Genomic DNA, 142,248 nt, shown 5'->3' with positions numbered 1-142,248 from the left:
GACTTTACATCAAGCTTTCATGTTTTCTTCTTAATACTTAAAATTCAACATGCAATAAAGATTGAAAGAGGCCATGGTATATAGTTTTCAAGTTGATTAAAACAAGTAGGGCAAACCTATGGTCATATTGGATGATTGATGAAGAAAGTTACAGTTTAACCTACAAGATATCAGATGATTGTATGTTAAATCTCGTCTCTTTGATCCCAAATTTACAATTCTATAATTTGGAAGTGTGATCTTGGCAAATCATGAATCATAAGATTGTGGATGTCATTTTCACTCAATTAACTCTCATTACAAAGTGAAAACGCAGTGCACCCAGGTAAATAAGGAACAAGATGAATACAGAAGTTAAACGAGCATCCCACACCCGAAAGGTACCCCACATAGGCTTTCCCCGAAACCCCCCAGTCACTAAGGTAAACAAAGTAGAAAAAGCACCAATTTCTGTACCGGTTCCGGAAGAGCGAAGAAAAAGGGGGTTCGAGCCCTACTAAGCCCATCTGACCTGCTTAATCAATGACTCCGGTAGTCACCTGAACCACTCTCTCGGATAGCCCACTGCCTCTCTTCTGGATGCGAAAGAAGATTAGGTCGGGGGGTTTATCTGGACATCTAATCCATGCAGGTATGCCAAATGACTTTCTCTTTATAACGAGGAAGGGAAATGGAATTTATAGGAAGAAACCTGATCGCTTTTGGATGATCATTGAGATTCATATCCTCTACCATGTTGAGCTGTTGTTTTAGCTTTTACATTTTGGATATGGTGGTGGCAGCACATGGCAGTAGCAAAGAGTTTAGTGATCACTTCATTTCTTTTCTTTTTTTGTTTGGGTGGTGGTGGGGTATCTGTGTCTGTTTCATTTTTTTTTTGGGTGGTGGTGGGGGTGGTGGTGGTGGTGGTTCAGGGTATAGATTCTTTTGATGAATATTGGATATTGTGTTGCTACCTTATCCAGTCACGGATTAAAGTATCATTCCTTCATTATGATATCTTTTCCATATTAAGTCAACTGTATGTTAATTTGTTTTAAAAAATCTAAACAAAAGCACAAGACCTAATCAGATGGTTCGAAATTGATTTTCCAGGATTTGGGTAAGAATTTACCTCAAATTCATCATTGCACAACATAAACAATTGTAGAAATTGACAAAAAAATGGTGAGATCTGATGATAGTCAAAAAATTGTCGATTCCACTCTTGTAAGGTTTATCATACAATTATATGTTGGCATATAAACCAAGGGCCTTGCTGGAAGAAAGGGGAAAGAATGACTTTAAGTATTCATTGTTCAAATATCAAATCTAAAATCTTCTAGTTTTATGTGGGAATTTTGCTTGCACTACATGTTTAAGTTCTAACATATAATTATGGAAGTAAATCTGTTAGGTTCATATTAAAGATGAGTTTTGGTTTTGTGCCTATATATATATATATATATATATATATATATATATATATATATATATATATATATATATATCATAATATGTTTGTAGTGACAAGCCTTATTTTATCAGCTTGGGTTGCCTTAATCTGTCCTGCTTTGTAATTGATTCCACTTCAAGTTGAAGCCTAGAAGTCCCTACTCACTCCTTTCTACCAACTTTTCTTGGGCTTCCCATTCTTTCTAGAACCTTCCAGGCTCATGATTGAAGGACTTCCTATAAATTTGAAAGCATCAACAAATATCTTCTTGCGGCTTCCATTAAAGTTTCTTCAGACTCCAATTTCATTTTCTTGTACTTTAATTTGGATTTGAGCCCTCCTCCTTATCAAGGCCCATGATTTTGTAGACACAACCAAAGTCGTCAGGCCATCTACAGTCACCCTCCCTTGCATCCACAAGGAGTGCTGAAAGATAATATCTTAAAGCTTAATTCTCAAGGTGTCCCCTAGGAATTACTTATTCTCCATTAGTTGTTCATATACAAATTCTTGCTCAACCATAAACATCTTTATTTGTATTCTGAATGTACCTTTTGTTTTTTTCTTCTCCCCTCTAAAATTAGCCCTTCTTGTACTTTGTAAAGCTTTGCCCTTCGCATGCTGCTATAGATCATGTGTTGGTTCATGAATATGGCTCCATTTAGCAAAGAACAGCAAAAGATGACTCACAAAGTCTACCAAATTAATAAATGTTCTTTCATCTAGGGGAAATCGAAATAGCAGAAAATTTTGAATGGTTATGGTAGTAATTGATGATACACCAAGATATATTCACAATTATAAAATCTTCAGCAACTTCTTTTCTTCATGGTGAATACTTAATTTTATAAATCATTTTTATGTTTGCAGGAGGCTTGTCCATCAATCAAAAACATTCTTCTTCTTGACTCCGAGGGGAAACGAGTAGCTGTAAAATATTATACAGATGACTGGCCAACGCTTGCTGCAAAATTGGCAAATGAGAAATCTGTATTTACTAAAACAATGAAGACAAATGCTCGATCTGAAGGTGACATTAATGCAATCTCAATTTTCAGTTTTCATTCATGATTTTTTTTCTTTTGGCATGCGTCCATAAATACATACATATACATCTACATATATGCATACGCACGCACACACACTTACATGCATCTGTTGACAGCTTACATGGTTTGTGCTTGCATGCTAGAATTTCTGACCTTTTGCATTATCTTGCAAGTGAAGGGTAAAATAATTACTTGCTTGACAAATTCAATGATTTTTTTGGCTAAACATATGGAACTCTTATGAAAACCTCGCACTATTATATTTCTTTAATCTTGTTTGCATGCTATATTTTACCCATTAGAATGCTCGTGATATGTGTATGTAATCTTAGCTTAAAAGGGAATTTTGGGCAAGGGATAGGCAGGCTTTTGTAGAAGAGAATATTCTATCACAATTGATGTCCATTGGTCTATGATACTGATGAATGTTCAAAAATATCCATGAGGTATATAATTAACTAGAAAAGGAGTCAACTAGCTAGGCATCTCTGCATATTATGAAACTTCTCTCACAGAACATGTCTAGAAAGTGGTTTCCTTTGATTATAATACTTTATGATTGTGCTCCTCAATATTAGCTAGATTTTGTGGGCATGGTATAGATTATCAAGGACAGAAGTTCATGTTTTTCCAAATTTCTGCCATACCATTAGTGCATTTATCCTTTTCAGAATCTTCCCGAATTATTTTAAACCCTCCTGGTCTATAATGTGTTTGTTGCAAGATATCTCATGCATATTTGCATGCATTTTTAATGCCTCCCCAGCTACTCTGTCCCACCTTAGCATGGTTTGGGAATAGGACAGGTTTCAAAATACTGGTGTTTACACGGCATCTCATGTATTAGTGCATGCATTTTTATTTTTTGATGTTTCAGAATCTGCTTGCCTTGGCCCTCAATGCAATTGGGGAGTGCAGTCTGCCTGCAACAACTATACAGCCACCCCCATCCTCTCCCCCCTTGCTCAACTTTATGGGTGAGAGATGCCGATTTCCATCCAAAGCAAGAAGCAGGTTGGCAGAGAGATGCAAATTATGAGATTTGTTTTTGAGTGAAAAATATATAGGATTATGGCATAATCTTAGTGGCTTACATTCTTTCTCCCCAATCTGGTAGATGGGAGAATTTGCCCCATTGAGATAGGCGTAGTGCTGGACGACAAATTGTCTTCTTTCTTGTGTTATATTTCATTTCTGTGCCATCTTAATCAACTTTGATATGTGATTTGATTGTCTTACTATTTTTTGTCATCTAATATAGAAGATATATGGACCTTTTTCTGTGCTGCTCATGAACTAGTTTTATCATTTACAGCAGAGATAGCAATGCTTGACAATTATATCGTTGTGTACAAGTTTGTTCAAGATCTGCATTTTTTTGTTACTGCTGGAGACGATGAGAATGAACTCATTATTGCCACAGTGCTTCAGGGATTTGTTGATGCAGTTGGCCTTCTTCTCAGGTCTTGCCAGTTTTATTATTAGCACACCTTCCTATTCATCACGACTTTTAGGTGCATAATTTGCAGACTTGTTTTTATTTGAATCATCTTATGCACAGAGCTTAACTGCATTCCCCATTCTTCCAGGAATGAGGTGGATAAACGGATGGCACTTGAAAACCTGGATTTGATCCTTCTTTGCCTTGATGAAATTGTTGATGGAGGGTACAGACATGCTCCCTTTTTGCAATACCAGGCTAAACCATGAAGCCCATTATTTATTATTGTTTCTGCTATTCTCTTAGCATTTCTTGTTGAGCAAGTAGGAATGTCGCTACCTGTAAAAATAATCTTACTTGGCTAGGTTGAGCTTATATCAAAGTAGGAGAATGCCATCGTAGTATTAGTTTTTTAACAACCAGCTATAAAAATTCTTATAGCCGGAAGTAACTCTCTCTCTCTCTGGATAGAAGCTGGAAAGTACTTGCTCCTGAAGACTAAGAACCTCTCACTACCAAAAAAAGGAAAGAAAGACAGCCTCGTCAGGATCACACTGCAAATTCTGGGAAATGGCGGGTGTGTCTTCAGGACATTGACAAAGAATTATAGCAGCAAGCTAGAAGGAACATGCTTCTGGGTATTGAGAACTACAGAAAAAGATATCGGGCTGCACAAGTTGGGGTCATAAATGACTGCTCAGAAAATTACTTTTAGCGTAGCCGAACCTTTTAATATATGTCTTTGCATGCTAGTAGATTTTGTTCTTTGGCTGTGTTGAAAGATGTGATGCTAAAGATTTTGTTTATGTTTGCCTTGCAGAATCATTCTTGAGACGGATGCTAGTGTTATTGCTGGAAAAGTTGCAAGCCACGGTCTAGAGGGGGCTGGATCCCTGTCTGAGCAGGTGCTTGCGATATTTATTTTATGCCCAAGTTTATTTAACGTAAATTGGGTACTTGCATTTTTATCGTTTCTGAAGCATGGCTTAATCTTTTGCCTGCAGACTATATCTCAAGCCCTAGCCACAGCTCGCGAACATTTGGCAAGATCCCTTCTTAAATGATGTGCTCAGTTTTATCCTTTTCCTTTTCTTCTTTTTTTTTTTGGCTGCTGGTGGTGGTAATGAGGGATGGGGTTAATTGATTGTTTAACCCAGTCAAGCCTAAATTTTCTGTAAGTTGGAATGTAATTTATAGTTCAAATTTATGTGGGGCAAGCAGCCACGAGGATTGATTATCTGGTTCTTTAAATTTTTCTAAGACAATGAGCTTGCAATTTAGTTTGCAATTACAAGTGGCAGGGAAATTGAGATTGCATCATGTGGGAGTGTTTAACTCACATTAGTAATTTTGTGATCTCTTTTTTTTTTGGTGATCGTCGTTTCTTCTAAATTTGTTTTGAAGGATAAAGATTTGCAAGATCATGTATAAAAGTTTTGAAACCAGCATTTTTTTACGATAGCAAGTAATAGCTTCATTTTTTTTTACAGGGTTGGTGGTACAGGTCAGAATGAAACCACAGCATTTGCAGGGCGCTACACAGATCAGGCATTCTAAAAAGTTACCAGGAGATTTGCCTCTTATTTTACTCTAGAGCAACGGCAAAGTCCGGATCTGCTTATAGTAAGTTTGTACGCAGCAGGCTAATGCTCGAGATCCTTTGTAGGTATCAACAATGAAGCAATCCTTTTTAATAAGATTGTGCAAAATTGTAGACAACCACTGTAGGCTTCACCTGCGATCAGACTGCACTCCCACTGAAATCTTTCTACATCCTTACAGATCGCTTTACACTTTCCGCCTGCAAATAAAAGGAAAAGACAATTGGTATCATCTTTACGCATTGTCCTGCTTTCTTTGGAAGGGACGAGGCCTGAGCTCAATCTCTCTTAAATGCTTTATCAAGGGACGTTACAGCATATCCTTTCTCAACTTCGTACCTCACCAGGAAAAGGCATCATTGTGTCCATAAATAAAGCATATTCGGAAAGGCCAATCATCACCCCCACCTACAAAGACCCAGCTCTCGTAGCTCCCATCTGAATCGCTCAGCGTCCATCAGCTACCCTCCTAATCACAGAGTTACAGCTAGAAAGATTTGGCTTGCAGTGGCAGACTAAACCATTCTGGACCCTCCTAATCATAGAGTTAAAGCTAGAAAGGTTTGGCTTGCAGTGGCAGACTAAACCATTCTGGCTTTCAGCTTCCAGGCTCAGGGGACTTCTTGCTGTTGCTGCAATCTTGTCCAACCTATCAGAAAATGTTAGGAAGCAAGAGAGATATGAATTCCCGTGAGCATAAAAAGGAATGCAAACATTGTTTTTAAATAGGGTTGGGTTAGTTGATGCTAATTCTGGATTGATGGAAGCAAATTCTTAACCAGAACAAGGGGCTAAGAGAAGGATGTGCACGCTATAAGAGTCAAACTATATTTCCCCAGATGGAGCAGGGTAGCAAGATGTAAAAGATTTCTAACCATTATCATGAAGCAGGAAAGTACTCCATTAAGTATATAAATATTTATCTGCACCTGTTGAACAAGAACATGCAATTCATTCCAAAAGGGTGATTTCTTTTTTTAAGCATTTTAAAACAGATGAAGCTCATCCAGACTATTAAAGACTCATTCAAAAATGCCCTACAAAATGAAAATACCAGCGCCATAAGGTCTGCTTCAGAGAAATTATTTTAACTGATCTTATAACACAGCGAGCCCAATTTTAAGCCAAAATGATGTTGAAAAATCAACCTGGGAGACGTATTGCTGAGACAATCTTAGATGCGGCCATATCAATGGAATAAGTGACTCATTATTTCGATGAATCATTTCTTCGGGTAGAAAAAGATAATGTAAATACTTACTCGAAATCTCATTTATTAGAGTCTTCAAAAAGGCGTGGGTTGACTCGAAAACCAGGGACCTTGGCTTAGCAATGAATGAAGGAAAGCTCGAAGAGCTTTCTCCACCAGCGGCATATGTAGCGGTCGGCCAACTAAAGCTCACTAAGTTTCGCTTCCCTCTCTTATTAAACTTCATGAAGTAGTCGGCATTCTATAAGTGGCTTGTCGAGTTTATAAAGCTTTGCTTCTTGAAGTCCATGCTCCATGCCTCCCTTCATTTGCTTGCCTCCTTTCAGCCAAGACTGCCTACTGACGTTAAGCTAACCGCCAAAAGCTCACCCTTTGGGTGTCGCATCTGGCACAGAGGCATGAAGTGAAGAGGCAATCAAACTAAATAACCAAAGTCATGTAATGAGAAGCCATCTAATAATTACTAAACAGATGAGATGGAGATCACTAGGATTATCTTACTTGTGAGCCATCTCAAAAAAGACAGGAGGCTGACATTATTAAACTATCAAGCCAATAGTCAAAAACAAGAGCAAAGGCTTGAATTTTTTTTTTTTTGGGTGAAAAATAGAAGGGGAGGGGGAGAGGCGAACCTCACCCGCGTAGCAACCCCCACTGGTCCCTCCTTCCACCAGGGAATGTTCGATGTAGGCCGCAAGTTTCCGCGTACCCTTCCCGACCCATGGGCTCCTCTCACTGGGCTCATCACCCATGTGTGAGTACGTCACCCCAGCGCCACCTCGATACCAACAGACCAGTAGCGCTCCCACCGGCAGCGTCCAGGCGTGGGGCATCCGGTCCCCGAATTTAGTCAACACCCACGGGTTTCAAACCTGGGCAACCCTGGTGGAAGCCAACGCCCCGTTCCATCTATGCTACCACCTTGGTGGGAATTTTTTTTTTCTCACCTTATCTGTCAGAATGATCCTAAGAACCCAAGTAGATGCACGTAAAATCCTTCTAAACTTAATGAAATAAAATCCACCCACTACACCCCTCCACAACCACCCCCACTCATCTGCGGACGGTGCCAAAAAAAAGGAAAAAAGAACTTTGCCTCCAAAAGTTAGCAATGAATTTATGTTATCCAGCAAGAGAAAACCCTCTGGTTGTCCACCCACTGTACAAGGTTTTTCTTAGACTTTTCTTTTCCCATCTCTTGATAGCAAAGGATTTTAGCTTTCGTAAAACTGGGGTTGCTTGATTAACTGAGAAGAGGGAACAGGAGTTGGTGAATCCTCGCAATGAAACAGAAAATGCCGAACAAACCTGAACAGATGTTTTTCTGTAATGTTATTATACTATGATAACAATGAGAAAGCAGCCACCAAGCCTCTCCCAATAACCAGGGAGTAGGATGTCAATTGGAAGGGAAAAAAAAAGGGGCAAAAGTTAGCTGTGGTTTAAATTGCAATATCAAATCAGTGGTAATGAGATATAGGCTAGAAATTGCGTCTCTGCTTGACCTCAACCATACTTGATTTTCTGATCACAAGAGGTCAGAGATGGGTATGCTGCGGAAATTTTATAGTGAATCTATCTATTCATAGGGCCCTGATAGTCATGTACACAAGTCTGCTGTATGCCCCCACTCCTGGAAGAGTTTGACGTCCTGCCTATCAACTTAAACTGAAAATCCTTGACATGCTGGACCCTTCAGAAATGTATCTTGAAATTGGATTATGTACTAAAGAATAAACGTCACAATGGCATTCCATCCTATGTCACAACTTCCACAATTATTTGTTTCACAAATTCCACATCCCATGTCATAATGACTTGGTATTAATAACTCTGCAGATTCACCAAAAGTAAAAACAGAAGCATTTTCACAGGATATAAGATAGATATGAAGCTTCATTGCACAACTTATGCCTGCATATATAGAAATGTTCCCTGTCTGTGTATATGACCCATTATAAGGTGTTCGAAGCATTAAGCTTTATGTGAATCAAGTGATCTTTCACAATTCAAATGACAACGAAGAATTAAAACAAGTAATGACCCATTTCACCTTCTTCTAAATGAAACTGGATCTTTTGGATTAAACTAGCTGAGATTATCTAAAAGTAAAATAGCAAGACACTAAACATTTTAGTTGCAATTTACTAACTATATGACAGTACATTGGTTTCAGGCAATTTTAACTGACATTTCAGATCAAGGGCTAGCCAGAACTAGAACTGAAACTGAAGCAATCAAACTGTACAGGTTGTCCTAAATGTCCATGTACGGCTTATGAATCAACTAGTGCGACTTCTTAACAGGGAGCCATAAACATAACCACACATCCAATGCATGTCATGTACTCTTATGTGTGTTTGTCTATGTGTAGGTGACATAATATTCAGAACATAAAAGTTGGTTAGAAGCCTCAAATGCTAATACAAAGGGCCACCCTTGTTCCAAGGTGGCAAGGAAACACAACCTATAATTTCCACAATGGTTTCCCTTGAACTTTCAAACATTCTCTAACATGTCATCCCTCATCAATAAATTCTCAGCTTCTCGCCACCAAGCCACAAAATGCCTTTTGAATGTTATTATTTCCTTACCAAAACCAACCTGAATAAACAAAGGATGTTTTTACTAGGTTTAGGCTCCAGCATCTGTTTCTAGAACTCGACACAGTAAACCCGACCTCTATAAAACCCTTTTGAGAATCACATGGCACCTGTGAATGCCTAAACATGTCTTATTTTCCAACTATCTTTTAAATTCCAGAAGTCACCTATCAAAATATCTTTCTTAAAATAAACCAATCATATATTTTTAAATCAGCAAACATAACAATTTGAAGACAAATAAGCAGTTCAAACATACAAATGAGGGCACACATAGGACTGAAACCATACAGAAGCTGTCATTATATTATTCGTTATATTTTTAAGTATCCCTTTCCACCCTATAATCAATCAATTTAAACCTACCAACCAACTGCAAATAGAAAAGCGATATGAAAAGCAGAATTAACCCCAATTAACATCCGTGTTCGATGATGATCCCATAATAATATAAGCCCAATTATATTATTCGTAATATTTGTAAGCAAGCAATCGGCACAACAGACCGTTTCCTTTTCTCAAAACAAATGGAAACCCAATCCAGGAACTCCTCAGATGGTGTTTATATTCTCTTTTCATGATGTTATATTCTCCAAAAGATTATAATCCCAATAAAACAAATGGAATGTGAAAAGAGAAGAATCTATAAAGAAAATGGGGATATGATTCGGCTTCAGAGGAACCTGATAAATTGCTCAGTAGTTCAATCATCTCCACCTTTTTGGCTCATATCCCCAAACCTTTGCTTGAAAGTGTCTTGCTTCTGCATCCACATCATATGTGCCTGCAAAATGTGATGGTACAACCCAAGAATTAGGAGATTGTTTAGTCCAGTAACCGATCAGTTCATTAAAAATGGAAGGAGGGAACATCGAATTGGACAAGGGACATGAAGAATTTGGGGCAAAAGGGAGTAGAAGAACCTGTAGAGTGGCCACCCACACAACAAGGAAGGAAGTGAACCAGAAATTCTTCTCTTTCAAAGGCTTCAATGCCTCCATCTCAAAGTTCCAAACCAAACCCTAAATTGAATGCAGGACGAGTATGAATTAGGCGACGACGATGGCAAAACCCTAGCAACGGAAATAGAGAGGGGTTTTAATTCGCGCAAAGTTTTTTCCCCTGCCATCGATCGACCATTGCCCACGCCCCACAGGGATTACATGTGCTGAAATAAAGCATTTATATGGCTTTATCCATGAGGTGGAATAGTAAATGGTGTTTCCTGTTTGCCCTCCACCAGCTGCTTTTTTGTTTTTTTCCTTTCCCCTGCCTCTCTCGTTTCCTCCATCAGCTGCTCCTCCACCCTCCGAAACATAGCAGTTCTTCTTCTTTTTTTTTTCTTCTTCTTTTCTCTTTTGAAGTTGATGATAGAACTTAGTTAAAAAAACGACTGCACTTCAAATGAGTTGGTTTGGGTACACCACATTTCTTTCAATGCAAGCTGGCAGCAAGGCCAACTTCTTACCCTGAAACTTCTTGATAATGCCATTCAAAGTAACATCAAGGTTATATTTCACCAAAGAAATTTTTTCAAAAATCACAGTGGGAGACTGAATTGAACTGAACATATAGAGGTTCTGAAAAAACATGACAATCAATATTCATACAACAACTCAGTGTTGGCAAGCAATACATGTCAGGGACTTTGTCAAATTGGATATGAGAAGGCATGAACTAGCGATGGATGTAATCTTGATAGAAATAAAGTTGTAATATACAGAATATTATTACAAATAATAAATGTAACTGAGGTGGAAAAGGTGATCATAATATGTTCAGCTCACCAAATAATAGCAGAAACCAAATGAGGTTCCAAAGTTCAGCAAGTTGTGGATTTGATACAGGAATATTGAGTAAAAAATACCTCCAAAATCAATCAAGATGGAATACCTATGAAAGTCTTCAAACAACATGGAAAAACTGTGTCCCATTGTCTCGTTTTTTTTTTGCAACCTCAAGAGAAATTTGAGCTGTTTTTTTTATCCTAAGCTGTTTTATATGAAAACCACAATGCATGCAAGTCAAAAGCTCCATATCAAAGAAATCTTTCTGATAATGCATCCATGCCTATCATCAGTCTATTAAAGAAACAATTTTACTCTATGGACATTCATTTTTCCCATTCTTTATCACCCACTAATCCTCAAAGTATGTTTTGTTTTGTTTTGATTTGAAAATTATTGAACAAGCTATAAACCAATAGCGTACTCCAAAACCTACCCCCTAGAAAAAACATCATTGTAGCCTATAAGCATGATATGGAAAATCGAAACTTACATTAGCACAAAAAATAAGCCTCATCCTGTGTATTAGGAAATGGCTCTATGCTCCTACTCCACCATTGGTTCCTATCCTACAAAGAGACCTCCCAAATGACAAGTATTTTTCCCCCACCCACTTCTTTCTTTCCTAAGCCATTCATCCTATGTTTGATGCTTTGTCTTCATATGAGTGATCTTTTCCCTAGTGCTTACATGGTTCAACAGTCTCAAAAAATCCTCTCTTACTTCTCACCCGTATGTTGCTTTTTTGCATGCTTCGTCTCCTTGTTTATTTAATATATATGCCCTGTTTTACCACATATCCACCTCAGAAACCTCATCTCGGCTCCTCAAACGTATTTATGCCCATGGTGCCACTTAACTTCAAGTGATCTCATCTTTATTGCAAATTTAGTCTAATAGTTATCTCATGATATTTCTTTAATAGTCTCAGTGGCATTGCTCAAGTCCTAATTGAAATGTGCCCATCAGCATAGTAATCTATCTTAGCAATATATGGTCCCTCGATCCTCTATGGAAGTTATGAAAGGGCATAGTCATAACGCCCACCAATCTGGACAAACAAAGAGTATCGACATCTGCACTCTGTGATAAAGGCAAGAAATTTTTGTCCTGATTAGCTTGCAACCTACAATCACATGCCTGCTGATCTAACAAAATGGAGAGTAACGGAATTTGCATTATGCGGCAGAAAACCTGTAAGGCCATATTCTTGACACCATGAAAACTAAACAAATGCAGAGTATCGGAATCCACCTTATGCGACAAAGCCAACATTCGAGCAAGAAATTCATACTCTAAATAGATCCCTCCAGCGATCTTACCAAATGTTAGTCCTTTAAAGCACCCATTAGTCCCAAAAACAAAAGCAGAATTCTTGGGCAACATCCGTCATCTAGATGTCAGTCTTACCTGATTCAATCCACTACTCCTTCCTGATTGCATAGCGTTATGGCTTGTTCTACTTCCAATCTAACAAAACAATATTTCTCTGGGGAAGAGATGAGTTATCTCTCTAGACTGCATCAAACAGTCAAAAATGCCGAGAGGACAATCACATCAAACCATATCTCGATGCACAAAAATAAAATTTCGATAGAGACCCGCATTAATGCATTCGCAGAAACAGCATCATAAGAACATGAACCGAATCAAACCAACGCCGGCGAAACACTAACGCCCCCCCCCCCCCCCCCCCCCCCGCCCAAAAGAAAAAAATAAAAAAAATCAAAGAACCGAAACCCCGCCTGGAAAACGAATACGAAACCATTCAAGATTCGAGAGCAGCAAGCAAATTAAACAACAGCACAATACGGCAAGAACGTCAAATAAATGGAGATTAAAGAAGGACAAGTAAGAGAAAGAAACCTGTCATCCTTCTTGAGAAGCCATCCCACCAATCACCAGGCTCCTGGCCCGAATCCATGGGCTCTTCGGCGGCCGCCTACTTCTCGGTCTTCTTTTCGGCCCTCCTCTTCTTAAAACCTCGCACGGCTGCCATGAGAACCGACCCCAAGTCTCCAACGCCAGAGAGAAGAAGCCGAGTCAGAAGCTCGGGCGCCGACACGATAAAGAAAAAGATGAAGAAAGAGATAAGGAATTGAGAGTAGGGGTAGACATAAGCCATCGTTCCAAGCCCAGATTCAATTCAAGAATGGGAGGAAACGAGACGGAGATCAGCGAGCGAAGGTGGAGAGGAATGAAGGGCAGGGAGAAGAGCATGCATGGCTGGACAGAGAGAGGGCGCATCTACGATGTGGTACAGGGTTCGGACACTACTATTTAGGTCTGGAAATCTGGTGTGAGATTCTGGAGCCGCCATGGGTTGCCTGGTGCAAGTTTCTCGCCCAAATTATGACAAAATCTTGGAAGAAATAGCAGTGCCTCATAAACTTCCCTTTGTTATCACACCGGAATCGGATAATATATAGAATAGCTCATAGAATGAAGAAGGGTGCGACCTTTTATGGCCAACTAACCCTCCTACGGGGATAATCTTGAGGATTCTTATTTTTGGGATATTACAAAAAAAAAGTTTCGGGCGGTAAGCAAAAAAAAAAAAAAAAGCTCCCTTGCCTTGAAAATGGCTGTTCCTATCTCTCTCCTTCCTTTCTTCGCTTCTGGATGGTTTCAGGATCACCTACTGATTGATTTCGAGCTGATCCAGGGGCTAGCTCGGCTACTGATAGACAAAAAAACAGGAAAGATTTTTCGGTGGAGCCAATCATCACAAAGATTTAGGAGTTGGTCTTGATGCTGAGTTGCATGATTTTGGGTTCACTTTGGCCCTCGTGGAAAGGACATATGTGAACGAGACGAATAGACTCGTTTGGAGGACTAAAGCAAACTTCATCTTTTGGTCATTCGCCTGTGAGTCCGGTTTTCTGTGCTACATTATTTTTAGATCCAGCAAAATCATTGGTTGCAGAGCCCACTATCTTTGTTGTCAATGAACAGAATATTGTAAACTTTAATGTTTACACAAATCCCATTGTAAACTTTTTGAACTGTTGCTGTGGAGTTCCATGAAATTTGTTATACGTTCTAGGTTGAATTTGTAGAAAGACCATGCAATACGTTGATAAGTGAGAATAAAAGTATAAAGAGAAAAACTGAAATGAATAACATAACATTTACCATTTTTCCTTCTCCCTTTTAATTATTTTCTCTCTTTCTTCGTCCCATTTAGTTTTCGTTTCTTAAGTTATCCGACTTTGATACGATGTTTTAATTAGATTTATGAATTGCATGAACAAATGGATAAGATGTGATTTTTTTTTTAATATAATTATAAATAGATTGGATATGACTGAAAGTTCTAGTTTGTTTCAAATTTGATCCGATCCAAACTCAGGCAAATCTATTACTATCCGGTGTTGTCAAAGTAGAGGTTAATTTGGAGCGAGGATCATCTTCTAGTGGCAACTGAAGTGGAGAAGTCACCATCGAGTGCTTGCTTAGATAGGATTGTGTCACGTCCTTTAAGCAAGATATCTAGGATGCAATTCTTGGCGACTTCGGCCCTTACCAACCTAAATGTTCGATATAATTTAATCTAAATAGATAGGGTTTGGATCCACTGTAGCAAAATATTTAGTGCAATTTTGAGACTTGTATGGTAGCAGATTGGCTAACCAACTATATGCAAGCATCGAATAGGTTGAAAGGATTTGGATGGAAGGATTTCTACCTATTTTGATTTCTTTATCAGTGCAGATGCCGGAGGGTTCTCTTTCATCCGCTTGCAGTAAGTTTCCTCACATCTCTGTTGCCAAAAAAAAAATTTTAAAAAAAAATGGTTCCTCCCTCTAAAGTTTTAGATGCTTTGAGATGCAAGTTGAACCGAAGAGAGATCCAGAATCCTATCACCAGCCAACCATGTACTGTTTGAGAGCGAGTGATTAAAGGAAAATATGATATACGAGCACCATAAGCCATGCATGTATCTCTCTTTGCACCACAATCACCATCCACTCGTGTACCGAGGGATGGATGGTGCAGGGTATTGATCCTCCGGTTCAACACTTTAGAATCAGATATGAAACCCCATGTATGGTCCATTCTACCGTGGCGTTTCTTTCTTTGTTTTTCTTTTCTTTTCTTTTCTTTTCTTTTTTTTGGCTGAAGCAGATGTATTATATACGACGAGTACGAATACACCTAAAAAAGTCAAAGATAACAAGTTCCAGAGCGCACTGGATAACTCTCTCTCCCCCAGCCAAAGGGTCTTCCCAAAATGGTTAGCCATGAAAGAGGCTACCCAATCTGTTGCCCCATTGGCTTCCCAGTACGCATACTTTGCTTGAACAACCATCCCCTCACTCACCATAGCCCGAATATCCCTAAGCAGCGGGTGGGTGTCGCCCACCCCACCCACGCTCTGCTGGATCCAGCTAATAATTGTCGCTGAGTCGCCCTCCAGCACTATAACACATGTATGCAATAAGCGTCGAGCGTAACTCAAGCCGGACCAAGCTGCCCTCAACTCCATTCCCAAGACCGAGGTATCAAAAATCTGGCAGCCACTAGCTGCAATCACCCTGGAGTCCAGACCTCTGATGATGAAGGCCGCCCCTCTCCTACTCTCGCCATCCAGTATACTACCGTCAAAATTTACCTTCAGGAAACTTGGGGATGGGGGCTCCTAGGTGAAGAACACCGTGCAAAATGCTCCAAAAGTAAGAGAGGAGCCCCAGGTGTCCTAAGCTATCAAGGGTCCATCCGACAGGTGCAATTGAATAACCTTAGTTGCCTGGCTCCGAGCCCGCTCAATCACGAACCGTGGAGGGGGACAACTCTCACCAAACGTCGAGGCATTTCTGGATAGCCAGATTTGATACGCCGTATAGGCCACCATTGTAGCCGCCTGCCTGGAGCATGATGAGGCCACCCACCGTCTGGTCAACTGCAGAAAGGACGCCGAGTCATGCCGGGCTTCCAAAGGGGCCCTGGCAAGCTCCCAAATCCTCCTCGCATGCTGGCACTGGAACAATGCATGGTCCACAGACTCAGCCACCTGGCATAAGGGGCACTCAGAATGGGTCTCCAGGCCCCTACCACTCAGGACGAGCCTCGTCGGTAGCCTACCCTAGGCCACCTTCTAGAGAAATAAGGCCACCCTCGAATGCAGACCCAAGCGCCAGACCCAAGCACGGTCAACCCTTGTGTGCTGCACACTCTAGAGAAAGCCGAAGACATCGACAACTCCGACTCTAGATCTAAATGTTGAGCAACATACCTATACATGGAGACAAGGATAACTTGGAACTGGTACTGACCGGATCCTCTCAGCAAGCTAATCACCAAACAGCTGTTCTAAGTGGGTAGAATCCCATCCTGCCCCACCGGGCCGAAGGAAGTCACAAACCCGAAGCTCTCCCGGGCGTCAATGCTAACCATGGTCGGCCACCGCCCTACTGGAAGCAAATTCACCCATGAGTCTACTACCACGTCCATGCTTTGTCCATCACCGATCAACCACATGTAATTAGACTAAAACCAAGGCACATACCTGTCAATTTCCTGCCACAAGGGGGAGCATCGCCAGCTCCTAGTCGGTGTCTCGCCAACCCGAGCCGGACCACATCACGATACCATCACCTGACTCCAAAAACATTGGGGCTCCAGGATGAATCTAGCTGCATGCCAAGCAATCAAAGCCGCTCTCCTCGTTAAGAGAGAATGCAGCCCCAGACCGCCAGCTCAGGTTTGAAGACAAATCGACTCCTAAGCTACAAGGTGCACCTGGTGGCCCCACCGAGAGACCCCCATAGGAATCTTCGTAGAAACCGCTCGATCCTCGCCAGCATCGTTTTTGGGACAACGATGTAGGATATAAGGTAGACCGGTATGGAGCACAAGACCGATCTGACCAGGGTCACTCTGCCCATCATGGAGAGCGATGCTGCTCTTCAATCCTCCAGCCGCTTTTGGACATACTGCACTATCTCGAGGCACTCAGATATATGCAGTATCTTCCTGAAAATGGGGACACCTAAGTAGCACCAGGGCCCCTCTTGCTCTCTCCTCGCAAAAAGTGCACGGATCTCCTATCGAACCCGTAACTCCGTACGCGGGCTGAAGCAGATAGCGGACTTGTGGAAGTTCACCCGCTAACCAGACACCTCGCAATAATTCTCCAAAACCTACTTCAGCGCTCGCGCATCCTGCATCCTCGCCCTGGACAAAATAAAACAATCGTCAGCAAATAAAAGGTAGGATATCGGGCAGGCCCCAAGGGCGGGGACATAAGCCTCTAGCTCCCATGTCCGACAGGCGGGCCGCAATGAGCGGAGGAGAACATCAGCACAAATAATAAACCATGTTGTTTTGGAAACTAGTACAGCAACCCCGTTGGGTCGTATAGCTGTAGTCATCTAACCCCCTTTTTTTTTTGTGACATCATTGGGCTCCCATACGGTGGATTACATTTACCTGCCAGCCCACATCTTGGCCATAGAAATAACTTTTTTTTAAAAAAGAAAGAGAACTCTCAATACTCGCCATAACCAGTGGAGCAAAACGGATGCCAGCACAAGCACGAGTTGTAACGCAACGGACTTCTAATTAAAACCCAGACCGAAACTTCATGGCAAGGATTCCATGCACACATACGGATGCGACCACTCGGAGTCAACCCCAGATCTATCCACGCGTAGAGTGAAAACCCGACCATCAGAATCACTACCAAGAATACTGAAGATAACCTCCATTCCAAAAACCTGATACCAGCCCTCCTGCAAGTTTAAACTCTCCTAATTCTCTAATCTCCTCTCGTCTAAAGTTCTAAGCTTCACACCTGCAAACTTCCAATCGATGACCACATACCGAGGGAGGACCCAACAGCGTAAGTGATAAGCTCTAGAAGAAGACTGAAACCAGAAGGACAAAGAAGAATGACGTGTAAGCCGCGTTACCTCCCCAGCCAAGCAACTCCTGTCTTCTAATCAAGTCCTCACATATACTGATTAATTCATATACTGTTTATTCTCTCTAGTTATTTTCACTTATCAAGTGGGACCGCAGTCCGGCACCGGCCTTTGGATTCCAATGAGATGGGGAGCCGGAAGCTTCAATGCCGCTCCGTGGACAGGTCAAGATCATCCTTTTGACCGCCCTGTCAAGTTCTAAATTTCAATTGTCTAATATAAAAATATATAAAATATATAAATAAATCTACTTCATTCTTAAGCTTTTGAAACAATGAGTAATTTCAGCATGCTATCAGAATAGAGGTCAGCTTAAGCTGTTGGGACCAGCGGTGATTTCAACATCTGGTCTCGAAGCTCCTATGATTTTTAACAAAAATTTGTTGGGTTTTCCTGCAGACAGCTTGTTTGCCGACGTGGTCTTATTTTGAAAAAAGGTCTAACTCATATCTGACCTTTCGTGGATTTTGCCACTTGTATCTCTCACATGCGTGGTTCATGGTTTAAGATGCTCATAAGATAATAGCTATAACAGCGGTTTAAGCTTTCCTATCAATTATATATATATATATATATATATATATATATATATATATATATATATATATATATATATATATATATATATATATATATATATATATATATATATATATATATATGTTAAGGGGTTAAAATAATTGCACACCGTGAAAAATAATTTTTTATTAATGAGCAATTATTTGAGCAAAAACATCGTTAGATGTTCTATTATTTTAATATTCAAGCAGAATTTTTTAGGTGTTGAAGATGGACTCTTGTGAGAGAAAAATTATATTTGGCATGCATGCACCATGTGGCTGTGTGCCATGCTGGTCACCACGGATCTCATTCATCAAGTATTAAAAAAATATAAAAATATATAAATAAATTTATCTCTTACTATTAACTTAAGCTTTTGGGATAAGTAGTGATTTTAGCATAGTATCAGAGGAGAGGTCCTGAATTTGAATCCTGTCCTCGCGTTTTTGGGACAAATGGCGATTTTAACATGCGTTTATCTTGGTGATTGGCTTACAAGAAGGAAGCGAGCATGATTATGTTGGTGCATACAGTATAGGATATGATTTACTTGGTGAGGAAGGCGTATATGAACTGTGAAGTATCAATGGAACTTTGTTGGTGGGTCTATAACTCACCTAACAAGTCAGTGGAGCGTGTTGACTAAGGGGCTCCCGAAAAATGAGCGTTTTATGCGAGCGTTAGGCTTGCGTTTAAATGATTAAGCACATGAACGGGCCATAAACCTTGACTGTAGTTTGATGTGGCTGATACGCGGTCGCGTGCTCAAAGGCGTGAATGTTCCGAGTGGGCGGCATCACGGTCATCATCTCTGACGTGACCCGTGCAACATGGTATCTCTTGGCCTCGGCTGGTCTCAGCACCACCCTATAAGGCTGGCCCCCCCATGCATTCCCTTCCGGCTAAAAAACTCCACAGTCCAATGAGCTCACCCACATGCATACATACTTCCGGACTTCTTGACCAAGACTTCATGGCCAAGCTTTGCACGGCAGCAAGAGAGGAGGGGGAACTGGAGAGCACCAAGATGGGCGATCTTCTACTGCTGCTCTCTTGTAATGGAGCAAAGGCTCAAAAGATGAACGGCATCGAGAAGCCTATGGGCCGGGTGTACGAGTGCAAGACATGCAATCGCCGGTTTCCGACGTTCCAGGCGCTCGGAGGCCACCGGACGAGCCACTTGAGGCCGAGAATCCGGAGGAATCGGGTCGAGCCGCCCAAGAAGGAGAGGCCAAAGCAAAGGGTGCATGAGTGCCCTGTTTGTGGCTTGGAGTTCCCCATAGGGCAGGCCTTGGGCGGCCACATGAGGAGGCACAAGCCCACGGAGGCCGGCGAGGTCCATGCAGAGGAGAAAGCTGGTGCAGGGAAGATATTGTGGCTGGACTTGAATTTGACCCCTTTAGAGAACGATTTGGAGCTCACAACTCTAAGACTTGGATTAGAGATCGTAGAGGAGGCTTCTGGATGTCATCGATTTTTGTAGTTGCTCCGGCGGTACATAAGTAGACAGACTTGGATTTCCTCAAGAATTTTATTGTTATCCTATTTAATTTGTCTATTTCTTGACTTTTTTTTCGGCGACTTTTGCGTTTTCTTTGTTTTATTTCATGCATTTTGGGTAAACCTTAGACTACTTATTGGAAAGTATAAATTTTCATAATATGAGTTTATGTGTTTGTTACATGGATAGCAACCACTCACCTTAATTTCTTTTAATTAATAGCTCCCTGTTATTCTTGCCCATGGATTCACTGGTAGTTTGTCTCTTCTTATGCTTATAGCTAACTGGATAAAAGACAAGGGTCAAGATACATATATCTTGGAATTTATATATATTTAGTTTGTATGTATAGATATAGATATAGACATGGATACAGATATAGATAAATCACGGATATGGAAACACTTGGATCATATATCTCTTATCCCTCAACCTTTAATTTGTCCCCTTGAATATCCACTATAAGTTTTATTTGTATTTGTTGGCTGTCATCACATAGAACAACACAAGGGTCTTATAAGATCATCTCTTCTTCCTTCAAAACCTTTTGTCTCCATGATTTAATTTCCCCAAAACGTTGAGTTAGATTTGTCGACTGTCATCAGATGAGAACATACGCCTGCGTCCTACTGATGACTACTGTATATAAATTTATCACCATCTACGGTTGCAAGTGTTATGGAGGACTTATTTTTGACAGAAAATTGGGGTTCTTCTAGTTCAGAAATGATTTCTTCCAAGCAAGCCATGTTAGTGCATGTGGATTTGATTCAAACCTTGGAAATGGGTGGAGTCAAGAGAAAAATCTCGAACAAACTGAAATGTTTTAAATATGAATTATCTTCAGTAAAAGGGAAAAGAAGAAAAGAACAAAAAAGTATGACTATCCTGGTTATTCTTGACTAACTAACGGATTCGTTTCTTTTATTAGAGAAGTCCATCTGTGTTGCAGTGGAGTTTTTGGCATACCCCTACCAGTGCATGAATAGAAGCCAGATGGTGAAGATGTCATGATCTCATCTGCAACTTCCATGTCAGTTACAACCTCACAATTTTTTTGGCTAGTTTCCAAACTTTGAATCCCATCGTGATTAACATTGAGACGTACGTAAATGTTCTTGGAAAAATTACTCTATCAGTTCAAACCGACAGAAACTCCCTCAAATCAATTAAAAGATAGGTTACACAAGAACTACTATATAAAAATGACTCATCATCATCTACGATTGTTGACAACTAAAACCGGAAAATTTATGAAGCCTTCAGAGATTAGGATCTCATTCTTGTGACCTTTCGGTGGATGTGTAAGTATAGCAATTCAAATGTTCAGGTAGAAAGTTATGGCCATTGCCCATTGGAAGGTGCAGTCTGGAACTCATTGCCATCATTTTTGCTGGGGTCATTTATCTTGACTTCTTCTGCTTTAGTTGCCTCTCAAAGTCAAGCAGTCGTTTTGAACTGGTTATAGCGCCTAAGCCACTAAATATAAGCTAATAGAAGATGCTTGAATTGTTATAAGCAACAAAAAATTACGTGTTCCGTGGTTTGGTGATGAATAACCTGGATATGTGTGGTGAGATAGAGAAGATTGAGAAAGGAAATGACCAGAGTTGGTGAGATAGGGAGAAATTTTTCAGGTCTGAACAGTGCAGGTTGGACCAATGAGAGAGGCAAGGAAAATGTTACTCTTTCACTAATTTCTGTTATTTAAGGCCCGTGATTAGGATTCAATCAAAATGCCAATCTATGTTTGTGCCCAGAAATAATAAAAATTATATGACGGATTAAGAAAACTCTCTATATTCGCCCAGACCATTAAAACATCTTCCACAAGTTCTATCCCAAAGATTTGGAAAGTAAATGGAAATGCCATTGTTAAATATCTCCGTACGTCAAGGCCATATCTTTCTAAATTATGAAACTGTTATTCAAAAGAAATAAACATCATGATGTCACAATCGTTCCAAGACAAATAACCCAAATGCTTTAATAGCACGCAATGTTTTACCTCCCATATGGGAAACAAGTAAGAAGATATGACCCTGGCTCTTCTAAGATCATCTAAAAAATAAATTCTTACACAAAGATTAGGATCTATCCAGTTGGAATGGAGATTAGAGAATCCAGTCTTTACGGTCCAGTTGTCCGCGCCATCACTCGAACAACCCATAATGAAGCAAGAGCCGTTGTGAGGAACGCACCAACTTTAGAGATTGGATTTTTCGATCTCCGTAAAGACTGGAACAGTTCATGATAACCTTGCAGCACAAACATCTGTCGTGACTTCTAGTGCAGTTTGTTGCTTACAAGCACCTTCTTAGGTTTGAAACACATCACCCGAAGGCGATGCTCATGTTGACAGGTCGGAGGAATATTGTGATGACAATGACCTAAAACCAAACCAGGTCCCATGCTTGTCGCATTATCTGCACATTTCTCTTTGAGAATAAATTTTTTCTTTGTCAGAAAAAGGAGAAGACTAGTTGAGGATTGTGATGCCAATCCGTAGAAACAAATTCGAGTTGATGCATGCCCTCGCCACTTGAAAACGTAGGGTCTTCATTGTCCTTGATGGCAAGTTTAATAGAACAACAGGATCCGGTTTAGATGTTATTGGGACCATCAAGTTGAGTCAGGTCCAAGGTAGCAGCATCTGATGAGGTGATTTTGTTTTCAATCGCCATTGGCTTGTTGCTTGATGGTGTTGGGTTGAGATCAGCAAACAGTCGGCACGTTAAACAAGTGATCCATGCAATTTGACCTATTTCCTTGTTGGTATCTGTAGATTTTTGGCGTATCTCAAGCTATTGGTGTTGGAATACAGGGAGAGAAGTTTTTCTAGAGAGGAAAGGATGAAGAGATAAATACTTCAAAAATTTTCTATTTACTTTGGCTCTTTTTTTTTAATCCAATATATGAATAACTTAAATGCACATAGAAAATCTAAATATATAAACTAGTCAAATATATATATACTTAAATACATAGAAATCCCAATTGCAACATTGATCGAGGTATTGGCCGCACATCCCACTTCATGAAGCATGAGAAGAGAGTGGTGCATCGAAGCAATGTGTGCATGTGTCGTGCCTACGAGCAACATATATTTGTGACTACTGGGGAAGTTAGAGTTCTGCGATCAAATAGCCTAACACAATTAGGACCTAATCCACGGATCATTCCGAAGTACATGGACCTCCTCGAGGTAGGAACAAAATGTGGCATGTCCTCTTCCAGAGGGGCAGACCTTCTAGTGTTTTATTAGAACGAGCAGATCTTCGATACGTGCTTTGCTTGGTAGCGTTGTGCATGAAAATTATCAGCAACTATCTGTGATTGAGACAAAATTAGATTGGGCTTCTCTTATGCAACCTTTTTTAGGGCTGGATCCTTGACAAGGAGAATGGGTCCATATCAGGACTTATACACTCTCATTTTGATGGAGCTCATCGTGGTATGACCAGCGAAACTTCATCCATTAAGTTACTTCATAGTTGTTCTAAGATTGCAGATGCACGCTGAAATCAGATAGTCGAAGACAAGATAGGCAACCTAACCCGACAACGTCACTGTAAGATCACATCACCCATCTCTACGGAAATGGATTTTACAATCAGCTCCGTGACAGATACAATGGTACATTGGCCACACCAAGGTACACTGGCGATGTGTTCAAGGCAATTTTTTTCCTTTAGGGAAAATTAAGTAAGAAACTTCGCACGCTTTATTAGGAGTAGAAATTTACAGATGATAGAGAGAGGAGAAGTTACAGAAGAGATGAGTCGATTTTATAGCAATGTGGACAGCCAGCTTGAGATGCCTTGTGGCTATCTAAAGCTTTACCAGAGAACAGATAACCCCGCAATGATGATGTATGCAGGGCCTTGTGAAGAACTGAAGAAACCGTCATCCTTCTTTTCAAGAAGATCCAGCCATTTCTTTCGTGCCAAATGTGCTACATGAGAGGTATAACCAGCTGGTCCCATCCTTTCTTGAGGCTCGCCCTGCATCTGCCTCCTCCTGCATGAAGTCCAAAAGGGAAGAAAGTTGGAAGGTGTAGCCCAGACACTAAGGTATGAAAGTATAGGCGACCAGATGGCTTAGGCGAAAAGGCATCTGATGAAGAGGTGAGAAGCTGTCTCTACTCGGGTACCGTATGAGGGATAGTCGGAACTAATTTGCAAACCCTTTCTGGTTAGAATATCCGCCAGTGTGAAGCTCATTTTAGAGTTCGAGCAACATGAATATACTTTGACCTTCTCTAGTACCTCTGCCTTCCAAACTAGCTTGTAAAACTGCCAGAGTAAACCTCCACTGTTAATGAACTGGTAGTATGAAGCTACACTGCAAAGTTCATCACTACTTGGTTTTCAGACTGGCACTTCCACGGCTCTAGAAGGGCGGATGGTGGAGAGGAGGTCAGAAAGATGATTCATCTAGGCAGCTTCTGAAGATGAGAGGGGGCCATATACTCTAATCAACCAAAAGCATATCCTGCAGTTCCAGAATGTGGCGACAGGCGAATTGTAAGTAACAACTCTGATCGATGTACTCTTACTGATAAAGAGAAGCAAATGAAATTGGCCTTTGTTGCCGCTAGTTTCTGAATGCACCAAGGTCGGTAGGAACCGAGAAGAACTAAGGTCGGACGAGATCGAAGAGAATAAAAACTAGTTACAGCTGAGGTCGAGGCCAACCTGCAAGAAATTCACTTGCCAGAAGATTTTTGATAGAAACTCTCTGATGCTCAAGTTAGAATACTAGAGCAACAGTAGAAGAAAGAAAATATGTTGAGAGGAACCTCTATGCGAGCTTACTTGAAAATCTCCGGGTTGCCTCTTTATATAGTGTTAGAATAGACATCTGTTACCTTATTTGATGCGACATGCATTAACTATTTGGATCAGTTGTGCATTAACGGTATGTGGTGACCGCTTCGTGCGAGTGGTACATGGCGACGATCACGCTAATCATGCCTTACTTGCAACTTCGGCATGACAACTGGCCTTTATTGCTTCAAACAGGGTAACACCTCGGTTTACTCCAAAATTAATTATTCATCTCGATTATGGCCAAAGTCAAGAAAATCGATTTAAACCGAAGTCAAGATGTCCAATATTTTTTTCTATCCGGCATGGACCTGCTATCTTTCTATAATTTGATTTCTGTTTCTGTTTTCCAGCTTGAAAGAAGTACAATTTCAGGAGGCTTCAAGATCCCTGCAGATATCTTTGCAAATGAGAGAAGGGCCTGCAGGAAACTCTCGTGTCGAACATGAACCACGACCAGCAATGCCCAAAAGGTAAGGCCCAACCACTTAATAATTGGACTTCAAACTACATTAGCAGTCTTAGGGCTTAGATGCGCGAACCAAGCTGCAACTGGCTATGCGGTTCGAAGATGCTGATTGGACGATTTGCTGGTCTGATGCAGGATGGTTCCTCAGATCACACATTGAAACACATGCAAAAAGTATGATCACCAGTGATGCACATGACAATCAATATAAATGGACTAAATCAAACCAATATACTCAGCATTACTAGTCTGTTCAGAATTATAGCAGTTGCTACGATGATCCAGCTCTATATAAAAGCTTAAACCCCTCAAGGCCAAAGTGAACTCCAAAAAGAGGAGGCGAGGAGAAAGACCGACATGCTTCCCTTTGCATGGAAGTAGTCTCACGTGTGAAAGCCCAGATTCCAAAGACCATTCCGACCTTGGGGTTCCCTTGGGAGAAGCAGGTGCGGTGCGACGCACATGCTGCCACCCTTCCCCAAAGTCAACGATTCCTTGCCCAAAGTGCGAAGCCCTGATCGCTCTTTCCCACGCTAGTAGTCCATCCGCTCTCCGCCAGCGCACCGTATAAACAACCATTATAATAGACAAGAGAGACATTTTAGATTAAGTAGCTAGTACTTCAGTAGGTATAATGCCAGCAAATATGTGAGGACAAACTTCTTCGTCTCTGGCAGAGGTAATTCGAGTCCGTGAAGGGGAACATAGTAAAACCAAACCCTAGAGCTAAAAAGGCCCACAGAGGAAAGAGACAACCACAAACAATTGAAAAAAAACTGCGGAGGAGATGGGAGTAAAAGGTAACGCGGTTTTAGTTTCGCATAGCATCATTAGAGGTAATTCCTATACACATAAGTAAGGTTATGGGGAACCAAAACACATCTCTCTCCAATGGTAGCAACAACTCCGTGCCGTGATCGGCAAGGCAAGGCATAGGCAAGCATTCGCATCGCACCAATTCATGCTCCTCGGTCTCGGAAGACTTCTCTTCTTAATTCATTGTGCACTTTGTTCCACAATCGCTCCGCTGTCTGCTACTTTTGAGGGGGTTCGTCGTTGATCCTCCTGCTGCCGTGGGTGCTGCCGGAGCCGGGCGGGTTGGCTTCCTTCCTCGCGGTGACCCGCGGCTTCCTGGGGATGCACTTGGCGCGGACGCCCTCGATCTCCTTCTCGGCCAGCTCCAATTTCGAGCTCCTGGTCGAATTTCAGAAACATGGAGCACCCGTTAGCACGTGAAGCACAGATCACGAAGCGAAACAATGTACATAGCGATCAATGGGATGCGTGCGACTGCAGAGCCAAAGCAACCACGAAAGGATTAAATGTAAACGAGTACGCGTGGCAGGAGCTTGTGCGGTACGTGGGTACAATAACTGTACATGGAGAGAGAACATGTGAGATGGCTGGGCAATCCGGCAGGACGGTAGGTCCCACGTTCGATCGCTTTTTGAACGCCGTCGCCCACTTGCTGCGTACTGAGAGCGAACAGCCCGCTGCTCCGCAAGCAGAGAAGGACATGGAACGAGTCAACAGAAACAGTACTCTCCCGTCTGTCCAAGACGACGGCCTGCTAACTCTTGGCATCACCGTTGATTTCGATGATTAAGCAAACAAGATGGTTGTATTGTCCGACGGATCACAACCTTACGTTTTACGCTTACCTCATCTTTTATCGGCGTAGATCATAGAGTTTTGATCGCCATTAATTTTATCAACTGATACCTGAGCTAATGTGTCGATATTTTTTTTTAGCATTAATTAAAGGAAGTAGTAAGCTTTCAACTTTGTTTTTTAATTATTTACCGACGAAGCTAAATTGGTATAGAACCACATAAGATTGAGCTTTTAGGCTGAATCGAAAAATTGGTGGGACGAGTACCTTTCGATAACCGCAACGCCAAAAATAAAGCTAGAACCTAGCGAGCCAGTAGAAACTCTAGAGACAAAGATAATATACTCTAAAAAAAATGAAATTAATTAAAGGTAGAGTGGCGTTACCTATCGGCGTTGTAAGAAGAGGAACGCTTCAAGCCAGGAAATTCTGCGACGCCGCCGCTTTCCTTCTTTTTCGTCTCGATCAAGCTGCCGCTAAAATACTCCTTGTCCTCCATCCGGATCGCGGCGAAACTAGGGTTTTCGATCAAGCCGTCCATCGCAACCCTGGCGCTCATGTCGGACCGTCCACGCGGCAGCCTTCCCCTGTAGTGCGACGCCAGGGAGAACCCGTGGTCCTTGATCGGAATGGAGCCGCAGGAGATGAGGTGCATCAGGACCGCAGAGGCCCGGAGCCTCCCGCTCGGGTAGCTATCCACCGTCCGATCCGCATCGATCGGTGCCACGGGGACAAGCCGCCCGTCGGCCTTGATCAGCGTCTCGAGAGTCTCCGGGCTGGACGAGGACGGCGGCGGCGAGATCTCGTCCCTCCCGAGCTCCGTCGTGGGGTTCTCCTCCTCGACCCGCGGGACCTCGTCCCGCACGACGACGGCGCGCCGCCTCTGCCGCTTCTCGTCGGTCTGTGTGGCCGCGTCGGCGGCCTTGAGGGCAGTCTCAGCGGTGAGCTCGGTCTTGTAGACCTTGTACTCGTTGAGATCCAGAGAGCTCCACGGCGTCTTGTTTCTCCTGACGAGAGGGTAGTCGGAGTCATCGTGGACGGATTTGGGGATCTCGAGCGGCTTCTCGGAGTTGGAGGCGGAGGAGGCACCGGTGTCTTGGGATGTCGGAGAGGAGGCCACCGGGAGGAGAAGCTCCGACCCCTTCAGGACGTACTCGTGGCCGTGAGTCGGGTAGATGAAATCGTCTTCGGAGAGATCGTGCCACACGAATCCATTCTTGTAGCTCCTGGATCACAAGAAAAAACCATGGATATTACATAGTTTGCGCGGATCAAAATAAAAGGGGAAGAATTATTCCAAGAGTCCATGGAAAATACCGTTTGGAAGACCATGAGTACATGCTGGCCATTCCCTTTCCTCGGAGAAAATTGAGTCGATCGATCACATCTAGAATAAAAAACCGAAGCAAGGGCATTTAGAAACCGGGCAAGCATTTGCGGAAGCCAAAGAAGACCAACGTTTTTCTAATCTCACCTCTGAGATAGAGGCCATCGCTGGAGGAGAGGGAGACCTCCATGAAATGCGGGTGCTCCAATTGGTTGTTCCTGGAGAGATAGTAGACCACCGGCACCTTCCTCGGAGAACTCCTCGGCTTCGGCTCCGTCCATACCTTGGTTCTCTCGGGACTCGTCTCGCGATCCTTCCATTGCTTCACAAGCTCTGCTCTTCCCCTGGACGCCACCGCCATTCTCCCCTTATCTTACAAAAGGAGCCAAAACAATGGATGATTCGGAGATCGAACACTTTCCCGCTTTCAAAATTCAAATCCTCTCCCACAGAAAACAGAAAAGCCAACGATTCTCTACCTCGCTTTTCCGGATATCAGCTTCCGAAAGTTAAAGCGAGAAAAGAAAGAGGAAAGGAGGGGTATTTATAGAGGAGAAGGAAAGGAGAGGAGGGCTGGGAAAAAGGAAAGGAGTGGAAAGTAGAGTGCCGGGAAAGGGGAGAACCGGGCGGTTTCGAAACGAGGGATGCCGCGGCCAGGGGGAAACCAACAAAAATGAGAGCTCATGGGCTTACAGTAAAAAAGAAAATATAAAAAGCAAGAGTCATGTACCAAAAAGAAAAAAAAAAAAAAAAAAAAAGAGCAAGAGTCAGTGATCACAGGTTGATTGATAGGAAACGACGTGGACGCACCGATATCTCGCCCTGCGGAAGCCACGTAAAGACGAAACCGCCCTTGCTCATGTCATCCTCTCCGAGGCGTGGATCGGGAGCTATCTCACTGATTTGAAGAGAAATGCCGCGAGATTCTAGACGCACCACCATTTTATTGGAGTTTTAATTTAAAATAATAATAATAATAATTTAAAAACTAAATATATTAATTTTATTTTTAAAATTTTAGATGGTTAGAAATTTTCCAAAGCTTCTTTCAAAAAAAACTACGGCTCTTCATAAAAAAAAAAGTTTGATTTTGGTTTCGATTTTTGTAAGAATGCGGATAAATAGGTTAATTACTATTTCTCTATTTTCTAAGGCAAAACAGAATTTTTTTTTTCTAATAGATTATCTTTTAATAATATATAAAATAAAAATATAGCAGTATTTTTAGGCAAAATACTTCTTTAACATTTATAAATGCTGCTATTACCACCTCACTCTCGTTAAAGCTGACTATTTTTACGAGTGTATAAAGTAGTCCACCTTTATCGGTAGATACACTCCATTCGGGTCTTTTTCTCTCTTGTAGTCAGAGAATGAGACGCAGACCTAGTCAAAAGAAAGACGCCTATAGCGGATTCGAAGAGCGCTATGCGAGATTTTGGATGCTGGTCCACCGATTTTCAAAAGTCCGGCAGCTTAATTAGTGCTGTCGTCGGGAGTTTGGTGTTCCGCTTTCCGTTCGATATTTTAGCCACGCGGCATTTGTTCCGGCTACCTCCAGTTTCCCAATTTTTCGAGCATTCTGAAGACCAAAGGGAGAATTGGCACCGGCATTGGCTTGGGTCTCCGGACGCGGACGATTAGTCAAAAGGTCAGCTTTAATTTAAGGGATTCAGCGGTCGGCAGTCCACGATATCGGCGCAATAGAGTCATATTAGTCGTCTCACGGTTGTACGTTAGCGGCTAAATTAAGAGCGTCCATGTTACTACCCCCTTCCTCCTCCTCCCCCGTGGGACACGGATTTGACCGCACGAGGAAAGCGAGGAGAAAGAGAGGAGGTGAAGGCGATGAAGGTCCACCGTCCGATAGAATCAAGCGCTGTTTCCTTGCGCGATCGAGCTCAGATTAGAGTGGCAATTGTGCATGCACCGAAATGCCCCTGGGATGGCAGCATTCGTCGAGTCTGATGCATCGCCAGCTTTACACGCTGACACATGATCAGATTCGCAGGCTACACGATGCTGGCATCTCTGATATTAATCGGCAGCGAGTGAATTTTGGGTAAAATTCCATCTTATGAAAGGGCCATGGACGGAGCTTCGGTCATTTCTATTGCTCGTGATTGCTCCTAAAAGAGATGACATAGGATCGAAAGCAGATGGCAGCTTGCATGTGACGTTGTCGGGAAATATCATAGTTGGTGAAATTGGTTAGGCGCAGTAAAAGCTAATCATCCTTTCGCCCATCATGGCACAATTGTTTTGGTGCATATAGAAAAAAAAAAAAAAAAAAAAAAATTTAAGCGCATTGCAAGTCATTAATGTTGAACGCTCTTGCCATTTAAAATCCTACCTAACAAGAGAACAGATTAACAGACGAACTTTCTTCTTGGTAAAGTTAGAAAAGCATAGCATAATACTGTAGATGTTTTGAAACTACAGAAAACGATTAAAGAGTCACTAGAATGTGCCTGGTTATAGATCCTCCAATGCTTAGATTGAACAGAATTTTGAAAAAAATAGAAGAGTCCCAGCCGGATGTGGAGCTTGTCAGGCGACAGAGGAGACCATCTATCATGTTCTTTTTGAGTGCCCTAGAGCTAGTCAGATATGGAGACATGCTTCAGCCCAGCCCGACCAGAGGCAGTTGTGGGCGTCCACTGAGGAGTTCCTCCGTCACTTGGAGGCCTCGGTACGGGGGTCTGTTCGAGAGGAGAGGGGGACTCGTGATGCCTACCTGGCCTATCATTGTTGGCTGGGGAGGAATACATGGGTCTTCGATGGTGAGAGCCACCATCCGAGGTTGGTGGCGGACCGAGCTCTACGGCTTGCGGCGGAGATCACAGGCTCTGTTGAGGCTACACCTGCTGGGTCGGCTAGGGACATCTGGGGCCCCCATTCTGCTCTTGCAGCGTCCAGGACGATTCTTGTATCCTGGGTGCCCCACTCCCTGGCTTTCTCAAGGTGAACTTCGATGGCAGCGTATCAGCGGATGGGAGCTGTGGAGGTGTGGGATTTATTATTAGGGATCATGACGCCAGACTTGTGGCGGCAGGTGGACGCAGGATTTTTGACTCATCAGTGGTGACTGCAGAGCTTCGGGCGGCCTGGGAGGGTGTCTCCTATGCGAGGAGGGTACTTGGTGCGGGTCACATCCTTCTTGAGGGAGATTCGACCACGGTGATTGGGTGGATCCGGGCAGGAGGTTACACAGTCGAGGACCGGCCGCTGCTTCACGATATCCGTAGAGCTTTGGGGGAGACTGTCTCCTACCAAGCCTCGCACGTATATCGGGAGGCAAACGGTGCGGCTGACTGGGTTGCCTCCTTCGCGGCTCATCATTCGGGAGGTTTTCTTTGGCTAGGCCACGAGGTTGTGCCTTCGTCCTTACGTAGCATTTTGTTTTCCGATTTTGTGGGCAAGCTTCACGCTCGTCATGTGTGAGCTGCCGTTTTACCAAAAAAAAAAAAAAATAGAAGAGATAAAAGAAAGATAAAAGTTTTAGAATATGGTGATGGGGGTTTCTTTCATTGTTACCATTGATTCCGCAGACTGAACTGTCAAGCGAAATTTTAGGAATGACGAATCCGAACCATACTAAAAGCCAAGAGCTAACAAACATAGAAAAAAAAGCTTAAATGCATTGCAAATAATTGATGTTGAATGCTATTGTCGTTTCATATCTGACCTAACAGAAGAACAAATTGACCGACGAGCTTTCTTCTTAGTGAAGTTAGAAAAGCATAGCACAGTACTAAAGTTGTTCTAAACTACATAAAATGATTAAAGAGATACCAGTCTGGTTACGGATCTTTTGATGCTTAGGTCGGATAGAATTTTGAGAGAAAATTGGAAAGATAAAAAAGAGGTAAAAATTTTAGAATATGGTGATGGAAGTTTCCTCCGTTGTTACCGTTGATTCGGCAGACTGAACTGTCAAGCGAAATTTTAGGAATGATGATTGTGAACCACATCAAAAACTAAGAGCTAACAAACATATAAAAAAATGTTTAAGTGCATTGCAAGTAATTGATGTTGATCGCTATTGCCGTTTAAAATCCTATCCAACGGAAGAATAGAGTGGTAGACGAGCTTTTTTCTTGGGAAAGTTAGAAAAGCACAGCACAGTACTAAAGATACTCTGAAATTACAAAAAATGATTAAAGAGTTGCTGGAATGTGTCTGGTTACAGATCCTTCGATGCTTAGGTTGGACAGAATTTTGAGAGAAAACGGGAAGGATAAAAGAAGGATAAAAGTTTTAGAATATGGTGAAGGGAGTTTCCTTCATTGTCACCGTTTATTCGGCGGATTGAACTATCAAGCGAAATTTTAGGATCGACGAATCCGAGCCATATCAAAAGCCAAGAGCTAACAAAAATTAGATTTAAAGCACATGCGCATATCAACAGGCTAGAGAAATTAAACTTGGTATTTAAAAGAAAAGAATATAATTAGCCATTTGATACTTGAAAGCCTTCTATTTTCGAAAGATCACCCATCAAATTATCTTCTCATTGCAATCTATCTCTACTAACCACCAGCTAGAAAAACAAAAAGCAGCTGTCCTCAATCCCCTCCTGCCTGAGGAGGTGGATGGATTACGGGGCTCGAGCTCGTCTAAAAGAGAGGAGGTCTTTTCTTGAAAGTAGTAAAAATATTTTGGGGATTTCAATAGCATCAAGTGGAGATGGATGGAGAGAACAAATTACAGCCAAAAGATATATTAGAGGGGATTTTATTATATTCTTTTATTTGTGATGCAGAGGAATTAAATGCAAGAACCTATATTAGCATGCCCTCTGAGCACGCCATTTTGCTCATTCCCATTGATGAGGACAGCTTCATTGGCAAAGACCAAAGCTTCAACTAGAAGTCTATCAAAGGACTCGGACCATGGTTTACCAGAAAATAGAAAAACATTTTCAACACAGTTTCCACACGACCTCCTTCGTCACTGGATTCTCAGAACACCTATCAGCTTGCACCCAAAAAAAAAAAGAAAAAAAAGAAAAAAAAATCAGAACACCTATCGGCGTTCCCAATCCACCACATCCATCTCTATCCACGCTATAATGATTAGCAAAATCTAATTTTAGCTGACAAAGAAACTTCTCCAGGATGATCGCTGTGATAAAACCCAGCTCATCCAAGCTTTCTTCCTCCCTTAATGGCTTGACTGTATCCTCCTCCTCTTGTCTTTCCCGGGATGCAACGCTATTTTGTATATCTTCATTTTTGAAGCAAGTAGAGCTTGCTCCCCCTTGCCTATAAAAATATATATATAAAAAAAAAACAGACAGAAGTTTGTTTTGTGCACAAGTTTTTTTTAAAAAAAAAAACAAAATGCTCTGTCCATTGCCTTCCATCTTTGAATAAGTTCCTCCGGTGGTAATCTTCTAATACCAACTCTGTCTGCAATTTTGCCTTGCAACCAAGTCTATAAGAACATGGCATCAATGTAATTCAGATGCAAGGTCAACAATACTTTCTAATTAATAATAACAACAATTCACAATCAACTATCAGCACCAGAACCATTGACTTCGACAGCTATTTTCTTAGGGCAAGAAGAAGAGAGATGGCCAGGAACACCACACTCATAGCATGTTCTTCTCTTCTTCTTTGAACCTCCTTCATTTGTGCTAGCCTCAGCCTTCTTGCCAGAAGGTTCTGAGCTTGACTTGGTTTCTACTTCTCTTTTAGGAACCGCACATCTAATTTTAACCGGCCGTCCGCATATGACATTCTGGTCTAGCTTCAATGCAATTGTGAGGGATACACTGTCAACGAAGTCAACATGGGCATAGCCTTTGAAATCATCAGTTTCCTTGTCTGTACCCCATCGGATAGATGAGATTTTGCAATCAGAGAAAAGCTTTCTCAAATCATCCTCAGTTATATCCCATGACAGATTTCCGACATAGATTCTGTTGTAGCCCTCCACCATCTCGGGTGCGAAATCTGATTTCTGGGTATGGTTGGCTTTAAAAGGTTTTATCTTTAGATAAAATCCACCCCTGAGTGTTGTGGGTCGAAGTGTTAGTCATTAACAATAAAATGAATAGAAGAATAATGATTAAAGAGAAATTTGCTTACATATCAGCACCATTGAGAGCTAAAGCCCTTTTTGCAGCAGCTTCTGTCTGAAACAAGAAACAGTTGTCACCTGATAAGCCATAGCTGGTGGATGATCAAAGAGCTTTTGTGCGAGCATGCACTGTTTGTAGAGACAGAGATCTAACTAAAGCAACAAGAAAAGCTACGGATATGGGGTGGCCATGGTTTTTGTCTCATCCTCTATAAATTGAAGCATTAAATTCAGTGGAAGAAAGATAGCCATCTGATGAAAAACTTAAAATCATTGCATGACATCAAATAAAACAAGCTTAGTACCAATAAGCTAGCTAAGTTCATATAATCTTGCTAATGCAATCAGGATAGTGAAGAAGTTCGCATAGTTATCAATCATACAAGCAAGAGGACCAGTACACAAGGTAATTTGGTGCTGTCAGCTGAAACAAACTGCATTTAGTACATTTGTTCAATAATTCCATAGTTATGTACAATTAGCAAGTTGTTCTGTCCGAATGCTCAGCAAGGAAACCACACCCAAAAACCAGGGTTACAGCAATAGAAAACCAGTTTGATAATTAGTTGTTTAAAATAGAGAGATAATAACTTCAACTAAAGAAAGCAGTAGGTATGCTTACTGTATGGTTCCACCAAGGGTGTTGTATCTAAGAACACCAATTAGAAAAGAAAGAGAGAGAGAGAGATGGCTCACTTACCTACTCACAAGTCACCCTTCAAGTTTATTAAGAAAAAGGAAAGGTGTCTTTTTTTTTTGTGGCAGGGGGGTTAGAATTTAATCAAAAGGGTGGCTAAAGGGAAACATGAACATAGTATTTGAATGCTCTACAATCCAGAGAGTAATCAAGTTGAAAAGGAATTTAATCATGTTGATAGAATTTTGACATCCTTAAATGGTCTATAATCACTACTGATATATCAATCCATCCAACATGAAGAGCCATCACCTTGTTAAGTTTCATTGCGACGGTTTCATAGCAAAGAGTTGGTTGTATTAGTCGACAAACATCAAACAGGTGTTCTAACTATATCCCTTGTGAAAAGCTTCCTGCAAAAAATGTTTGAGTTTATTGAGTTCAACTAAATTTCCAATTTCCCAGAAGCTCAACATTTACAGAGTCTCAATTTCCATCATCCTCCTTACCCAACCTCTAAATGCCCAAATCACTGCAATGAGAACACTTATGTTAAACGAGATCTCAACAATGTCAGCTTACCTTAGATTTGATGCCAGCAACACGATGACATCCTCTGTGATCACTTTGCACTAGCTTACCATCATCACCATCAGTTTGATGCAACCCTTACCATCATATTGCCTCAAGCAAAATGGGACCACTTTGCCTGAAACAGAGGCTAACACAGTTACATTTTAGATTCTCTAGAGTTTGAAGTTATTTGCTAAAGATATGAGAATGGTGGTAGTAAGCAGTGACCACCACTTCTCCCGGGGTTAATTATTTTATTTAAGACAAGAACTTTCCCTTTGGAATGTACTTAATGCCTGTACGCACACGTTGATTTTCAATACTTCAGCCATTCCTGAAAATTGTTGCTCTTTAAGCCACAGCTAATGCTAACATCAGCATCCTTCCTGAACATATTCACCAAAGCATGTTTATAAAGCATGACTGAAAACAAATCCAACACTTGGTTTAATTGTGAAATAGAAAAATTTACTTCTAAAATGAAACCATTGACCTTTCCTCAGAAGCATTCTCATGAGTATATTTCATGCTTCACCATTGCAGTATCTAGGCTCCCTACAACCTCAACAGCCTTCCACTCAATCCATAAGGCAAATTATAGGGTTCCATTATGGCCAGCTCTGTGAAGTCAAGGAGAGTACAAAAGCCAACAAGGTATAGCAGAAGAGTGGACCAGAAGAAAAGGATATATCTATCTCACTGCAGAGAATGAATATCACATAGTAATATATCTTGCAACTTTAAGATGAAATTTAGCTATAATTACACAAAGAGGGAGCAAAGGGACAAATGGATGCTGTCAGTGGAAGACAACAATCCTAAATTGTAAAAGGAAGCAAGAGCACCTAAAGAAACTGCCATACTTTACAGAATTATATTAAACTATAGCAGCTAAAATATAAATAAACTATAAACTGAAAGCTGCACAATTTTAGTTAGGTTAAAAGCCATAGTCAGTTGCATGAGCAATAAAATGCATAGAAACACCAAAACATACAATCTTCTTGCAGCCACGGGTTTACATATATTTATTGCATGATGGATTAATCTAACATCCACTATCCAGAATACGACATTACAGTTCTAGCCAGTACACGACAGTGCTTGATAACAAGTCACGTTCATATGCAGCATATGGTCAAGAATGTTGTATCATGGCCAATATTGAGCAACTTTTTAAAGAAAACTATGTAGTGCACCCAAAAAACTACTTAAAGGCACTTAGTGAAATCTATTCCACGATTTGGCATAATGCTAAAGCTTATTTGGGCTTTTGATTGCAACAGACCATAAGTTCCATACTAAACACTGCTCAAGACAACCTTTGAATCAATGCCCAAAGGCAGAAACACCACAAGAAACATCTTTACGTAACACATTAATTTCCACACTTGCATAACTCCACCATACTTCTGCTTCATCTGTTTAATCTTTAGCACCTTACTCAATGGCTAACATTTCTATGTGATTAGTCCAGCATATTATAACATACCCATGGACACTTGTACTTGAGCTGCACAGATCAGTCAGTTTACCCCCAATTATGAATATTAGTTAACCTAGGAACCAGATACATTAATATCGTATCGATATGGTAGCCTTTCATTACTCTCACATTCCTATTAACTAGGTTGAGACAACATGTATCTATGAGTTATCTTGAACTATTGCAAATCCATGTTGTACAACCATGTCAAGCTATTAATACATACCAAGGGATCCCATCAATTGCAAGACAAAATATATTATGACAAAATGAAGAGCCACTACAACTTATGTGATATAATCTTTGTAGGGAGATTGCATATGAGAACTGGCTATGCCTGAGATAAGCTTGCACAGGGGAAAGATGTCAGGAGAGGAATCCAAGAAAAGGTAGAAGTTGCCAATGAAAAGAGCTCTTTGGAATCCATTACCCCAAATTTTCAGGATAATATAAATCACTTTTAGGTATAATCTATTATCCCCCAAAAAAACAAGGAATAGTGGGATCAGCAGTTTCTCAGTCCCTCGAATTTCTCCCTTTCATCACTCCTTTCTCCTTGCTCCCTTCACACCAGCATGAGGTTATCGGAAGATACTGCAGAAGGCCATTCAAACAGGAACTAAGGGGATGGAAATTTCATGGGACAACAAACAAGTAAAGGCCACTGACCCCAGAAAACTGCAGAAATCATAGGCCATCAGTCATGCACAGTTGCTTAAAGACATGATTCGTAGCCTATAACAAACAAGTAAAGGCAACTGACCCCAGAAAACTGCAGAAATCATAGGCCATCGGTCATGCACGGTTGCTTAAAGACATGATTCATCTATGTGGCCTTACATATGCCCAAGTTTATTGTCAGAAAACTGTTATGTGATTATGGAGATAGCTGGCAGTGCTATCCGGGTAGCACCCCCAGCAAGAGTAATACACAAACAGAACACCCAGTATCAAAAATAAGGATAAAAATGGTGTTTGCAGCCTTAAGGTCAGAGGATCCGATTTGGCTTGCTCATAGATGAAGGATAGTTACTAGATGATCCAAGTGCTCAGCTTGGCTAAAGATGGGGAAAAATGTAGCAAAATCGAAACAGATTCATAATAGTGTTTTCGAACCAAATTACACAGTAAGAAGTTAACTGCATAAAGACTCAATAGCTCCCAATGTCCTCCATCCAATAGCCTAGAGTGTTTGCTGCATAAAGCATCCCCTGGTGGGACTGATCAGGCCTTTTGATTGATGATGGATGACAAGATGGATACTGATACTTGAGCCGCAGATATCAGATTAAATGAATGTCTAAGCAATTGTTGCAACTCAAATCAACAGTCCAACTGTCTAATGATCGCAAATATCCAAGTCCAAACTTTCGAACAACTGCTGTAACTTTAATGAATTGAAAAGTTTCAGTTTGACAATATTGTCAAAATCAGCTACTATTGAGAAGAACAAAGTCTCACTTATGGTTTCAAAAACCCATGAAACAGGATGGTACAACCAGTTACCATTCCGGCGCAAAATCGGCATTGGTATAGGTGTCGGGATGCCAAAAAAGCTATGGTGGTACACCTGTACCAGTCAATACCAATGGTTCGTTCCATATGTACCATTGACACCAGTACCGTAATGATAGGAAAATGGTAACGGGGTTCATTACCAGCCTTTAAAACCTTGGTCTCACATGCCTTCAGAAATAGAGTGAAAGAAAAATTTTTATGCGCTTGAAGAACATCATAAGGTTATTAAATTTGATGGGTCATACGAGGATAGCATGACTTTATACAACTACACAGGTAAGATAGCACATCTCAGAGATACCATACTACTGGAAGAGCCCGTCTTCGTAGAACATATTGATGGGGTCAACTCCATAACACTAACTCTTACAAACAAACTGGTAGTCAGTTCATTCTTATGAAAATCAATAAGAAAATGATCATATGGAGAAAATAAACTTAACTGTTCCCTTAGATAAATATGTAATGCTAAACTGAAGTTTGTGAATTTTCTTAAGCCCTTGATGAGTATTATGAGAAGAAGATAGGTTGCATAAATATTCAAGAAAGGCATTGTATATATTTTGCTAGCCATAACTTGCTGCTGGTAATGTCGTGCATATGCATAAGTAGAGTTATGTGAATCACTGTCGATTGCACAAGTCACAAATTTATCACAATAAGTCTTTTACTCAGAGTTCTTCCCCAGCTTGCCAAAGACGGACATTTATTGTGAGATCAACTATTGTGTTTCAGTATCTACTGAAACAACCATCGCTCACTATATTATGGAGGTAACTGATTACTATAAGGATAAGTATTAATGAATACTGAGTGTTATGCTACCCAAAATTCATTCAACTTGATTTTGAAAGAAAACTCATATGAATCAAGCGCTAACGGATAATACCAAACATTCTGGCAATTGGCAACTGAAACATCAAGTGAGATTTTAACCTAACCTTGAAAGTAAGAATGGCAATTCCCCTGAACTTCCCACTTTCAGCAAACCTCATGCAATCCACTTCGGTTACAGTGCCACAACCCTCAAAGAAGCTCCTTATATCTTCCTCGGTCGAGTAGTAAGGGATGCCACCTACGTAAACCTTCTTCGCATCTTGTTCGCTGAAAACAGAAGCTCAAAAATTAAATAGCACGCAACAAACAGAACCCTAAACCCCAATTCAACAATTTAAAATCATCATAATCTTCTAGAGTAACATAACTGAAGAACGAATCACTGAGCTTTACCAGCTCATGAATCCAAGCATCAGAGTGAAACCACAAATTTTGACAAAAGAGCAACTGGATTGTAATAGAAACATTGGCATTAAAAAGAAGAAAAAGGAGGTCTTTTTTCAAACCTTCGCTCGATATTGATGGACCCTTGCACCCGTCTCTCGTTGCTCTCTCCACTTATACTCTCATTTCCCTTCTCGTGCTTCTCGTCCTCTTGCTTATCTTCCTTCTTCCCCTTCCCCTTCACTTTCTTCTTATCCTTTTTCTTCTTTTTTTGCTTCTTCTTCTGCTTCTGCTGCTGCTGCTGCTGCTGCTGCTCGTTTTCTGTTGCTTCGTTGGCTCCGTCGCCTTCCCTCTTCCTCTTTCCACTCTTCTTCTTCTGCTGCTTCTCCTCCTTCAAGCCGATCGACTCATCGTTCTCCTGGTTTTCTTTCTGGGCGTCTCCGCTTTCCTCGACGGGCTCCGAGTCCTTGGGCTTCTTTCTTCTCTTCCCCCTCTTAGACGACGGCCTGGGCTTCTTCCGGGATCCCAGGATCTCTTTGACGCTCTCGAGCTGCTCATTAACGTCGCCGCTCGCGGAGTCTTTGGGTGCGGCGAGGGATTCCGCGAGGAGGGATCGGAACTTCGCCTTGAGCTTCTTGTTGGATAAAACCATCTCAAAGGGAGGAGGAAGAAGAGGAGGGGACGAATGCCCAAGGCACTCTCGATTCTCCAAGGGAAGCCAAGCCTTCGCCTTCTCAGGCGGCGGATGATGGAAGACCTTCCTCAGGAAGCGAGAGGGAAAAGGAAGCTAGGTTTGACATCAAGAGATTGAGTTCGGAACCAGGGATGATACCCGGGACCAGGACCCAGACCCAGCGCGTTAGGTCGGTCCAGAGACGTAAGAGAATGCGCTTTGTTAAATCCAATCAACTACCAAAATGGTTTAATTCCAAATATTCAAGGAAACATGAGTAGGGAAGGAACCGGATCGGATTAGACTATATAGGGTTTGGGTTGGAGTAAAAATTTATCAACTCAAATTCGGTCTATTTATTAAATAGATCAAAATTTTAAGATTCAACTTATTTGTTAAATAGGTAAGCCAATCCGACTTACATAACTCATTTATTAAACAGGTCAAGTGAAGTTGAACAAGTTGAATGCATTTAAATAGATTAAACAGGTTAAGAGATTAGGTTACGCAAATAAAAAATAAGTCGAACAAACTTCAAACATATAAAACAGGTCCGGTTACGAGCCGATCCAATTATTAAACATATCAAAACGGATTAAACGGATCAAAGGTTTAAATCTGAACTCAACTCATTTAACAAACAATATTTTAGATGAATTGGCCTATTTATGATCTAAATCTATTTATGTTAAGCCCAAATCTGCTTAAAGTGGATTGTTTGCAAGTCAAATTAATGGACCATAAATTGCCCTTCATTAAAGCACGCACTCTGCTCTTAGGAATCTCATCTGTTTCATCCTTCTTATGATAGCCTTCAATCACATCGCATGGGAATGGTAGAATCAAGCAAGAAAGATCACAAAAATAATAATAATAATAACAAGAAAGTTTCCCGCCTCACACGGTTCAGTATTTTATTCTTTTTGTACCCCATCAATTTAGACTTCATAAAAACCACTATCTTTTATTGTGGAAGGCAAGCCATTAGCAAATCGTTTGATGGAAAGTTCGGATTCAGATCCAAAGGCGAGAACAAGTCCAGGAGCCAAATCTAGGAGGTCAACTCGGTTTAGTGGGGTTGACTCACCGACGCTCCATGAGCTCCTTTTTTTGTTTTTTTTCCTCCCCCTTCTCCTGAGCGGTTTGATGCGGACTTCCAAGGAAGGGCGAAAATGTGATTTCTTTCATGGGTCGGTTAGGATTAGACCCGCACCTAACTCAACGCATGGGCTGCTTCCAGGTTGAGCTCATGATGGCTGAGCCCAAGTACAGCGTGAGTACCATAGCTTACACTTATCGGCACTTTCCAAGTCTTATGCCCCAGGGCACCAAAATCCCCAGAATCCCATCATGACCTGGGTCCATAAAACTCTAAAAAATTATGTGAAATAGAATCACAAAAGTGGGTCATCTTCGCATGTGAACCACTTGCACCAAGTCTGGTCAACATTTCACAGTAGTTCAGCCGTCTACAGGCAGAGGCAACAAGAGGAGCCCAATAAATAACTTGGTGAAAAATTGGGTACAGTATTTATATGGCCTAGTTGATATTTATGTGCCACTTTGGATACGCACAACTCGGTCCATTATATTGATAGTATTCATAGGAATTATTCCTATCTTTCCCATTTCTTCATATTTGGTGACTCTTCCGGAGTCTTAGAGGCACGCCCATTGTAGTGGAAAACAGACAAAGCCGTGATGGACGGATAGGTTGCAACTGGCCTCCTTCAAGGCTATCTTTGTTCTCCACTCTTTCCCTTCCAGACCTGCGCCCGCTACCATATTTAGTCATTTTTGCTGCATCAACGTAGTCATCATCATTCATTCCTTTCATGCGACAGAGTTGTGGTTGATAAGGCTCTTCCTATTTCTCAAAGCCATCGAGTCGCACACTGTTGTTGAGATCCATTGCCAAGTTCTAATCTTATTAAGATCCCTATTTAGTTGGTCATTAATTTTAATGACTTTAGGATTCTATTACTAGTTTTATTCTACTTGATTATTCCTTCTAGAATAGTTATTTTTATCCTTTAATTGTTATTAAGTTTTATGTTTCAGTGAATATTGATATTTGAATTTGAGTAGAAATCAAACATACTATTTATATGATATTCTATTTAAAAGAAACTTTGGTGTCTCCTTTAGTATGAGAGAGAGAGTGAGAGTTTTCCTTCTAAAGTAAGAGAGAGCCTTGGCTAAATTCTTCTAATAAAATATTTTTTTTCCTCCTAATTATTTTTCTTCTAGCATCTCTTTTTTGTTTTTTATTTGGTGTTTGTTCTAGATTTTGGGTCGGCATGGTCAATCTACTCCACGAAGCATGCTATTCTACCCACTTAGTTTAATTAGTGAGACATGGTCAAGTTTAGGGGAGTAGAAGGGCTACAACTGAACCCATTTGATGCTATGCCAAGCCAAATGCAGACAAGCTATCCACTTCGTGGACATGTCCTTTTGCATCTGTGTACATTATTAAACTCAAGAATCAAATTAAACAAGCACTCAACATCCCTTTGACACTGTTGCTGCTGAGAACCGATCTGCCCCAGGCGCGAGCAAAAGAGACGCTAGAGCGCATGGCAGCTAGCTATTCCGATCATGCACGGCTGCAATTGGAATAGAGAGCTATCATCGGGGTTCTGGCCTGCGGTCAAGCTTCAACCTAAAACCACAAAAACAAAAAAGTCCTCTTGTTTGAGTGTGTCTGATGGGGAAACCCTTCGGTACCTAAGTCAGGACGATGATCAAAAAACAGAAGAGGTTCTCGGCACGCGAGCACTTATCTGGAAGGTCCTCTAAGAGTGGATTGTATAGATGGATGTGCGAGCCTGTCATCCTAAAATTCGGGCACATGGGTCGGTCAGGATTGGCAGCCTCCGCACATTCCAAGAATCAGGCAACATGGGCGCTTTGCACACGGATCTCATCCTGTCCATTTGGCTGGCGTGATCTTAAAGACCGTTTGAGATTTTGATCGAGGTGTTGCCACTTGTGGAGAGTCTTTAAAATTTAAAATCAGTTGCAAGCTTTTTGGCTTATTATATGGTAGGCTTTAATTGGTGATCTAGAGGCTTAATGGGGTGAGCTGTGGTTGACCAACCTTTCATATAAACTACGGTCGATTCCAAGATCTACTAGACTCTATAAAAAAAAAAAAAAGTTATCCTCCAAACTGCAGCCCACTTATATCCTCCCTCCGACATAAACAAGAAGGCATCCAAAACAAGCAAAAGGATAAAAAGAAAGGCAGGGGTGGTGGGAAAGGGATAATGTAATGGCAAGGTGGAGCAAGACTGGAAAGGGTAAGATGAAGATGAGAAAAACAAAGAAAGGATGAAGTGGACTGCCCACAAGTTGGTGGTTTCCACGTCATGGTGCCCGTCTTTTGGCTGCTTCGCACTTCCTTGGATGGATGATCACCGATGGGCCTCAACTGCTCGCCACCTGCTTGGGAGCTCTCGTACAGTGCTGGTAGTGCGTCAACATCTTCGTGGAATGCAGTACTTTCCACTTGCTTCGATTCCATCGGCTCCCAGCGAGCGCACTCACCACTCTGCGTCGCAAGATAATGGTAAGAAGTCCTCTCACGTAAGATGAATAAAGACCTATGATTGGTATCTAGTGGCACAGTGGGAGTTGAGCAGTACTGTTTGTATCGATCGACTTCACTGCCCAAGTTGATAGTTGGACTTTTTGCTTCATTGGAAGAAGAGGAAAAAACAAAGTTGGGTCAACGGAACAACAAAATTCATGTTCATTTAAAGTTTGCAGAGAAAAAAAAAACCTTTTGATTTTATATTTTATAATAACATTAAAAAAAAGTTCATATCTATTTCCTACTGATTAAAAGTTAGATATTTTTTTTTTTACCAAAAATAAAGACTGAAGCCGGATTTTTTACTTTATTAAGAATACAACAGATACTTTATATAATATTTCCAAAAATATACATGGTGAACCAAGTAAAAACTACTTTGGTATGTGTCATTTCTTATATATCTAGATATCGGTTTTTACAAAAAAAATCCTATGGCATTTGATGTGCTATTATTTCTCATAATAGAGCTCCCAGCCCAACTGTATGCACTTGTATTTGACTTTGTTACTGAAGGCTTCGTATCAATCTGATAAGCACCTTATATTTTTAATGGGAACATCTAATTTTAGTAGAACTATCACGGATGTCGCGCATTCTGGTAAGAGTCATCATGGGATAATTCTTACGTCGCTCTCGTGTTCTTGTGAGGGAGATCGAGTGGAGAGAACTGTACGTAGTGTTGCACTTCAATGCTCAACGTCAAAATAGCGTGGCAGCGTTTTGAAACCCTTCCTCAAGGCTTAGCTAAACCGGGCTCGTCCGATTCTGATGCTCATACTACCACTAGTAAGTGAGGAATGTCCACATGATCGCCGTAGACCTAGAAAAGAATTCTTTTTCAGCATCTATGCAGGAAGGAGCACTCCACTGAGAAGATATCTCCTCTCCCTGCCTCAAAATACTTATGCATGTAAAAACTAGTGCAAGAGCACCAATGAGAGGTTGCCAAGGTCCTTAGTCCACTTCTTTTGAAGCTTTCCGTCCAAGTAGAATAACTATTCAATTGTCAGCAGAAGTAATCTTAGCAGTGTAAGCATCACCTCACAGAATTGCTTTGCTGCCTTGAGGACAAGGGATTCCTCCGGTATTATCCATTATGGTGGCATAGAAAGAAGGGAGAAGAAATTACTAGATTCATTAGATGGACTCCCGCACCAAGAAGACTTCAGGAGAGATGGAAGATGATATGTTCGACCTCATTGTAAAATATTGGCCGGATGTCGATTATCGACAAGGTTGAATTTAAATGAGGATTTCGGACTTTCACTCATTAACAGGAATTCAAGGTTGGATATTGTTGCTATATTGGCACAAGTTATTTTAAACGAACTTCCACTTTTCTTCACCCTGTTGATTTATTAATAATATATTTAATTCAAAATATTGAGGTTTTAAAAATAGTCCCACATTGGATATTAAACTAAATATAAATCTACTTAAATATAAATTTTTATGATGGACACCCAAATAACTTAGTCTATTAAGTAAACTTGAAGAACAAAGTTCACACATAGGCGGTTGCTTGTTAGAAAAGGATGGGCATTTAGACCATCTTTAGAACTTGTCTTAACATCGGAGAATGGCCCACCAATCTACATACACTTTGGACCTCTTGGAGGAAGAAGTCATTGCGGCCTACTTTGCCCAAAAATTATGGGAAAGCTTATCTTCCTTGGCGACCACTCATTGATTGCTGTTCTTCCCTTTTAAAAGAGGCTCTTCGTGCATTCCTCGTCTAAACACCTCATTCTCTCGCACATACTTTTTCCTATCTTAATAAATTTGGGGAGGTGCCTTGCTTCCTCCTAATTCCATTAAAAAAAGCCTTTCGAGCATATAATATTTGGCTGTTATCTTAATTTCCCTCTCCACTCCTAGAGATTTTTCATTTGATGATATCTCTCTCCGCTCTTAAAGATGCATCACGAAGGGGTGCATCTAATGAAAGGATATCTAAGCACCCAATCACACCCACTCTGGCAGCACAAGAGAGTTTTGAGAAGAAAATTTACAGAGTAAATTGAGCGCTACGTGAGTACTCAAGTGCACTGTTCGAGCATTATTCGGGTTCAAGTTCATTGCATCTCGAAAGTAGACCGCGAACAACTATCTGCATCTGGGCAGAATAAATTCTACTTCAATAACATCTACAATTTATTTTATTACACTAATATGTGTAGAAAGCTATTAATTAAATAATCAAGACTGAGTAATAAAATTAAATTAAGAGATTTTCAGAATTGGAGAAAATTTTTGAACAACTGAAAAAATAATTCCAGCACACCTGCTTTACACTTCAACGTGAACTGAAAATTTAAGCATCAGGGAGACAAAAAGCTGACGATATGCATTTTTTTTGGTAAGTCGGATGCATCAAATTAAACAAAATGCGGAGTCAAAACATTCTTGAGAATCCCAAAATAGATGTCATGCTTTAAAAGCCTGAGTGCCTGATCTATTGCGGGATATAGAACAACTAGATGTTGCTTTTATATGTATATATACACACACCTGCAAAAATAAGCTAATATATATGTTGCTGGAAATTGGACCCGAGGGCGGCCGCGAACCGAGGAGGAGGAGCTCCGGCGAGAGTGGCGGGTGGCGGTCCGTCGGCGGGTGGCGTCCTCCGGGGGACCTGCAAAATGCCGGTGGCCGGGGTTTCCGGCACCGGCCCTCCGATGCTTAAGTCAGAGGGGGGCTTAATTTTTGGAGAAGGAGAGGGACTGTATGTAGAAGTCCGAACCTTCCCTTTCTTGGGAGGAAGAAGCCCCTTTTTAGATAGAGAAGCTCCCCTTTTATAGGGGAAGTGCCAGGGTTACCTGTGATGTGACTGGGCGAATTAATGGGTTACCGTCACGATTCGACGTGGGCGTGTAAGTAATGAGTTGCCGTGGATGGCCCGTTTCCATCATGGGAGAAGATGACGTGCAGCCAGAGCTTGCTTGTGGCGCGTAGTGCAGTCCATTCTTGGAAATGGTGAGACGTTGACAGTCATAGCAGGGTATGGCCCCTGGTTATATATCGTGGTGTGGCCGGCAAGTAAAGCATGGTGTGGTGAGGCTGCTGCAGGACATGGCCGCAGCATGTGGACGACGAGCTCGGCTTTCTGGCCTTGGCCTGCATGAGCTCGGTCTTCTCGGCTCGGCCTCTGAGCTCGGCTCGGTCTTCTGAGCTCGACTCGGCCTGCATGAGCTCGGCTCGGCCTTCGGAACTCGGCTCGGTCTGTATGAGCTCGGCTCGGTCTTCTGAGCTCGACTTGGCCTGTATGAGCTCGGCTCGGTCTCTGAGCTCGGCTCGGCCTTCTGATTTAGGTGCTTTACTTGTATTTGTGGGGTGTTCCATTTTTCCCCCAACAGTATACATTTTTAATCACTTGGCTCTTTAACTAATACTCAGTAAAAAGAAAAAATATGCGGTAAAAAAAGGTGAAAAAAAAAAAGAAGATGGAGAAATGGTGCAGTAATTGTTGGGTCGTCCCAGTTGTATGTCCTCCCAAGGACCACGGAGAACCGGAGCCAGTAAGATCTAAATATCCTACGTCCATTTCAGTAGTCACAACTTAGCAGCAGGGCTACTAAGTAAACCTGTACCCCAGAGTGCTACTAATCACTAGAGATTACTGAGGATATCAGTAATAAATGCACGAACGATATCCTGGATTTGAAAAATTAGATATGACATCATCTGGCCATGCGGTTGGTGCGCATAAAAAGGGAGGAGCGGGCACAAAGGCTGCCAAAACTATTCTGTATCAGGAAGTGGATCTGGTGCTGGCCAAGCGGTGGAGAGGAGGAGAAAAGCTTTGGAAGGCATTGCAGAGAACGAGAGAGAGAGAGAGAGGACAAGTGAGAGCTATGATGATGGCGAAAGGAGACACCAGAAAGGGCCCCTGGACGGAGCAGGAAGACCTCCAACTGGTATGGTTTGTGGGCTTGCTCGGCGAACGCCGTTGGGATTTCTTAGCAAAGGTGTCAGGTTTGCGCGGTGGCGGGTGGTAGGCCATAGGAGAGGTAGAGGACGATACCGGTTTAACCTCTGTGGTTTGATATGTGTTGTAGGTCTTAATAGGACAGGAAAGAGTTGCAGGTTGCGTTGGGTTAATTACCTTCACCCCGGTCTCAAACGCGGCCGCATGACTCCCCAGGAAGAGCACCTCGTGCTTGAACTCCATGCCAAATGGGGCAATAGGTTTGATCCACTCATGCAAATGCTCTACTATTTCTTCTCACTGTCCTAAAAAAAAGAAAAAAAAAAATCTTCTTATCTATCTAGTAATCTTTTATCAGTCAATTCTAGTGAATCGTATTTCTGATGATACTACTATGTCCATAACTTTCAGTTGCAATGATCTACTCCCCAAATATGATCATTGGTTGCTTGTAGGTGGTCTCGTATTGCTCGGAGACTACCCGGCCGCACCGATAATGAGATTAAGAACTACTGGAGGACCCATATGAGAAAGAAAGCACAAGAACGGAATAGAAGCTCTCCCCCTCCGTCACCTTCTTCGTCGTCGAGTAATCCTTCCTCCCCTCTCGTCAGCGATCCTCCATCGGAAGAAGCTGCGGAAGGGAAGCATGAGCTGGATGGCGTCGCAGAGGGTACCTCTTCGATGACATGGTTCGAAGAGAATGAGGAAGGTGTGAAGGGTTACCCCATGGATCAGATTTGGAATGAGATGGCCTCATCCGAGCTTATCAGTGAGCTGATGAGCTTCGAGGGATACAAGAACGAAGCTTGCATTAGTGTTTCCTGCCCCTCGGTGCCCTCTCCTGTGTGGGACTATTGTTCTGACTCGCTTTGGAAGATAGATGATGAGGAGTTCAAGGTGCTCGCTTCCATAGGAGACAACACGATCAGGGAGTCCTAGAACCGAAATGGCTAATTTACTTCTCTTTCTACTCCTGTCCATAACTACTGTCAGATGTTTTATACTGCAATCTTATAAGAATTTAGTAGAACCCGTTGTATGTCACAAAATCATCTCATGTATTGACTACCTTGATAGCACTGTAACAGTTGTATCCCTGCTTGCTATATAATAGGGCTTGTTATCAAGCTAACTTTCTTTGAAAACTCATCTTTGAAGGAAAGAGTACTACAATCCTCATGTTGAATTGACATTCCCTTGTTCGCTTGGCTTTAGCTTTTTTTTTTTTTTTTTTTTTGCCATTTCTTCTCTTTACGAATTCCTTCCTGTCCTTTTGCCTTTTTCTGCGATATGTACAAATTGTCGTTCTATTGGACCATAATGATAATGCAATTTCTATTTTTTTTCTAGACTAATACAATATTGTGATTTTTTTTCAGAACACAATTAGTTTTTAAGATTATTTCCGAATTTAGGTCTTTTACTAGTTAGTCCTGGTAAAGTCCTCAGACAACATATTTTTTTGTTCCTTCAAAAAAAAAAAAAAAATGGTTGCATGTAAACATAACAGTGGGCTTTCGGCCGGTAGGGAAATATGTACCATGATTGTTTTTTTTTTCTTCCTCTTTTTTTGAGAAAAACATTGTTTAACACAAAGCATCAATTATCACATAGAGGAAGAAGACACCTAAGCCGCTAGTTCCATGTTGAACACTGAAATATGCTGTGGAAAATGGCAATTCATGCATGATAGGAATTGCTATGAGGAGTCTCAATCCTAGTTGGTGATGGGCCAACACACAACCATCTTATGGTTTGGGTTGGATGGTGTGCATCGATCCCCTTGTTAATAAAGTTTGGGACATATTAGAACCTCCGCATCCTATCTCGAACATCACTCAACAAAAAGCAAGTTTTCATGAAAAAGACCCAGGAAAGTTTGCCTCAAAAGGGCTATAATATTGCCTTGTAAAGGAAACACAATGTTTTATTTAATTACAAAGATGAATCCACCCACTTTCTCCTATGCCGATCGTATGGTTGTTATTCCCTAAGCTTGGAAAGCATGCACGCGTGTGCTCTGTCACTTTAATCCCATTATTGCTATATATTATTAGGTGGCCTTTTAAGGAGGAGATAGAAGGCTCCTGGTGGGAGTGGAAGGACCTTTCTCTCTCTCTCTCATTGTTTTCTTTGTCAAGTAAGGTTAAGGAAAAGAAAGGGCACGTAACGGACTCTTATTAGTTTGGACCTCAGATAAACAAATAAAAAGATAAGGTTTTAAAAACTAGTTCCGGCTCCAAGGGCTTCAAGCGTCGTTGTTTGCTTTTGTTTGGGTGTGGTCCTGTTTTTTCTGATTACTTTAGCATCATCCTCTGATTAAAATAGCGCTAGTGCGTCGCCGGCCGGCGGGGACCCCATCAACCATTATCATTTTAGTGTGACGGTAAACTTACATTTATCACCCTCTCACCAATACATGAGCCCAACCACAAGCCGATGACGGTGTAATTGCATGCAATACAGGTGATCCTGTAATTCTAGACCAGATCACTGCTGAGCTGGTGGACCAGTCTAACTATAAAACAACATGCATATATAAATGCTCGTGTATCACTCTTTTTTTTTTTTTTTAGCTTTCTGTCTCTTTTTGTCTGTATTTATGCGTGTTGGTTTATGATTGAGCTAGTCCACCGCTAAGCTAGCGCATATGGTTCAACTCGATAATCTTTCATTAATGGAAGGTGCAAAAACTAAGACTTACACGGCCATTGAGACACATACACAAAGGGCTCCAAGTAAGTGGATTATGATGTGGACACAGCAAGTCACCAAAGCGCCATCATTATGGTGCGCAGTGAAAACTTTTCAATTTGGAAGGCAGACAAGCCGAGCACTCCAGCTACTCCATCAGCTCGCCGCTTTGGTTGGGACGGTTTCTAGCTGCAACAAGTATCAAAATAATATAACATATAGATAAAAGGATCGATATTAAGAGAGTAACAACTGTGCTATTTTTCTTAATGTTAATTTTGCAAATTAACAAAAAAAATTAAAAATGCTGAAATTATTTTGGCATCCTCACCAGACTAAGAGTCCAAATCTAAACAAATCAAATCACAAGCGCCATGATCAACCCATGGTCAATCTTAATGGACCCATACCAAAAAATCTAGTCGAAAGATATTATTTAGATTTCTTGATCCTATAAAAGTACCCAAGATTTATCCATTGATATATATATATATATATATATATATATATATATATATATATATATATATATATATATATATATATATATCAAAAATCTATCTAAAATAGAGCCAATATGAGATTAAATACACATCCGCATAGATCCTCACAAACTGAGACATCTATCAGTGGTGAGACTCAACTGAAATAATTTTATGATTTATAAGAGAGCAGATAGTTTGTTGTAAAGTAATAATCCATGGCACCAGCATGGTTCTGGCTAATTATCTAGAAACCTAACAAATTTTTAACATTCTTTTTTGTGTTTAGGTGCGAGGAAACCTAATGTCCACTTTTAATCTGGATTAGTATCTCGTGAGCATAGATTACCGGATAAGGTTCTTGCAGATAGCTTCAAAGACGTACGCAGCTGAATCTAGAACCTGAAGATACACAAAACGACAACAAACATTGGTGGGATTTGTCAGTTCCCACGGAGAAGTATGAGAGTTTAGTGGACAAGTTGATGACGTCATGAATGAGATGCTTGAGGCTGACCAAACTTGTAAATCTCCAGACGATAAAATATCATATCATTGGCATACGGATATAATATTTTCTTGAAGTCCGACCAACCTAGCTAATAGCGTCGTCACAAGCAATGTGACGAGGATTGGCACGTCCAAGTTATCTTTCTGGTCGGCAGGATAATTCATTCAAGCATTGACTAAAGCATTTGTTTTTTTTGTTTTTTTTCTTTCTTAACTTTGTCTTTAAAGGATAGAGGCTTATATATATGATGAGCATTTCTGCAGATAACCTAGACAACAGTGCATAGAAGATTATCATAGCGTGCAGCAGGAAGGACCGGATTTGTTTTGTACAAAATATATACTATTTGGTGAATTTTTTTTGAGCCTATTTAGATATTTTTATAGAATACAGTGAAAAATTCTATAGAAATTAGATCTGCTGGTCCAACTTCTATTTTCTAAGAGCTTGTTCAAACCCAGTGCAGATACTGAACTTGTATTTCTATAGAGATCTTTTTTTTCTTCTATAAAATTTGTAGTGGATAGAAGTTGTTTGATATAGAGCTATGCTTAAATCAACGGTCCAATTCACGAGTCCTACAAAATTTTCAGCCTAATTCAATAGAAATAGCTAAATAGATCCTTCGTTGTTAAGAAAATTTGTTTCCCGAAGTTAAGATATGTCTAACCAAAGATTCTAGATTTTTTCATATTGCCATAAAGTTACTAAGTGGTTCCATTAGTCTAAACATAAAAAAAGCAATATTATCCCATCATTTTATATAAGTGGCTGGCACAAAAACCATGCAGGCCCTACACATTTACACCAATACAAGGGTGCGCTGATGTGGGTGCACCAATATCCATGGAATTCTATAAATGGATAACTTATCTTACACGTGTGCACCTGAGCGCACTGGCACTAGATTTTCTTGTCTACCATTAATCTGCATGCGTCATAGCTTTATTTGTGAATCTAATACATCAACACGGTCATATCTTAAATGGGAGTGGTTCCTTCTCATGGATGACCAGTAATACAACTGATATTAATCTATCTGGCCGCTTGAAAAGTCGAAAAACCCAGCATCTTTTCAGCTTCATGAAAGATTCAGTTGCCGCTTCATCAGTGGAGCTGGGCATTTTAAGTTAGACACGATATCAGCTAAACAGACAAGATTTGAAAAGTAAACAGATATTAAACTCTATTCACTGTGAGAAGGTCCAATATAATAGTTATGCTAGTGAAATTCAGAATCTTTGCTTGAGTTAGGGAGATCTTCCATACAATAATGGATAGCACCTCTAGATAAGGCAAAACTAAATACGTGTCTCATATGTTGTTGCTTGTGTGGGCAAATGTGAAGCCCAGCCTAGAATTAAACCAGCCTGGCCTGGAATAGAGTAGCCCAACAAGAGCTTGTGCTCTATTCGAGTCAGAGGAGGAGACCGATTCTGACTCCAACTCCTCTCCGATTCTGCTGGAGGTTAGAAAAACCTATCTTCCTCTTCTATATAATCACCTCGATCCCTTATACCCTCCTGTGAATCACAACCGACTGGCTTCGAGCCTTCACTTCTCCCATTTCCTCTTCTCCATGCTGCAATTGCACCCTGCATCCTTGTTCGAGCCGACGCCATCTCTGCGGTCCTCCCTCCACTTCTTCTATTTTAATGTCCGGTCAAAGAATAGGAATGATAGGCCCACCACCAAGTCCTTGGTTGAAGGATAGGTGGTGCAGCTGTATCCTTTGGTCCATAGACCCGTATTTTGTGCTTTTCAATTATTAAGTCACTTTGTACATAATTGATGCAATGATTTTTATACAATATATATATATATATATATATATATATATATATATATATATATATATATATATATATATATATATATATATATATATTCATGCTTGGCATTAGCAAGTTATATATGTTATATATATATCCATACATAATATACATGCATGTTATATAAGATCTTGACCAGTCTTAACATTTCATTTATTAAACGCTATCCGTACCATGTGTGTTTCTCTTGCATGGCATAATTCTAATGGCCCTGTTGTCGTATTCGTCACCTTATGTGTGTCGTATTTCAGTTATCTGTTAAAGCACGTCACTTCCTGTCGTTTCCCCAACAAAAGCACCAACGAAAATGGTTTATACGGCGGGAACGGTGGAGGCACATGCACCTTGCTTCATTGCTAATCCTAGGCGTTTCATGTTGCCTCCCGACTCCAGGATCATGACACGTGCAACAGGTTTTGTCCGGTAGCGCGCCGCCCGTCTACGATCGGGACGTCGGTCTTGGACACGTGGTCCAGTGGGAAACGAGAAATACACATGGCGTGTAACTAATGCCCATGTGCTCTCTCGTGGACAGCCGTGAGGAACGCCGCTGGGCCATGACTGAGACGGCTTTTTCTTTTTTTTATAAAATCAGATTTATTAAAACAAAAAAAAGGGCATTCATGTGGACCAAAAAATAAAATATAAAAAAAATAAGAAAAAAACTATGACGCCGGGGCCTCTCCAAAGAGCATCCGAACCACAACTCCGAAAAATCCCTTTTTATTATTTTTTAATCATGAAGATGAAAATTATATGTACAGAGCATCAATTCATCATCAAATATTGTGCTGGATTGATATAGTTATTGTTAAAATATTTATAAAAAAATTATTTTTCTATTTCCATTATATTCGGTACATCTCGAGGGTTATATATACTTCTGTATAGACTCTATACAAAAAAAATAATATAGGCTGATATAGAATCACACTAATAATAGAAAATATTACTATCTGATACAAGTTGTTATGTGATCCCTAAATTCACTCTAACAAGATTATGCTAACAAAAAAAATATATATATATGTTGATACAAAATCACGCTAATGAAGAAAAATATTATAAGTGATATATGTTGTTATGTGATCCCTAAAATTATGCTAACATTCTCCCTCAAACTTAAGATGGTACTATAGGTGCCAATTTAAGTTTGAAAAGTAGATCACGAATGTATCGAGAAACTGACATACTAGATGAAGAGCTGAAGTAGCAGTTCAGAAGCTGACGTGATAAATTAAGAGCTGATATAGCAACTCATAAGTTGACATTATGGTAGATCAAGAGCTGATGTGGCATCATAGAGCCTGATATGGCAGAACACGAGCTGTTATAATAGCTCAAAGGCTGATGTAGTGGATTAGGAGTTGACATAACAACTACGGAGTCGATATGCTAGACTAATTTGTCTGACTGATGCAATAAACTGACATGTCTAACGATGTGGTTGATTGACTTGTCTAATGATGTGGTAGCGAGAAGACACAGAAAATGATAGTTGCGGCAATGACAGAGCTTAGAGAGAAGTTAATCGAAGGTCGATGATCCTCATAGATGGAGGCACCATGGAAGACAAACATTGGTTAACGTTAGCAAAAGTTTAGGGCTCACGTAACAACCTGCATCACTCATAATATTTTTTTTTATTAGCATGATTCTGTATCAACATATATTAATTTTTTTGTTAACATGATTTTGTTTGATTGATTTTAGGGATCACATAACAACTTATATCAGTCAATAATATTTTCTACTGTAATCCTATATCAACCTATCATTTTTCTTGTATGGAATCTGTACATAAGTATATTAACCCCTGAGATGTACTGTATATAATGGAAGCAGAGAATTTGCGGATCCACCGAAAAAGAGAGGATATATAGGTATTGATTCATCCAAGAATAGAGATCAATAAATTAGCATTGGGGATCTTCAAAGCTTCTAAATATAGTAACGACGGCTACAATAAAGACGGAAGAGATCAGCGACTCTGATACCATATTAAAATATTTATAAAAAATAGAAAAATATTTTTATTTTTTTGTTTTCATTATATTCGGTATATCTTAGAGGTTATATATACTTGTGTACAGACTCCATACAAAAAAAATAATATAAGACGATATAGGATCGCACTGAAAGATATTACTAACTAATACAAGTTGTTATGTAATCCATAAAATCATTCTAACAAGATCATGCTAACAAAAAAAATAATATATGTTGATATAGAATCACCCTAATAAAAAAAATATTATAAGTAATGTAGTTTATGAAAGAGTAGATGCCCTATAAGCCAATCATTTGATGGGTTTTTCTTTGTAATCCTCCAAATCATGTACTTTGACACTCGATATATATCAATAAAGGCATTGTGTTTCATCATTTGCTGCTTATCTATTTTATTATTGGATGATGAACCCCATAAATTAGGACATTGATTTTAGGGTTATGATGAGATCATACCAGTGAGACCTAAAATCCTAAAATCCTAATTTAGAATATTCCCAGTCAAATTGGTATATTGAGTCGGGGATCAATATTACCGGAAAGACTGGCACATCTTATGTATGCTCAATGTAGAGGGTGATTGATCTCACAATCACTTGTGTGAGACACTAATACAAAGATGTGGGTGCTCATTAGAGGAATGAGTTCACTGAAATGACCAGCCATGAGAACATCTTATGGATTCTTACTTAATTATCAAAAGATGGTTCTCATAGTGGGAGTTGTGCAAGTGATCCTTAGACCTGAGATCACCATGGTACCTTGTGCACTTGAAGCTATGTTTTGGTTTACCCTCATTCACGACATTGCGTTGTGTACGGGATATTCTGGATATGGTGGATTTTGTACGAAGGTTGTGAGTAGGTCAACAAGGAATCAGTCACTTCTAGTAAGAGAAGGTAACATCCTACTTACTCTAATCTTATGATGATTCAAGAAGCCTTTGATCAAAGCAAAATGAATATTAGAAAGAGTTTCTAATGTTTCATTGTTTGAATTATCATATAAAAGATTGAGAGAGACATGAATAAGTGATTGAGTTTGATATTGATCCATACTCGAGCACTTATTCAGGATGTAGTATGACTGAGGGATTGAATTGCACAGTAACTTTCCACTGAAGGGTATGTTTGGATTTGTCCAATACATTCCTCATCTTCCGGGTAGACATGATACGTTGCTAGACGTCAATCATGTCTTGTGGGTTGATCGGATCAAAGAGTTTGATTAGATCAAAGCATCAGAAAGGTTCTGATTGCTAAGTCAGGTTTAGCACTAAATTGAACCTAAATTGGATTAGAGGTATTCTAATCAGGTTAGGTCAACTTGCACCTGCACCTACTGCTGGCTAAGATAAGGAACCCAATGGGTCACACACAAGGGAATTGATCAAGGGTCTAATTGGATTAGATCATGTTTGCAAGATGAACATGCTATCACGTGTTGCAAACCCTAGCTCCTGATTCAAATTAAATTCGAATATGATTCTTAGATTAGGTTGATCTAATATGATTAGATCATGACCTAATATGGGTTAGCCAAGAGTTGAAACCCATTTGGCTTTAATTAGACCTGATTTGATTAGGTTTAATGTTTTCTTTAAGTTGGTTAAACCCAATTGGATTGGGTTTGATAGGGCCTTCACTTCTGGACCATTGGATCGCTTCCTAGATGAAGGATCTGGTCCACTGGTTGGCGCCTTCATCTGGACCATTGGATGGCTTCCTGGATGAAGGATCTGGTCCACTGGTTAGCGCCTGAATCTAGACCACTGGATGGCTCTCTGGATGAAAGATCTGGACCGTTGCTCAGCGCCTGAATCTGGACCACTGGATGGCTCTCTGGATGAAAGATCTGGACCGTTGCTCAGCGCCTGAATCTGGACCATCGGTGATGGCATCTTGCTTCTGGACCATTGGATGGCACCCTGGATGATGATGCCCTGATCTGGACCATTAGATGGCGCCTAGATCTAGACCATTGGCTTTGGTTCACTGCATTTGGACCCTTGGATCATCAGGATTTAAGAGAGAGATGTGAGAAAGAAGTTGATACACCCTTCTCCTTAGCACCCCATCATGATGGGATGCATCTCTTGGCACATGCCTCATCAGATGAGGTGTGTGGATGGGATGCATCCCTTTATGATGCATCCCTCCATCTCTTATAAATAAGGAGGTGCCTTGGGGTTCTAAAGATCATCCAAGAAAAAGCCTCTCCTTCTCTCTCCCTTATCCCTTCTTTCTTACAAGCCTCTCTCTTTTGTCCTAACCCAAGACAAGAGGGTCTTCTTTAGGACAAAAAGGCTAGTGAATGTTTTAGAGGTAGAAAGGAAGAAGGAAGTGAAGGAAAATCAGCCAATTAAATCCTTTGGAAGGATTGAACAATTAGAATCAAGTTTTGGTGGAGCTAGAGTCTTGAACCCATTCCTGTGTGGATCAACATCGGAGGGTGAACATTTGGGCACCTTAGGACATCTTCAGATATATTGGATATAGCGTGATAGGTATTCTTCTATACCAAGATTATATTTTCTACATTATTTGGTTATACTATTAAGGCGATCTTGGCTTATTAGGGTTTCATATAATGAATTTTATAAGAAAATTTTATAATCCCGTATCTTCCGCTGCGCCCTAGGGCACTGGAAAACCCTAACAGTGGTATCAGAGCCACCCTTAATCAGTTTAACCAAATGATAATACATGCTATTATCTTGATGCTATGAAATAGCTAGGTTGTTTGTATGCATGATTAGTTTATGCTATGAGATAGTGTTATATTCATGTTGTAGCATAGTATAATTGCTAGTGCTAAATTATAGAATGTGCAATGAGACCAATATAGTAGTATGAAAACTTTGGGCTGACCCATTCTGGAACAATCGACTCAGTTGGTGTCTAGGAAGGAAGCCACAGGTGGTTACTTAATTAGGACCTCACTCTCTGAGTGAGGGGTGCCTCCCACCTGCTTTTCTGGCCAATTATTTGATTGTCCTTTATGGTTGAGCTTAATGTTAGTAAGATACTACTATTTGAAAGCCCTCACTAAATTCATAATTAAGTCGTAGTGTTAATTGCTTTAAGCTGAGCCATTCTGAATCAATTGACTAAGTTGGTGTCTAGGAAAGAGGCTACAGGTGGTTATTTAATTAGGACCTTACTAAGTAAGGAGAGCCTCCCATCTGCTTACCTGGCCAACTATTTGATTGACCTCCATGGAAAAGCTAATTGCTGATATAACACTATAAAGGTCCTTCCTTCATGCTTAGATATTATTATGTCAATATCTACGCTAGCTTGTTGTGATTCCCACAAGGCTAGTATTAGGGATTGATATTGTAATATCTTGGTGCATATGATGCATATAGCATATTTTAATATGTTGCCTTGTTGTGATTCCCACAATGGCAGCATTATTCAAATATGACTGTATAAAAATGAAGGGTTTGACTTAACTAGACACAATAGTTTGTTGTGATTCCCACAAGACTATATATGTGCTAGAGGACAGAATAAAGTTGAGAATTGCATGGGATGCAATTGGAAAGAGTTTCCTACCTTTGAACTTATAAGGGCTTGTTGTGATTCCCACAAGGTCTTTTATAAGGAATTTGGATCTCAACCCCACTAAGAAAATTAGTATTTTCTCGTTCATCATACTTGAGGGTTATGATATTCGATAAAAATAGTGGAAGTAACAATTAGATAAAAGTCCTTGTCTGATTGAATACATGTCATCATGATTGGTCTGCTTATATTAGTGTTCTTTGTAATTATAGATTAATTCTGCAAAAATGGCATCTTCACTCTCACTTAGAGGTATCTTAGATACAAACAAATTGACTGGTCCCAACTATGTGGATTGGTTGAGAAATTTAAAGATTGTTCTCACACAAGAAAAACTTTCCTACATTCTTGAAACCCCTGACCTAGGGTCAGCAGGGGAAGATGCAACTGAGGAGGAATTGGCCACATATCGTATGTGGAAAAATGACAGTTTGACTGTCAAATGTATCATGCTTGCTTTTATGAATAATGAATTGCAGAGGCAGCATGATAGCATGGATACTCACTCCATACTCCTTAACTTAAAGGAGTTATATGGTGAGCAGAGCAGAACTGCTAGATATGAGATATCTAAACAGTTGTTCCGTGCTAGAATGATCGAGGGATCGTCTGTGCAAGACCACTGTTTAAAGGTTATAAACTTAATCACTCGATTAAGTTAACTTGGTTTTGCTATGGACGGTGAGCTCAGTCAGGATTTGATCCTGCAATCACTACCCGACTCATTCTCGCAGTTTGTCGTGAATTATCACATGAACAAACTGAATTCCTCCCTGCCTGAGCTTCTGAATATGCTGAAAACAGCAGAGTCTCACATCAAGAAGGACAAGGGTCCGATCCTTCTTGTTGGTGAGAGCTCAAAGAAGAAGTCGGGCAATAAAGGTTCAAAGAAAAAACTAAACTCTAAGAGTCACATCAAAAAGAAGAAGGGAAAGAAAATCTCTGGACCCGGTACCTGTTTCCACTGTGGCAAGACGGGGCATTGGAAAAGGAACTGCAAGAGCTTTCTTGCAAGTGTGAAGCCTGATGTAAGTGTTGCATCAAAAGGTATGTTTTTATTACATGCCAATATGACATTAAGTTCTTCTGATTCTAATTCATGGGTATTGGATACCGGTTGTGGTTCTCACATATGCAAATCTTTGCATGGACTGCAGAAAATTAGAAGACTGAAGAAAGGTGACTTCAAGCTATATGGCGCTGGAGGAGAATCCATCCAGGCTGAAGCTGTTGGCACCTACATACTAGAGCTACCCTCCAAAAAGTTCTTGAAGCTAGAAGACTGTTATTTTATGCCAAAAATCATTAGAAATATAATTTCAATTCCTTTGTTGCTTAAGAAAGGATTCGAAATAAATGGAAAGAGCAATGGTTGCTCTATTTCTTTATCTAATGAGTATTATTGTCATGGCACTATGGAAAATGGTCTTTTAGTATTATGTCTTAATAATGTTATGTTTCATATTGGCAAAGATAATAAAAGAAAAAGAGAAAATATTAATAATACCCTCCTCTGGCATTACCGATTAGGTCATATTAGTGAGACAAGGTTACATAAGTTGTATAAAGATAAATTCTTTGATCCTTATGATTTTGAATCATTAGGAACTTGTGAATCTTGTTTTATGGGTAAAATGACCAAGTCTCCATTCTCGGGACATGGAGAAAGGGCAAGTGAGTTGTTAGAACTCGTACACACTGATGTGTGCGGTCCTATGTCAACTCAAGCTAGAGATGGATACTCTTACTTCATCACATTTACTGATGACTTATCAAGGTTCGGTTTTGTGTATCTAATGAAACATAAATCTGAAGCCTTTGATAAATTTAAAGAGTATCAAAGTATAGTCAAAAAACAAACTGGAAAGTGTATTAAAATCCTTCGATCTGATCGAGGAGGAGAATACCTTTCTAGTGAATTTTTAGACTATCTTAAATTAAAGGGTATACTCTCTGAATGGACACCTCCATATACGCCACAATTAAATGGTGTAGCTGAAAGAAGGAATCGTACCTTATTAGATATGGTACGGTCCATGATGTGCTTCACAAATCTTCCAATTTTCTTCTGGGGACATGCCCTAGAAACTGCTGCATTAGTATTAAATAGAGTACCATCTAAGTCTGTATCTAGCACTCCATATGAGATATGGAAAGGAAAGAAACCTAATCTTAAGTATCTTAAGATATGGGGTTGTCATGCTTATGTCAAAAGAAATTTTGGACATAAGCTAAGTGCTAGATCGGACAAATGTATATTTGTAGGTTATCCTAAAGACAGTTTAGGATATATCTTCTATAATCCTACCGAACAAAAGGTATTTGTTGCTAGGCATGCCATTTTCTTGGAAAAAGAGTTTTTTTTAAGAAAAGGGCAAGGATAGAAAAATTGAACTTGATGAAGTTCAAGACCTACAAGGTGAGACACATAATAATCCTCAACCAGATATACCCATGGAAGAGGTACAGCCACTACACACTACTCCTTGTCGAAGGTCAGAAAGAGTGCGAAATGCACCTGAGAGGTATGGATTTATCATTGAGAATGATGAAGCCCACATCATTGATAACGATGACCCTCTGACCTATTCGGAAGCTGTCAAGAGTAGGGACTCTGACAAATGGTTGGACGCCATGAAATCCGAGATAGATTCTATGTATACAAACCAAGTGTGGACTTTGGTTGATGCACCTGAGGGAGTGATTCCAATAGGGTGCAAATGGGTATACAAGAAGAAGATAGGAGCTGATGGCCAAGTAGAAACCTACAAGGCCAGGCTAGTGGCAAAAGGTTTCAGGCAAAAACAAGGCATTGATTATGATGAAACTTTTTCGCCAGTAGCTATGCTCAAATCTATTCGGATTATGCTTGCTATAGCTGCATACTATGATTATGAGATCTGGCAGATGGATGTCAAAACCGCCTTCCTTAATGGTTACCTTGAGGAAGAGGTCTATATGACACAGCCAGAGGGATTTGTCTCAAGAGGGAGAGCAAATCAAGTATGTAGGCTTAAGAAATCTATTTATGGATTAAAGCAGGCATCTAGAAGTTGGAACATCCATTTTGACATGATAGTCAAAGAGTTTGGCTTCATTAAAAATATAGATGAACCTTGTGTGTACAAGAAGACTAGTGGGAGTGCTATTGTCTTCTTGATATTATATGTGGACGATATATTGGTCATTGGAAATGATGTTCCAATGATGCAATCGGTCAAGACTTGGCTATCAAAGAAATTTTCCATGAAAGACTTGGGTGAAGCATCCTATATACTTGGTATAAGGATCTATAGAGATAGATCTAAAAGGATGCTAGGTTTGTCCCAGTCTAGGTACATAGATAATGTGCTGAAGAGGTTCAGCATGGATGGAAGTAAGAAAGGTTTCTTACCCATAGGATATGGCATACAACTCTCTAGGAAGATGTCTCCTAAGACATCTGAAGAGAGGAATAGAATGAGTTCTATTCCCTATGCTTCAGCAGTAGGGTCGATCATGTATGCTATGTTATGTACCAGGCCTGATGTAGCTTATGCCTTAGGTATGGAAAGTAGATTTCAGGCAGATCTCGGGGAGGATCATTGGAAAATTGTGAAAAGCATTCTCAAATACTTGAGAAGGACTAGAGATGTTTTTCTGATTTATGGAGGATCAGAATTGAAACTAGAAGGCTATTCAGATTCTAGCTTTCAATCTGATCCAGATGATAGCAAGTCAATCTCTGGATATATCTTCACTTTGAATGGTGGAGCTGTGAGTTGGAAAAGTTCCAAACAGCAAACTGTAGCTGACTCAACTACTGAGGCAGAATACATAGCTGTTAGTGAAGCTGCTAAGGAAGCAGTCTGGATGAAGAAGTTCATCACAGAGCTGGGTGTAGTTCCTGAGATTGCCGGACCAGTCCCAGTTTATTGCGATAACACTGGAGCAGTTGCACAGGCTAAGGAACCAAGGTCTCATCATAGATCCAAGCACATTTTGAGACGCTTCCACCTTGTTCGAGAGATAATCGAAAGACAAGACGTCAAGATTGAACGAGTAGACACAAAGAACAATATAGCAGACCCATTTACTAAAGCTCTACCACAGCAGCAATTCAATCGTCGCCTCGATTGTATGGGGTTAAAATATAAGGGCGATTGGCTTTAGTGCAAGTGGGAGATTGAAAGAGTAGATGCCCTATAAGCCAATCATTTGATGGGTTTTTCTTTGTAATCCTCCAAATCATGTACTTTGACACTCGATATATATCAATAAAGGCATTGTGTTTCATCATTTGCTGCTTATCTATTTTATTATTGGATGATGAACCCCATAAATTAGGACATTGATTTTAGGGTTATGATGAGATCATACCAGTGAGACCTAAAATCCTAAAATCCTAATTTAGAATATTCCCAGTCAAATTGGTATATTGAGTCGGGGATCAATATTACCGGAAAGACTGGCACATCTTATGTATGCTCAATGTAGAGGGTGATTGATCTCACAATCACTTGTGTGAGACACTAATACAAAGATGTGGGTGCTCATTAGAGGAATGAGTTCACTGAAATGACCAGCCATGAGAACATCTTATGGATTCTTACTTAATTATCAAAAGATGGTTCTCATAGTGGGAGTTGTGCAAGTGATCCTTAGACCTGAGATCACCATGGTACCTTGTGCACTTGAAGCTATGTTTTGGTTTACCCTCATTCACGACATTGCGTTGTGTACGGGATATTCTGGATATGGTGGATTTTGTACGAAGGTTGTGAGTAGGTCAACAAGGAATCAGTCACTTCTAGTAAGAGAAGGTAACATCCTACTTACTCTAATCTTATGATGATTCAAGAAGCCTTTGATCAAAGCAAAATGAATATTAGAAAGAGTTTCTAATGTTTCATTGTTTGAATTATCATATAAAAGATTGAGAGAGACATGAATAAGTGATTGAGTTTGATATTGATCCATACTCGAGCACTTATTCAGGATGTAGTATGACTGAAGGATTGAATTGCACAGTAACTTTCCACTGAAGGGTATGTTTGGATTTGTCCAATACATTCCTCATCTTCCGGGTAGACATGATACGTTGCTAGACGTCAATCATGTCTTGTGGGTTGATCGGATCAAAGAGTTTGATTAGATCAAAGCATCAGAAAGGTTCTGATTGCTAAGTCAGGTTTAGCACTAAATTGAACCTAAATTGGATTAGAGGTATTCTAATCAGGTTAGGTCAACTTGCACCTGCACCTACTGCTGGCTAAGATAAGAAACCCAATGGGTCACACACAAGGGAATTGATCAAGGGTCTAATTGGATTAGATCATGTTTGCAAGATGAACATGCTAGCACGTGTTGCAAACCCTAGCTCCTGATTCAAATTAAATTCGAATATGATTCTTAGATTAGGTTGATCTAATATGATTAGATCATGACCTAATATGGGTTAGCCAAGAGTTGAAACCCATTTGGCTTTAATTAGACCTGATTTGATTAGGTTTAATGTTTTCTTTAAGTTGGTTAAACCCAATTGGATTGGGTTTGATAGGGCCTTCACTTCTGGACCATTGGATCGCTTCCTAGATGAAGGATCTGGTCCACTGGTTGGCGCCTTCATCTGGACCATTGGATGGCTTCCTGGATGAAGGATCTGGTCCACTGGTTAGCGCCTGAATCTAGACCACTGGATGGCTCTCTGGATGAAAGATCTGGACCGTTGCTCAGCGCCTGAATCTGGACCACTGGATGGCTCTCTGGATGAAAGATCTGGACCGTTGCTCAGCGCCTGAATCTGGACCATCGGTGATGGCATCTTGCTTCTGGACCATTGGATGGCACCCTGGATGATGATGCCCTGATCTGGACCATTAGATGGCGCCTAGATCTAGACCATTGGCTTTGGTTCACTGCATTTGGACCCTTGGATCATCAGGATTTAAGAGGGAGATGTGAGAAAGAAGTTGATACACCCTTCTCCTTAGCACCCCATCATGATGGGATGCATCTCTTGGCACATGCCTCATCAGATGAGGTGTGTGGATGGGATGCATCCCTTTATGATGCATCCCTCCATCTCTTATAAATAAGGAGGTGCCTTGGGGTTCTAAAGATCATCCAAGAAAAAGCCTCTCCTTCTCTCTCCCTTATCCCTTCTTTCTTACAAGCCTCTCTCTTTTGTCCTAACCCAAGACAAGAGGGTCTTCTTTAGGACAAAAAGGCTAGTGAATGTTTTAGAGGTAGAAAGGAAGAAGGAAGTGAAGGAAAATCAGCCAATTAAATCCTTTGGAAGGATTGAACAATTAGAATCAAGTTTTGGTGGAGCTAGAGTCTTGAACCCATTCCTGTGTGGATCAACATCGGAGGGTGAACATTTGGACACCTTAGGACATCTTCAGATATATTGGATATAGCGTGATAGGTATTCTTCTATACCAAGATTATATTTTCTACATTATTTGGTTATACTATTAAGGCGATCTTGGCTTATTAGGGTTTCATATAATGAATTTTATAAGAAAATTTTATAATCCCGTATCTTCCGCTGCGCCCTAGGGCACTGGGAAACCCTAACAGTTTATTATGTGATTCCTAAAATTATGCTAACATTTATACTTTAAAAATTCTATCTTTTCTTATTGTTACACGATCTATGTTAGTTTTCTAGTCACATAAACTAACATCTAGTTGAAATTCAAGTTTCCATGACAAAGATCTTTAAAAATTATTTTTTATTTTTTCATAAATTATTTGTTATCGCATTTTGTTTGAGCGTAACATTATTTTACAATAGAATATACAATGACTTAAAACTAAAAATGATCTATATGATAAATGGTTGCTTTTTTGAATCCAATAATAATTATTGGAGTTCAATTTTGCAAATTTCTTTAGTTGTACGGTCATTCTATAACCTCATCTAATATTTGAGATATTAAACGCTCCATACTATTAAAAGACACTGAACAAAATGAAGTTCACTCTAAAGTGAAATACTTCGAGCTCAAAATCTTGGATTATCTCTTAAACTTAATGTATAAGTGCAACAAAGTGAAGTACTTTCCATTGCAGTCCCTACTGGTGTGCCAATTGCTATAAACATATGTAACGAAGTGACTACGTGGAACAAAGCATAAATCTATATTGATAGAATTTGCTTGCAATCATGTAAGTGCCAGATATTCATGCTCGACCCAACTTGAGATTAGGTCATGACCTCTCAATCCATACCCACTGATAGGTTATTTCGAATTACCCACTTGACCCTAATCTAATTGATGTTGCAAGAATTAATCCCCAACAAACCGAGCCTAATCTATCAAATCCATTTACTATAATTCTTGCCAATTATTTTGCATAAATAATTTAAGCAACTAGCACCGAAAAAGAGACCAAATATTCAAAAAACTCTTGTACAAAATCATAACTCAACATGTCTCAAATTGATTTGCCCTAAATAAATGAATTAGATCCAACCCCCTAATGTAAATTATGCTAGGGGGTCAAGAATTTCAACTGTATACAAGTTAAAATATGACTTTGACTTAGATGGACCCTTGAATTCTTTACCTGATGAACATGTTCAGCCTGCAGAACTTGCAAACTATATCACATCTCCTTCTATGGATCCCTTTTTGGGTGTAGTCCTTTTGTAGATCTTAGACCGTCCGATTTTACAAGCTTCGTAACCTCGATGATCTTATGGCTGATGCCAATGAAAACATCTAAAAAATGCATTGATATTGCCTCTATGACATCACAAGTTTTGATCCATGCACCATGAGTGCCCAGATCTCAAAGCATCACGATAGGTTCGCACGCCATCTGATAAGAGCATTGGTGCATAAATAAATTGTACACCAATTGATCACAAAATAACAAAGATAGTCTATGTATGTGTATATGTGCCCTTTTTTTCTTTTAAAATCCTTTAAGCCCTTTTTTTTTGAGCCTTTGACGGTATACTGAGTGAGGGTGTATCTCTTTATAATCCACCGCCCAACATACAAAATGAAAAAGATTTTTAAGCTAATTCATATAGGAAAATTGCTTCAGACCCCACTAAGAAAAAGGGGAAAAAATGAAGAAAATATCTTTCTTTTTTTTGAGTAATTAAAAAAAGAAAGAAAATATCTTTCATAAGGCAAGTAGTTCGCTATAATCCAGAATTTCAGGTCAAGTCACCGATCATAAAGAATGAAAAATATTTTTAAGCTAATTCATATAGGAAAATTGCTTCAAACCCCTCTAGGAAAAAAGAGAAAAAAAGAAAATAACTTTCTTTTTTTGAGGCATTAAAAAAAGAAAGAAACTATCCTTCTATTTTTGAGGAATTAAAAAAAGAAAGAAAATATCTTTCATAAGGCAAGTAGTTCGCTTTAAATTTATTCAGTCGAATATTGACAAAGTGGGGTAGAGAGGAATCCTGGACTAATTTCTGTATAAAGACTAGAAAGAAGAGAATCGGAGGAGGAAGAAAAGATTGTTTGTCTGGATATGGGTGTTGATCCCTGGGCTGTCGCCACGGTCGCCATGGACTCCTTTTCCTCAGTTTGGACTCCCCACCATGAGGTCTCTCTCTCTCTCTCTCTCTTTCTCCCTCCCTCCTAAACTCTTTTGTTTTGGTTCTTAGATTTGTTTGCATTTTTCTCCTTTTGTTTTTGTTGTTAGATACGTTTTGGTTTTGATTGTTCTACTAGATTTGAATTCTAAGTAACATTACCGTTTCCAGAGTCTTGGGTCTAATGTCTCTAATAAGATCTTTTGGATGGATCATTCTTTGAGGACGAGTCATCGTTGTCTTGGTTATCCAGTGGTTTCTCACACCTCTCATGTTTGGTAACCGGGTAATGCTGACTTCCACAACTAGAATTGAAGCATCTAATAGTACAAGATTTTTTTTGTGTGCTCTGCAAGGATTCTTGTGATCGTACTATTGTACTCGTAGATTCTCCGTAATAAATTTACTACAGAACTTCGTACAAATCTTAACATATGGAGTTGGTTTTGAGTGAGTTCATGCGTTTCGATTTAAGAAAAAAAAGGAGAGCGAGTGCCAATGTCAGAAAGATTCATTTAGAAAATCTTTGATGGCACCCTTTCTTATATATATATAGTTTATGAATTAATAAGGATTTGGCACATCTATGTCCTGTTAGTAATTAATAATGTTAATGAACAGTTCACCGATTTATCCTTTCTGATTCGCAGCAATCCTTTCTAATTTAAAGAATATCTAATACTACATAACTTTTTAGCTTTGGATTGATGCTCTTTGTCTCCTCTCAAATGACTCTCAACTCTCCTACGCCTCCAATTGGACCTCACAGTAGGTACTCCATCGAATGGAAGAGAACAATAATATAATGTGGGGTATCATAAATATCTTGGTAATTTGAGTACAAATTCGTTGGGTTTACTTGTTTCTGTATATCGTTGTGGTTCTTTAAAAGTTTCTGCTTGGCTTTTTTTTTTTGGAACAGAGGACGGGGGAGTTGCTTCATAAGCTTCTACGTGCCACCTGGGAACTGGAAGCGCTTCAAAGCAGCGTCGAGGAGGAAAGGAGGGAAAGAGAGGAACATATCAATCAGCTAATCCAAATCCTGAAGGCAACCACCCAGGAAAGAGATGAAGCCAGGGAACAACTGCAGGTCTTGCTCAACAAAATCTCCGAGCCTAACTTGCCCGAGCTTGTTCATGCCCTCTCCCACCTCCAACCTCAGAGTCCACAGATTTGGCAGGCCAGAGGCAATTCCATCGTCATGGAATCCGAAAGCCTATCCGAAGCTCCGAACCATCACTCTTATGGATCCTCTCCTGCCGAGTCGTTCTCTGTGACGAGCATGCATGGTGCTGATTCCTGCGCCATGGGACTCCCGCGGCCGCCGCTGTTTCTTAGTGAGAATGATCGCTCTTCGTCGATGGTGATCTCGCCGGGCGCGGGCGCTGCAAGATATGATCGCGCTGATGCTATAATTGACGCCATGTCTGCGAAAAAGCCATTGCCTGAGAAAGGAAAACTGTTGGAATCCATGCTGAAACTTGGCCCGACGCTGGAGACTCTCATGGTGGCTGGTTCCCTCCCTCACTGGCGAAATCCTCCTCCGCTGCAATCAATTCAGGTTCCTCCTGTGACGATCAAAGCTTGCCACGCTCAGCTGCTGAACCGAGTTGCCATGTTGAACTCTAATCATTTGATTCAGAGTTCTTCATATGAGAAGGCCAATGGATTGTCTCGGATGCAACCTGCGTCGATTTTGGAATTTTCTAGTACGCTGAGCTTGCATACCGGGGCTTTGCCTTGTGTAAGCGGCGACCAGAGCTTGAGGCCAAGCGACAGGGAATTCAATAAACCTCTGGTAGATGATGCGAGGGAAATGTCTTGGTTTGGTTAGGTTTCAGGAAGACACGTGTTCTGATTTTCTTTATTTTAGGAACTGATAATCTTTTTTTTTTTTTTTTTTTTTTTTTGGGGGGGGGGGGGGGGGGGGGGGTTAAATATAACGTATTTATGATGCAAATGGCACGAGTTTTTTGTCCTTTCTTTTTGGTGAACAATGCTAAGATTTCGTAGTGGAAGTAATGTTTTTCATTACATGTCGACTGCCTTAAATTTGTGATATATTAATTCTTAGTGGCTAGGATAATCCGAGAAGCTTCTGTGCTTCAATCAGTATGCATTAATTTAGAGGTTGGTGCTAGCTATTTGTATAAATTATGATCCCTATTCTAAGTTAGAAATGGCACATATCCTTGATTATGCTAGAATTTGGAGACAATAAAGTTGTTTTAGTTCATGAATTGATGTTATCAGGTGAATTATTGTGAAAAATCTTGATCACTTTTTGATGCTGCTCTTTGATGCATCTTAGACAGTATGCTATTACCACTAGTTATCGCGTACCAACTGCATACAGATTGCAGTATGAATCGTTGAAAGTACTTTCTTCTGGTCTCAGATGGCCCAGGAGAACAACTTTGTTTCGAGGTAGCTTGCACGATTCGATCCACATGTAAAGGCTTTCCATAAAATGCAGTGAAAACAATTGCAGAATCATGAAGAAAAATCAGAAGTCAAGTAAATGCTTCATAGATTTGCATTAGACTGTAGTGTATGTGTAGAATCATGCTCCATGCTGATGTATCAATCTTCCCTTCGGATACAACACTGTGATGATTCCCAGTACTAGAGGCTATATAAGATCATGAAATCATTATGATCAGTAAGTATGCTGTCCATTCTGGGGAATCATGCTTCTCCCATTAGCTGCCCTTTGGTGCCATGCTGCGGTAAAACATTCTGACTCACCAAATTTCCTCCTCAAGTTAAGATGTGATGCCGATCCAACCACACATTTAGACGTGTACTTGCAGCCCAACGAAAAGGTTAAATGGTTAAATAACCAGAAGTTTAAACGAAAAATTGATGTAAAATTGATGTTCGTTCAGGTAGACAAAGGCCATGTTCAGGCATCATCTGATATTCTCTTCAACAGGTGAAGACAAACTTGATTCACGTTGTTTTATAATTGGATATTAGTTGTCAAATGAGATTGACAGAAAGAATAAAATATTAATTGAAGCTTGACAATTGAAGCTTAGACGTGGGCAACATTCATGTTTTAAATATGTAACTAACTAGCTTCGAGGATTCCCTGGAAACGGCTGAAAAAGGTAATGCCAAAATATGCATTCCCTGGAAAGGGGAATAATAATAATAATAAAAAGGATCGATAAGCCTACTTGCCGTTCTTCAGTACGTAGGCGAATGTCAGGATAATGTCACCAGTAAAATTAAAGGTGATGACCGGCCCCGGCCAGTTGAGCTCGGCCCGTCCATCATCATGAAACGAGCGATCGCTTTCACGCCGCGCTCCGAGCCTCGACCTCTCAAGCCTCGTCTCGAACCCTGACCCACCCGTGTGGCGTGGCTGGAATAAGGCCTTGCACATGCTTTTCAATTTGGGCAGGATCGTGCGAGGGCATAAGAATTGGGGCCCTGGCTCACAGTTGCCCGGCTCAGTCCAAGACCATCATCATCAACAGTATTTGCCCACGAGAATTGGAAAAACATATTATTCAAACATGTTGATATAATTTCCAAAACCTTGAACGTACAGTATAATGTTACAGCTTAATGAAATACCACAGGCAACTCCACCCTTGTATACCGACCAATGATGATGTAAGACCTTGTGTTGGCATGGAAAAATTAAAAAGTATGGAACCTTTTGCTAAATGAGTAACTAAATACAATTACATGGACTAAGAAATCACCAGGAAAAGGGGCTTGCTCCCAACAAAAATATCTCATTTTCCGAATCCCTTATCCATTGGCAAACTCTGTTGCACACTTTTATTGCCAGAGCCTGCATGTTCAACATAATCTGAGTCAAGCTTTTGAATGATATGGAGGGTAACAAATCACTCAAAAACTCATTTTCAATTATTTCGATTACTAGAGTTCCAGCATCGCTGACCAAAAAGCTTCTTGCCAACCATTTTTCCACTAGAAAAATCAAATATACAGAGGAAACCAAGTAGAATTGGCAAGGGCAATAAAATTAAAAAAAAAATAAAAAAAGGAGTGCATAACAGCAGTCGAAAACCTTACAAACTTTATATTTCATCCACCTTTTTCCGCCTGGTGGCACTAAAATGTCTGACAGTATGTGCGATACATGTGCACAGCAGACTTCATGATTCAGATTTAGTCATTTAAGTGAGCAAAATAAATTGCCACACTTAACGCCAATATATAACCTAAGCACTATTTTGGTTGTAGTGAGTCATATTAATGAATGGCTTCTCATATAGCGTGAGAAAAGCGGGTTAGGGCTGCAGCACCGAACCCAATAGCAACTAAAACCAAGCAAACATGTGCAGCCTGGTGACTCCTCCAAGATGCAGTCAAGCATCCTTCATATGCACAGGAAGCTAAGTCAAATGTAGGTAATTGGTCATCCATTATGAATGATAAACCATAGTATGATCACAAAATCAACCTTCAGCACCCGATCATCCAGACATTTCACAGCCAGTAAACAACTATAGCTTTTCTACTCACCAAGCATCATAATTAGCTGACTCTAAGTGGTCAAATAATCCTTTTCCATTTCTTTGAACTGCAATATTTTCATGGCTCACCATGCACCAATCATGAAAATCCTGCTTCGATTCCTGATTCACACCTCCATAGATATCAACCGCAAAGGGGTAGTCAGGAGAGATGGTAGCAGATGGGAGAAACTGCGAGATTGGAGAGGCAGATCCACAATCCAGATATATTTGGGATACCCAAACATCAACAGTTTTAAGGACTTTTGGTATCCCTAAAATCTAGGGTTGCGAGGTCCAAGGTCCTCTCAATCCCCCTACTGTCCCCCACCTCATCTCACTCTGCTGACTCCTGCATTTGTCCGAATCATTCATAAATCCACAATGAGCCGTTCAAATGTGCAAAGACAAAAATGATGAACCAATGTTTGTTTGTCTGAACCTTGCATATTATGCTTTAACATTGATAGTAGATATGTTTTAAGATGAGAAAATGCTATCCATGCAGAAGAACATGGTATGTTACTGTTTTCCATTCCCTACAAGTTATTAAAGCATAAAAATTATTAACATCATGAAGAGTGAAAAGGTGCAAACCTTGTCTGCAAGTGGATCAAATGCTGCATAAAGTTCAAAATCTTGAGTGATCCAGCACAGCAGAACTGCCACATAACACACTGACATTATAATTGAACTTGTTAATATTCATAAATGTATGATCAAGAGAAACCAGACACTAAGAATATGCCCTGGTGTTCTTCTTTTTTAATCTTTATTATTTTAAGCTGTTCTTTAGTGGTGAACTGTCTTCCCTAACTGAATGTGGTTGATTGAGAGAAGGAAACACTGTGTTAGGTGATAATACATCAAGAACAATCATGATGGATTTGAGACAATTAGCTATTAATATTGACAAATCTGCCTGACATCCTCTGGTCATCGGAATTTATTTCCTTTAATGGACAAGTAGAATGCCTGCATACAATAAACAATAGAACCACAAACCCACGCAGGCAAAACAAACCACATTCTTAAATCACTTCAGTGATGGAAACTATATTCTTCAAATCATTTTATGAACTTACCACAATTTTCATCCCTTCTAAACTGTGTTTTATGTGGACCAGTTCCTTTGTCATGCATGGAGGTGTATAACTTTTGATAAGCCCTATACAATCTGCATGTGTCATAATTGTGTTATTTTATAAGGGATGGTACTAAATAGACAACCAGAATTAAGGAAAATATAACAAATAAAGTTTAGATGTTGTTGCTTTAGGGAAAGCAACAATACCTTTTCTGTTGATTAAAGTTGTTTATGGGGGAGGAGAACTCTGATGACACGTACTGGTCAAGGTATATACTCTTATACATGAAATGCCAAAGTCCAGCTGGGCCACCAGTGCCTAGGCAAGAAGACAAAGATCCAGCAGTCATTTTATCCAGACCTAAAGGAGGAGACATAGATCCAGAACGGAGAGAAGAATCAACAGGCAGGTCCTCCACATGTAGACCACCATCTAGCATGGATCTCTTAACTTCACAGAGAACATTTGACTTCACAAACACCGCCTCAATGCGAAGCCTATGTAATATCAATGAAACTGAAATTATCATTTTACTTGGGGATAATGATATTCAAAGTAATTCTATAAATTGGATGCAAAATTAGATTACAGATGCTTATGCTAAATTAAATATAGCCCTTTCTCTCTTTATGTGTAGCAACTCAACCTGCAATCTTTGAGATGATAGAAGGCATCTGAACTGGTAGTAAGCAATGTCAAATATGTATCCCCCTGTAAAATAAGGCAACTTGCTGAGACAGTAGCCAGTGGCCTAACAAATGCATATATGAAGAGCAATGAAAATTTTGCAATTGGGTGTCATGTAATTTCTGGTCAAACAGGTCTTCTCACATGATTCAAAATCAAAGATACCATACATGTGGATGTTAAATACACATCTCACTCACATCAAAAAAATGGACATAAGCATATAGGAATGCCATTGGATTATATCTTGGTAAGCAAATTGGTGAAAAAGATTCAGAAGTCCTGCACCATGGAAATATAAAATATGTAAGAGCATGATCCCTTAAATAAGCTTATAAAGTACCAGCATAAATTCTGCCATTCTTAAAATTTTAAGGCCTTGGCCTTAACTCTCAAACAGTCCAGAAGCTCATACATGTGACTTGGGTGTATGAACTGTTTATGCAAAACATACAATAAGCAAGTAGTACTATGAAGACATATATACTGAACACACTCCTTTTGGAAAAAATAGAAAGTAAAAATCCAGGCCAGCTATTCCAGGTTATTATTAAGAGGTGAAATTAAAGAAGGCATCAGCAGTAGATTCTGCACATTTAACTTCATGGACACAGATGTCCTGAAGAGAGTTGCATCTTTTCAATGAATATCCACATTTACTGTAGCACAAGAGATTTTTGAATTAGTTGATAGAAACCAAAGATTACTCAACTCACCTAAATATACCAAGTTTACTCAGAGAATATATACTATAAATCGAAAACAAAATTGTATACCATGATAAAGAACCATGACCTATTTTGCATGCAGATAACTCAGCGAGTTGAATATGTTTATACATATTCAAAAGTTTAAAACTGATCTGAATAAATATTGAAATAGGTTTTGTATACAAAACAAGCAGGCCATGTTGCCTCATGAGTATCTTTCACCAGTTATTTCCTCGCAGGTTTGAAAGAAGTTAGGACAGAACATGGTCATTGGACACAACTTCCCTCAAAATTCCTTAGAGGATCCTGCTCTATCAATCTGAAACTTTCATGTACATCTAGTTTCTTGCCATCTCAAATAAATCTCTACTGGGCCTACTTAATCAAGTCCACTAAATTTTGACCTCGTCCTTATTTGATTTACCAAACATATAGTTCTATATTTTCTAGTGCTAGATCTTCTAGATAATACCAAATTTTCCAAACAAGTTATTTAGTTACCTAAATGATTCGGAAGACAATATAAAGTTGGCAAGTAAGAGCATGTCATCCGGACGAAGAGAGGCCTTCTGTGCTCCAACAAGGCTGACAACCTGCAGTTTTAACATAGAGTCACATCAGACCAGCAAATGAATGAGAGAGTATTAAGAATATCTCTTGGATGACAAGAAAGTGAATTAATCAATAGTTTATTATAGAAAAAAGGCAGCGCACCATATTACCAAAATCAACTTTGAGAATCCAAACTTTGATCAAGGAGGAGAGAGCACATGTTACCCGTGAAAGAAAATATTAGAAAACATTTCATCTCCTTAAGTTATTTCCAACAGGTCGATATGATTTCGATGATTACAACAAATATATTGTCATTACATACACCAAGAGTTACTAGTCAATTAACTACTTGTTGATAAGATCTAAAAAAAAACTTACAATGAACGCCTTGAAGCAGATATACAAAACAAAATTGTAGGGTTCCATTTAAGAAGCAAAATCTTTAAGTTGCAACTCAATTTAAACAAGTCAAAACAAAAGATGGCTGTTTCAAGCAAGAAAAGAGCTGAACAAAAACCAATTCATATTGATATAGCGGCTTCTAACATGGTTCCACAACAGATAGACAACAAACAAAAAATTGAGGCCTATGAGATCAAGCATGTCAAGTAGCAATAATACATTGAAATAGGCAACTTAATAATTCAGATTTATCGCATGGAAACAAGGCAGCTGATTATGGCCAGACATGTTATTGGCACGAATGCTGGGTTTCTGTAAACTGACATGGTTAATCCTGATCTCATTGTAATTGTAACGACTAATGCCATGACTTGTACATACGGTAGAAAGAAGTAACTTGGGTATTTCCCTGTTTCTACCAGAAGAAAAAAAAAACAAAAGGAGAGAACTTAATCTAAAGAGATGACAGGACAAGATGATGAAAGAACAAAGATCCATTAAATAATATTGAAGGACAGGCTTTGTCAAAATTCATTCACTGGGATGCCATCCACAGGACTCTATAAGAGGAACATACTTGATGATACACCACCATCGTCTAAACATAGGACCACTTGTAAAATGCATGAGATACTCCATGTTTGTGTTGCAGTAGAGATCACATTCAAAATATAATCTTCTTTTATACATTGTATAATCAAGTGACATGAAAGAATCATATATCTGGTCAAACAACATACCAGTATTTCCATCTGATGTGTCATCAGAATCTCTTGTTTCACAGACAATTAATCTAATATTTCACATCATATTAAGATAGACACGTGAAAGCCACTCAAGCTGCAAGCACAAGCTTAGGGCAAGAGTAGTGCTAAAAATATGCACATGGTGCGTGCACATATAAAAGCCATGTGTACCTGTTAGTATCATTATCCAACTACATTACTACTCAGGCATCTATTGGTAATGGTGAAAGAATACCAAAGACACTGACATGATGAGATCTTGCTTAAACACTTGGAACTGCACAGTAACTAAAAATAAATTCTTGATAAAATTGTCTCAATTTTCAGATACTGAACAAGAAATTTTGGATGAACCTTGTGCTTAGACATCAATAGTGCAAATAAAACTCCTGAGTCAGCAACATCTTGCAAAATAGCACCAGCTGCTTGTCTTGTTCCATAAGCAAGAGGAAGGCATGTATATGCATGAAGAAATGCAGCAGGATTCCTGAAAGGATAGAAACTGACATCAAGAATAATTTACTAGATGCACAACAATCGTTCACGCATTGTGATTCTGCTTTATCATGAACTTTTGTGGTAACATTCTTGTAACATAATTGTTTCTTTAAGCAATATACTTGGCGATTTTTTACTCTATCACCACCAACTATAATCCATAAAAATAGCATGTTTACTCATCTGTATAGGCAATTTGATGATCATCCTCATGCCATTATTGAACCTTTTTACCTATTTGTTCCATCAAATGCCATTTGAGAAACAACCCATAGCACCTTGCCAACAGCTGCCAAAAGCCCAAAAGGGGATAAGCCCTGCTGATTATGCGATGATGTTTTGTTGATTTTTCAATACATATCCTCTCCACACATACAATATCTTTGCAGTGGTTACTATTGGTTACCATGCAAGATATACAAGACCTATCCACAAATGTAGGAGGACAGGTACGAGAATCCTAGAAAAGATGTCCCATCTCCTGATTTATATACAAGTCAATATTTCCCCAAACTTTTCATGTTTGGTATTGATCGTTAAAGAACTGTGTGATTGACAACAGGCCCAATCTCAAAGGAACATCCCCAGTCTATATGACAAGAAGTTAAGCATTAAAATTTACATGACAGGTGTCATGAAGTGCACCCTGAAAAAAAATTGAATAAAGCACGCTGGTGATGATATTACTTTCTTAACAAAAGGAAAAATCATTTTGTGCATATGCTCACACATCCATATTGCTCTAGCATAATTCACCTAATCAGGATTTCAATTTTTCTCTTATTTTTGGTTTCATTGTCTTCATAGTCTTCTAATTATCAGCACATTTAAGCTTTTAATTAATACATGATAATTTCAACATCCATGTAAAAATAGAAACTGAGAGCTTAGTTTACTTTACTAAAAAAAATGTACTAAATTATGACTAGTGGTTGTAGGTATTCCTAATTATTTGCTTCAGGAGCACCGGCATGGAAGGAAAATGTTTGGTTCAAACCCAATAGCTGACTCGCCTGAAGCAGACTTACCAATAGAAATTGAGGGGACCAGTTAGATAAAGTTTAAATTTCCACAAATCCATATTAACAGCAACAGAAAAGGAAGAATACAAACCAGCTGAAGGAATGAATCAGAGAGGAGAAAACAGCATCTGTTCCTCCCAGCAAGGAAGTCATATCAAATTTTGGATTTTTCTCAAAACATCTATGAACTGACTTTGTCAAGATAAGCAGCATCTGCACCATATCATGACCAAAAAGGCAATGGGATCAATAGAAATGTATTGCTGATGTCTAGGTGCATAAAATGGATATAATACCAGGAAAAGTCCAAGAGATGTAAATGCTTATGTTTATATAAATTTCTAATATGCTGCCTCTTAAATCATACCATATCATTAGTACCTGACTGTAGATGAGCTCTAATTGTTCCCTCAATGCCTCACAGGGCTCTTCTGTACAGCTTATGCAAACTAAATAAATCGGACCTTTCACAAGAAAAACTACCTGAATATACAACAAAGAAAATAACTCAGAAAAGAGCAAATGTGATATCTGCAACCTACACACATGAGACTCTAAAATATTTAATCTATAATGGTCCAAAATGAATATAATCATATGAAATATTCATCTATCTGCATCCTTCCAGATTCTACAAAATAAAAGTTCAACCATCAATCTACCAAATAGTCTGATACCACCTTCAATGACCCAAGGCACCATAAATTCTAGCACATAGTCCTAAATTAGCCCCCAAGGGCCAGTGAAGGTTAAAAAAGAAAAGGACTAAACATAAAATTTAGGATCATTTAAATTCATGCTTCTTGTGGCATATACAAAAAACTTCACAGTTTGCTATTTTACCAAACAAACTGATTAAACAAAGCTGGAACAGTTCAAAATTTCAAATATTGCGCCAATTATTCAAAAGATTTTTTTTCTGTACGAAGTATACGGATGATATGTCACTATGACATGCAAAGCTCCATTTCATGTCCATTTACACGAAGGGAAAAATAGCTGCTACTGACAAACAACAAGATTTCAGAGATCAATTATTGTTGGTGAGAAAGGCCAGCTGACCTGATGGTTACCGGCTCTTACAAGTTTGACACGATCTCCACTGCACAAAAAGATAAACAGAACACTGCAATAATCCATCTTGTACATAATTTAACTAGATCATGTAAATGACATAATGTCTAAGAAATGGCTTGCCAATCACAAGTAAGTAGGATGAGGATTGCTGGTCAGCTCCCACATAAGCTGGATATAGCAGCATACCTGTTCTCAACAAAAGAAATGATAGCTTGCAAGGTTGCTGAAAATCCTGCTAGTTTGTGTTCATCTCCATACCTGAAAGTGCAGCAAGATGTTACATAAGTAAACAACATTTTCAAAAAATCAAGATGCATTGTATCTACTGAACCATGTTGTTCTTTGTCCCAGTGTAACAATAACCAAATATGAAACTATGTTAGTGCTAAATTCTAAGTGTACCTTGAGTATATTGGTTTCCCGGAGTGACTCAACATGAAGAAGTGTTTCTTCCGTCTTCTCCATGAAATTGAAGCATCATCCTGCACTTCAAATAGACATCAAGTGTTACAAGAACAAATTTCAGAATAGAGGCTCTTTTACAGGGTGATAAGAACCAACATGTTAGTAAACATTAGTTCCAGTTTGGAACCCAGAAGCTTAAAAAAAATTGGGGCACAAAGCACATTGATGAAAAACAAGAAGATTAAAGTAACCAAATGTTGACTTACTAAAAAAATCTGACGATAAAGATATAAAAATAACTCATGCATACAAATGATAAAAAATTTGATAAACATTTTGTACTTCATCTGCTGTCAATCAGATGCATGACAATAACTTTAGCAGCCTAGAAATTGGAATAAGCATGGCAAGAATCAGCAAGTAAATCTAGAACATAGTTTCTATCTACAGCCAGTTTCAAAACACTGCAAATGCCACCATCATAGTATACAAAGGTTGTTCTGAAAAGCAAAAACTCATTGGTCTAAGTGAGTTTAGCCTAAGAACTTTTAGGCGAACATTTGTGGAGCTTTTAGAGGAATATCAAGGGATTATTTTTGAGAAACAATATCAAAAGAAATTAAATGCATGAAAGGATAATTATAAGAAAGCATATTATGAACATTTACTTTTTTATGACCTAGCACCTTTAAGTCCACCCAAAAGTAAAATAGGAAGCATATAGGTACCTTGCCATTGGCATCAAGTGACTGTCTCAAGATTACAGAGAAAACACTATTAAATATCTCGTAAGGTCTCAATCGATACTATAGATAGTCAACATCAAGGGTAGCGAAATGAGCAGTGAAATGTAAGCATTAGCATGAAAGTATTCATCTACTATTATCAAGGTACATCATCTCGGTACTAGGGCCCATACAGATGCCACCCTATCGCCGTGTTGGTATGCCTGGTACGAGGGCCGGTTCGGCGTACCGAATGTCGATACACCTCCTGTATCATGTACTGATACCGAACCGGTACATTACAGTATGCTCCATACCATCCGGTTCGGTACGATATGACATATCTTGACTATCATTTTAAAGAACATTAGCAAAGCACATTTTTGTCCAAGAAGATATATTTAACTTGTCTAAAGAACACCAATAACTATAAGAAATCAAGCGAGATAAAAGAGAGGAAAAAATCATTACTATATCCAAGGCCAGATTGCGACGATTTACTATAAAACACATGATCGAAAAAGCAAAAATTGCCTCCTCCTCTCTCAATATATAGGGCACAACCATTAGAACCAGGCCGAAGTTTAAATGACGACTATGAATAGCCACAATCAAAAAAAAAAAAAACAATATTGTGTGAAAAGCCCCCTAATTGCCAAGGGTACTCACTGTTCAAGTGCAAGTCTTCTTCAGCTGCAGCTATCAATTTTACTACACCAGCTTTCAATACATGCATGTTGAAATACTTTCTGGAACATAACATGATCTGAAACAAACTCAGGGATGAGCACCTATTTCATATACATTGCTCACCTACTTAAGCATAAATAATAAAGGAAATATTAGGTATGCTTCTGCTTGCCAAGCATGCCAAAAAAAACATATAAAAAACTTCACTTACAAAACATGAATAGAAAAAAAGATTAAATTCCCTTGTTTGTAAGCATGCACCTCAGTGATCATAGACAACAGAATTTTAATAATGAGGGAGAAAAACAAGAGTTGTCACAATATGATTATATTCTTATGACTCTTCTCTGCTTACAAAGCATGATAAAGGATTTTGCACAAAACCATGTCTAAGCCAGTGGCTGAAACCTAAATGTTCGCTGATGACTGGTTAGCACTAATCCATATGATGGAGTCAGCAAAAGAAACTTACACCACCAGGCAGACAAGAAGCAGTAATTAAGCATATCCAGAAACAATACCAAAGTGTATGAATTATTTTGAGAGGAACTAGATGGAAGAAGAGATACTGATTCTATCCTGCCCTAAACCATACTCTTTTCATAGATTTGCGGAAGTCATCGGATCCAGGCAGAAACTAGTAGAGCACCATAACTTTTTCACCTTCTTTTATAGAACCAAACTAACGTCAGACAGCTTAGAATCAAAATATCAGAAGAAATACCAGCCAAACAAGCCTAATAATTTTGATAACGTGCATGTCTCCATACCCCTTAAATGATCTGGTGATTTCAGCTTCTGTTAGCAACACTTACTAATTGAATTTAAAGAAGATGGACATAAGTCAGTACTGTTCATTCACTAAAATTTCGTCGTTTTGAATATATTCCACAACCATGTTTACTTCACCAGCCAAAACATGAAAAATAAAAAAGCATGGAAGCTAGCAAATCCTTTTTTCGAAATACTTATGACTGCAGACACAACCATGCAAGATGGAAGCAAGCCCGGGATAGGAAAGACAAACACTTACAGCACAGATGTTCAATGTTCTACTTACTATAATTCCCTGAAGAAATATTCACTCTTCTCCTAGAATACAATTGAGATGGTTCACTTTCAAGTAGTCTCCAGAACCTCCACCTCTGGAGTCAACATTTATAGAATGCAATGAATACTTCATACTTCTCTGCGTGCATGTATGAATGTTTCAACTCTTGCTTTGAGTACATCGCAGTAGCTATGTATTGGTTCCTGATGAAGTAGGACCATTTCCATGACATTCTCCACAATGCTCGGGTGGATAAAATCACCTATAGTTGTAATACTTTTATGCATTAAACTACCTAGTTTCCCATATCATTTATAACAACATTATCGTGGTTTCCTGGTGCTATTCTAGAGAAATAAAGATGACGGGAGGGAATATCAAGAAGTAGTACTTTATGGGCGGTCCTAATAGGTCTAAATAAAATATCAGCAACAACCACATTCCAGATATCCTAGCGCCAAAATTCAGAAACCATGACGAAGAAGCAAAGAATTGCAGCACTCACCTCATCACGATGCTCTTTTCGACGGCACCAATCATCCTGGGAAGCACCTCCGTCGTCGACCTCCTCGATCCCACTCTCTCCACTGCTCCCCCTCTCTCCAGCATACCCACTACTGCTAGGGCTAGGCGGCGCGTCCTCGTCCTGCTCCGAGCTCTCCCTCCAAGACACGCCGCCGTGGGACGACGACGCCCGGGCCTCTCCAGCAGCACCATCAATCTCATCCACCGAACACGAAGCAACCGGAGGCTCCTCTTCCTCGATCTCATCGCCGGCATAGAAATCCGCGCACAGAAATCCGTTGCTCGCAGGCGCTCGACAGCCGGCGGCATTGCCTGAATCCTCCCCGGAAAGAGAACTCAGCCGTTCCTCCACGGTGGATTCTTGAGGCTTGGGATCGGGGTCGGGCTCTGGTCTAGGGTTAGGGCTTGGATCGGAAGGGCCGTCGTCGGGAGGAAGGCGTGGATCGGAATCCATGGCGGGGTATAAGGATAGCAGAGGGGCACAAGAAGGGGCAAGGATTTAGGGTTTTGGGAGGGGGGAATTAGAGTTTGACGGGAATGAGGAAGAGAAGAAAAGGAAGCGAAGAAGAAAGAGATCGTCCTAGTACCCGTCGGTCGCTCGCAGACAGCGGCAGTAGAAGGTGAGGGCGGTTGGTTTGACCAGTAGATCGGGGGATATGGTGGGGCTTGGAAATGGCCCAGACTGGGCGGCCCACTCCCTTACCCTAGGCCGGCCTGGAAATATGTTTTTCCTCCGGCTTGGGCTGAGCACAGGTCCGAGTCCGACCCGAGCCCAAGACCACTCAGTCAGGCCGATGGAGAGCTAGTCGCAGGAGCCATCGAGATGGGCGCTGTACATCTTAATGCAAACGGCCAGGGAGACCTGGGACTCGAGGTTGCCGTTGGCGAGGATGACGTTGTACTCATACATACGTACATACGTACGTACGTACGTTGGGGCTAGAGAGCTCTTAAAAAAAGACGTACGTATGTGTATGTATGTAGGTATGTAATGTATATGTTTGTTTGTATGTATGTATGCATGCATGCAGGCATGCATGTAGGTGTATGTATACATGCGTATGTATATATATGTATGTATGTATATATATGTATATGTATATATATGTGTGTGTGTTAGCGTATATATATGTATGTGTGTACATATATATTAACGAATTACGGCTTTAAGGGCTCGTGGCTAAAAGACAAAAAAAAAATAAAACCAGCCAAAGAAAATAATAATAATAATAATAATAATAATAATAATTAGAAAATGAGAAAACCCAATAAAAAAAAGTCAAAATTAAAAAATGAGAAAACCCGTGCACGGGGATAAGGGGGTGACTTGGAGCACGTAGCGTTCACCCAAGAAAGGCCTCTGTATGCTCGCCATTTGAAGAGTGGGGGAGATAAAAAGATAACCGAGCACTCAAAATCTTTCTCAAGCACTTCTCTAATGGAGGCCTCTGGTTCGATTTTATTTTGACTGCAGCGCCTTCTCTGGGCTTTTAGAACTCGACCGTTCTCCCGGGGCCCTGTTGATTGCTTTGAGATGGCAACACTGCGGAGCTGGGTCTCTTCTCTTCCCAACCAAGTGCGCCTTCCTTTTCTCTTCTATTTATTTTTAATATCACAGCCGCTTACATGAGAAACTTGGATATTAAGTCCTTCAATGCAAGTAACTTGTCGATATATTTCTTTAAGTTTGCAATGCAGAACTCGGCCGTGAGCAGCCGTTCGACGGTGGTTCCTTCATCTGTTATCAAGGCAAGTTCGGGAGATTTATTGATGAATGAGAAGGGTAGGTTACTCATCACTGAATTAAATTTGGATAGTTTTATGTCTGTTTTCTTTTTTTTTTACGTTTTTTGGGTTTTATGTTTGATTAATATATAATAAATGGAATCACATGAAAATGGATTGTGACAGAGGGTTTGTATCTCATGATACACTGCCCTGAAAAAGGATGCAGTGGGCTTTTCCTTTTAGCCTCAGATGCTGTAGGTGTAGCCAAAGGAGAATTGCTCGGTTTCTGTTATCAATGGAAACCATGGACCCTAAGGTGGTTGGCATCCATTCTTCTCTCATCTACTTCTTTTGTCTAGCTCCCAGATTCTCTCAGCCAATTCTCTTACTCGTTCTCTGCCAGTATACTGCAGCTTGTGCATTTGCGTTCTAGCGAACACCTGGAGTAAGTTAATAATGGTGTGAGAGCCAACCAAGTCTATAGCTGACAAGTTATACTTATCTAATGTTGTAATATATATATATATATATATATATATATATATATACTGTGAAAAAGGAAACCATAAGATGTTCTTAGATGTGCGACCCATACAATCAGCCATAGTTTCCAATATAGGGAACAGATTCGGGAAACAGCCCTGGCAGTCCCCTTGGAAGGGCCTCTTCCTGCTAGGAGAGCTTGGTGGAGGAAGTCCTAGCAGTCCCAAAGCTTTAGGAGGAGAAGAAGAAGATAAGAAGGAGATGGCATTGGATTTGTGAAGCCCCATCGACAAGTCCAAAGCCATCTGGGTCAATCCACCCTAGGTCAGCTTTGTATGGTGAAATGTTATTATCTCTTGATGTGTGGAAGCCTCTAGGTGTGCACCAGAGAGATGGTGATCCAAGAGTAGTATCTCTTGATATTGTGTGCCAAGAGAGGTATCTCTTGATGTTGTGATCCAGGAAAGGGAGTTCTTGATGATATCGTGATCTTTGCCTTGGCCAAGAAGAACTACATTGGAACCACATTATTTCTTGGAGATAATAAAGATTTGGCCTTGATCCCTGGCTTTTTCTATCGGGGTTTTCCACGTAAAACTTGGTCTCTTATCCATTGGTGATTTCCAGTTGCTTGCAAGCACTATCTTGTATTACCATTATTCATACATAGAAGGGAAAGATCTACACTTCCATTGTTGCTGTTCCTGGTGTATGTGCACTAGTTTGGGGTCGTGCAGCGATACCATCCTCTGTATGCACTGGTATCCTTCAATGGCCTTCAATGGGTACACTAATTTGACCCAAGACAGTTTGTTCTTAGCTCATTTGGCCTTCCTTTACCATCAAGTGGTATCAGACCATGCCACCGATCCTGACAGTGTCTGTATATTAGTGTTTTCCTGATATACACTAGGATTTAGTAGTTTATATATTAGTCCTTTTTATCTCTTCCATGTTCATAATTTATACGTGTTGCTTCTCTGCGTATCTCCTTCAAGCAAGTGTTACAACCAAAATCTTGGTGCAGTATACTGTTAAGAAGGTGTAGCAGGTGACTAAGTAGGTGACTGTATCTTAGGAGAGCACCGTGAGCAACCATATCTCCAAAGTGGCAGAAAGATCTCCTGTAGAGTAGGAGCCTGTCAACTAATCTAAATGAAAAATCTTAAATTTATACTTCTTCGTTTTACTTTCCCTAGAGCTTCTGCTGTGCATCTTCCCCACCCACACTGGATACAACATTTCTAAGACCATATGGTCATTTGTTGTTTTTGTTTCTTTGCTTTTTCTTAGTTGTGAAGTGTGAATGGTCTGTAAACGATGGTGTTTGTTAGGTTACTACTTTTGTTGTTAGTTGCCCCTCATCTACATGAATTTATTTGGTGGAATCAGTCATTAATTTAGATGCTGAAGATAAGATCCAATATGTTGATAATGCCAGAGAGTCCAAGCAACAATTTTTAAAAGACAATGTCTGATTTCAAACTTTATATGGTGACTTACAGACTGCTTGAAGAGAAGACTAATATTAGTTGGTGTTGGGGCAGTGACCACTAGTTTGTTCCCTGCAAGATTTGCATCTGCTGAAGGTAAAATCATGGTTTTCCCTGTTTGTAGTGGCATTTTTTTGGGTTCTTACTCATCATTTTCTCTCAAAAAAAGAAGTGAATTTTCATTTCACTCTTGTTCCTTGGGATGATATGTTGCATCAAAAATGTGAATACCTCACTTTCATCTAATGGCTTCATAGTCTTTCTTCTTCTTTTTTTTTCTGAAGGAATATGTTAAATATGTTCACAGAGTTCTTCCTTATAGGGCCTAATATAATTTTATACAAGATTGCAGGAGTACCAAAGGGCTATCAAGCTTTTGTAGATTTTACAGATGGATATTCATATGTTTACCCATCGGATTGGAGGGTAAGTCATGCAATGGATCTGCAAATATTCTATCTTCGAATTATTATGAAAAATGATTTAAATTCTGTCTTTAATATTGTATAGGACTTTGACTTTCGGGGTCATGATTCAGCATTCAAAGATCGCTTTGCAGCATTGCAGCATGTGAGAGTCAGCTTTATTCCTACAAATAAAAATGATGTTCATGATTTGGGTCCCATGGAAGAGGTAATACCATTGGTCCTTTAAATCTTATCAAACGTGTTCTAATTTTATACGTAAGACATGAACTTCAAGTTTATCTTGCCTATTTAGGGCCTGTTTGGAAAATCCAGCAGGATTGAGCTGGATTTTCTATTGGAATCGGGCCTATTGGCCTGCCTAGCCCATATTCTTCCAAAGTTCCATCCTAATCTTAGCTTAGATCCCATCTGCGGGCCTTAAATTGTTTTCTTCCCAAGGTTGTTCACTAGTACATACCTCACTTTGTACAATGGGTTAAGTATGCCCAGAAAATAATTACCTTCAGAATCACTTTGTGTGCTTGCTAAGATGCATTTGTTATCAACAAGTTTTGATATGCTTAACAGGTCATATTCGATTTGGTTAAAAATGTATATGCTGCACCGACTCAGATACCAACAATATATGATATGCAGGAGGTCTGTTTCTTTGACCCTTACATTCTATCTGATTCATTTTTGTGCTTTGGACTTACCATATATGACTCTTTGTGGCGATAGCCATTATTATTCTTCTAGATGATTGCACTATCATATTAAGGTTAGCAAAGACTATTGTAAGTTAATATTGTCGTCGGCACATGAGAGAATGCGCATTGAATCCTTAAAAATATGGTTTTTCTACTTGTGGATACATATTGAAAAACACAAAATCCACATGCTTTTGTCTTTTGAGAATAAAAATCCATATATTCAAAACAATGTAAGATTTTCTACTTCCATATACTTCAGACCATGTTTTCTCCTAGTATAAATTATGTAGAGCAATTAAGTACAGCACAGAATTAAGGTTGTTTTTCTCCTAGTTGCCTTTGAAAAGGCTATGTATAACTCCATTTTGCATTAGCATAAAGTTGTTCTAGCTTTTAATATTTCTCAGCTCCAGAGTGCCTGATTTCTTTAGCAGATTGGATTATTTTAAAATGTTGCTTCAGATTAATTCATTAATTGCAAATTAGAGGCTGTTTATATATTGTTCAAAACAAATTTAACTATGAGACTTAAATCAGAAAAACAAAAAACATATTCTGTAGTTTCCTAGACACCTCTCTCTCTCTCTCTCTCTTGTATCTCATTATTATTTTAGACATTTTCTTGATAATTGTGGGCACGTTGCTGTTGATGCTTGCACTAGCCATGTTATCCCACTTCACTTTTTTTATAGTCTTCCTGGTATGCATGATTCAGAGACACTACATCAAGGAGAGAAAACACAAAAAACACATGTAAATGTATGAGAGTTATATTTGTATTGCATAGAATGTTTTCCTGTTTGACTACTATGTGCAGGTTCAGGAAGATGCTATCAGTCCATTAACAAAGCTCTACCAAATAAACCGATCACTAAGAGGAATAAAGAATTGTTCTTTAGATGAATAATTCATCCATTTACCACATCCTGATTAATCCTTCTTGTATCCCACCTTATGCAGCGTACAATTGATGGAAAGAACTACTGGACATTTGAGTATGACCTTGCATCTTCAGGCTTTTCCCGAACTGCCTTTGCAACCATAGCAATTGGCAATGGTATGTACTACCACTTTAACAATCTCCTTTCATTTTCTACTAGATGACTGCTTCCTTCTGTTTAAACTTTTGGAAGGTCCATGGAGCGAAAAGGACAAAAAAGTTCCTTGATTTCACATATGAGAAGCTTTTACCATGAACTTCTGATTTACAAACCCAACCTAACAATTTCTTATGGGCTAATATTGTGGTATGATTTGATGAAAAACATGAGCATTTTCTACCAAATGACTACTTCCTTCTGTTTAAACTTTTCGAAGGTCGGTACTACACATTAGTGGTAGGTGCAAACGAGAGACGGTGGAGTAGACTCCGAGACAAGCTCAAAGTGGTAGCAGATTCTTTCAAGATACTAGACATATGAAATAAGAACTCCAGTTTGGCAAAATTGCTAGCTGAGTTTGAGTTACTATTAACCGTGATCATGGTTTTCTTTTTATTATGTATATAAATATTGTTCTGTGGAATATTGCTCGTGATATGATTACCACTATCTTAAACCATCTAGATGAAGAAACCTTTCCTGCATCCTTGTATCACAAGAACTGAGTTTCAGCAGCAATGATGTCATTATATCTTCATTTCAAACAATTGCATGTGCATGTGCATGTGCAAACAGCGTACGATATATGATCGGTTCTCATGGAGTGGGCTAATTTGTTAATTTTATTTTTCTGGAAAAAATTTGATTTCTTCTCATGGGTGCTTTAATCAGGACTAGAGAATTGGTGATTGCTTATTAGCAATTTCATTCATCGTTTGCATAAATCTTCATAGAGAATTAATCCTGCATGTGAGTTTGGAAGAGCAAATATCAATGGAATTTAGGTCTATTGGTTGGTACCCCCTCTTGTCTGTTGGGGAAAGTTCTGGATTGGAATTCAGATGATGGTATTCTTTACAGAAAAACCACATACTTCTTTAAAATTCTTCTATGAATGATCCCATTTCTTCGAACTTCTGCTAGTGATCAGTGTGACTGCTTTAATCACCTAATTAACAAAAGAAAAGTGCAAAGTTTGTAGTTACAACATTACGATTGCTAATACTGGAGCAAGGGAGGATCCAGTATGTTCATATCATGTACTGAGATAACCGGAAACTCTTAATTATTGGGTCATTGCAATATATAAAGCAAAACTATGGTGCAACTGTGGCAAAAGAAAAGGTAATCTGAGAAAACAATGGCACAGGTTTATAGTTTCTTGAAACATTGTGTGGAATGCAGTGGTGTGCTATTCCTCCAATTTATTCATTAAATCAAACAAGTCTCAAGAACTGTGGCATGTAAGATCATATGCACTAGAAGCCCTAATCATAATGATTGCTTGAAAGCCCTGTGCAGAGACCATGACTAATGAATTTTATGATATTTGTCTATAACTAGTTTATCTATTATCTATTAACTTTTTGGTTGATACTCTATTCATTATCTATAAATACTTTTGGCAGATAATTTTCTGTACTTATATATTCATGTTGAATTTTGTAACATTTGGTTAATCTTGAAAATGGAGATGAGCATGACATGTCCATCTTTTGAAGTGACAAAGTTCCAAGTCAAAAAAACTAAGAGCGAGGCTGCTGGGGATAATCATGAGAAGGGGTTTAAGAAGAAAGCAATCTAAGATCGTAAAAGCCAGGTCATTTTTTGAACTATTTTAAGGAACTTGTATGGGGTTCATATAGACCAAGTACTCATTTCAATGAAGAAAGGTAGGATTTGTTACTCAAAAAGTTTAACAAAGAGGCCAAGAGAGATTATGATGGGATCCAAGTAAAAAATCATTGGGATAATATGAAGGAATGGCATAGCTGGACTAGGTTAGGTTGGGTTCATGCAAAAGCAAAATGTGAATGCCCCACACAATGGATGGGAAGAGAGATTTTGACATATCTTTATCCACATTGTTTACATTCATAAATGTTTTCTAATATTCTGCAAAGAAATGCAGATTGACAAAATACAGAGAGAAAGCCATGAACATATTTTTTGCCTTGAATGAGTTGCACAGGACATAGTAGACATTGGGAGGCAAGCTGTTGGGCTTCAAGCTCTAAAATCCTTTTTGGGGCATTAGAAAATGCTGCAAATGAGGAGATTGGGGACACTGCGAGGCATGAGGATGCATCAAAATTGTTCTGATTTGGATGACGGGTACTTATTTAATGATAGCTATTTGTAAGAGAATAAGGTAAGAGGATCAACTCCAAAGGATAGCAAAAGAGTGTCGGCCAACTCCAAGTTGCACAAGATAATTGATCGGCTGGTTGATGTTGTGGAGAGCCTGGTACGACCATCTGAACTAGACATGATTTTTCTGGTTGTAGCATTCTAGAGGTGGTGAACTTACTTGGTACACTCATGGGGTTGAGTGTGGGAACAATCATTTTTTTTGGCTTGAGATCCAATTTTTCTTGCATTAGGAATGTCGAGAAATGCTTGCTTCCTTCCCTTTCCCAGTTGAATAGCTTCCTTGGCTTAAAGCATTTTATGACAAAGATAACAACTTCCACCTGCTGCCCCAACTCCTTTGCTAGATTGCTCCAATCTCTCGATTCTAAAACTGACTTAGCTATTCTAAACTTTGTGAGGAAGTTTATTATATTTAATATATTACGAGTGTTATATTCTGAACACTAATTGTTTGGTTGGTTTGGAAGTATTATTTTATGTTTGGATTATTTGAGTATCTATATATTCTTGAAAACAGATTCTTATAATTTTACAGAATATGGATGTGGATAATTGGGAAATTCTATATATACATTTGAAGTTTGAGAGAAGAGATGGGCATATTCAGTCGGATGCTTACATATAAGTTAGGTGGCTGAACAAGTGCAAAGAATGATGAGATATTTGATAAAGCTGTAACAATATTGATTATATACTGTTTATCATGGGTGATATTGACCATGAGGATAACATAAAAGAGCACCTGCTAAATATATATGATGAGTTAACTAGATAAATTACTGAAATATGTTAGTGTAATCTTCTCTTTTTGCTAAAATATGTAAAATAATTATTATGTATCTTTGCATATTAGCTATGAGCCAAAAAACATGTGCTGTATGACTGTTATTAAACTCTTCTTGTATCATGGTACTTATTTGCCGGGGACAAAATTTCAGTCATTTTTGGATATTTGTCTTTTCTGAATTTTTTATTTTGCCCAAAACAACTTTTTAAGACCGAAGTGTGGCTTCTTCCATAAGCTATTTTTGGCTAAAAACTACAGCATCATCAAGGTCTGAGGTCGAATCTTTGATGACCTAAAACTGACCATTGACCTCAGTAACCCAAATCTTAGGTCACCTAAGATTGACCTTCTGACCTCGGTTGCTTGACATGGGAGGAAATAGTCCGTATCCTGATTCCTGACCTGGTCACGTATAGGCCACCAATCACGGGACCCAACCCAGGCCGTGACTTATAGCTGACCGGACGTAGACTGGTACTAGTATCCTCTGCGACTCTATAAATAGCTGCCTGGTAAAATAATTTCTATTACCAAAATATAATATACCATCAGATGACAAACATTTGACTTCGCATGGATCTAGGCAGTAAGGAGTTAAATCTCGACACTGCAAATTAAAGTTTCGCACTATAGAATAGGTCACTTGAAGTAAATTCACCTACATACCGAGATACACTCCAATCTGCAGTTTAATTTTCTAAATATTGGCCATCACAATCTCGTATAAAAGCAGCACAATCTTGTTGACACATCTTCAAAAGAAAAGGCAAAAAGAAATCTCGCAAGATACATTTTTATCGCTGAAGCATGGAGGCGGCAAGTAGCATGCTGGCATTGGGAGAATTAGCAGAATCAGATGTTAGCAGAACAAGGTAACATACCCTGCTTAACATTTTTTATTTTTACCCCTACATTCATGAACATCACAGATTAGAAATAACAAAGCTGTAGATAGAAAAAAATTTCAAACAAGAAGTGAAATTGGAAGATTAGCATTTCCACTATCGAGCCACGAGCTGTGAGGAGGAAAAAAGCCTTTTGATTAACAAATTAATACACTATGGAGGCAGCATAAACCCAGTAAAGAGTGTCCAAGCCTCCAAAAGAATGCATAACACAAACCACTCCAGAATCCCGCCTCAGTCGTTCATCGTCCTCCAAACTCCACAACTATTTCCCAGTCCTATCAACCCTAGCATTTGAACAATTGTCAACTATCACCAGCCACCACAATCAACCATGTTACAAACCTGTCAGTTCTCCATCACACCCATTCTACATGCAAATTGCCACGACAATAAATTTCATCCACTGATGGGGTGGCAGTATTGAAATTCCCAGAAATGGAGAATGGGTGAAGGAGAACTCGAGCCCACACTGAAAAAAATTTACAGATACCATCAAAGAAACCTCTATCTAGACAAGTCGATGCTGACGAAGGCCCTTACTGAAATGAGGTTGCATCAATCTAACATACAAACCATTCATCTGCACCAGGGAATCATGGGTACCCTGTTCAACTATCCTGCCACAATTTAGGACCACGATGTTATCCACGTGCCTCATCATTGCTGCTCTATGTGCAATAAGAATTGTTGTCTTGTTTCCCATAATTAGTGTGTCAAGGGCCTCCTGCACCACTCTACCTGACTCGGACTCTATTGCAGAGCTGGCCTCATCCAACAACAGAATGGGAGCATTTTTCAGCACGACCCGAGCAATGGCAATCCGCTGCTTCTGCCCAGGTGTCAAGTCTACCCCTCTCATTCCCACATGCGTGTCATAACCATGTGGCAAGCTGCTGATGAAATGGTGGGCATTTGCTATTCTTGCTGCTTCTTTCAACTCGGCCTCTGTTGCATTGTGCCTTGCATAGATAATGTTTTCTTTTATTGTCGTTGAAAAGATAACCGGCTCCTGTTGAACCAAACCCATGTGGCTCCGCAACCATCTCAAGTTGAACAGCTTCAAATCCCGACCATCCAACAAAACTTGCCCAGAAACAGGATCATAGAATCTCTCAATTAAAGAAATTATCGTGCTCTTCCCAGATCCTGAAACACCCACCACTGCTATCGTTTGTCCACCATTGACTTTAAGACTGAAATTGCTAAGCACCATCACTTCAGGGCGAGTAGGGTAGCAAAAATCGACATTTCTGAGCTCGATGCTTCCATAAACATTAGGAGGTTTAAGGCCAGTATTATCATCAGGATCAATCTTCGGCTCACGGTCAATGATTTCAAATACTGATGTGAGGGACTTCCGCCGTTTAAGAATATAAGGAGCAAGCCCAAATGGCTCCACCAAAGCAAAAGTGGCAAAAGAGAAGACTATGTACTCTTTAAGTGCCGTAGATATCGTGAGACGATCATCCTTCACAGAAACTGCAGTGTACCAAAGGAGAAGAGCATTACATGCAAAAAGCATGAACTGCGAGAAGCCAAAGGCAAAACCAATGCCCATTCCATGAAAAAAACTCTGCTTGAGTATTTTATATAGCTGCAATCTGTACAGCTCCATCACCTTGTTACCAGCACAAAATGCCACTACAGTATAAATGTTTCTAACTGCATCTTCAAGGACCAAAGAGGCCTTCCTGTGCATCTCCTGAATTCCCCTGGAGAACCCAGCAAGCCACATTTTCTGCAAGTAAAAAAAAAATGGTCACTCCCATACTCGAAGGAGAGAAATTTACCCTCGTATAACCCTGATGTGATCTCATATTGGAGGTCCTTAATGTTATGGGACATTATAAGCACTGGCAAAAAACCCAAACGCAAATAATGTTGACACTTCAAGTCATCATGCAAACAATGAGCACAGAGCACCAGCAAAACCACAAGCAGTCAAGTTGCTGTATTAGATAATCAATTAAGAGAAAAGAAAAATTCAAAAAAGATGATTGCCAGAGATATAAATTAATTGCATGTCATTACCTTGTATATTCCATTAGATTTTTTGCATTATGGTAGTACATTAAGTATTTTCAATAAACATATTAATATATTCCTGAGAGAGGTGAAAAAAATTTAGCTGACTTAACCCAGCATTTGCCATTTCACGTGTGAGAAAAATACCTCAAAGTACCTGTCCCATTTAAAGCTCCCTTGGATTGCAAAATAAGTGTCCCAAACAAATGGATTAAACTATCCCTAGCCCACTTCAATCCAGAGTAAAATATTACAAGGGTGGTACAGTGTACTCATTGTTAAAGGGGAAAAGTGGTCGTCTTACCTCCCTAGTTATCTAGCCTACACCAAGAAAAAGTAGGTCGATAAAGGATGCTTAGCAAGAATATTTGGATTAAGTGGGTTAAAGGGGGTCTTATTTCATCTTAACCCTGAAACAGAGGCAACATAAGTGTTTATAGTAAATAAAAGAATAATAGATACTCCGAAGGAATATTGGTGCTGAATGAGTTCTATTGATAGGATAATTCAATCCTCTTGAATGTATTTGTCTGCCCAAGTCTACAGATTCAGTCAACCCATCCAAAAACTAAAATTGCACCCATTCATGATCCTTATGCCTAAAGAATTTCATTTCTGCAAGAATCGAAGCTGCCAAAATTATTACAATGCAACAATAATTACTGCAAAGCGCCATATCCATGACTGTTGCTTCAGCAAAGTTCCCAAAGCTGACAACAAAGACATGTATAATTCACTTCTAATCTCATGCTTAACAATGGCCAGAGAATGTTCCAGCGAACTCACAGTCTTGCTTCTCCCAAACTGTTCACAGAATGACTCATAAAAAGGCGACCAGATTAATTGGAAGGCGATTGAACCCACGGAAATAAGCTTAGAAGGCAGACTAACTTTCATTCTATGAATCCAATAAAACTTTGAGGGATGAAACTCCATTAATATCTTATATTGAATCATGTTTCTAACACATCCCCTTGGCACTAAACTTTGAAAACCATATCAAAGATTGTTGTCTTTATATAAAATGCAACTACTAACCTGTGCAATGGCAGAAACTATTAGGATGGGTATGGTTGCGAATGCAACCAGAGCCACTCGCCATTCTAGCAGCATCCCGATAACAAGCGCAACAACAACTGCTGAAGTGTCCTGTATGAATATAGAAAGTCGATTGCTGAAAGCAGCACGGACAAATGTCGCATCATTTGCCAAACGCATGGACAGCGTATCTGCACTGTTCTCTTCTTCATCAAACCATCCAACTTCATTACGCAATATTGCTGGAAAAAGTTACAGATCAGTTGACATGCATGTTTACTGTGAAAATATCATATGATCTGCCATAAATAGTAAAAGTTCATGCAAAAAGAAATTTCCTACAACATAAAGACAATGTTAATTACCTGAGAACATCATCCTTCTAACTCTCTCGGTCATCTTCTCCCCCATTATGCCAAAATAGAAGTGCTGTAGAAAGTTGGCAACCACTGTAATAATACCCATGCATGCAATGATCAAGCACCATTTGTTCACCTCGTGGTGTATATCTTGGACATCAATTCTGTAGTATGCTGCCACTATCAGTGCAATAGTGTAAGCAAGAAGCGGATTAAATGAACCAAAAATTGCAGCACCTAAGCTCCCTAGAAGAGCATAAAGCCATTCTGCGAAACTAAGCCCTGCAAGCCTCCACAAGGAAGGCAGTTTTTGGTGCTGCAAGTCATTCACCTCCCTCTGTTTAGCATGCATATCATCAAACTGATTAAGAGGACGGCTAAACGTTTTCGAATGAGAACGCTCATTTTTAGGATCAGATGTCAAAAGTGGAGAAACAGGTGATTCGGGGTCTGAAGCATTTGAGGATTGTCGATGTACAGAATGAACATCAATTTTGGGAAGCTCAGGCAATCTCATTTCAAAACTGTCCTGTCTTTTGATGGATGGGGCTCTTTCTGCTGCCACCAAGGGCAACCCATTTTCCACCATTTGCTCTGAGGGTGGGCTGTGGACCTTTGGTGATTCATGAGAGCTGTAACTGGAATCTTGCTGCCGAAATGTATGAAAACCATGTGCTCTTTGAAGAGAGGGTGATTTTGCCATCTTAGGAGATGAGGACTCTTGAAAACTGTAGCTTGCTGATGAATCCCTTTCAATTTGGAAAGTTGTAGACTCTCTATAATTCCTGATTGGTGTCCTGGAAAGGTAAATAAAAGCCTCTAAATATTTACTCAGCTTGATGCATTGAAGGAGCAACGAGCATGTGATGAGTGCAAGCATGAAATGAATTAAATAAATGAATGTTGGATCACTCAAATGGACAATGACTTGATATGAGATGTAATGCTTCATGATTTTAGCCATTCAAAAGTGCATATTCGTGACAGTAACAATGTCATTAAATACACAGCTTTCAGGAAAATATAACAGCAGATAGATCTAGAAGCTTGTAGTTCACAAAATAAATAAAAGATAGGAACAAATTTTAACAAGCTGCAAAAGCTAGTCTTCATTTTTTTGATAAAAATAAAGCATGCCTAAGTTTTCCTAAAAAGGATAAAGATAAGTACTAAAAATAGAGAATCACAAAATATAAAGTAGCATAATGTATATCACAGTTTGCCGAACCATGCCGAACTGGCCAATTCGGGGTGTAGCAAACTAGACCGGTCAGTTACCAGCATTGTTCGAGGGGTCAATTCAGTATAGAAGGATCGATCAATCGAGGGCTCACATTTTCTCTATTCACTCTTCGCTGCCCTGCTGCACCTGTTTCATTCGCCCCTCCCCCTTCGAAACCCTAGCCCCTCCATCGTCGTCGCCGACTAGCTAGGTAAGTCACTATCTCCCTCCCTCTCTCCCCTTGACACAAGGAGGGCTGTTCGAGCCCTCTCTCTCTCTCCCCCTCTCCCTCCCCCCATCTCTCCCCCCCCCCCCCAAAAAAAAACAACGAGGAGGGCTGTTCGAGCCCTCTCTCCCTCTCTCTCCCTCCCCCCATCTCTCCCCCCCCCCCCAAAAAAAAAACAACGAGGAGGGCTGTTCGAGCCCTCTCTCCCTCTCTCTCCCTCCCTCCCCCCCCTCCCCTTTCGGCACTCTCTAGTTCGATATGCCCCGGAATGGCACGGTACGGACCACCACCATGCCATATCGGTCATTGGCTAGTACATCCTTCGGTACCGGTTCGGCAATCCTTGATGTATATCATGACAATATAATAAAGACCAAAGCCAAAATAGCAAAATACATAGCAAGTTCTCAAACTAACAAACTACAAGCTTTTCTCATGATAATCTTCCAATCTGCGATCTAGACTTCTCCCACAATTTAGACAATCAATTTCTCTACAAAGATTCACCAGGTGTCCCAAAATATGTCACTTTACCTTAAACATTTCGGTGACCTGACTTCTACGAGGACAAAAGCTTCCTAAGCCTAGCATAAAGCACTTGATAAAGTCCTTCCCACTCTGAACAAAACAATAATGATAAAACATCCACCACTTAAACATACAGCAGTCGGCAGCTGAAATGTCTCCAATGACATAAACATGATATTTAGCACCAGCCTAAGTGTCACACAAAGAATCCACCCTTTAATGTCCTGGTCCTTGTTCAAATTCAAGTTCACCTCATGTTGAGGCATCCCTCCAGACTTTCAAGAAGATTGGAAAAAAGTCCCCTCTATGAGAGTGGCATTATGGCCATACTCAGCACTCAACAAAACCTCAAGTGTATCTAAACACACGACTGTTTCTGGATTTCCACAAGAACCACCTGTGAAGCTACATGCCCGTAATCTTACGGTAATGCATATATTCCTCAGAATAGCCTAGAACATCATTTTCCATTAGATGGGACTGATCAAAGTAATAAAAGGGAACTAATACAAGAAGAAAGTATCTGGGGTGACATAGGATGCCCATACAGTAATGACTATAAACTGTTCTTTAGAAGATGTTATGTTTGACTTCGTAAATTAATCAGCTGATATGCAAAATTCCATCAACGATTCTACATGATGGTTTTGCTGTACGTCTAAACAGATCTTCGTTCAAAAGAACTTATACAGACTAGACAATTCCACATACACTTGGTCTTCATTTAAGCATACCACAAACAATACAGTGCATGGACAATTCAGCAAGCAAAGTTATTTAATCAGTAATGCTTACTTCGTGCCAAATGAATGCAAGGCATCCCCCAAAACAGCAAACACAATATATTTCTATTTCATAAAAGCTTCTTTAATCTCCTGAAAATTTTCCATTTTCCGCTGATTTTAGACCCCTCTCTCAAATGGGATCTATACAATTGTGCATGATTAACCCATCTTAAGTACCACTCCCTTGCCAAGTTATTCCTAAATTTAATCTAATCAACTCACACAATCCTAAAAATTAATTACATTTACTTTAGCATCCACATCATTGCCATAACCATCACATATTCGAGATCTATACAATGTTTAGCATTCCAACTCACAAAAAAAACTGTTACGTTGAACTTCTCCTTTGAAAAGAACGACCCATATATGATACTCAACAACTGTACTAAATCCATCCAGACTGCTATGATCCTATCTATAACACCCTCATCTATCAATTGTTTCTATTTCGTGATGCATAATAGTGAATTCAACTTGCTTGGGTAATCTCTGGTACTTCAGTTCAAACTACATCTTCATCTCCAATTCTCCATGTATATCTCACCACAGGAACATTCTGTAAACTTTGTTCTTCAATTCAGCTATAATGTCAGCCATCAGCAGCATCAACTTCCCTAGCTTATCAACTAAAATTACACTGGAAGCAGTTTATCTTGCCTCCAAATGGATTGCATCAAGCAGATGGCACAACAAATGATTGGAGCCAAATCCAACGAACCCTCATGAACCTTGCTCCTTTCCCCAGAGGAACAGCTGAGAACAGCACCATTCAGCTGTTGGATACCATTCATGCCCTGACTGCGTCACTTCAGGAGGTAAGTCAAACCGGTTCCCATTATACCATCTACATACCGCAAACACCAAAGGCCTCTTGTTGAACATACCAATAGGACACTTATCAGCAGGTATCTGCTCGTGCCAATGTTACTTGTACACTCCAAACTTTGGGTCTTCTTATGTGTTAGATGTAGCTAATTATGTATTATATGCATATATCAATACATATTTACACTTACATATATAAAAAAACAGACCTATCCTCATGTCCGATTTTTAGAAGATTCCCATGTCAAATTTTTTTGGACACGGACCCTTGGTACCCACATCATGAGTCAAAGTGTTGGCTAATTCAAGCCCATATTGGTAGATACACACAAGATAGCCAGATATTGGTCAATAACGGGCCCCTTAGATGTAAATTTTAGGGATGCATAGACATAAATTAGATATTGTGATGGCTGGACCAATACGTAGTCTCTTTTTTTTTCATACTGAAGATACATCACTTGAATATAAGAATAATAGCAGACACTTAAACTAATATAACTTGAAAAAAAAAAGGTCTCTAACTTGGATGGTACATTTATAGATTGATAGATAGTTACAGATATGAAAAGAGGAAAACGATACACAAAATGGTTTTGTAATCATCCAGAGAAATAATATGCAGGTGCTATGAATGATGTTACAAAGCTGAAGCACACTTTAACTAGTGTGTAAGTATTCACCAACACACAAGCCATATGGAACACCTAGAAAATGAATCAAAAGTAATGTTGGCTTTAAATTGACAACCATATAACAGACGCTAGAGAGTCGAGTATATAAGCAATTTTCAAATGGAAAGGTGCAGCAAAAACTAATCATTATAGTAAACTAAGTATATAAAATTCTTAAACCATATTATGAAAGGATATCACACATCTTTGAGCAGAAATTTGTCTTAGCGTATACATACCTCTTAGGAAGCTTTGCTGCTTCCTCATATCTTAGGAGTTCTGCATAAAGGCCATCTAGATTCAGCAATTCATCATGTGTACCCATTTCAACAAGCTGACCCTCTTCCATCACTGCAATATAATCAGCATTCCTTATAAGGCTAAGGCGTCTAGCTATTATAATAGTGGACCGTCCCAACATGAGAATATCCAATGCCTCCTGAACAGCTCTTTCTGCCTCAAAGTCAAGGCCACCTGTGACCTCATCGAGTAGAAGAATAGATGGGTTTGAAAGCACAGCACGAGCAACAGAAAGCTTTATTTTTTGTTCTTCAGTCAATGCTAAACCAGCCCTGCCAACCTGATATGCATTTAACTCCATCAATGAATGGGGAGGGAATCAATATAGATACTCAGTCAAACAGGTTTAAACATATTGTGTACTACCTGTGTGCCATATCCCTTTTCAAGTGAACTGATAAATGTGTGTGCATGTGCTGTTTTAGCTGCCTCTTCTATTTGATCAAATGTAGCAGATCTTCCATAGGCAATGTTTTCCCTGATGCTCAAACTTAACAAAGCCGGTTCCTGGGTGACTAGTCCTATTTGGCTTCTTAACCATTCTAGCTTCAGGTTTTTTATATTCTCACCATCCAAAAGAACTTCACCTGCACCAAAAGGAAATGAAGCCTTTCAACTCTGCAGTCATGAGTCCAAGAAATGCACATGAAATCTGCACAGGGGGGAATGAATTGATGATAATAATACCTAATGTAGGATCATAGAAGCGCTCCATAAGAGGAATTATACTGCTTTTTCCTGAACCATTCCTACCAACAAGAGCCACAGTTTTCCTAGCAGGTACAGTTAGGTAGAAACCACTTAAAATGGGAATCTCAGGACGAGACAGATAGCTGAAATATACATTCCGGAATTCAATATTTCCTTGCACTGAAGCTAAAGTATTTCCATCCTGATTAACAGTGGAGGTCGAACGGCTTATCATCTCATAAAGTCTATAAGCTGCAATTCTCCCTTGTTCAAATGAGTAAAAGTTTGTGGCTGCTTGATTTAGTCCACTGTAAATGATAAAAATATAAATAAGAAAAATGATATGATTGAAAAAGAAAATAACATTTCCACTTCAAAAGATGGCAAATGCTTACAGGCCACTCAGAATTACAGCGAACAGGGCTGTTATAATTTCACCACCATTAGCTTTTCCATGTGAAATCAGGAACCTTCCAACCCAGAGTTGTAAAGCACAAGAACATATTGCAAGTCCATATGTGAATCCAAGACCAAGGCCTTGCACGAGACTTATCAATATCCCATACCGCAGAGTTGCTTGAAGTGATGTAGCATACGAATACTTCGCCAGAGTTTCATTTGAGAAGGCAAACAAAGTCCTCACGTATGCAATTGCCTGCATAGATTAATGATAGATCATCAGTTTATAAGCAACTGCCATGCCATATCTTACTACAAAAAAACTGGACCAACTTATCACCAGTGATGGTTTTCAGAATGTATGTTCTGGTATTACTTGTTTCACAACATTAACTGCATAAATTTGCAGAATCACACCATATGCATTCTGCTGCTAATAATTCATAATGTGACTGGCAATCGCATAATGGCACTGCTATTTGATTCATTGCTGCAAACTATTATTACTAATTTCCATCTCAGACAGACACATGAAATAATAACTTGACAGCATATACAGTTTTGGATATATCAAAAGCCAACATCATAATATAACATCCAAAAATAACATCCAAATGGGAGGGCAGGGAAACAAACTTGCAAATTGTTGTAATTATGGGAAGTAGATATTTCTATATATATGTATATTAGTATTAGTTAAAGAAGGCCGTGTAACAAATTTACTTTCCAAAGATGGTATGGTAAAAGAGCAGCCCACAACAGCAGTATCACCAAAGTTTCTCAAGACAAAGATGATCAGTTTTCACAGTGGCCATAGGACATTGTCTGCATAACCAAATGATCCATGCTGGGTTCTTTAACAAGATCATGCATAATTGTATAAGCATCACGCTCCATTTAATCAATGCAGTTGGCCTTTTGATTGCAGATTTCATTCATGCAATTTCATAATTTGGAGTGTTGAGTTGTTATTAGAACCACACACAAGTATCTTTAATTTAATTATAATCCTTCAGATGGCCTCTAGGAAATGCGATAATGACACAGCAGCTGAAGTTAAATATCATATTTAAATGAAGAAGACAACATAGTTCTGTTCAGGTACAAAAGCCAAAGGAATAAAGAGGTCCATATGCTTAAACAAGTGACCTATTCAGCAATTACAATCATCAAGCTTTCTAGGCAAAGGCAAGAGAGCTATTTAAGAGGGCATTTGGTATAGGATGATAATCCCAAGATTAAGGGCAATGTGGATGGAGGCAATGAGATCATCATGTTTGGTTGCACCATTGTGATCATACGTGGCAATGATCTCAAATCACCCCTACTCCTCAAATCACCGCCCAACATAGTGATGGAAAATCCATCTTTGAAGTCGGATATCCAAAATCACCCCAGGGCAGTGATCTCGAGGTGAAATTTGGGGACAAAAATGCCCCTCAATCCAACAAAAAAATAGTATAATATACCTAATATATTATATCAATATTATATATATTATATTATATTAAAATTGCATATATGTATTTATGATACATATTATATTATAATATATTATTATTATCATATTATTATTCGATTATAATTTTAAATTATAATGAAAACATATTATTGCACTTTATATTTATATTACAAAATTATTTAATATATTGCTTCTGTTTGCCTTATTTTCCTAATCAAACTATATATTAATATTAAAATAATAATATATTATTACAAATAAAAAATATTAATTCTATAATAACAATTAATTTATTTTTTATAGAATTAATAATTATAGGATTAAATAAGATATTTTTATGTAATATATTAATAAATATATTGATAATTTATTATAATATATATATATATATATTATGGTAAGTAATAATTTTGATATTATATGGTCCGTAATCTTGGATTCCTGCGAAATACCAAATAAGTTACTCGTGGATACCCAAGAATTTTTAATCACTGAAACATAGCAAACCAAACACGGTGATCTTAGATCATCAGGGATCATATTACCGCAAGATAAGAATCCCCAATGATTTAAGATCACTATAGCAATCCCATTTGGGTACCAAACGCCATCTAAGCAGTGTCTTGATAAGCTGCAATAATTTTAAATAGTCAAGCAACTTGGTTTATGTATTTAACCTCTTTGAATTTATTTATAATGATCATAGCACATAGTTGTTATGATAAACATGAAGGAAACATTCATACTCAACTGAAAACAATCTGAGGAAGCAAACTATCAGCCAGAAACCAATCAAACAGACACACGACTAACATGTGCCCAGACTATGAAATTTTATTAGAAATAGTGTTGATTCATTGCACCAAGAAAAACCTGTTCAGCTATGCTCGCTGCTTCAGCATAGGCATCTTGAATATTTTCAGCAAGCCTGTGCAGAAATATATTTGATATTCCGCCGGCAGCTACAATGAATGGGCCAGTGCCTAGTGTTAGAAGGGCAATCTGCCAACAGTTGATCAACCCAATGACCAGACCACCAAAAAATGTAGCCATGTTATGGATATAGTTTCCAACCTGTAACAAAGTTGCAACAATTATCAGATACAATACCCGTTAGTTGAGACTCCAAGGAAATCAATCAGATTTTAAAAGAAATCTATTTTACATACTACAGCAGTGACACAATGGAATAAGAATATCTGTCTGCAGCATGAAAAGAATGCTCAGCTTGTAAACATACTTTCTCACTTAGTGCAGATTGAATGAGCAACACATCACTCAATACTTGACTGACAATGTCTCCATTATTCCCGTAAGTATCAAAAAAGCTCATGTCCTGGTTTAGTAAGACTTGGACATACTTTGACCTGATGACTGCAGTCTGCCTCTCTCCAGTAATAATCCAGCATGAGACCTCTATAGAATTAATCAATTTAGTACATGCATCAAGAACATATTAAATAATAAAAAAGTTGGATGGACAATAGTTTGACATTACCTATCCATCCAGCAACAAAAACACCAGCAGCTATATAGATAATGTACAGGGCATGCTGCAAATTGAGAAGAACAGCAAATGAGAGAAAAGCTCGTGATTACATTATGATCAACTTTGGAAGGTAAGAATTTTTCTACACACTGAGTATACAAATAGAGCAAGTTTAGATAAATATGGAGCAAAATGCACATATAAGGAGACCTCAATGAGAAGAATTGAAATGAAGAATTTTTCTTTAACAATAAACTATAGTTACAAGACTATAATTTCTAGAAAGAGAAAAGATAAAGGAGGTAGCAAATAATTAAAACAAGAAATGAACAAGTAATACACAGTATAGGAAATGGTTCATGCATCTTGAAACATGATGTCAAGAACATGTGGAAACTTGCATAAGTAAGGAAATATCCCTTGCCATGCAAAACCCCCCTCCCCCCAAATAAGAACCAGAAAAGGAAAAAGGGCATATCTTATCAGTGAGTAGATAAATAAACAGCGAAGAGTGGAATTAGCAATGACTGCCACCAACCATGTAATTCCTCAAGAATCTACAGATGCAAGAAAAAAAAAGAATATCTAAAGCAAAATGTACATAACCAGTCTCAAGATATTCCCAATTGTAGCACTAAATAAAGTTCTGATGATACTTCTCAAATTAAACATAAAGTTTGAGACAAGTGAGATACCCCCTTTTTTTTTGGAGAATACGGTAGTTATTCACCACCACTTCGAACCTAAGACCTCTCTCTTAGAGAGAAAGATACCAACCAGCTGAGTTAACAGCTGCTCGTTGAGACAACGGAGATATCAAAGCAGTTATTTCTTTTAGTTGATGGAGTGTATATACATCAAATGGTACACCATGAAAGGCAAAAACAGAGAAAGAAGCAGCACCATGAAAGGCAAAAACAGAGAAAGAATCTGCAACCTCTACTCTATCACCTCTTCTCTCTTACAGGTAGGCCATTTGTAGTCATACTGATTGATGTCTTACCAATGTAGCATTCCCAAGATCTTGATTATATTGAAATATTCTTTCTCGACAACTCCCATACGGACATAATTCTTGCACCTAGCTTGACAATAGCAGATCACTTCAATCATACTACTTCACTTACAGCTTCCGTCAATATGGATTTATTTACAGTTGTAATCTCGAAGTAGAAATAAAGCTTCAACTTCAATAGAGTCCCCAACTCTGTACTCAGCATACACTGTCATAATAGTGGAATTAAAGTCGCACAAAACACACAGACCGGCAGTTGGCCTGACTTGAAAAAACATAGTGGATTTAAAATGCAATTAATGCTTTTGAAGATTCCTTACCATTTATTGGGCATATTCTATGCTCATCCACTACAAACATCTCTTCTAGACATATAAAAACTGCTAAGATAGACATCTTAATTGCCATGATTGGGAGTAGATGTGTGGACAGGTTAGGGTGCAGGGAAACGGATATCTTAAAAACACTTATAGCAAGGAAGCACTTTAGAAGCAAGTGTAAGTTCAAGATTCTGGAGAGATTCTGATACAGGTGTGTTGCCCTCAAATGAAGATTTTGGGTTACTAAGGTATAGACTCAAGCAGTGTCTGCGGTACCGATAGTACCGATGTACCGGTGAAGACCGGTACCGGTACGGTACCGGTACCAAACCGGTCGAGATAGGAAAAAAATGCGTCCGATGCGCGGACGCTCGCGTGCACCCGTGCGCGTCCGCGTTACCACAGAGAGGCATTAAATGCCGCCCTATGCAGCATTAAAAGACCACGCAGGGCAGCCCACGTGCGGGGAACCACGTGCGGGCGCGGAGAACTGCGTGCGGGCGCAGTTTCCTGCGCGTGGAACGCGAGCAGGCACAAGCGGGCTCGCAGTTCCCCACTCACCCCCGCGTACAGGTTTTTTTTTTTTTTGTCCTTTATTTTTTTCCTCCTCTTCTTCTTCTTCTTTCCGAACCCTCCTTCCCCTCTCTCCTCCTCTCTTCTCCACTCTTTCCCGATTTCCCCCCGTTCTCCCACGAGCAAGGAAGAGAGGTCCTCCTTCTCCCGGTAGTTGCCTTCTCTTCTTCTTCTATTTCTCTTTCTTTTCTTCTTCCTCTTCTTCTTCTCTTCTTTCTTCCTCTTCTTCTTCTCTTCTTTCTTCCTCTTCTTCCTCATCTTCTTCCCCGCTTCTATCGGTGCTAGTCGCACCGGTTTCGGTTCGGTACCGGTTTTCACAGCCGAACCGTACCGGTAGCTGTCGGCACTGGTTTGGTACAACCTGAACCGCTCAGTTCCGGTCAGTTCGGCAGATCATGGACTTAAGCCATACCGAACCCTTCTTATCCAACTTATTACTGCTTGTGCATTTTCCTTAGTCTTCTATCAGAGATCTCTTATAACATCTTCTATTTCTATCTTGGGCTTTCTTTCTTACCATAAGAAACTTAAAAAATTTAGTAGATTATGCCTCAAGCTATCTGCTAAGAGATTTTAAAGGAAAGAGATAGATGTCTTTCAAAAAAATTTACTCGTCTGGCAGAACTTTGGGCTTTACTCTTTCTTCAAATTAAATATTGGAAAGGGATTATATCTTTCATCAAGACGTTGACTTGAAATTTTTCAGGAGATTTTCTCAATGTCCTTTTTCTTCTTTACTTCCTAGAACATCTTCAAAACTCATTTTCTTGCTTAGATGGTAGTCCCAATAGACCATAGTTTTCCTTAAATATCAAATTCACTTCTCAAAAATAGAAGAAAGTTTTATGAACCTTGCAAACTTAATTCACCATTCAATCTATACAGGGTTCACATCAAGTCAAGAGACTACAATAAATGCGGGGTCTATCATGATAGATAATATCTTGATCCATAAGGGCAAACCTTTGGAGATGGAATAAGGCTACAACTAGATTTTATCTACCATAACTAGATTTTTATCTAGTGTATTCCAACATAAAAGTTGAAAAGAAGATAATTAAGGAGGCTATAAGAAAGTGAACTGATTATTGGCAATATATTCGACTGACCGATCAGAGCTTCCAAAACAAAGAACACTCTTCAAAGCAAGTATGCATTGTCTAGAGTAAACGAAGTTGTGAGTACAACACAAGTGCACAAGGACGTCCAGACATGTAGACTAACTAAAGAACTAAATAAAAATATCAAGCATGATAAAGCTTCTGTCACATTTTATGAACCGAAGCTGCTTATAGTACAGGAAAGTTGATTAACATAACTTTTCTTTACAAAACTAAATACTAGGAGAGGCAAGGTATCGAACAGTGCAGGATAACGCGAGGTAGTAAAAATGCCAGAAAAGTTATTAGAAACGGTTGCCCATCTTGGTTCAAATAATCTCGTGAAGAAACTGGCAAGGAAGAAAGAGATGTCCAAGTGGCTTTGCCCTAGCCCATCAAACTACTGAATAGGTCTCCAAGCAAGCACATAAATGGGAAGTTTCCTACTTGGGTTCTCCTTAATCACACCGTGCCCATATCCGATAACCCCCCTGAAACCCTAACGCAAAGATTCATCGAAATAGGTAAAACCTCAGATTTTTCAAACAACCCCTAATGTAAACACTGCAGTCATTATTACAGGCAATGAATTCTAACGCTGATTAAAAGGAAGAAAGAAAAGATTAAAATCATCACCACAGAAATATGATCATGTAGCATAAGAGAGATGGAAAAAGATTCAATTTGTCTCCTCTGATTTACCTCTTTGAACTTATGGAACAGCAAGCCCTCATGGCCATGGAGTTCGGAATTGAGGCTCTGCGAATTGAGCAAGTTGATGGCCCTCCCAAAGAAATGCAAGTACACGACGAGCGCCATCCCATGTGCCGCCGCGGCGAGCGCCCCGACGACCATCAGCACCCAGTCGAGCCCGTCGGCGCACGCGAACAGCCTGGAGAAGGGCACGGCGGCCGGCGGCGGCTCGATGTCCTCCACGTCGTCCACCGGCCCTTCATCATCCACCTGCACCGCCTCCACCCCGGAGTCCATGTACGGAGACGGCGATTCCGGCGGCTCGGACACCTCCGATACCGGCGTCAGCGGCTGCATGTGGGGCGGCGACCACCCGAACAGCCCCCTCGACACCATCATCCTCTCCACCAACCAGACCCCCGCTCCCTCTCCTCCAAAACCCTAAACCCTAGCAATCCATCAAAATCCTGGAAATCGCCCGGATCTAGGGTTTCTCCTCTTCCTCCTCCTCCTCTCTTCCTCTTCTCCGACGCCTCCCGAATCGCTGCCGAAATGAGATGCCGTCTTTTCTTGGGCAATCTCTTGCCTCCTTCCTTCTTTGTAGCGGTTCTTTTTCTTATTTTATTACATCGAGCGAGCGAGTCCCCGAGCCGAACAGGCCAACAAATCGGGACTCGGTCAAAGAAGGCGGGACGCAAGAAGAGAGAGAGCCAAGAAGAAAGCAAGAGCGTGAGTGAGGGAGAGAGCGAGGGCGTCTCACGCAAGAAGTCGCGAAGTATCCGAGATGGGGGCTCCTCTCCCGGCTTCGACTACCGCGGCTGTATCTAGGAATCGTCGAAAGGCGAGAGTAGAGGGGGAAGGAGGTGCGGAGGTTGTGGGAAGTTCGCTGTCCGGCCTTGATGGCTCATCCGGGACCATCATTACAGTGTCTCTTTTTCGTTGGCCCACCCCGCTCGGCCTTTTGGGTAAAGAAAATGTTTCCGACGCACGGAATGAACGGCGGAGACGGGATCTGACGGTCCCTCGACGGGGTTAAATTTAAGGCTGGGGCGGATTGGTGGAAAATTCTTCGGGGAAATGCTAAGAGCACCTAAACATCGAGAACCCCCTTGATCTGGTGGGCCCGGGTGTGATCGAGGAGTCAGACGGGCCACCTAAGGGAGTGGGTATGTTTTTGGGTCTTAATTCAAGATATAGGAATCGGCGCTCGTTAATCTGTCATCAAGTTGACTAAAACTAGCTGTAAGGGGAGACCGGCAACGGTCGTGGAAGGTGGGAAGAGAAGAGTGGCATTTTTGGAAGGTAAAAGGTTCCGAGGGGAAGGTCATTTGGGGAAATGTCGGAGTTAATCAAGGTTTTCGTGAGATTACGTGAACGTGGCTGTTGCGTTCCGGTACGCTAGACGCGCTCCGGATCCGAGTCGCGGTCCTATCACCTCTTGGTGCAGTTACCCCTAAATCATATGCTCGAGGGCTCCTTTGGCTCCGTGACTCTGAGGGTGCACGAGTCTATTCTAACCTTCAATTAAAACTATGGTCCCTAAAACGTACTAGTTTACCAAGATAATAGATTAACACTCCATTCTTCTATCTCCATTCAGTGGGTAAATCTGGTTTCTTCAATCTATGCTGAAAGTTTTAATTAGGTCTACGTCATCTCAACAGCATGATTATATGATTTTGATGACTCTAATCATGTTGCTGCAGACACTGATATCCTTCTATGATGTATTCCTGCAACTTTTTAGTTGGCCTTCATGCTTGTTGATTCCCATATCAGCTGGCAGAGTTGGTTTCTCCAATTTTTTCACTGAAATATGACTTGCACTTATCTGTATGAACACTATTTATTGGTTTGCTGATCATTCGCATTGATTTACATGTGTAAGTTCTACCATTGGTTGCCTTCAAACAACTCAATTTTGAGCTGGAATTTGTGATAAAATGTTGAATTCTTTGATTAATGGCTCCATAACCTTGCGTTGCTTATGCTTGTATACTGTAGTTGCTTCTACATAGCCCTTGCAGTTTTTGCTTGTTTGATAAACATGTTATCCTTTGCTAAGAGTAGTGGTGATAGTTACTGCGGTCCGCGGACGAAGTGGAAGCTATGATGGTGATGGTGGCAGTGGTAGTGATGACAAAGGCACCAAAATAAGACGGTCGAAATAGTTGGTTTTGCCTGTTTTCTATTCTCTCTTAAATATTATTATCTTTCGCTGATGCCTTTCAAAGCAATATAATGAATGATGCCTGCAGATTATAGGACATTCACTGATAGGAAAAGCAAAGCATGACCAAGACAGCCAACGAGACAAAAGATTAAAGACATAAGAAACTTTAATTCTTTAATATCGATTCTCCTTTTTCTTCCTTTCACAAAAAAAAAAGGCTCACGTCTAACTACAAGCGTAAAAGAGAACACGAGGGCTTCATTCAGGAAGTCACAAGAAGTCACAAGAAGCTGAAGTAGATATTTTCAACCTCTCTCTGTCAAACACCACAGGCTTCTGGTACTCTCCTGAGATCGCCTCCATCATGGGAGACTCCGGGTTGACGTCTCCATCTCCCTCCAGGAACAACTTCACCAAATTCTTCGAGAACCCGCTCACCAGGGCCACCCCCTTCTGTTTTGATGGCACTGGCGTGGCTCTCGATCGAGTCCCCCAAGTTCCAGAACACAATCTCCGGCACCCGCCGACCCGTATCCGCTCTCCCTAAACTTCATGCAGATGGCCTCGTAATCTGTCTCCCAGTCGTTCTCGGATGCCTGATCAAATTCCATGTCGCTGAACACAAACACCCTCCTTATCATCTTCTCGGGCGGCAGCTTCCCCTTCCCACCGCCACCGTCAGAATCCGATCGAACACCGACTGGAAGTTGGTGTTCATTCCGAAATCCGGCCATCGTCCTCACAAACATCGCGCGTCTTCTCCCTGATAGTGTCGCCCGTGATCTTGTGGATCTCCGGCGTTTCGCTGAAGGTGATGACCCTCCCCTTCCACGGCTGCTCGCTGAGCTCCGAGATCAGCAGCCCGAGCGCAACACACACATCCATCGGCGTCCCGGACATGCTCCCGGACGCGTCGCAGACTGCGGCGCAGCTCTTTAATTTGCCCTTGGTGAATAGGTCTTCCACCATCCTCCGCCACTGGAGCTCGCGGGGGGGGGGGGGGGGGGGTGTCGCGCGCGGCAATCTTTTGCGTTGCCGTCCTTCACTTTTGGATTTGGTCGTGCTTCATGAACGCTACCATCCTGCTAGCCATCTACGTATATTTTATTATTTTATTTTAATTAAAAATAAGGAATGCGGAACCGGTTGTTTCAGCCCGTACCGAATCTATACCAGCTACGCCAAATTTTTTTAGACTTTTGGATGCATGAACCAGGCTAAACCAATGGTACTGGTTTAAAGCGTTCCAAACCAATCCAGTGGCTGACCGGTATACCTACTGGTACCGATTCGACGATCCTTAATTAAAACTAGTAAATATATAAAAAATATTTTTATTTTTAATATCTTAACTGAATTGGCTAGTGCAGTTTGATGGTCAAAATTAAAATTGGCAACGATACGAATTATGATATATTATCGATTACGAAAATAGCCTTATGATAGGTTATAATGATCATAGCACAAATATTTGTGAGCAATATTTTAATCCATGATAGGATTAAATAACACGAAAAATAATTTATGAATTTATTTATAATTTAAACATAATTATGAAAGATAAATGATTTGTTCATGCATGATTTGCTTTATGATTTGTTTTAACATACTGTATTATGAATGCTTATTTTAGAATATTTGTTATTTTTCTTAAGTGATGCATTGATACAGAAAAATGTATGCTCAATCTGGTAAGGTAGTAAAAGATTTACTCACTAAGCTGCGACCCTCATATATTTATATTTTTATTTTTCTTTTTTCAAACAAATAGGATCAATAGGAATGAAGGATGGTACAGACTTAAAGCTCGTGCTAGCAAGCTTGGCGATCTATATAACAAAACTTTAGTCCTTCAATTGATTATAAATTTGTGGCTTAGTAATTTTCTAAATTTTAAAAATTATGGGTCTGGTATTTATATTTAGACTTAGATTCTCTGGAACTGATATTGGTTGATTTAATGGATAATGAACTTAGATTCCTATTTATTTTATTTTATTTGAGATGAATTTGGAAGTTAAGGTAAATTCAAAATTTAAGATATAATGTTTTTGGCTTTGTGTTGTTGTGGGTGCTACCCCTCGATAATAAGGCCATGTTGTGGTCCGAACCTAGGAGGTGACGTTGAGAGCAGCAATATTGAAGATGCTATCAGTTCGAGTGTGTGCTGTTGGTCATCAAAATATCCTATACAACCCAACCTGTTCGTAACATCTATTCATGACTCCTTGAAACTATGTATTAATGTCCTGCTGGTAATGTCTGTGGCAACTAAAGGCCAGCGAAGGCCATGGAATCTATGAGAAAATTAGATTCCTCAAGTGGCGCCTTCAAACTGGTATATACGGACCCACGCTTTTTGTTTATATCCAGTTTCAAAAACCGTCCAATCCACCTTTCCCAAAATCTTGCATTCTTGCGAACCTGCTATTGGGTGCTCACTAATTACACTCCTTGGGTTTCTTCATTCTCCCTCTTCTAAGACTGAATTTTGCTAATGTGGGTCAAAATTTTAAATCTATTGCACCTATGAAAAGGCAAGGCTCCCATCTCTTGCCATCTATCAATTTTTATTTTTTAAAAAATAATTAAGAACTGTTCCAATCTCACCGAAATAATTTTTTTTTTGGAGCCATCATAAATTCGTAATATTACTCCAAGCTCATGTCTGTTGCACAAGGATTACACCAACTTTCCTTAAATAGTCCGGTGCAATGCAAAGGGCACGCTCTCAAATATTGCTTTCTAACCTTGTAACATCATATGTAACCGAAACTAAACGTTCTTTAGGGATGAGGGATGAAAGACAGTCTCATTTGCTTATGGAATGAAGGGAAGGAAGAGTATAAAGCCTTATCTTACTGATGGGTTCATAAATTATTAAAACATAGCCTTTCTTTTGTATGATCTGACAATTATTGAAAAATATTTCCTCATCATTTTTTTATATTTTTATCTCTTATTTATAAAGTGCAATTAGAGCGATGAACCTCCTTGATTCATCCTCCCATTTACTTTGCAGTTGCATGCCCTTTCATATATCCTTCAATCTTAACTTCTACAATATCCTTTAGCAAAGTATAAATGATTTATCGTGCTTGTGCTTATATATATATAGTTTTATCTTATGTAATATAACAATCATATCATAGTAATTTTACTTTCAAAGCTGTGCATTTCTCAAGCAAAGTACTAAATTTCTTGTTAAATTTTTATGTCTAAACTTATTTATCCCGTTCAATCCGTATAAGTATATGCGTATATATATTTTTAATAGTACTTCCAAACCAGAAGTGACATCAGATAGAAGCTGAGTGAGCGGGGCGACGTCCGGTTGGGGGAGTCCGTTGACTCCGTTCGGAGTTTGAATATTCTACGAGATCCGCTGCAGCTTGCAACCGTTAGAAAATTCTGCCATTAATTAGTCAACCACGCGGGCAACAATTACAACCTAACCGGGCTCGGCCCCCACTCACCCGTTCTTAGTTATCTTGGTCCCTCCGCTCTCCAACGCCGCGCCATCGCCGACGACGCCGACCGCCGGCGACGCTTTCCTCTTTCTCCCCCGCCTTCTTCGCCCCTTAAACTACTGCCGAGTCGCCCTTTCCTTTTCCCACCACGTGCCGCTCCGATCCACCCTCGCCCTCTCGATCCCCACATATCGCGCCCGATATCCATCTTTCTCCTCTCGATCCGACCAAGAAAAGCCAAGAAAAGCAAAGAAAACCCTTGCCGATCGCTCCCACATTTCCGGGTTCTCCTCTCCCTCTACGCCCCCTTCCGATTGATCGACCCACTTCTTCCCTAAGGGAAGAGGGGGCGAAAATCTCTTTTTCTTGCGAAAATCTTGTTGTTTTGGGTGTTTACCTCCAAGAGTCAACCTTTCTCTCGTTATTGGGGCTGGGGGACAGCGAGCGGTCGGGGTTGGATTGGATGGAAGATGGCCGAACCTCCTCTCGTTCTCGTTCCGGTGAAAGAGAACAAGGCGTTGAAATGCGCGTTTGCCGTGGTTGGGATCATGAGCACTCTCGTCATATATGGGGTCCTCCAGGTACCGATATATCGCATACTCTTTGCTATTTTCCACGATTTATAGTCCAATTACGAGGATTTTATCGCAAATTTCTTATCAGGAAAGGTAGGTAGTTGTCCGTAGATTTGATTCATATCTATTGCGGTTGGTTCCGTACTGATTTATTTCTTCTTTGTTTTTGTTTTCGTATGTCCTGAAAAAGATCCTTTTTTAAATTTTAATACAAGTTTTTAAAGCAGTCCTTCATATAGGCTATCAGAATTGGATTTTTTTAAAGCAGTTCATTTTACACTAGATTTACGCAAAAGAACTTGACGGAAGAAATAAATAAATAAATAGTCACCATAGATGCTAAAGCGTCTAAATCGACAGCTTTAGGTTTTTCCTGTGCCTGCAGTCGGTCTCAACTCGGTTACCAGCTTGGCTGCTGCGCCTGCCAAGTTAGGGTTTTTACATCTGAAATAGTTTGAGCACAATCGCATACAAGAAAGAAAAAGAAAAAAGCAGAGCTTTCCTATTAACCTTTTTCGTATCTTCCTGCGTAGAGATGTGCTTTAGCATGGGCCGGAAGGTAGGTCGGGTGGTGCTTTCTGGTAGTGGGACCCATAATACTCTGTATGAGTATGGTGATTCTTTCTACTCTTTATTCTTTCTAACTTTGATCTTTTTTTTTTCCTTAGTTAGGTTGTTTAACGCCAATAAAAAGAACCCAGTTAACACATATTTTATATTGTGTTTATTGAGAAGATAATTACTATGCATGATGGCATTATTATCGTCTAGGCGAGACCAAGGTCCTCTGATAAGCTTTCCAGGTCTATTGTCTTGATCCTGTTTTCCTGTATCTGATAGCAATGAAAGTTATATTAAGTCAATATTTTTTGTTCTTTCGACCCTTCATGGTCTGAGTCACCAGAGTATGGAGCTAATATTGTAATTTGGGTGTTAATATTATTCAGAACAAACTTCAGTAAATAAGAAGTGTTTTCGAGGTGCCAATAGCTCACTATCCTCCTAGGATCTATCTTGGGTAACTGTCATCCTTTCTTATCTGACTAGGCTACATTTCAGCTTTCATCCTATAAATTTGGTGTAATTTATAGTTTGTCTCTGTTGCCAGCACCAAGACTCTGACTGTCTTCTAAACTCCTGAGCCATGTTGCAATACATTAGACATGCCTATGGCTGGATTCTCACCTACTTCAGTATCATACTGAATGTTCTTTGATGTTTAATTCAATAAAGGAGGGATGCTATATCTGAGGCTTTAAAAACTACGTTGGTCCTTGAAGCTTGAAATGTAGGTTTAGATACGTACAAGTTTTAGTGCAGCCAGTTGTTTTTATAACTTTCTCTTAGTTCTTCTATAACCTTCACTAAGAGGTACATAGTGAACTATGTTCTTCCTTTAAAAGCTAACAACTATTTAGGTTGCTTTTGAGTTTTGAAGCTGTAGCTTAACCTAGATATCTTTGCAATGGTTTTGTGCATTTCCAATCCTATGCTATACTATTTTAGCTAAAGCACTGCACACACCTAGTCTAAGCAAAGACAACACCAGTAGGCTGTGCAAAATTGGTACCCTTTTGTTTTCCCCATTGTCCTGTTGCAAAAATGCGACAATGCCCAAATTGTTGATTATTTTATTGAATTTCACATGATTCTCATTTACTCTCGATGAACCTTGAGTTGTGCTGCTAATCATGGTGGCATGATCAACAGAGGTGCACGAACATGAGAATGATTGGTTATTACATATGTTTTACAGTAGCCAGTCTGATACTCTGGTCATTAACAACTTATTACATTTTAATATTTGAGGTTCTTTTTCAGCATATCTTAAATCGATGCTAAAGGGCTATTACCCCAGATTGGCAGTTAGGTCCTGGCAATCTGGGGTCCTGGGAGGGGTGGCATTTTTTTTTTGCACAAAATGGATGCCCCAAGACTTGAGCCGGCATCATTGCGCTTGTCAAGCCCAAGCCATTTATTAAGCAAGCAATGGCCCCTTAAATCGGCACCTATCATATTATTTTAATTTAAGCTATGTAGCTCTGCTTGAAGGCTTTACAAATCATTCATCTTAACTTTTTGATATGCTTCAAGTGTGTCTTATTTTAAGAGTCTGCTATTCAATAATACATTAATTTGCTTGGTCCTTGCTGTTTTGGCGAAGCATTCTAATCATTTTCTAAAGCTGGCAATTTATTGGATAGGATGCCTCTTGCTTACTTTAAATTATTTTCTCATGCAGGAAAAGATCATGAGAGTTCCATATGGCGAAAACAAAGAGTACTTTAAATACTCACTCTTTCTTGTTTTTTGCAACCGTATTACAACATCTGCAGTATCTGGAGCCATATTACTGGTAACTTAGCTAAGCAATTTGTTTCTTAGGACATGTAGGTGAAGTTAGATTGCTGATTTCTTATGTCTTTATTTAGGCAAGTAAGAAATCCTTGGATCCTGCTGCTCCACTCTATAAATACTGTGGAGTGTCAATATCTAACATACTGACCACAACATGTCAGTATGAGGTAAGCATGTTTTATTTGGCGCCCTTGATAGCTAATTTCTTATTATAAGAATAAAATGACATAAGCTCATTTCAGTCTGACACTCAGTTTCCTGGTTCTCCACCGAAACTTTTGCTTTAATGAAATTCCCTGTATGCAATGACATGAAAACTGATTGTTTCAGGCCCTGAAATATGTAAGCTTCCCAGTTCAGACACTTGCTAAATGTGCAAAAATGATACCTGTGATGGTAAGTCACCACTTTTAGATATTAGAAATGATGACTATGAAACACATTTCCAATTTCATGTATCCTGTGTACTTGACATGGCTTATATTTATTTTAACCCACCTTTCGTTGCCCTCTTTTTGGCTCACTTGATAGAAGGTGAATACATAATAATCCCCATTCTGGATTGCATTTGATGAACTTCTATCTGATAAAAGTGGCCGGTTATGTTTGGAAGATTTATTTTAGGACAAAGTTGCATTTTCCTTTTCAAACATATATAACAAGACTGAAGCTATAGATTGGAACATTATGACTTGATAAATATTTATTTACTAAAGAATATGCATGCATATTTGTATCTTTATCATTATCACTTTATTAGTTACAGACATTTGATTCTAGGTTTATAAACATATCTAATCAACAGGAACTTAGTAATACCTTTTTTGTCTTTATATTAATTATGCCATAATTGTGATATTTAGTGGGTTTTCGAATTTGCCATTTTACTTGAGATAATAACTTCACTCTCTGTGATGCTTGATGTATACTTCTACTTAGAATTACTGTTTAAGCTACAACTTTTTCTATTTAGAGCACGTATGCATTTCAGAGATAATAATTTTTCTCTCTGTGATGCTTGATGGATGCTCCTACTTAAAATTACTATATAAGCTCCAAGTTTTTCTGTCTTTTGTTTTAGAACATGTATGCATTTTGGATATTTATGTTCATTACCTTTTGCTTTTTCTGATTTTTTAATTGATAAACAAGGAAAAATTGATGAAAATATATAAAATTTTTCTATATTGCATTTACTATTTCATATTATCATATTATTAATATGTTTTCGTCAATTTTAACATGAAGTTGTAACTTTTTTAGCTTTGGCCCCCCCTTTTTTTTACAAAAGCTTAAAGCTCGCATGCTTCTCTCGGTTGCAACGAGACGTGCCCAGGAGCTGAAATTTAGAGTTAACAACTATTATATGGATTTCATGAAGACATGCATTCATATAGTGGACAATTTTCTTTTTCTTCTGATGTTCTCAACAATACAATTCAGTGTCTTCTTTGCCATCTTTTTGGTTGCTATCTGATAGTTTTTTAAAAGCAGTTGATAGGTTCCTTGTTCCATTCCTTTTGAACTTCTAATTTTTATTGTTGAAGAGTTCTGGAAGATAGACATATTGTTTTATAATTATTGTAATGGAGATGCAAGTTTGAGTTAGATCATAAATTAGTTATTTCAAGATGATTGAACCTCTAGTTGTGGTGGCCTGCACCAAAAGTTCGTCTTAATTCCATGTCTCTTTACACTTGTCACAAAGTAACTCATTCTTTTTATTAAGAGGTAACATGATGCACATTTTTTGTGGATAATTGTGTAGCTTATGACATGAGGAAAAAAATTATGTATAATTGTATAGCTTATGACATGAGGAAAAAAATATGTCAAAAATTTGAAATATGAAAACATTTCATGTATGGAGTGGGTATGCAATCTTGGGGTTTTGGTTGATCATGACCCCACTTTGGAGACTCATGGGGAAAATATTGTAAGATGGAAATAATGCACAGATGTTCTTTGGATTGTGCAATAATGATGTTTTAAACACATAATATGAATGCAGAAAACATAAATGCCTAAAACTAAGAAAGGTGGTGTTATTGTGTTCTTTGCAGGAAGTTTCATATTTGGAGAATTGAGGATAAATTGACTGACCATATGAAATGATGTGGGCATCCTAAACTAGAATTTGAGGAATCCTTCATAAGGAGTGCAGCCTTGGTTTTTGTGGGTAAAAATAGAGGAAAGGAGGGCCTATAATAACATAATGTAGATAGAAGTGAGAAATAAAATAATGAAGCTGGCATTGTTATTGGATGCATCTTTTGATATGATGAATCGTAAAGAATAATTATTAAAGCCAAACCCAACTAATTTGGGTGAAATTTCTTGGTTAAGGTCTTTATGGAACTAAATTCTAAATTTATGGCCTCAAAAACTGGAAGCTTAAAGCATGGTTAATGGGCTGCTATTTAGGTGTGGTGCAATCTTTATAGAACAAAGTGTAGTCTTCAACTTCTTATATCATTCCAGAAAGTACTTTATACGCCAACAAAAGAAAGGTCGTGAAAGGAGGAAAATACATCATCAAGTTTCAACTTGCAACAAGCAAACAAAAAACTTATATGTAACTATGTAAGCCTTTTTATGATATCAAAGCTTCTTCAGTGAATCATCCTCATGGGCTATATGATTATACAGTCAAGTGACAGTGGCTACAGGATTGTAATATGGAATCCATGGAAGAATTGGCTTAGTGTTTAGCAGGACAGTGGCAAAAAGAAGAGGAATTTAAATTCTTAAAGTTTAATAGGTATTTTAGGTAAAAAGATGTGTGTAAATAGCTATACTTTGAGATTTTCACAAAATTAAAGATGAGATCTGATGGTATGATCTGTTGCAAATAGCACCTGGATGTTTCTTTTTTTGTTTTTTTTCATTTTTTGGGTGGATGGGGGGATGAAAAGGTTGAGTGAATTAGAAGAATGAAAGCTCAAGTGTCACATGGCTGTCATGGGAAGACGAAAGAGGGAACTGGGCCTTAATCTGAGAGAGGAAGAAAGAGGCAGCCAAACTTACTCAAATATATTCTGGATCTAGCCCGTCTCTACTTCCAGTTGTATTTCTTTCTCAAGGGGGGTGGCTAATGTACATCTCAAAATAGGCCTCTTAGGACTTGTTGCTCACAGACAGATCACATGCATGATGATCTCTAAATCTCAAAAATAAAAGCAGAAATTTTATCAAGTCTTCTGACTGACTGATTTATTCTCTAACCTCTCTCAACAAAAGGCTCTAGTGATTAACAATTTTTCTGTAGGCTCTTGTCTATTAAGGGGTAACAACATGCCCATATCTCCTAATTTTTGGCCTAGTTAGGGCCCATGGTGGGCATTTTGAGCTTCTTTGCTTCTCCTGCTAGCAAATTAAATAATCGGTCTGTATATAATTTTCTGTCTATGTAAATCATTGGTCTTGTATATAATAGCTTTGCAGATTCACTATGAACTGGGGTCAATAAATTATTTACCTGTAGATATACAAAATAGAGAAGTTCACAGGATCTACATTATTGATCTTCTATTGCTGTTGGTTCATATATAAGGCTAGATCTTTTTAGATTAAAGCATTTTTTTACATGCATTTTATTAGACAAGTTTGAAGTTCTAGTCATTGTCCAAGATCCTGGTTTATGGAACAAACTTGGACTTGTAGCTCTCTCTACATTCAAGTTTTTGATTGCATAACAACTATAAAGTGCTATCTGCACCTCCATCAAACTTGAGACATTCCTCTCACTCTAATTATGGTTTTATTTTATATCATAATGGTTGTAGAATGATTTGCTTAGGTTTTATCATGTAGTTCTAGTGACATTTTTGACTAAAATGCTAAATCACCCTACAAATGAGTCATTGTCCAAGATCCTGGTTTATGGAACAAACTTGGACTTGTAGCTCTCTCTACATTCAAGTTTTTGATTGCATAACAACTATAAAGTGCTATCTGCACCTCCATCAAACATGAGACATTCCTCTCACCCTAATTATGGTTTTATTTTATATCATAATGGTTGTAGAATGATTTGCTTAGGTTTTATCATGTTGTTCTAGTGACATTTTTGACTAAAATGCTAAATCACCCTACAAATGAAAAAAATAACAAAGTAGCAACTCTAACCATTTTTTCAAATCTAAGTTTACAGTAAATGCATCAACTAAGTCGCTTTTTGTAGGCTTATTTTTATTCCTTTGGTGTGCAATTGTGTATTACAGTCAAGTACCTTCATTCTGACTAATCTTTTTATTTCTTGTTCAGGTTTGGAGTACTCTTATAATGCAGAAGAGATATAATGGGAAAGACTATATGTTTGCTGTTCTAGTTACAGTTGGCTGTACATTATTCATTCTATATCCGGTAATTAGTGAGCTAAAATATTAAAAAATTTGAATCTTTTTCTAATTTGTACAAGTCACTTGTAATTGCTTAGTTCATAAATTGGTGATGTTTGCTCATGTGCATTCTTTTAGTATTTTGCTTTCTATTCATATGCTCTTCAAAATTTTTATCTAAAAGATTGGCACTTAAGCAAACAAATGATAGACCAAAGCTATATAATTGACACATTGTATGGGTTTGGAGAAAACATAGTAGCCATTAAAGGTGTCAGTATGAAAAAAATATTGCCAACAGAGATAGGAATTAGCAACATCAAGTTTATGTTTCACATAGGAATATGAAAAATAAATAAAAGAAAAGTAAAAGGAAGTAGCTAAGCCAAGTGCTAAGAGTAGTTATAGAATCTCGAGTTTCAAGTGACAAATGACAGGTTGAATACAGACTGGAAAGAATCCCACTGAGGTTATTATGGATTATAATCAGTATTTTGCCAAGTGACAAAGTATTTTCAAGTGCTGGACAGCCTCCAAAAATCTAGGCATGGGACGTGGCATTGATACTGGAAGCCATTTTTTGAGCTCCAGAAATGAGAAACTGAGAAAGGGGAAGGAGAGAGAAATATATGTTGTCCAATAAACAAAAATAATAGAAGAAACATGAATTTGCAAATTGCGTAAGTTATTCCTTGTGTGCTTTTGAAATGACTTTACATGTCAAGATGCTTAAGTTGATAAAGAACTATGGAATTTTTACAATAAAAACATAATAGAACTGCCTAAAGTGTCCATCATTTGTGGCTGCGGTTAGTTCAGTAGGCTTTTTCAATAGATTTGCTCAAATGTGGGCTCTCCATTAGCAAATAGGAATACAAGCTTGTCAAAGAAAATCATGATACACAACAGGGAAAAAAACGGAATTGTCGTACGTGCATGGATTGGCCACATGTCAATAAATTTTGTCTTACTAAACCTACTAGTCAAATACTTAGATGGCATGATGAATATGTTTAGTCGAAGTGCACACATAAAAATCTTGTTTATATGAGACTCGTATAGTTGCACTTTGGAGAACAAGGTCTGACCTTAGACTCGTGTACCTAAAGTATACCTTAACCTGAGCATTAGCCTAGTGGTGCACCCTCTCACTTCTAGGCGAAAGATCAGAGGTTCGAGCCCTAAAGTGCTGTTATCCCTTAAGATATTTGGTGGCTCCAACCTCCCTATTCTCAAGAGAAAAAAATGAGTAGATCTAAATATTGATGCATCTGTGAGTCCTAGAGAAAAGGTATTTTGTCCTTTAGTTCCATAGGAGAATGCCCAATTTCTCTAAGAAAGAATAGGAAAGATGCAATGAAAAGAAGAGAAAAGTTATATAGAAGCTTGCAACTAAAGTCTGCCGTACTAGTTGGTACCGAACAGGTACACAGTCTCATACCATACTATACCAGTAACGAATCGGTACATAGTCTTGTATCATATAGACACTCGGTACGTTTTGCCATCTCGTTTCATACTGCGTACCAACACTATAATATGATGATATTGGCACGGGGTTTGGTACCGATATGGCGAACCTTACTTGCAACCCTATGTTTCCCCAATTTGTGGCAGACCTCTCCTTAAAAGCTGTCCATGCAAGATGATGGCTCGCAAGGATCTACTCTAGTCAAGCGGCCAATTGCAGCACTACTTAATCTTCTTATGATAATAGATAATATGCTGGCCATGTTTTTTCTAAAAACGAAATAAATGTTACCTAAGGTACTCTCGCATACTCCTGCTTAGAGGTTTCTAAGTTCCCTCACTAGTTGTCCGTTTTAGTTTTTTTTAGCATCAAGAAGATGGAACACTGTTCAATTTGAAAGGATTGTGCAAGTAAATTTGGATTGGCACTTGATCTTGATAGCTTGAATTTGACATTTAATTTACTGACTCTAAATCAAGTAGTGGCTAATATTATCATGTTGAGTTGTAAGTTGTAAGTGACCTGGAAATATTGTGTTACTACAAAAGCCCCAAGGGAAGGAATAGCATAAGAGGGCCTTACAATGCTACTTCTACGTGTAAATTCTGCCACATAATTGGCATCCCACATGTTCTTTGAGATTCCATATGTCATGTCTAAACTGACGTAACCCATATGCAAACTGTTTCCTTAAGCTTATTTGACCTTAGGGAAGTCCTATGTCCAAGAAAACATTTTTTACAAAAAAACATTAATATATTTGTGCATGCATGCATGTGTTCTCTGTGTCTATGCATATACGTGCTTGCTTGTTACTTCTCTAAATGTTTGATCACATCTAATTGGCCAAATAACCTATCTTGGATTTAGTCATCTAATTAAACTGCTTGACCCTATCTATGTACACCCTTGGTAGGATGTGCATTCCATGCCGAGCACCTTATAGTTCCTTAGAATAATCAAATTTATAGTTCCTTAGAACAATCAAAATTTCCTTTATGTCATTAAATGTGACCAACTATCTTATTTCATGTTGCTTAGTTATCAGACTAATCACACTAGATTTAGGAATCATGCAGCCATCATAGTGATAACATAATGCAGGTATTGTAGCTATTTTTCACGTCAGCCTATCAGTGTGTAATGATGCATCTAGGTGCATAATTATCGTTTGTATAGTTGAGATTCTCCCTCACCATACCACCAGAAAAGTGAGTCATTGAAATTCAGAAGCAGTTGCAGTGGTTATAGCTGCAAGCAATTGAGCACTGAGTTCTCCAACAATTTCTTAAAGCATACCATCTAAGCAATTCTGCAACCGACTGACTTTGCTGATGACACAGCCTGTCATACATCATGTTAATATTGATAAATTTGATTTGTTATTTGTTAGTGAAAGAAAGTTATCTCATAAATATTTAATGATGTATCAAGATAAGATGGCTTCGTAAGTGCACCAACTCTAATATAATATTATCTTGAAAATTTCTAGTTCTATTTAGCAGCAATGATGACAAAAAGTGAATCTTGTTTATATCGTTTTTCAATAACTATACAGTTATGCTATTTTTGATACTGCATAGCCAGCCAAGTTTAAGATTCCGATTACCGTGGTTGAGAACTTTCACAACTCTTGTTACTGCAAGTGTGAATTTTCAGTTTTCTAGGATTACTTGGATTTACATATATAACTAGTTGAACCAAGATTTTAAACAAATGTGAGTCATTCAGATTAACAGTATATAGAAGAATTATGGGCAGATATTAAACGTGATTCAATGTCAAGAAGACTGCATCAAGGATGGAGGGATCTTCAACTAATTGAACATACTATGAAAAATTCTATGCTTATTCGCATTTAGGGTCAAAGCTGAATAGAAACGCAATTATGGTTTTCTCCTAGGGCGCTCATCACACTGAAATAATTAAAGTATTTAAATTATTTATGCATGTAAAATATAAGTGATACTTGCTTTAAAGCTTTGTATATTTCCACATAAGTGTTTTAGCATTATTATGTAACTCGGTGGAATTTTCATTAGGCGGGTGATTTGAGCATTCTCATTCTAATATAATTGAGTGCCACATGCTATTGATACAGTTATTCTGATATTGGTGTTTGGTTCAGTAATTGTTTTGTTAGTCTAAAGAAATAAAGAAAAGATCTGTTTATTTTTGCTGTCTGACATATTTTGACTTTGAATTCTCATATGTAGGCATCAGCTGACATTAGTCCATACAATACAGGAAGAGAAAGCACTGGTTGGGGAGTTTTGCTTATGATTGGTTATCTTGGGTATGTCCTGCTGCTTCTTGCTAAATTATTCCCATGTTGAATGGTTGCATGACACAATTTACTCTACTTTTTAAGCGATCTTCATGTTTTCCTTAGTCACTTATGAAATATACCTATTGGACGACAAAATTGAACATTCATAATATTCTTGTCTGTATATATTATAACGAGTATCTTGATTATTAATAATGTTATGTACATTCAAATTTATAGAGAATCTTTAAACTGTTAGGACAAAACTTTTAAAGAAAAATCACCTGTGTCGATTGAAGTAATGTGGCCTTTTCTGTCCAAGACGAACCTCACGTGATTCAACCCTGACCGAGCCCACAAACAGGTCAAGTTTGTTGGACTAAAATCCTCTGGTGGATATTTAGATGCCCTGGATGTGATATAGAGGAGACTGGAAGAATAGAAGATGTTGGAAAGGAGGAGAGGAGGAAAGGAAATGTGTCTGCTGTGGGGTGGAGTAATGAGTGGTGGTCAGGATTGGCGAGGAGGTTGCTGTGGAACTGATGTGGTGGGTGGGTGTGTGAGACAGCAGTAGGGTGGGTTGATGGGCAGGCAAGGTGGTGGTTTGGTGATGGTTGGGCAGTGCTTAAGATGAGAGAAGGGTGGGAAGGAGAGGAGAGGAGGGGTGAGAGAAGAGAGGAAAGTGGATCAGGTTTAGGATATAATTTCCTATACAGTGAACAAATATTGATACAGAACAACCCTAGGGAACCTAATAATTAATGACATACAAATATGACGAAACTTAACCTAAACTTATGCAGACTTAAATGCTATGGATGTAAATATATAAAAATATGATGCTATGCAACACTAAACAGCAAGCTGAAATGAAGATTGAGAAACCAGGCTTAGGATTAAATTATAATCTATTCTAGTGCAAAGAAATGCTTGATATAGATGATTAAATGCCACTGGCTGAAATCAGATTCAGATGATAGCTTTTCACAAATAAAGCATACGATCTTGCAGTAGAAGTATCAAAAATTACCTGAATTTTATGAAGGATGAAAACCAATGAATCTTCATTTGCCTAGGTGAATTTGCTGCAATCACTGTCCAGATCCAGTCTTTTCCCATTTTCTGCTTGTAGATCGTGTGATGGTCCAAGATCTGAGACCTTCTTTTCAGTTATCATAGGAATGGATGCGCTCCGAAGACTAGGTTTGTGATTTGCTGATTTACTGCAAGGTTTCCTAGAACCAAAGCAAGAGGGCTAAATGGTATGCAGATGTTGCAAATCTGATTGGACTCACATGAATTAGGTTTTAGATAGATCAAGGCCTGAAATAGGTGGTGATTGATTGTTGTTAATTGACAGTGGGAGAATGGTAACAAGGGTAGAAGGGAGTTTGCTTTAGGCTGTAATATGGCAAAAATGAGGAAAAAGAAAATAGAAACACAGCGAGAGATATTTTTGAGAAGGAAGAAAAAGAGAAAACAAACCAATCACACGCCAACTCGGTAGGAAATCACTCCCTTGGGCCTCACTCCCATATTCCACACCTCACTTGCAAAGAAAAGAGAGAGAATTTTTATTTCATTGATGAAAATTTTGCATAAAATGTTCATGAAAAACCCTAAAACAAAGAAGCGTTATAAGGCATGATACTTTAGCATTACCTTTCACGCCACAACGCCATGAATAGTAACCCGCCCCTTATTTATTTTCTAAGTTGCCCTCTTGACTCTTAATAACGCATGACTAAACTAGTCATTTAAATCCAGTTTTTCTCATAGTATACTAAACAAAACATAGCTAAATATAACTAAAATGAACAAACAAATGACACTAAGACCCAAAATTCGACAAACTCCAATGATGCTCAATGATATCCGTGAAGCTCCTGTCATGGCACCAGATCATCCAAGTCAATGCAAAGTTTAGATATTTCTTTTGTGTATACTCGAAATCCATCATGATCCCCATCAAATATGTTATTTTATCAAAATATATATTAAAATATTGTACTTATAAGGTCTGTTTCCCAACTTCTCAACCCAAATTCAACTTCATACTTGCATGTCAGGTTTGCCTTCCTTGTTGCTGCCTTGTCAAATTTTTTCAGTCGCGTCCAAGATTGACATCCATATTTGTAAGACTGTTTAGATTTTGATTTACATAGGTGCATGTTGGTCATGTATGAAATTGTTTAACCTGTTCTTTACATAGTTGAGGTATGTGTGAGCTAATGGTCAAGGCCCTAGTGTCACCATATCTTGCCCCATGCTCCCTATCATTTTGACCGGAATCTGGTTTTTGGGTTTCATGGTGTTTCATGTTAAACAAGTAACATGTAAATATGGATTTTTCTAATCCTAATGGAAGTTGACTTCCCCGGTATGTGATGTTTGCTGAAAGTGTTAGCAGAAGTCAACTTTCATTTCATATTTTACTTCTCTCATGCTAGTTCAGTCACCATCATTTCAGAACATCATCCAACTTTCAAAAGAAATATAGTTTTAAATTGTTGTCATTTCTAATTCTTGATATATGGTTAATGCGGACTTATCATTTGCTCTATCATAAAGTTCTATTTAACATTAGATGATTCTCTCATGATATAAGACAATGCAACTGTCCTTCTGCCTTTGGTGAAAATGCCATCTATTGCATTGATCTTTTCGTAATATGTTGCAACCAACCTATCATTTATATGAGGATATGCCACTTTAGAATTTCCAATGTCAAATGTAGTCAGTGAACTAGCTCTCTCTTGACTAGCTGTCTCAGATGATGTCTTAATTTTACTGTTATTATGCATTTGTTCATCTGTTGACATCTATACATTGCTCAAACCATTTCGGCGTGTTTCTACAGGTTTGCAAATGGTTTTGGCAAGCTGTTTTTGCTCTTTTGTGTGTCTGCAAGATACATCCTCATTTCATTGTGATAATATTTTTAGCTAAAGGTTATTGATTTTTATACATGCTTGGCTGTTCATGCTTTTGATATTGTTTTCAGAACTTGTTGAATTGATAGGTGTATCTCTCCGCTTATGTGCTGCTTGATGTATTTCCAGATTTGATGGCTTTACAAGCACGTTCCAAGACAAACTTTTTAAGGGTTATGACATGGAAATCCATAACCAAATATTCTACACGACAATGTGTTCTTGTCTTTTCAGCTTAACTGGTAACCACTTGTCCATTCTGGATTGTCTTTTTTATGGTTTAAATTTTCTTCAATATTTGGTTGCTGATTTTCGAACTGGAATATGGTAAAATGATGCATGTACCACTATAATGAATAGAAGGTACTGGAGATGATAAATCTTATTTATTTATTAATTTATTTGAAGCGTTGGTGGATGGGCAGGTCCATGAAGTTGTTCTTGTCTATATGTTTAATGTTGCATGCAATATATCCTGTGTAGAAACATTTTGATGATTGAACTTCTATTTGACTACTTTTTTTCATAGACAGACATGTTCGGATTAACCAAGTACCAGTGTACCACCTTGGAATTTTGTAAGACAAATTAAGCTTTAGTACAGCATTCATATTTTTCTTGAAAGGCCCAAGTTGTTAATTAGTGATCTTAGTAATAAAATCAAGTGCCTAAACTACGAGATCTTATTTCAGCCTCTGAGAAGAGGATCGTTTTTTTATTCTCATTCTTTCACCATGAAAGCAATGTTAAATTGCTTTATTTTTATGAGATGATTCTAACTCTTGCACATGGGTGTTTTAAAGATTTAATTCTTTATTTGTTCCCGCTGCTTCCTGTAATGATTTCACTGGTATCAAACACACAAGATTAGGTTTTGTTGCAACAATCTCTTGCAACTTTGTTTTTCTTTTTCCCTCCTTTCTCAAGTCATTTTATGGAATAAAAGTTTCTTGCTTATGGCTTTTGTTTCTTTGAGTTCCAGGTATGTTGCAAGAATTTAAGCATCTCGCAACTTCATTTTTTTGCCCTCCCTTTCTCCAGGCACCTTATAAAAGAAAATTTTCTTGCTTCGTTTCCTTCTTGGGTTTTTGTTTCTTTAAGTTCCTGCTTTGTCAGCCATTTGGTAGTAAAGGGCTACTAATTTTCTTTTTCCTTTATTCAAGATTTTTTTGCTATATCAGTAACCATGTGTCTGCTTTTTAAAATTTCTTTGCTTGCTAAAATAATTGTTTATTTTGTAAAACAGGACTTCTCGTACAGGGTCATCTTATGGCTGCAGTAGATTTTATACTTCGTCATCAAGATTGCTTCTATGATGTTGCAATTCTATCCACTGTGAGAACTTTTTTTTAGTTTCTCTCTCTCTCTCTCTCTCTCTCTCTCTCTCTCGCTCGCTCGCTCGCTCGCTCTCTCTCTCTCCCCCCACACAGACACATGCGCACATGGACACATACGCACACGGACACATGCACATACGTATGGTTGACTGTTAAACCTCCAACATCATTTCCTTCTTTAATTAAAAGAAGAATATGCTAAGGTCCTTTGTAAGAAGTAACTAAACTGACATAGTACTGTGCTGTATCTTCTGATCAAGCGCCCATTTCATCACTGAGATTTATATTTGCAGGTAGCGACAGCCAGTCAGTTCTTTATTTCCTTTACAATCCGAACATTTGGGGCTCTTACATTTGCTACCATAATGACAACAAGACAGGTACCGGATATCCCTGGGCTTCTTACACTTTAATCTAACGTATGGATTTGTCTAATTGATCTGACAAATTTGCACCCATCATTGGTGCAGTTGGTGAGCATATTGCTGTCGTGTGTTTGGTTTTCTCATCCCCTAGGTTGGATACAATGGATTGGAGCTGTAAGCATTTTCTTCAATTGATTTCCTTGTCTCATGGTTTTTCGAATTTTAAAAGTGACATCAGCATTTTATCAGGCCATCGTCTTTGGAGCTCTTTACACGAAAAGCTTCTTAAAAAGCACACCGCACAAGCCAGGGAATGGTTTGGATGCAAATTCAGCAACGAACAGTTCATGACACTGGAACTTCAAGTGGTTTTCTTCTGCATGGGAAAATCTTTGATATTTTCATAATTCTATCTAAATTCTATGAATTTCCTCATCATGTTTGCTACCTACCCATTGGCGTTGGTAGACAGGATTATGAAGAGATGGAGAAAGGATCCACTATATTTGATCTTTCGGTTTACAGGAAGAATTTCATTTTTGATAGGATGAACCAGGTAGGTGGAAATAGGGTGCAACAAGAAAACGAAGAACTTGGTAGCCCAGATACATGCAATGCTTTCAGGTGTAGAAAATATAGGAAAACATGGTGGTGTTTCCATGTAAGATAGGATTTTTTTTCCTTTTCATTATAAGATATACATTTTATACGTGAAAAAAAAAACAACCGAATGGTGTCTGTTTTATTTCATCAAAAAAATCTGATTTCCATGATTCGATAATTTATAGAAAACTGCAATGATTATGCACAACTTTTTTCTAATGCAAACATGCCACACTCTGACAGCGCATTGCATCTTGACAACTCACAAGGAACTGTGCCCAAACGCGTTGACTGTGATTCAGGAGCTTAAAAAATCGAAACTCCTGGATGACTATTTGTGATCAATAGCAGCAGCGTATGTTCCCAGCTCGATAGAGCTATGCTGATATGTTATCAATTCGAATTTGATAGCTATTCTGAATCCCCCGGACGATCATATGAACTTGGAATTTAGGAAACTAAATTCCAAATTCTATGGTGCTGGAAGTTTACATTATTATTCCTCGACAAGTTAGGAAAGTGTTCCATAAAAAAGAAAAAGAAAGAGGTGAGACGAGAGAAGGGGGGAGAGGAAAAAACAAAGGAAGAAAGGAATTCCCGTGCATAATTATCATTATCACATGCTTTTCTTTGTTCACCGACTGGCACATAAACATTTTTTTTTTTCTGAAGAAAAATAGTCGTCCATCAAATTTCGTTCAGTCAGTGAAAATTAACAGAAGCTTACAGTTCTACAACTAGAAACAGAGCAATACGAAACTTTTATGTTCCATGAGTGAATCGCACCTTTTTGTTTTCTGGGCGCATCCGAAACGAGACGACCCTCAAACCTCCCCTCCCATCCCGGAACAACACGTCGTTCGGGCAACTCCAAGCTGCCAAAATCGGCCACTTTGTGCCCATTTACAAAACTGACAGTCCAGAAACACTTTTCGTCATCCCTCCCCTTCCAGCATTCAAGTTCAGGGATGGGAAGCAGGCAGCAGCTTATAACAAGGAGTAAAGCCAACGTGTTCGTGATCAGATATCTTCGTCTTGTGGCAGCTGCAGAGGCCTTCCTTCTGGAGTCCAAAACGAAGGCGACCATAAGGGTTGCATTTTTAACCGGTCAGGTGGATGAAAATGACGATGCTGGAGGATGAGGAGCTCCATTAGATTTTTTTTTTTTTTTTTCTTGGATAATGAAGGAGGTAATACTATCCATAACTTTCTTGATACAGTGGTTGTGTACAGTGGGAACCCAAAAAGTGCACGCCCGCGTTTACGTGGTACATGCGTTGGCTCGGAGAAAGAGGATAGAAATAATAGAAGAAAACCTGTTTGTTGCCGATTATCGAGTAACCTGGACCCGGACTGACCTGATCCACATATAGACATGCATATGTGTAAATGTAAAGTTAATTATAATTACAGTCTATAACATACTATATTTTAGATTTATAGATATCTCAAATTTTATTTAGTATTTTTTTAAAAACATTTAATGATTGCTATTTGTAATTCATCTATTATTATTAACTTATTTTCTTGAAAAATAATCTTTTATTTTCTGATTTTTTGTTTACTTTTAGGTAATCCAAGAAAACAACAATTTTCATCCATTCTAATTGGTACCATTTGGTATGGCTCTAGTTCTAAAAACAGTGAAGCAATCGAGATTTAGGACTTGTTTGATTCGCAGAAAGAGGAGGAAGAAAAATATGATCAATGAAAACATTAAAAAATACCTCATATTTTGTTGGAGTTTTCACACAAAAACAAAAAAATAACTTTTTCATAAAAGTAAAATTTTTATATATCATGAAAAAGAAATATCTACGTAAGATATGAAAAAAAATCCAATTAGCTTAAAAATTAAAAAAAATTTATTACAAAAGTATCCTAAAAATTTTAGATAAAATGAGACAACATATTTTCTTTTATTAAGAGCATAGTAGATATTCTATATAATTTTTCAGGCATCAATTTTCAGAAAAAAACATTTCAGTGAAAGTAGAATTTTTGGTTCTAACTTGGCCTCCAAAATCAATGTAATCCAAATGCAAGCTTTGGATCTGAATCAGGCAGTTCAGATGACGAACGCAGAGGGATTGGATGATCCAGATGATGAAGTTGGACGAAAGTTAGACGCCAATATTGCAGGTGCATAGGTAAAAATCTCTATAGAAAACCAAGACGTTTATTAGGAATTAGAAGTACGTGTACGGACAAACTGGGGGAAGTGGTTGCATCGGCAACCAAGCTTAGACTTGCTCCCTGTGGGTCTATCAATGCTGATGGCATTCCTCGTAGCATTGCTACCAAAACGTTTATAGACTCTGTTTTAGGCTTGATCCGAAAGACTGATACGATACTACGAGGTCTACGACGCAGCACAACTATTTCCCCCATTCAACTTATAGCCGAACACGGCCCACAAGGTCAGTAGATATGATAACGGGCTTAGACTTTTGGGCTGTGGACACTTATCTATGATAACGGGCTTAGAGTTTTGGGCTGCGGACACTTATCTTCATCGGGCCCATGCTTAATCCAAGGGTCGAGAGGACATTACCTTACGCCACTCGCAGTTTCACCTTCGTTAACTACAATATCGTCGTCTCCTTAGCGCCGGGATATGGGAAAAGTGATTGAGTTGATTCGTTACGAGAGAGGATTGAGTTCATCAACTAAGCAAATGAGGTATCAAATCTGCTTGTGATAAATGTACATCCAAGCGTGCCAAAACCTTAAAAGTAGCCACAGATGTGACACTCTGGCCGGCCTCCTGCCATTACAAAATGACAATGGAAGCTAATTAATTGTCTTTACAGAAAACTAACAAGAGTTGAGGTAACTGATGATTAAATTTATTCAGGTGACGGGGAACCTTAGTTGATTTGTACCTCACCGATCGTTGCGGACTCGAGCTATTTGAGCAGAATGTCATAGAATCTCCACTGTATAAGAACTGGAGAAAAGAGAGATCAGAGTCGAGCTTCAGGAATGTTTCATTGCAGAGCGAACGATTAAGTAGAATGCAGCAATTCAAGGAATTTCTCGGTCTCCTGTTCTTTCACAACCTGTCATCATTCAAATTCCAGAATAAGTAACCCTTGTATGCTAAGAAGAGATAAAACAAGGATATTGTAAAAGCATATTAAAGTGAAAATAGAAAGAAACATGAGGTAAACAGAACCCTTTAGGCATTGTAGAACAAGACCAATCTTCTCATTTTAAGAAGGAAACAAATTACTGAACAAGAATTTAAGATGCGCACTTACTCCTAAAACTGATCTTAACTTTAGTAGCATAGACAAGCTGCAATAACAGCAGTTTCATGCAGGGATGTGCACTTTGAACGACAAAGTAGTTATCGCTTCTAAATACATGCATTCTACTACCATCCTTTTCATGAAATTCTGTTCAGTAATTTCCTTTTTCTTGATGCCATTTATCAAGAAACGTAGGCACCTTATTAAAAAGAAATGCTCTCACACAATAAAAACAGATGATTCAGATGCAGTCTTCTTTCATCAGGCCTGGATTGATAAAAAATAAGCTTGGGGAAATAGGTAAGCAGTCCTGTATAAAGGAGGACATGCCTCAAAACAAGTGATCAGAGGAGAAATTCATGAATAAGATTCTGGAGTGGCCTGCAAAAGCCTAACTTTATGCCGACCCTAAAATAATGTTTAGAGGGTGCACTTAAAGAGATGAAGCAAGTTGCAGGTTCCACTTGAAAAACAAGTATATTGGTGTAAGATTTCATGTCAGAAGCAGTGTGCAGAGAGGATTTATCTGGTTCTAAAATGCCAAATTTCTTAACAAGAAGATACAAATGCAGATCGAGTAGTCTCCTCCAACTGCCAGCCTCCTACTGTAACAATTATCAACAAACTTCCTTTAAATACCCTATCCACTCCAGGAGACCAAATGACATGACTGAGAAGCATAACAACACATAATTAGTTCTCTCTCAACACTACAGTCCAAAGTAGTAATTCCAATTCCCAAAATTCGCACCTGTCCCATGGGGAAAATTAGATTGTAGCTGACTTGATGTACACCAGCAAAAAGTTCAGGCTTTGCTTTGGCCATATCCACGCCACATATGATAAGGTTTTCATGAGCATGGTGCACCTTTTTGATGGAAAGATGCACCATGCTCATGACAACCTCATCAATGGTCCTGTCTTAACAGTTTTTAACTCCCTCCAGCAACAAAAAAGATGCACCATTCATGCTCATGAAAACCTCATCAATGGTCCTATCTCGCCAGTTTTTACACCAGCAACAAAACCTTGCGCACCCTCACAGAAATAGTGAAAGCCTCAAATCTTATGTGATCTACAGAGTAGGTCTAAAGCAAATGTATGGTACTCCAACCATGAAACCATCATCATGAAAAGAGATAAGCACAGCTTACATGAGCTTGTGCCCTCCCCAAATCGAGTTTACCACTGAAGCAGAAAATGATCCAAATATAAGACCCATCCTTCATCCAGTTTAGGTGAAGTAATTTGGTATTACATATGTCCCAAGATAGGTTTTGCTTTCAACCCAATGGCAATTTGTTTCTTTGTGACGGGGGAGTTAAGTGGAAGGAAGGAAATGGGGCATTTTGCATGGGGGCTCTTCCCAGTTCTCTCCCAAGTCTATTACACTCCATAGGTACCACCACCACGACAATCTTCTACTACCGACAGTTCCGGGCTTCTAGAGGGATCAAAGCCACCATTGCTACCATACCAGAACCCATGTCCTCCAACCAACATATCTTTTACTTTAAATACAGTTTCAAGCATAATTATTATTGAAAACCCAGTGAACTGGGGCTTAGTCCAGTTCAGATTTACAAGAAGACAGGACTTGTGGTTGACCTGGTGACACCCACCTGACCCAGCTGGTTTCACGTGACCTGGACAACCTGGCCAAGTTTTTAGTGACCCGGCCATGTCCTCCTTTGAAAAAAAAAAAAAGAAAATCACCAATGCACGAGGCTAACCTGACTCAAACCCTCAATCACATGAACATACTTTAGCCCCTTAACCACAAAGAAACATTATTGTGCTGTGATATTATTCTAATAAATGTACTTATTGCAAGATATCTATATCGGAAATCGTTTTGATAAATGTCCAACTCTAACCAGAAGTGACTTGACCTATCCTCTACCCTCTTATTCTCTTAGATTTCAAAGGTATTCGTAGAAATGCATAAATGAATAGGAATCACATGCTTTAACTTTTTATTATTAGCAAAAAAAAAAGTAATTAAAATTTTCTAAGCTCGATTTTTCTTAACAATTTTGGGGCTTGAGACATCATATAAGTGGTCTATGAAATATGAATTATTGCTAAAGAAATTCTTCAAACTTTTAGTATTTAAAGTAGATATGTGCGACTAATTACACATATTTTTCTAACATTATATCTAATTTTTAAATATTTTAAATTTTTTAATATAACTTGGTCCAACCATTTGGCCTGACGGTTGGACCACTGACATGGTGACCTAGACCCTCGGCTGGGGTTGTCTTTCGTCCAGGTTTAATAACTACAGTTTCAAGTGAAACCACACATTTGTGGTTGTTTCATAATGATGAACCTAGTAGGTTGACATTAACTTTTTCCCTCCAAAATATGACAAATGATGATTTGGGGCCTTTTGCATGTTTCATTTTCAAATAAAAGTTACTCACCAAACAAAACATATATTAATATAAAATAGTACACATTATATCCACACAAATTTCTAAAGATGTAAGAATCTTGCTTACTTATAAAGGCAAGTGACTGTGTTATAGGTAATGATGTTTATAAGGCCACTCCAATTCATCCACCCAATATGACTATGGCAGCCCCCAAGTCAAGCAGCAAACAAGTTCCAAAAACTTGGTTTTGGCCAAGCCAAAGAGTTTTAGTTCGAGTTTCTTAGTTTCAATCAAACTAAAAAGAGTTCATTGTAGCAAGCTATATGGTAAATATATTGATTTAAGAACATCTTTGGAACCTTAGGGGTACTATGTATAATTTTAGTGAGATGAAGCCTTTTGAAATTATTGAAACTAATAAAAAAACAAAAAGTATTACATGAAATTTTGCTAAAAGGAAAGAAAAGTTAAAAATCCAGCAAAAGTTTTAAACTTTTAGAAATAATATTTATATCCTAATTTGGGAAAATAGTGAAACATGTAAGGTCAATAACATCTTACTTCGTGGAAATTTAAGATAACAATATGTTAATTCTTTTCATATGTTTTTTATTCTCCTAAATCTCAACTGAATAAGATCAACCGCAAATATTAAATTATTTGAACAAAAATCTTTTCTAGGGGCCCTCACTAGTAAGCTCAACTGAAAAAGTCAAGAAAAAGACAACTTGGATTTCGAGTTTTTATCCTTATATTTGTCATTTTGGTCAAAACAAAGTTAGTTTCAGCAAAATCTAATAGAGAATGCCAAAACTCAGGCAGTTTCAAATTGGTTATGGCCAAATATTCAACCTTGCTCAGAATCACCAATAAGAGATAGTTGATGGAAACATAGGGTCAAGTAATCTAGGGACTTATATGAATATCTAATCAATTATATGAAATACAAAACCATATGGAGAAAAGAAAGAAACAAAGACAATAACCTCCTTCCTTCTCTATTAAGTTCTCTTCAACCGTTATATCTTCTTGTTTCTATCATCTTCAACCGAGTAATTGCTTTGCTGCAACAAATCCTACGTCGTAACAGGACCTACTTTTGGTAAAATGCGTGGTTATTTTGTTTTAAAGAAAACTTATCTTAAATCCACATTCCCATATAGACCAAAAATGTCTATTGACGCTGCATACCACAATTCAATCCTTCACATATGGACCACACACCTGCTGTGGGGCCCATCCCATGGGGCTACCAGCATGAAGCACTTGGCATTTAGACGGGTTATCGGACACTTGCAGCTGTAGCATGCCACAAAAAGGGATTATTACATTTTATTTCCATAATTGCCGTATTCATATTAACAGACTAGAATGTTCTTAATAGCGTACATGCACACACCACTATGTGGATCAATACAGTTGCAATCTCATGCTGCCAGTCCCTATTTAACGTATAGCTAACCTTTTCAACCTTGTCCCAACTTTTGACCAGTTGCTTGTGCATTACATGTCAAACACGTGGAAGCATGAGATCATGAATGACTTCATGCACACTAATGTGTGCAGCATTATAGAGCATGCTCATATGCTGCCAGAAAAGGGTCCCCCAATAATGTCAAACTAGGAAGAGATCCCACTTCTAGTGCTTGCACACACACATCCAAGCATGTCTGGGGGAAAACCTCCACATTTCACATTGAATCTATTACAGCGACATATCTTACTTGTTTCTCTAAAGAACATATTTCAACTCTTTCTATGCTCTGCAAAGATCTTATCAAAATATAGCAGGTAATGGTAGAACATCAGAAGCTACGATTGATTCATTTATTTGATTTCCAAATATCATCAACATTCAGAGTGGTAATCTTTATAAACATGATTAAGGATTTTCTAGTCCCCCAACAAGATATTGCGACAGAAAATAGCAAGACATAGAATCACAGAAACAAACAAGAAATAACTAGATACTCGTTAATCTTGCCGCAAGTAAATCTAATGCTAAACTTATTGACTAAATAACAATAATGATAGTAGAACTTTCTGACATATGGAGACAATGAACCAATTCACCATTTAACAATGAACACGAATTATATTTGCATACCTTAACAGGAAGGTCCTTCCGCAGGCCCATTAAATCAAGAAACTCACAACCAACTCGGTGCCAGTCACTTGGAATAACTTCCCCTACATCGTTGCTGCTGTTTAATTGAATTTGCACACTAGCCTGTTCAATGCCACTTCCTATCCACAAATATAAAATCCTATCTGCCTCTCCACTTTTACCAGAATTAGGAGTCAAGAAAAGAAACACTGCTTTGGAATCAAGATCTTCTTTAGCAAATGTTGCTAGCTTTTCCATCTTAGGCCAGCGATACACTAAAAGACTTGTAGGATTTGGACTCTCCAACCTAACATCAGCCCTTCCAGTTGAACCAGGCAGAAATTTATCATCTTGTGCGAGATGACTTTTCTGGGAACTCGCCCTACTTTCTGCACTATTAACAGCAGATTCACCTGTGCACTTGACATCTGAAACTTCCCCTGCACTACCTTTCTTGTCTAAAGCATCATCTTTGGACATGTGGTTGTCATTACTTCTATCTGTGACTTCATTTGCACTTTCGGCATATACAGACGATGTAGACAATGTATTTAACACCTTCTGAGATAACAATGAAGCATCATCTTTGTTTAGTGATGGCAATTTCAGTGGTGAAAAGCTTCCCCTTCTTTCAGCAATAGAGAGTGCAAGCCCCTTAGATGAAGAAGAACCTGATTCCTGAAAACACTTCGAGGATTCCATATTGCTTGAGAATTGGACAGAAGGCCTAGATGATGGTGCCTTAGATGGAGAAAAACCTGATTCCCGAAAACACTTTGAGGGTTCCATATTGCTTGAGAATTGGAGAGATGGCCAAGATGATGGTTCAGGCAAGTTAGATGATGCATGTGATGGTGTAAGTGAAGGAGAGGAGGATGTTGAAGGAGACTCTGAACTACACTTTGAACTAATACTCAAGTCAGAGGAAAGTGAACTAGGAGAAGGATATGGAGGGGATGTAGATGCCTCTGCAGTCAAAAGCTGCACTCGGTCCATGCGGGGATCCATATCCCTCAGCAATGCAGAATCTGAATAAACTCTGCAAATAGCACCAGGTATAAACTTACGCCTCAACATACTCCAGTTGCTTTCTCTTGCCGGAAGGTGGGTTTCCTGCCCTGGTCCCGAAGAAGAGAATGGTGGCACAACCCCTCCAGCAATTGCCTTATAGAAAAGCTCAAAGTCTGCATCATACGACTCCACTCTCCTCTTACCAATGGCATCCTTGATTGCCGATTCAATCTGTTCCTTGTTAATCTTTGTGGCACTGTCCGAATTCAGAGGAGCACTTGAAAGCGCCTCCCAAAACTCCGAGGGCTCATCACCTTCAGCAATCATCATGATAGGCCCCTGCACCTTCTCATATCTTACCACCTGAAAGGCCGCAGCTTTCGCATCCTTTTCCATCACTAGCTCGCAATTCTTACCGACCCAGACATAAATGGATGAGAGGACATGAATGATGAACGCCCCCCTCGAATCCAAAGCAGCTGATGAAGGATCGTTCAACATCTTTGGGACTAGGTGCAGTGGATCATAAGACGAGTGAGGTGCCATTCGGTACATCCTCAGCACTGAATTGGGGCTCAGCGGGATCGCATGGACCCTCTTCTGGCACTGAAGAAGCTGGCAAGCGAAACCCATGTTCGGATTAGCGATCCCCCTCGCAGCCTTGACATACTGGAATGCATCATCGAAGCTCTGCCCTTCCCTCCACATAAGGTAAGCTATAACCAGCGAGGTGGACCGGGACACCCCCTGGCAGCAGTGGACAAACACCCTCCCGCCCTGCTCCCGGACATCCTCGAAGTAATCGAACACATCATACAATATGCTCGTGATATCCTCCGTCGGGCTATCCTGCAACCAGAGGGTCTTGTAAACGAGATCGGACTTGAAGTACTCCGGGCAGACGAATCCAACACAGTTGAGGACGTGGGTGATTCCATTCTGGCGAAGGATTTCACGGTTCCTGGCCACGGAGTCTCCACCGAGGTAGATGTGGTCGGCCACCTTGGAGCACTCCTTATCGAAGAAGGCGATCTGATCTTTCTTGACCTGGGACCGCAGCGAGGACAGATCCAGCTTCAGGCCCTCACCGGGCTTGCCGGCGCCGGCCTTCCCGCTAGGGGTGGGGGGCTGCGGCCACTCCCCGACGTCGTCGCAGCTGGCCTTGGGCCAGTCGTCCAAGCTCCGGCGGGCGATGGAGAGGGGCTGGAGAGGGGGGAGACATGAGCGAGCCTTGCCGCTCTGGGATCTGGGGGTCAGGGGAGGCGCCGGGCAGCGCCGGAACTGGCCGTTGGTCGCATTCTTTTCTTCAGCGGAACAGCTGGAGCGGTCCGACGCAGAGGTCCGGGAAGAGGACCACGACGCCGACCTCCAGAAAGTTTTCCGGTTACCAGAGAGAGGACCGACGGCCGCATCCTCTTCGCCTCCCATTGCCGGGACTGCCCCTCTCGATCAACAAATCCAAGAAAACCCCAGATTGGGCAGACGACGTCACATCTATCCCGACAGAACCCGATCGAAATCCCCGAAGCCAAACGGCATGAAGAAGCGATGCTTACTTATTCTAAAAAAAAAATCCCAAAAAACGATTAAAAAACAGCGAGAGCGAGATGGGGGAAGAAAGCGGAAACCTGGAAAGAATCAAATTCCAGCTTTTGGGGAGCAGAAGGAACTCGGTTCTTTTCGCGAGCTATTGAAGGAGAAAAAGAAATAAAAAAGCAAGCTTCGAGAGAAGAAAAGGCGGAGAGAGTGGGGGGAACCGGAGAAGAAAGAACCAAAGATAACTCGCTGAGGCTACGAATGATCTACGAGGCTTCGCATCGAAGATGGGATGATGCCATGATGGTGAGAGCGGGGATTAATGGGGATAAGGCGGAGATTCAACCGCGGTTAGGTGGATTCGGGCACACCGAATCAACGAGCGTGAGTGAACCTCGGGCGGACCAATCGGCGCCGTGCATTTCAAAAATACAAGGCAAGTAAATAGATCATATCCGTCGGATTTGGTAGTCCCCGATCATGACAGCTGGCAGTCGAGTTAAGGGGGAAAACTACTTTGACTGAGCTGTGGGCCCTTTTTGACCAGCACTCGAGGGGACTGATCTTCGCCGGAGACTGCAACGCTCGTCGTGCAACGCCGGCGAGCTCGAGTCCGGTAAACGGGACCCGCCGAGGAGTCGAAACGGCCAGCATCCGTAATAAGCGAAAAACACCCGGGATTTTTTTTCGGGGTTGCCTTCATTATTAGGTAGTGGATTAGCTAAACTAGGGAGCTGAGGCAACATCACGATAGTTTGGATGACACTGACACGTGTCCCGTTATATCAATCCACGGAACCCATTGAAACAGTCAGCCTTTCATGAGCATAACGAACTCGTGGTCCTGGAGAGACGAAAGTAAAATATGAGACTCCATGAGTGGGTGGAAGCACCTTGAAGATGATTCGATAGTGATGATCGGATGGATTCAGAATTCATCTGGAGCATGTGGGGAGCATCTAGTGTGCAGAATATACGCAGGCAAGCAGGCGATAGATTGTGTCGCCTTTCGAGTTAACTATATATATCGGAACGCGAATAGGGTGGCTAATCGGATCATCTCCTATGTGGCTTAATATTCTGATAGTTGTTTGTAAGATGGATATGAGTTTGCTGCTCTTTCTTTTCATCTTGTTTTATTCTTTGACCTCCATAGATGTACTCATACTAGTATGATCTATCCATCTTATTAGAAGAAAAAAAATATGTATTCTCACCCTACTGCCGTTCATACTTTAGTGGGTCCAAGGAGAAATGGATGAAGTGCGTTAAACCAACGGATCCCTTATTTGTGGAGCGGTAAGGATACGTACAACTAAGGGCCATTCAAATGTCTAACCAACAACCTAGCTCTACAAAACATAGAAGTAGATCAATGGATTTACGGATTAGACTACCAAGAAACCCATAAATGTATGTTGATGGCTGCGATCTGGTTTGTAGAAAGAAAAAACGGAGAGAAACCAGTTGAGAAGACCTTTCTGTTGTGCGCTAAGAGATGAATTTAACGTTTTGTTTTGGCCATAATGTGATCAAAAGAAAACCACATAAGCATGCAATTTGTATATCAAAAATATAAGTATTGAATAGGGCAATTATTTGAAAAGGTGGCATTTCCACCATTTTTTCCTTTAAAAAGTTTAAACCAAGAAAGATACACTTTGCAAAAGTGATTTATTAATTTGTATGATATTATTTACATTTAGCTAGGAAAATCTATACTTTCATTATTCTTCTCCAATCATGTGGTTATGCTCCTCTTCATAAAACTTAACGAAGAGAAATTTTGTGACTTGGCCAATAAACAAAGGTTTCTTAAAAAAAAAATAAAAACATGAAGCCAAAAACTTGCAAGGTGCAACAAAAAAAGGCATGCAAAATGGCCTCTCTAAAGTAGCATCGTAGAACAAGTCAGGTCCATAAAGAATAACATACGCTGTATGATTAAAGTGATTGTAACTTTTAAGATGAGTAACTATGTACTCTCTTTTTTTTTTTGATCCAATGTATATAATAGTTTCTCCTAGCCTACTTCGCTTTTGGTACTTGTGGCAAACTAGGCCTAACCATTTACGAGAGTAAACATCTAATATATGCAAGCTCACCAAACCAATGAAGGAAAGAAATATTATGGAATACTCTACTCAACAGAACTCAAC

At 39.4% G+C, this 142,248-nt stretch overlaps 11 protein-coding genes and 1 pseudogene across 30 annotated transcripts in view; 5 read left to right on the top strand and 7 right to left on the bottom strand.

Annotated features, from left to right (window-relative positions):
- Window positions 1-5,264, top strand: part of LOC120112911 (coatomer subunit zeta-2-like) — an 11,310-nt gene extending 6,046 nt beyond the window's left edge. Inside the window, exons 2-7 of one of the 4 annotated variants that reach the window (XM_039133077.3) lie at window positions 2,306-2,465; window positions 3,362-3,498; window positions 3,800-3,947; window positions 4,074-4,151; window positions 4,746-4,830; window positions 4,930-5,264. In XM_039133077.3, the coding sequence (XP_038989005.1) occupies window positions 3,384-3,498; window positions 3,800-3,947; window positions 4,074-4,151; window positions 4,746-4,830; window positions 4,930-4,989 (486 nt within the window). In that variant the 5' untranslated portion in view covers window positions 2,306-2,465; window positions 3,362-3,383 and the 3' untranslated portion in view covers window positions 4,990-5,264. The remainder of the gene's footprint in view (window positions 1-2,305; window positions 2,466-3,361; window positions 3,499-3,799; window positions 3,948-4,073; window positions 4,152-4,745; window positions 4,831-4,929) is intronic. The other 3 variants (XM_088713512.1, XM_039133076.2, XM_039133075.2) reach the window with 3 other exon arrangements.
- Window positions 5,013-13,980, bottom strand: LOC120112912 (uncharacterized). 5 transcript variants are annotated; one of them, XM_088713515.2, is made up of 3 exons: window positions 12,993-13,980; window positions 10,263-10,361; window positions 5,013-10,123 (listed from the first exon to the last, which is right to left on the bottom strand). In XM_088713515.2, exons 2-3 carry the CDS (start codon window positions 10,338-10,340, stop codon window positions 10,043-10,045), a joined length of 159 nt encoding a protein of 52 aa, XP_088569641.1. In that variant the 5' UTR covers window positions 10,341-10,361; window positions 12,993-13,980; the 3' UTR covers window positions 5,013-10,042. The 5 variants fall into 5 exon arrangements, with proteins under 5 accessions (XP_088569641.1, XP_089784324.1, XP_089784325.1 ...); XM_089928198.1 differs by having other exon boundaries at window positions 10,263-10,814; window positions 12,993-13,958; XM_089928199.1 differs by having other exon boundaries at window positions 10,263-10,808; window positions 12,993-13,958.
- A 5,512-nt stretch (window positions 13,981-19,492) lies between these two features.
- LOC103711462 (zinc finger protein ZAT18-like) lies at window positions 19,493-20,339 on the top strand. Its single transcript, XM_008797601.6, has one exon. It carries the CDS (start codon window positions 19,500-19,502, stop codon window positions 20,094-20,096), a length of 597 nt encoding a protein of 198 aa, XP_008795823.3. The 5' UTR covers window positions 19,493-19,499; the 3' UTR covers window positions 20,097-20,339.
- Window positions 20,340-26,206: 5,867 nt separating this feature from the next.
- On the bottom strand, window positions 26,207-29,031 carry LOC103711454 (protein SOSEKI 5-like). The gene is made up of 4 exons (XM_039133074.3): window positions 28,499-29,031; window positions 28,342-28,411; window positions 27,411-28,250; window positions 26,207-26,606 (listed from the first exon to the last, which is right to left on the bottom strand). The coding sequence occupies exons 1-4, from the start codon at window positions 28,710-28,712 to the stop codon at window positions 26,447-26,449; spliced, it is 1,284 nt and encodes a 427-aa protein (XP_038989002.2). The 5' UTR covers window positions 28,713-29,031; the 3' UTR covers window positions 26,207-26,446.
- A 4,554-nt stretch (window positions 29,032-33,585) lies between these two features.
- PHIP1 (phragmoplastin interacting protein 1) lies at window positions 33,586-40,738 on the bottom strand. Its single transcript, XM_039133073.3, has 4 exons — window positions 39,999-40,738; window positions 39,597-39,759; window positions 34,450-34,496; window positions 33,586-34,370 (listed from the first exon to the last, which is right to left on the bottom strand). The coding sequence occupies exons 1-4, from the start codon at window positions 40,526-40,528 to the stop codon at window positions 33,869-33,871; spliced, it is 1,242 nt and encodes a 413-aa protein (XP_038989001.2). The 5' UTR covers window positions 40,529-40,738; the 3' UTR covers window positions 33,586-33,868.
- Window positions 40,739-47,852: 7,114 nt separating this feature from the next.
- Window positions 47,853-49,229, top strand: LOC103711433 (myb-related protein MYBAS1-like). Of its 3 annotated transcripts, none has more exons than XM_039133071.3 (3): window positions 47,853-48,128; window positions 48,212-48,341; window positions 48,537-49,229. In XM_039133071.3, the coding sequence occupies exons 1-3, from the start codon at window positions 48,008-48,010 to the stop codon at window positions 49,021-49,023; spliced, it is 738 nt and encodes a 245-aa protein (XP_038988999.2). In that variant the 5' UTR covers window positions 47,853-48,007; the 3' UTR covers window positions 49,024-49,229. The 3 variants fall into 3 exon arrangements, with proteins under 3 accessions (XP_038988999.2, XP_038989000.2, XP_089784340.1); XM_039133072.3 differs by having other exon boundaries at window positions 47,869-48,070; XM_089928214.1 differs by having other exon boundaries at window positions 47,870-48,341.
- A 22,002-nt stretch (window positions 49,230-71,231) lies between these two features.
- On the bottom strand, window positions 71,232-83,048 carry LOC103711407 (vacuolar fusion protein MON1 homolog). 9 transcript variants are annotated; one of them, XR_015974383.2, is made up of 15 exons: window positions 82,388-83,044; window positions 79,414-79,493; window positions 79,198-79,269; window positions 78,997-79,036; window positions 78,316-78,417; window positions 78,026-78,147; window positions 76,769-76,901; window positions 75,213-75,304; window positions 74,202-74,283; window positions 73,961-74,025; window positions 73,521-73,811; window positions 73,312-73,403; window positions 72,824-72,888; window positions 72,237-72,578; window positions 71,232-71,538 (listed from the first exon to the last, which is right to left on the bottom strand). XR_015974383.2 is itself a non-coding variant. In XM_008797542.5 (15 exons), the coding sequence occupies exons 1-15, from the start codon at window positions 82,859-82,861 to the stop codon at window positions 71,443-71,445; spliced, it is 1,923 nt and encodes a 640-aa protein (XP_008795764.2). In that variant the 5' UTR covers window positions 82,862-83,038; the 3' UTR covers window positions 71,232-71,442. The 9 variants fall into 9 exon arrangements, 8 of the variants coding, with proteins under 8 accessions (XP_008795764.2, XP_008795772.2, XP_088569612.2 ...); XM_008797542.5 differs by lacking the exon at window positions 72,237-72,578 and adding an exon at window positions 80,811-80,907 and having other exon boundaries at window positions 72,824-72,903; window positions 79,414-79,498; window positions 82,388-83,038; XM_008797550.5 differs by lacking the exon at window positions 72,237-72,578 and adding an exon at window positions 80,811-80,907 and having other exon boundaries at window positions 79,414-79,498; window positions 82,388-83,038.
- Window positions 83,049-83,731: 683 nt separating this feature from the next.
- On the top strand, window positions 83,732-88,879 carry PNSL1 (PsbP-like protein 2). 3 transcript variants are annotated; one of them, XM_008797523.5, is made up of 8 exons: window positions 83,732-83,983; window positions 84,094-84,190; window positions 86,124-86,207; window positions 86,464-86,537; window positions 86,622-86,744; window positions 87,107-87,178; window positions 88,192-88,288; window positions 88,549-88,879. In XM_008797523.5, the coding sequence occupies exons 1-8, from the start codon at window positions 83,942-83,944 to the stop codon at window positions 88,650-88,652; spliced, it is 693 nt and encodes a 230-aa protein (XP_008795745.1). In that variant the 5' UTR covers window positions 83,732-83,941; the 3' UTR covers window positions 88,653-88,879. The 3 variants fall into 3 exon arrangements, with proteins under 3 accessions (XP_008795745.1, XP_026662306.1, XP_008795753.1); XM_026806505.4 differs by lacking the exon at window positions 88,549-88,879 and adding an exon at window positions 88,365-88,495; XM_008797531.6 differs by having other exon boundaries at window positions 83,737-83,983; window positions 84,106-84,190.
- Window positions 88,880-92,289: 3,410 nt separating this feature from the next.
- LOC103711386 (ABC transporter B family member 20-like) lies at window positions 92,290-108,836 on the bottom strand. The gene is made up of 11 exons (XM_008797511.6): window positions 107,916-108,836; window positions 104,215-104,269; window positions 103,957-104,132; window positions 103,590-103,790; window positions 101,251-101,510; window positions 100,853-101,163; window positions 100,532-100,752; window positions 100,105-100,445; window positions 95,609-96,399; window positions 95,244-95,485; window positions 92,290-93,918 (listed from the first exon to the last, which is right to left on the bottom strand). Exons 1-11 carry the CDS (start codon window positions 108,303-108,305, stop codon window positions 92,689-92,691), a joined length of 4,218 nt encoding a protein of 1,405 aa, XP_008795733.1. The 5' UTR covers window positions 108,306-108,836; the 3' UTR covers window positions 92,290-92,688.
- Window positions 108,837-110,272: 1,436 nt separating this feature from the next.
- On the bottom strand, window positions 110,273-112,493 carry LOC103711380 (uncharacterized; annotated as a pseudogene).
- An 891-nt stretch (window positions 112,494-113,384) lies between these two features.
- Window positions 113,385-129,989, top strand: LOC103721911 (UDP-galactose/UDP-glucose transporter 5B). Its single transcript, XM_039133070.3, has 11 exons — window positions 113,385-114,130; window positions 116,367-116,480; window positions 116,557-116,649; window positions 116,813-116,878; window positions 120,749-120,847; window positions 124,510-124,589; window positions 127,625-127,737; window positions 128,742-128,830; window positions 129,126-129,212; window positions 129,303-129,371; window positions 129,447-129,989. Exons 1-11 carry the CDS (start codon window positions 114,020-114,022, stop codon window positions 129,546-129,548), a joined length of 1,023 nt encoding a protein of 340 aa, XP_038988998.1. The 5' UTR covers window positions 113,385-114,019; the 3' UTR covers window positions 129,549-129,989.
- A 2,429-nt stretch (window positions 129,990-132,418) lies between these two features.
- On the bottom strand, window positions 132,419-140,486 carry LOC103721896 (protein-tyrosine-phosphatase MKP1-like). The gene is made up of 3 exons (XM_088713201.2): window positions 137,543-140,486; window positions 132,686-132,862; window positions 132,419-132,567 (listed from the first exon to the last, which is right to left on the bottom strand). The coding sequence occupies exons 1-2, from the start codon at window positions 139,979-139,981 to the stop codon at window positions 132,809-132,811; spliced, it is 2,493 nt and encodes an 830-aa protein (XP_088569327.1). The 5' UTR covers window positions 139,982-140,486; the 3' UTR covers window positions 132,419-132,567; window positions 132,686-132,808.
- Between the last annotated feature and the right edge of the window lie 1,762 nt (window positions 140,487-142,248).

This window comes from Phoenix dactylifera, chromosome 17 (genome assembly GCF_051530095.1).
Source record: "Phoenix dactylifera cultivar Ajwa chromosome 17, Ajwa_hap1_PhDact_Kaust_v1.1, whole genome shotgun sequence".
Lineage (NCBI taxonomy): Eukaryota > Viridiplantae > Streptophyta > Magnoliopsida > Arecales > Arecaceae > Phoenix > Phoenix dactylifera.
Note: the sequence above shows the minus strand (reverse complement) of the source record. Positions and strands in the feature narration are given on the sequence as shown.

What these genes read in the sequence shown, in the direction of transcription:
- LOC120112912 (XM_088713515.2), bottom strand. Translation starts at nt 10,340, where the DNA reads ATGGAGGCATTGAAGCCTTTGAAAGAGAAGAATTTCTGGTTCACTTCC. An exon ending in TGTGGGTGGCCACTCTACAG is followed by an intron (nt 10,124 to 10,262) that starts GTTCTTCTACTC and finishes CACATTTTGCAG; the next exon opens with GCACATATGATGTGGATGCA.
- LOC103721911 (XM_039133070.3), top strand. Translation starts at nt 114,020, where the DNA reads ATGGCCGAACCTCCTCTCGTTCTCGTTCCGGTGAAAGAGAACAAGGCG. An exon ending in TATCTGGAGCCATATTACTG is followed by an intron (nt 116,481 to 116,556) that starts GTAACTTAGCTA and finishes GTCTTTATTTAG; the next exon opens with GCAAGTAAGAAATCCTTGGA. An exon ending in ATGTTGCAATTCTATCCACT is followed by an intron (nt 128,831 to 129,125) that starts GTGAGAACTTTT and finishes TTATATTTGCAG; the next exon opens with GTAGCGACAGCCAGTCAGTT.
- LOC103711433 (XM_089928214.1), top strand. Translation starts at nt 48,073, where the DNA reads ATGGTTTGTGGGCTTGCTCGGCGAACGCCGTTGGGATTTCTTAGCAAA. An exon ending in CATGCCAAATGGGGCAATAG is followed by an intron (nt 48,342 to 48,536) that starts GTTTGATCCACT and finishes GGTTGCTTGTAG; the next exon opens with GTGGTCTCGTATTGCTCGGA.
- LOC103711462 (XM_008797601.6), top strand. Translation starts at nt 19,500, where the DNA reads ATGCATTCCCTTCCGGCTAAAAAACTCCACAGTCCAATGAGCTCACCC.
- LOC103711454 (XM_039133074.3), bottom strand. Translation starts at nt 28,712, where the DNA reads ATGGCGGTGGCGTCCAGGGGAAGAGCAGAGCTTGTGAAGCAATGGAAG. An exon ending in CGATGGCCTCTATCTCAGAG is followed by an intron (nt 28,412 to 28,498) that starts GTGAGATTAGAA and finishes TTTTTATTCTAG; the next exon opens with ATGTGATCGATCGACTCAAT. An exon ending in TCTTCTTACAACGCCGATAG is followed by an intron (nt 26,607 to 27,410) that starts GTAACGCCACTC and finishes AAATTCGACCAG; the next exon opens with GAGCTCGAAATTGGAGCTGG.
- LOC103711386 (XM_008797511.6), bottom strand. Translation starts at nt 108,305, where the DNA reads ATGATGGTGTCGAGGGGGCTGTTCGGGTGGTCGCCGCCCCACATGCAG. An exon ending in AATCTGCACTAAGTGAGAAA is followed by an intron (nt 103,791 to 103,956) that starts GTATGTTTACAA and finishes ACTTTGTTACAG; the next exon opens with GTTGGAAACTATATCCATAA. An exon ending in GCAGCAAAGCTTCCTAAGAG is followed by an intron (nt 96,400 to 100,104) that starts GTATGTATACGC and finishes TTACCTTTCCAG; the next exon opens with GACACCAATCAGGAATTATA.
- PNSL1 (XM_008797523.5), top strand. Translation starts at nt 83,942, where the DNA reads ATGGCAACACTGCGGAGCTGGGTCTCTTCTCTTCCCAACCAA. An exon ending in TTTATTGATGAATGAGAAGG is followed by an intron (nt 84,191 to 86,123) that starts GTAGGTTACTCA and finishes GGTGACTTACAG; the next exon opens with ACTGCTTGAAGAGAAGACTA. An exon ending in AACCATAGCAATTGGCAATG is followed by an intron (nt 88,289 to 88,548) that starts GTATGTACTACC and finishes AACTTTTCGAAG; the next exon opens with GTCGGTACTACACATTAGTG.
- LOC103711407 (XM_008797542.5), bottom strand. Translation starts at nt 82,861, where the DNA reads ATGGATTCCGATCCACGCCTTCCTCCCGACGACGGCCCTTCCGATCCA. An exon ending in TATCATCTCAAAGATTGCAG is followed by an intron (nt 73,812 to 73,960) that starts GTTGAGTTGCTA and finishes GATATTACATAG; the next exon opens with GCTTCGCATTGAGGCGGTGT. An exon ending in AACTTTAATCAACAGAAAAG is followed by an intron (nt 73,404 to 73,520) that starts GTATTGTTGCTT and finishes TGACACATGCAG; the next exon opens with ATTGTATAGGGCTTATCAAA.
- LOC103721896 (XM_088713201.2), bottom strand. Translation starts at nt 139,981, where the DNA reads ATGGGAGGCGAAGAGGATGCGGCCGTCGGTCCTCTCTCTGGTAACCGG. An exon ending in GGAAGGACCTTCCTGTTAAG is followed by an intron (nt 132,863 to 137,542) that starts GTATGCAAATAT and finishes GAATGATGACAG; the next exon opens with GTTGTGAAAGAACAGGAGAC.
- PHIP1 (XM_039133073.3), bottom strand. Translation starts at nt 40,528, where the DNA reads ATGGTTTTATCCAACAAGAAGCTCAAGGCGAAGTTCCGATCCCTCCTC. An exon ending in TTGCCATTCTTACTTTCAAG is followed by an intron (nt 34,497 to 39,596) that starts GTTAGGTTAAAA and finishes TTCTTGTTTCAG; the next exon opens with ACAGAAGCTGCTGCAAAAAG. An exon ending in GCTCTCAATGGTGCTGATAT is followed by an intron (nt 34,371 to 34,449) that starts GTAAGCAAATTT and finishes CACAACACTCAG; the next exon opens with GGGTGGATTTTATCTAAAGA.